At 38.0% G+C, this 144,179-nt stretch overlaps 1 pseudogene; it reads left to right on the top strand.

Annotated features, from left to right (window-relative positions):
• Positions 1-75,368: 75,368 nt before the first annotated feature.
• LOC112855494 (S-formylglutathione hydrolase pseudogene) lies at positions 75,369-104,091 on the top strand (annotated as a pseudogene).
• Positions 104,092-144,179: the final 40,088 nt, after the last annotated feature.

The raw sequence follows: 144,179 nt of genomic DNA, 5'->3' as shown, positions 1-144,179 counted from the left end.
CCCCTCCCTTGCTCACAAACTGTTTCTCTCTGAAAAATAAATAAATGTTTAGGGGCGCCTGGATGGCTCAGTCAGTTCAGCATCTGACTTCGGCTCAGGTCATGAACTTGCAATTTGTGAGTTCAAGCACCGCATCAGGCTCTGTGCCGATATCTCGGAGTCTGGAGTCTGCTACAGATTCTGTGTCTCCCTCTCTCTCTGTTCTTCCCCCATTCACACTCTGTCTCTCTCTCTCTCAAAAATAAATGAAGATTAAAAAAATATTTAAAAATAAATAAATAAATAATTAATTAAAAATAATCAAAAAGAAAAAGAAAAAAAGTCTCTTCAGCAAATGGTGCTAAGAAAACTGGACAGTGACGTGCAAAGGAATGAAACTGGACGACTTTCTCACACCATACACAAAAATACAGTCAAAAGTAATGAAAGACCTAAATGTGAGATAGGAAACCACAAAAATCCTACCGAAAAACACAGGCAGCAATCTCTTTGACCTCAGCCATAGGATTTTCTTACTAAACATTTCTCTGGAGGCAAGGGAAACAAAAGTAAAAATGAACTACTGAGACTTCATCAGGATAAGAAACTCCCACACAGTGAAGGAAACAGTCAACAAAACTAAAAGGCAGCCAATGGAATGGGAGAAGACATTTGCAAATGACATATCTGATAAAGGGTTACTTTCCAAAATCTATATAGAGTTTAGCAACCTCAACCCCCCAAACACAAAAAATCCAGTTAAGGAATGGGCAGAATTCATGATTAGACACTTTTCTAAAGAAGACATCCAGGCGACTAAGAGACACATGAAAATATGTCAACACACTTATCATCAAGTAAATAGAAATCAAAACCATGATGAGATACCACCTCAGACCTGTTAGAATGGCTAAAATTAGCAACACAAGAAACACTAGGTTTTGGTGAAGATGCAGAGAAAGGGCAATCCTCTTGCACTATTGAAGGGAATGCAAACTGGTGCAGCCACTGTGGAAAACAGTATGGAGTTTCCTCAAAAAATCAAAAATAGAAAATAGAACTATTGTTGGATCGAGTAATTGCACTAGTAGGTATTTACCCAAAGGATACAAAAATACATATTCAAAGGGGCACATGCACACCAAAGCATGCATTTATAGCAGCATTATCAATAATAGCCAAGGTATGGAGACAGACCAAATGTCCATAGACTGATTAATGAATAAAGATGTGATATATGTATTTTAATGGAATATTACTCTGCCATCAAAAAGAATGAAATCTTGCCATTTGCAACAACATGGATGGAGCAAGCATGTACAATGCTAAGCAAAGTAAGTCAGTTAGAGACAAATATCATATGATTTGGCTCATATCTAGAGTTTAAGAAATTAACAGATGAGCACATGGAGGGAGTGCAAGAAGAGAGGGAAACAAACCATGAGAGAGTCTATTTTTTTAATGTTATATTTATTTTCAAGAGAGAGTGGAGCTGGGGAGGGACAGAGGATTGAAGAGGATCTAAAGCAAGATCTGTGTTGACAGCAGCGAGCCCTATGTGGGGCTTGAACTCACAAATCATGTGATCATGACCTAAGTTGAAGTCAGATGATCAAGTTACTGAGCCACCCAGGTGTCCCAAACCATGAGAGATTCTTAAAGATAGAGGACAAACTGAGGATTGATGGAGGGAGGTAAATGGGAGATGGGCTAGAAAGGTGATGGGTATAAAGGAGGCCACTTGTTATGATGAGTACTGAGTGTTTTAAGTGATGAATCACTGATTTCTACTCCTGAAATCAATATTGCACTGTATGTTAGCTAACTTGTATTTAAATAAAAAATTGAAAGAAAAGTAATGTGGGTATAAACCAGTGAGTTCTATATTACTGTTTTACTGACTCATGGCTAAAATTTTAGAATGCCATAAATCTCTATTTGGGTCTGTGTGTTTATGTGTGCATGTATGCATGCATGTATGTTCTGTTTATGTGATATTTTTCTACTTTTGGATAGTGTTATCAAATTAATTTATAAAACACCTTAAAGATATTCAGTATGGATCCTTTTCAGTATGATTTAGACACAAATGAGTGATAATGTAAATTAAGCATTACTAGACTGAAACCAATACTAGACTGTATGTTAACAAACTTGAATTTAAATAAATAAATAAATATAATAATAAAATAAATTTTGTAAAGAACAAAAAAGAAAAATAATAATTCTTGAAACTCTTGGAAGTAGGGAAACTATTCTAAATATTTGTTTTGTTTGTAAGTTAACACGACCTGGAGTAATCTTTGGAAAATAAAGATAGTTTTAAAACTATCGATAAATTCCCAATAGGCATGTTTTCAGAGTTGTCAGTATTCAACATAATGAAGAAACAATTTATTCTACCTAGATTTACTAGTGAAACAAGTTTATGTTATCTCTAGTAGAGGCTTACAATTATAAAGTGTCAATCCAGTCAAAAAGCAAAAAGTATAATAAAACCTAGTTTATTGATTCATGTCAATTATGACAATAAGAATGGGGAGGGAAATACTTTGTTCCCATTGAGATTTCTCTTTGGAAATTGCTTTGTCAACAAGAAAAAATATATAAAGGTTTGCTTTATTTAATGTCCCATGAGTATTTTTTTTATCAATTCATGCATAATTGTTCAGAACAAGCTAATTAAATAGATGTAAGTGGAGTAGAATTTTATAAATAAACTTTTTAACAGTAAAATACTTAAAGTACTTAAATACTTAAAGTAACCTACTTAAAGATAGGTTAAAATATTTATGATAACTTGATACTTAAAGCTATGCTAAGTTAAACGATGGATATTCATTGAATATCTAGATCGTTTAAATGTTGAAACATAACTTGATGAACATAAATTTATCTACTTTTGGAATCTTGTTCTTATATGGTAAAAATAAGGAAAGTATATTTATCTCTGTTAGTAAACATGAGAAATTGTACTGTGAAAAAGTCATATGACACTAGAAAATTACTAAATAATGTATTTATAAATTTGCTAGAGAAATTTGCTACTTTTTATAAGAAAAGGAAAGAAAGACATGTCTTTGTTAAGGGGAAAAGAAGTAATTTTGTCCTAGAGTAGAATGACTGTATTTTTTTTTCAAAATGAGAAAGACAAAAAGAGTAGGACAAAAAGTAAGTAGATATTTAAATATATTGTAAAAAAAATCTTGGGGAAAAAATGCTATCTTAGTAGTCAGAGCTACTAAGACTGAATTTACTTAAAATTAAAAAAAAATGAGCTTTTATGTCAAAAGCACATTGGTGTAAAACTAGAATTTGGGTTTCTCTGTAAAAAAAACAATAGTTTTCATAGATTATTAGTCTGCTCTTAATAAGAAATTATTTTAAAAGTTTTTTTTTCTTTACTTTTTTTATTAACCTGCGTGGAAAACAAAGCTTTTGTGTTTTAGAGTAATTTTCTGTGCTTTATGTTATTTTTTATCAACCCTATGATCACTTAAGAAAATCAAGTTTTCTCAATTGTACAAGATATGTTATGTTCACTATTATATAACCTTCTGTATTTGCCTTTGAAGTATTTTATGAACAGATAATCAAAATTTTAGTTAATAAAGTGTTCAGAATCTTTAATATCTTTGTCAAGCTGCACCAAATCAAATTCTAAATGGAATATTTTTTACCTTAACCTAACTTTGAAATCTCCCATAACACCCCTGAAAAATCTCAAATTGGTCTCTCACTTTGTCAAAGAGAGATATTAAAATAATTTGGTTTATTTTATATGTTAAATTATGTAGGAAACATTGTTAAATAAGAAGTAATGATAAAAGTAATGATAAAACTTTTTAGGTTACAAGTATATGGATATATGTTACTAATGTAAGTATCCAGAAGTTGTAAAACACTCATAGAAATGTGTCAATACCTCCATTGTCTTGTTATGTTAAAATATTGGACACCACATAAATAACTAATTTTTCTTATCAAATGAATTTCTATCATTCTTTAACCTTGGCCACTTTAAGTCTCTTATCATTCACAGTTATTTTACTCTGATTCTTCTCTTAAAGCATTTACAATTAGCTATAGTGAGGATACTCTATGATGGCATCACTTAAAAAAACTTCATGATCATGACTCTAGACAAAGACTTTATAGAACTAATGAAGAAGTTGATGTATTTATGAAACTGCTAACTCAAGATCATGCAGAACAAAAGTTAACTGAATGGAACTGAGTAAATTGATGAAGAGGATTATAAATGTTTACAATTCTTTGAAACATTGTTGGTGTTTTAATGTTTCATTCCTATATTTAAGGAAATCTTTTTTTCTTTTCTATAAAGCTCTGTATAACATAGAAATTTAGTAAAGTATCCCTAAGTGAACAAAGAAAATAAATATATTTTTTCATTACTTGCTCCCTCCAGAATTCAGAAACTCTCAGTGAATATTTTTATTTTCAAGGCAAGATAGACATTTCAATAAGTTCAATAAGAATTTGGTCTTGTATCAGGATACAATTGGAAGTATTGATTATAGTACCAAGGCTTTGATTGGAATGCTATATTTAAGAATGGTACATGGAATCAGGTGACTAGAAAGCTTTAAGGAACTAAGGTTGACTTTATAGAGACAACACTTAAAAGGCTCACCTTGGGAAAACTACTGGTATCTTGTTTACAGGGTTTCTGACGGCCTTACAAGGTAAGGGAAGGTCAATTTATGAGAGGCTCAGGAACCTGAAGATATTTTGTGGACTTCAAGAAGGGAAGAATTCACCCAAACTATAGGTATTGCCAGAAAAATCTGATGTGAAATTATTGGCTTGGCTTCCTAGTTTCAAAGGTCTTTGAAAAGTTTAATCTGAGATTCTTAAAAGTTCCAGCAAAGCAAACTTAAGAGATCTATGTGATCAATTACTATTCTTGCTGCTTACTTATGTAAGTAATCAGTCAACTTTAATGAGACATTTTGCAAACAAATTAGTTCTATCTCTCTGTCTCTGCAAACACATTAGTTGTACTTGATTACATTTGATATAAATGGCAGTAACAGAGGAAGGGCCAAGTTGGCAGAACAGCATGGAAGTTGTGTTTTTTTTTTTTTTTTTTTTTTTGCATCTTTCACCCCTGAATTTCAGCCAGATCAACATTAAACCATCTTGCACACCTAGAAAACTGATTTCAGGACTAACACAATAATCCTCACAACCTGAACCACAGAGCTCAGCAGGTACACAGCATGGAGAGGTGAATGGGGGGAGAGAGAAGCTTCAGAGGGCAGGGAGCTGCTTTTGCTTGTGGAGAGAGGATGGAGATGGGGGGAGAGTATGGGAAAAGCCACACCTTCCCCCCAAAAGCAGCTGGAGAGAAAGAGGAAGAGTGGAAGCAGATGCAAGGGACTGAACAAAAAAGGGAGAAAGGAGAAAGGAGGGGGTTTAAATTCCATTAAGACTCTATAAATAGGGGAAATGCAAAGTCTAAAACTTTTCAGCTTGATACTTAGTGGTGCTCTGGTGGGAAAGGTGAATCCCCAGGAGCAGAAAGTGAGGTCTGAAGGGTCCACGGGCCACATGGGAAGAGGCAGTTCCCCTGCTGGCAGGACATTTTGTAGAGGCTGTGCAGCCACCCCACAGGCAAAGGTCACAGTGGACCTCAGAGAACAACCACGTTTACTATTGTTGGAAAAAGGACATTAAGGGTGAAGCCTGACACCAGATGTGTATTGTGATTTACCATAATCCTGAAATGCTGCTGAATGTACATGATTGCATGAACATTTTTGGGGGTGGGCTGGCACCTAGCCACAGTCTCTGGGCATTGGCAGCAACACAGTCTCATGAAAGTTTCTGAGGGTGGGCCAGCACCCAGCCATTGCTCAGCGAGACCTTCCCCCAGAGTGTCAGAACAGGTCAAAACCACAGTCCTCTAGAAGTGAGGGGTTGGGAAATACAGCCCCATCTGAGATAAAACTCAGCAGGGAGGTGTCGCCTGGCAGCCTGACAGCATGGTCACTAACAGTGTAGAAGCAGGGAGTGGACAGAAGCCAGAGACAAAGGAGGGATACTTGATTGTTGGTTGGGGAGAGCACAGAGTTCTGATACTAGAGACTGGGTAGCTGGGTGACACCATTTTCACTGCTCCCGTGCATGCACATACACACCTACACATGCCACAAAGATCCACCCCATTAAGCTAAACAGCACAATGTAGTGAAGAACTGAGCTATTACACTAAGCCCTGCCCAACTGGGCCAACCATGATCTTGAGGAAAATCACAATTCTCTCTGCCTACTTAGTTTATAAACTATAAAGTGCTTCATAGTTTGACTTGTAGGGGAAAACAGATGCAATTTCAATCATATTTCATTCTGTTTGCTGGTCCATCTATTCAACTTTTTTTTCTTTTTCTTAACTCTTTCTTGAATACATATAGAGAAAAAATATTTTTATTTTCCATTTTTATTAAAAAGATTTATCTTTAAATTCTTTCTACTATATTGTTTATTTTTTTGTAAATTTTTAAAATTCTATTTTACTTTCATCACTTCATTTTATTCTATTTTGTTATATTCATTTTTTTTCAAATTTTCAAACATTTTCCTTTTTTTCTTTTCTTAAAATTCCCTTTTTTTCTCTAATCTATCAAACTTCTTTCAACAACCAGACCAAAATACACCTAGGATATAGTATTCTTTATTTGACTTTTTTGTGTTGTTTTTAATTTTTATTTACTTTGTTAATTTATTTTCTTCCTTCAAAATGACAAAAGTAAGGAATTCACCCCAAGAGAAAGAACAGAAAGAAATGAGAGCCAGGGACTTAATCATCACAGATGTCTGAAACATAACTTAAAGTCAACAAGATGTCTGAAACAGAATTAGAATCACAATAATAAAAGTACTAGCTTGGGTCGAAAATAGATTATAATCTCCTTCTGCAGAGATGAAAGAAGTAAAACCTAGCCAGCATGAAATAAAAAAATGCTATAACCGAGCTGCAATCTCAAATGGATGCCACGGCAGCAAGGATTTTTGAAGCAGAGCAGTGAACAGTGAAATATAGGACAAACTTATGGAGAATAATGATGAAGAAAAAAAAGAGAGATTAAGGCAAAAGGGCATGATATAAAAATTAGAGAACTCAGTGACCCATTGAAAAGAAAAAAAAAAAAAAAAAAAAAAAACACACATCAGAATCATAAAGGTTCCAGAAGATAAAGAGAGAGAAAAAGGGGTAGGAGGTTTAGGTGAGCAAATAATAGTGGAAATTTTTCCTAACCTGGGAAAGACACAGACATCAAAATCCAGGAAGCACAGAGAACTCCCATTATATTCAACAAACCAGACCATCAACAAGGCATATCATAGTCAAATTCACAAAATACTCTGGCAAGGAAAGAATCATGAAAGCAGCAAGGGGAAAAGTCTGTAATCTACAAGGGAAGAGAGATCAGGTTTGGAGGAGAAACCTATCCAAAGAAACTTGGCAAGACAGAAAGGGGTGGCAGGATATATTCAATGTGCTGAGTCAGAAAAATGTGCAGCCAAGAGTCTGCCATATTCAGCAAGTCTGTCATTCAAAATAGGAGAGATAAAAAGTTTCCCTGAAAAACAAAAATTAAAAGAGTTTGTGACACTAAACCATCCCTGCAAGAAATTTTAAGGGGGACTCTCTGAGGGGAAAAAAGATGAAAACAAAATGAAAAGACCAAAAGCAACAAAGACTAGAAAGGACCAGAGAACACCTCCAGAAACTCCAACTCCACAGGCAACATAATGACAATAAATTCCTATCTTTGGGTACTCATTCTAAATGTCAATGGGCTAAATGCTCCAATCAAAAGACATAGGGTAACAGAATGGATAAGAAAACAAGATCCATCTATATGTTGTTTAGAATAGAACCATTTTAGACCTACAGACACCTTCAGATTGAAAGTAAGGGGATGGAGAACCATCTATCATAACAACGGTTGCCAAAAGAAAGCTGGAGTAGCTATACTTATATCAGACAATCCAGATTTTAAAATAAAGACTGTAACAAGAGATGAAGAAGGGCCTTATATCATAACCAAGGGGTCCATCCACCAAGAAGATCTAACAATTGTAAACATTTATGCTCCAAACGTGAGAGAACCCAAATATATAAATGGTTTAATCACAAATATAAAGAAACTCATTGATAATAATACCATAGTAGTAGGGGACTTCAACACCCCACTTACAACAATGGACTGATCATCTAAACAGAATATCAACAAGGAAACAATGGCTTTTAATGACACAGTGGGCTGAATGGACTTAACAGATATAGTGAGAACATATCCTAAAGCAGCAGAATATACATTCTTCTCCAGTGCACTTGGAACATTCTCTAGAATAGATCACATACTGAGACACAAATCAGCCCCCAACAAGTACAAAAAGACTGAGATCATACCTTGCATACTTCAGGCCAGAATGCTATGAAACTTGAAACCATCCACAGGAAAAAAACTTGGAAAGATAACAAATACTTGGAGTTAAGAACATCCTGCTAAAGAGAGAATGGGCTAACCAAGAAGTTAAAGAGGAAATTAAAAAGTACATGGAAGCTAATGAAAATGATAACACCACAGCCCATAACTTCTGGAATGCAGCAAACTCAGTCATAAGAGGGAAGCATATAGCAATCCAGGCCTTCCTAAAAAAGGAAGAAAGGTTTCAGATACACAACTTAACCTTACACCTTAAAGAGCTGGAAAAGAAGAGCAAATAAAACCCAAAACCAGCAGAAGACAGGAAATAATAAAGATTAGAGCAGATGTCAATGCTATCAAACCAAACCAAACTAAACAAACAAACAAACAAACAAACAGTAATACAGATCAAAGAAAGCAGGAGCTGGTTCTTTGAAAGAATTAACAAAATTGATAAACCCCTAGCCAGTTTGATCAAAAACAAAAAGGAAATATCCAAATAAATAAAATCAAGAATGAAAGAAGAGATCACAACCAACACAACAGAAATACAAACAATAATAAGAGAATATTATGAACAATTATATGCTGATAAAATGGACAATCTGGAAGAAATAGACAAATTCCTAGAAACATAGAAACTTCCAGTAATAAACAGGAAGAAATAGAAAGTTTGAACACACTCATAACCATTAAAGAAATCAAATTAGTAATCAAAAATCTTCCAGAAAACAAGAGTCCAGGGTCATATGGCTTTCCAGGGAATTCTACCAAACATTTAAGGAAGAGTTAACACCTATTATCTTGAAGCTGTACCAAAAAATATAAATGGAAGGAAGACTTCCAAACTCTTTCTATGAAGCCAGCATTACCTTGATTCCAAAACCAGACAAAGATCCTACTAAAAAGGATAACTACAGAACAATTTCCCCAATGAACATGGTTGCAAAAATCCTCAACAAGATACTAGCCAACCGGATCCAACAATACATTAAAAGAATTATTTACTATAACCAAGTGGGATTTATACTTGGGATGCAGGGCTGGTTCAACATCCACAAAACAATCAATGTGGTACATCACATCAATAAAAGAAAGGACAAGAAGCACAGGATCTTCTCCATAGATGCAGAGAAAGCATTTGACAAAATACAGCAAGTTTTCTTGATAAAAACCCTCAAGAAAGTAGGGATGGAGGGATCATACTTCAAGATCATAAAAGCCATATATGAAAGACCCACCGCTAATATCATCCTCAATGGGGAAAAACTGACAGCTTCCCCCCTAAGGTCAGGAACATGACAGGATGTCCACTGTCACCACTGTTATTCAACATAGTGTTGGAAGTCTTAGCATCAGCAATCAGACAACATAAAGGAGTAAAAGCATCCAAATTGGCCAGGAGGAAGTCAAACTTTCACTCTTTACAGATGACATGATACTCTATATGGAAAACCCAGAGGAGTACACCAAAAAACTGCTAGAACTGATCCATGAATTCAGCAAAGTCACAGGATATAAAATCAATGCACAGAAATAAGTTGCATTTCTATACACCAATAATGAAGTAGCAGAAAGAGAAATCAAGGAATTGGTCCCATCAAAAACCATAAAATGCCAAGAACAAATCTAACCAAAGAGGTGAAATATCCATACATGAAAAACTATATAAAGCTTATGAAATAAATTGAAGAAGACACTAAAAAATGGAAAAAAGATTCCATGCTTCTGAATTGGAAAAAACAAATATTATTAAAATGTCAATACTACCCAAAGCAATCTACATATTCAATGTAATCCCTATCAAAATGACATTAGCATTCTTCACAGAGCTAGAACAAACAATCCTAAAATTTGTATGGAACCAGAAAAGACCCTGAATAGCCAAAGCAATCTTGAAAAACAAAAAACAAAAACAAAAAAAAAAAAACAAAGCTGGAGTCATCACAATCACAGACTTCAAGTTGTATTACAAAGCTATAATAATCAAGACAGTATGGTACTGGCACAAAAACAGACACACAGATTAATGGAACAGACTAGAGAACCCAGGAATGGACCACAAAGGTATGGGCAATTAATTTTGAGAAAGCAGGAAAGAATATCCAATAAAAAATGACAGTCTCTTCAGCAAATTATTCTGGAAAAACCGGACAGCGGCATGCAGAAAAATAAACCTGGACCCTTTTGACACCATACACAAAAATAAACTCAAAATGGATGAAAGACCTAAATGTAACAGAGGAAGCCATCAAAATCCTCAAGGAGAAAGCAGGCAAAAACCACGTTGACCTTGGCTGAAGCAACTTCTTACTCAACACATCTCCAGAAGCAAGGGAAACAAAAGCAAAAATGAACCATTGGGACCTCAAAAAAATAAAAAGCTCATGCACAGTGAAGGAAGCAATCAGCAAAACTAAAATGCAACCAACAGAATGGGAGAAGATGTCTGCAAATGACATGTCAGATAAAGAGTTAGTATCCAAAATATATAAAGAACTTATCAAACTCAACAATCAATGAGCAAATAATCCATTGAAGAAATGGGCACACGACATGAATAGACACTTCTTCAAAGAAGACATCTACATGGCCGACCGTCACATGAAAAAATGCTCATCACTCATCAGGGAAATACAAATCAAAACCACAATGAGATACCACCTCACACCTGTCAGAATGGTTAGCATTAATAACTCAGGTATCAACAGATGTTGGCAACGTTGCAGAGAAAGAGGATCTTTTTTGTACTGCTTGTGAGAATACAAACTGGTACAGCCACCCTTGAAAACAGTATGGATATCCCTTAAAAAATTAAAAAATAGAACCACCCAATGACTCAGAAATTGCACTACAAGGTATTTATCCAAAGGATACAGATGTGCTGTTTTGAAGGGGTACATGTCTCCCAATGTTTATAGCAGCACTATCAATAATAGCCAAAGTATAGAAAGAGCCCAAATGTTTATTTATGGATGATGGGATAAAGAAAATTGGTATACATATATGATGGAGTTTTACTCAGCAATCAAAAAGAATGAAATCTTGCCATTTGCAACTACATGGATGGAACTGGAGGGTATTATGCTAAACGAAATTAGTCAGAGAAAGACTAATATCATATGACTTCACTCATGAGGACTTTAAGATACAAAACAGATGAACATAAGGGAAGGGAAGCAAAAATAATATAAAAACAAGGAAGGGACAAAACATAAGGGATTCTTAAATATAAACAACAAACAGGGCTGCTGGAAGGATTGTGGGAGGGGAAATGAGGTAAATGGGTGAGGGGCATTAAGAAATCTACCCCTGAGACTTAGCATCTGGGAGGTCATAAGTTAACAGCTCTGCTCGGAAAGTGGGAAGGCTGGAGGACAAAGGGAGGGAGAGTTGCTGAGCCCCAGGACGACACAGCTCAGTTTGGCAAGGAACAAAGGTGCTCGCCAGCGCCATCTCTCTCGCCCATCCCTAGCCAAAATCCCAAAGGGAACCAGTTCCTGCCATGGAACTTGCTTGCTCTGCGCAAACACCCAATGCTGTGCTTCTGCAGAGCCACCACTCCAGCAGCAGGTCTGACTCCCTCCCACTGCCACAGGACCCTCCTGAAGTGGATCACCTAAGGAGAAGTGAGCTAAGCCTGCCCCGCCTGCCCCCCTGTGTACCTTGCCTACCCACCCCAGCTAATATGCCAGATCCCCAGCACCACAAATCTGGCAGTGTGCAAGTAGCCCAGACGGGCCACGCCACCCCACAGTGAATCCCGCCCCTAGGAGAGGGGAAGAGAAAGCACACACCAGTCTGACTGTGGCCCCAGCGGTGCGCTGGGGGCAGACATCAGGTCTGACTGTGGCTCCGCCCACCAACTCCAGTTATACACCACACCACAGGGAAAGTGCCCTGCAGGCCCGCACCACTCCAGGGACTATCCAAAATGACCAAACAGAAGAATTCCCCTCAAAAGAATCTCCAGGAAATAACAACAGTTAATGAGCTGATCAAAAAGGATTTAAATAATATAACAGAAAGTGAATTTAGAATAATAGTCATAAAATTAATCACTGGGCTTGAAAACAGTATAGAGGACAGCAGAGAATCTCTTGCTACAGAGATCAAGGGACTAAGGAACAGTCAGGAGGAGCTGAAAAACGCTTTAAACGACATGCAAATTAAAATGGAAATGATCACGGCTCGGATTGAAGAGGCAGAGGAGAGAATAGGTGAACTAGAAGATAAAATTATGGAAAAAGAGGAAGCTGAGAAAAAGAGAGATTAAAAAAATCCAGGGGTATGAGGGGAAAATTAGAGGACTAAGTGATACACTAAAAAGAATATACGCATAATTGGTATCCCAGAGGAGGAAGAGAGAGGGAAAGGTGCTGAAGGGGTACTTGAAGAAATAATAGCTGAGAACTTCCCTGAACTGGGGAAGGAAAAAGGCATTGAAATGCAAGAGGCACAGAGAACTCCCTTCAGACGTAACTTGAATCGATCTTCTGCACGACATATCATAGTGAAACTGGCAAAATACAAGCATAAAGAGAAAATTCTGAAAGCAGCAAGGGATAAAAGTGCCCTCACATATAAAGGGAGACCTATAAGACTCGTGACTTATCTCTCTTTTGAAACTCGGCAGGCCGGAAAGGATTGGCACGAGATCTTCAATGTGTTGAACAGAAAAAATATGCAGCCGAGAATCCTTTATCCAGCAAGTCTGTCATTCAGAATAGAAGGAGAGATAAAGGTCTTCCCAAACAAACAAAAACTCAAGGAATTTGTCACCACTAAACCAGCCCTACAAGAGATCCTAAGGGGGATCCTGTGAGAAACAGTACCAGAGACATCGCTACAAGCATAAAACATACAGACATCACAATGACTCTAAACCCGTATCTTTCTATAATAACACTGAATGTAAATGGATTAAATGTGCCAACCAAAAGACATAGGGTATCAGAATGGATAAAAAAACAAGACCCATCTGTTTGCTGTCTACAAGAGACTCATTTTAGACCTGAGGACACCTTTAGATTGAGAGTGAGGGGTTGGAGAACTATTTATCATGCTACTGGAAGCCAAAAGAAAGCTGGAGTAGCCATACTTATATCAGACAAACTGAACTTTAAATTAAGGGCTGTAATAAGAGATGAAGAAGGGTATTATATAATAATTACCGGGTCTATCCATCAGGAAGAGCTAACTATTATAAATGTCTATGCGCCGAATACCGGAGCCCCCAAAGATATAAAACAATTACTCATAAACATAAGCAACCTTATTGATAAGAATGTGGTAATTGCAGGGGACTTTACACTCCACTTACAGAAATGGATAGATCATCTAGACACATGGTCAATAAAGAAACAAGGGCCCTGAATGAGACATTGGATCAGATGGACTTGACAGATATATTTAGAACTCTGCATCCCAAAGCAACAGAATATACTTTTTTCTCGAGTGCACATGGAACATTCTCCAAGATCAATCACATACTGGGTCACCAAACTGCCCTTCATAAGTATACAAGAATTGAGATCATACCATGCATACTTTCAGACCACAATGCTATGAAGCTTGAAATCAACTACAGGAAAAAGTCTGGAAAACCTCCAAAAGCATGGAGGTTAAAGAACACCCTACTAAAGAATGAGTGGGTCAACCAGGCAATTAGAGAAGAAATTAAAAAACATATGGAAACAAACGAAAATGAAAATACGACCATCCAAACGCTTTGGGATGCAGCGAAGGCAGTCCTGAGAGGAAAATACATTGCAATCCAGGCCTATCTCAAGAAACAAGAAAAATCCCAAATACAAAATGTAACAGCACACCTAAAGGAAATAGAAGCAGAACAGCAAAGGCAGCCTAAACCCAGCAGAAGAAGAGAAATAATAAAGATCAGAGCAGAAATAAACAATATAGAATCTAAAAACACTGTAGAGCAGATCAACGAAACCAAGAGTTGGTTTTTTGAAAACATGAACAAAATTGACAAACCTCTAGCCAGGCTTATCAAAAAGAAAAGGGAGATGACCCAAATAGATAAAATCGTCAAAGAAAATGGGATTATTACAACCAATCCCTCAGAGATACAAACAATTATCAGGGAATACCATGAAAAATTATATGCCAACAAGTTGGACAACCTGGAAGAAATGGACAAATTCCTAAACACCCACACGCTTCCAAACCTCAATCAGGAGGAAATAGAAAGCTTGAACAGACCCATAACCAGTGAAGACATTGAATTGGTTATCAAAAATCTCCCAACAAATAAGAGTCCAGGGCCAGATGGCTTCCCAGGGGAGTTCTACCAGATGTTTAAAGCAGGGATAATACCTATCCTTCTCAAGCTATTCCAAGAAGTAGAAAGGGAAGGAAAACTTCCAGACTCATTCTATGAAGCCAGTATTACTTTGATTCCTAAACCAGACAGAGACCCAGGAAAAAAAGAGAACTACAGGCCAATATCCCTGATGAATATGGATGCAAAAATTCTCAATAAGATACTAGCAAATCGAATTCAACAGCATATAAAAAGAATTATTCACCATGATCAAGTGGGATTCATTCCTGGGATGCAGGGCTGGTTCAAGATTCACAAATCAATCAACGTGATACATCACATTAATAAAAGAAAAGATAAGAACCATATGATCCTGTCAATCGATGCAGAAAAGGCCTTTGACAAAATTCAGCACGCTTTCTTAATAAAAACTCTTGAGAAAGTTGGGATAGAAGGAACATACTTAAACATCATCAAAGCCATTTATGAAAAGCCCACAGCTAACATCATCCTCAATGGGGAAAAACTGAGAGCTTTTTCCCTGAGATCAGGAACACGACAGGGATGTCCACTCTCACCGCTGTTGTTTAACATAGTGTTGGAAGTACTAGCATCAGCAATCAGACAAAAAGGAAATCCAAGGCATCAAAATAGGCAAAGATGAAGTCAAGCTTTCGCTTTTTGCAGATGACATGATACTATACATGGAAAATCCGATAGACTCCACCAAAAGTCTGCTAGAACTGATATATGAAGTTAGCAAAGTTGCAGGATACAAAATCAATGTACAGCAATCAGTTGCATTCTTATACACTAACAAAAAAGCAACAGAAAGACAAATAAAGCAACTGACCCCATTCATAATTGCACCAAGAAGCATAAAATACCTAGGAATAAACCTAACCAAAGATGTAAAAGATCTGTACGCTGAAAACTATAGAAAGCTTATGAAGGAAATTGAAGAAGATTTAAAGAAATGGAAAGACATTCCCTGCTCATGGATTGGAAGAATAAATATTGTCAAAATGTCAATCCTACCCAAAGCTATCTACATTCAATGCAATCCCAATCAAAATTGCACCAGCATTCTTCTCGAAACTAGAACAAGCAATCCCAAAATTTGTATGGAACCACAAAAGGCCCCGAATAGCCAAAGTAATTTGGAAGAAGAAGACCAAAGCAGGAGGCATCACAATCCCAGACTTTAGCCTCTACTACAAAGCTGTCATCATCAAGACAGCATGGTATTGGCAGAAAAACAGACACATAGACCAATGGAATAGAATAGAAACCCCAGAACTAGACCCACAAACGTATGGCCAACTCATCTTTGACAAAGCAGGAAAGAACATCCAATGGAAAAAAGACAGTCTCTTTAACAAATGGTGCTGGGAGAAGTGGACAGCAACATGCAGAAGGATGAAACTAGACCAATTTCTCACACCATTCACAAAAATAAACTCAAAATGGATAAAGGACCTGAATGTGAGACAGGAAACCATCCAAACCCTAGAGGAGAAAGCAGGAAAAGACCTCTCTGACCTCACCCGTAGCAATCTCTTACTTGACACATCCCCAAAGGCAAGGGAATTAAAAGTAAAAATGAATTACTGGGACCTTCTGAAGATAAAAACCTTCTGCACAGCAAAGGAAACAACCAACAAAACTAAAAGGCAACCAACAGAATGGGAAAAGATATTTGCAAATGACAGATCGGACAAAGGGCTAGTATCCAAAATCTATAAAGAGCTCACCAAACTCCACACCCGAAAAACAAATAACCCAGTGAAGAAATGGGCAGAAAACATGAAAGGACACTTCTCTAAAGAAGACATCTGGATGGCCAACAGGCACATGAAAAGATGCTCAACGTCACTCCTTATCAGGGAAATACAAATCAAAACCACACTCAGATATCACCTCACGCCAGTCAGAGTGGCCAAAATGAACAAATCAGGAGACTATAGATGCTGGCGAGGATGTCGAGAAACGGGAACCCTCTTGCACTGTTGGTGGGAATGCAAATTGGTGCAGCCTCTCTGGAAAACAGTGTGGAGGTTCCTCAGAAAGTTAAAAATAGACCTACCCTATGACCCAGCAATAACACTGCTAGGAATTTACCCAAGGGATACAGGAGTACTGATGCATAGGGACACTTGTACCCCAATGTTTATAGCAGCACTTTCAACAATAGCCAAATTATGGAAAGAGCCTAAATGTCCATCAATTGACGAATGGATAAAGAAATTGTGGTTTATATACACAATGGAGTACTACATGTCAATAAGAATGAAATATGGCCCTTTGTAGCAACGTGGATGGAACTGGAGAGTGTGATGCTAAGTGAAATAAGCCATACAGAGAAAGACAGCTACCATATGTTTTCACTCTTATGTGGATCCTGAGAAACTTAACAGAAACCCATGGGGGAGGGGAAGGAAAAAAAGAAAAGAGGTTAGAGTGGGAGACAGCCAAAGCATAAGAGACTCTTAAAAAGTGAGAACAAACTGAGGGCTGATGGGGGGTGGGATGGAGGGGAGAGTGGGTGATGGGTATTGAGGAGGACACCTTTTGGGATGAGCACTGGGTGTTGTATGGAAACCAATTTGACAATAAATTTCATATATTGAAAAAAAAAAGAAATCTACCCCTGAAATAATTGTTGCACTATATGCTAACTTGCATGTAAATTTAAAAATTAATTAATTAATTGAAAAAATGGGAGTGACTATAGAGGAAAAAATTACATTTCAGTGGAAAACTATAGCACACTTTTGTTGGTATTAATTTCTAGTTTTTTTCATTTTATTTAAGGTTTTGTTACCTACTTTTAACTGGTCAAAATCCTGAATTCTTCTTGTTTCTTCCAGTGTCGGTTACAATTCCCCAAACCAATGTTTCCCATTTTCTCCCTTCTGACTTGGAATCATTGAGAACTAAAACAGACCTTTTTCCTGAAGCCTTGCAAGTTAAATGGGTGACTTGTTACGAACTTTGGAGAAATCACCACAGCACATCACGTATGGGCAACTTTCATACCTGCTGCTGTGTGGGCCACTAGTAAAGTTCACCCAGCTTCCAACTACTAATCGTTGTTTTTTCTTTTATTTTCATAGAAATACCACCAGTTAAAAAACTGATGGCCAGCATCATAACCAGCATGTACTTTTTACACTCTAGTCTCAAAAGATGATCCAGCTTGTCCTTAAAAACAAAAGATGAACAAATAAGAAATGGACTTACACCATACAAAGGAAAAATAATGTTTTTTCTTCCCTTGAACAAAGGTGAGATGACAAAGATTCAAACTGTATATAGGACTCTGAAATTCTTTGCAGGCTCATTTATCCACTTTCTTCTAAAATCTAGTTTTAACAAGAACACTGCTAAATCATTTTAGCCCAAATCCCTCACTTCTTAAATCTGATGGGGTTTCTGATTCTCTACCATCTCTCCGGGTGATGTCTGATAATGCTAGCCTGTTTTCAGCGAGGAATCCTACTAGGTTGGTTTAACCAGAATTCCCCTTACCCCAATGCTTCCTCTTAGTAATTTTCCATTCACTAACTCCCATCCTGCTACTTGGCTATAAAATGCCACTTGCCATACCATATTTGAAGTTGAGACAAATCTCTCTCTCTCCTACTGTAGAATCCCATTGCAGTGGTCCCTATACCTGTTGCAAAGATTCTAAGTATGCCGTATCATCTTTAATACATGTCATTGAACATTTTTTTTTCCTTCACATGACCCAAGTGGGTATCTTTTTAATGGTCCAGTTTTCCAGTGCCCCTAATGACAATTTGGCCAGGCCACTGGCCACTGCCCATGAGTTTGTAAAAATCCAAATATAAGGGTGCTTACAATGGCTCAATTCTTCCATCACTGTAAAGAAAATAGTGTGCAATTCATCCTTTGGCTGATTTTTTTTCTTACTTTCTTCAATCAGACTTTTTCTGTCAGTAAGTCATTTTGTGGTGGCCTTTCATACAGGATACTGTCCCTCCATATTGGAACTGTTATCCATAAACTAAATATCTATTTTATGGTCAATAAGGAGCAGCTTATAGGGCACCACAATCTGGCTGTTGTTTAGGTGGCTTCAAACTTAGCCCTAGGGGAACAAAGTCTACCTGTCTGGGAGTATGATAGGTACCTTTCTGAATTATCCTGTTAGCATATTAGTGCATAAACCATTTCCATTTTATTATGGAATTCTTCTGAATATTGTCTTCATTATTATAATGTTTCTTTGCTATCACCTAAGACATAAGTATTTCAGGTTTAAAGATTATTTTATGTCCTTCATTGAAATCTTTTCCCACATGATGCCAATTCTACAAACTAAGCAGTTTATAAATGGTTAAACAGGTATGACCAAAGGAATTTTTTAGATGATTATCCACCAGTTATCACTCTTTCTCTATGTTTTGATTTTGTTCATATCTGAGTGTCCTGAGTTCCTTCTGGAATTCTGCCATATGGAGTAGTCTATTAACTTTGTGTTAATTCAATTGGAATTTTTGACAATCAATTTATTTTTGACAATCAATTTATTAATTTCCCAGAAAGCTTGGTTTTATAGAATCTAGCAGCCTATACACTTGGTATAGACACCTTCTTATTGGTATTGTGGGGTGGGACAGGAGCAAAATGATGAGAACCAAAAATAATTGAATTTAAAAGTTCAGGAATAAAGCTAACTTGGGAGCATCTTTATCAGTCCTCAATGCCTTATAGATCTATAATGAGCAAACACCATTTTTCATAGATAGTATTGTTAAACATCTGATATAAAGGAATGTATTAATTATTACAGCCCCTAAGGAGGCTGAAAACTGTCATTAGGTCAAACTAAAGTCTATTAATGTTTCCTTCACTCCAAGGACCCTGAGAAATGTAGCAAGATAAGGAAATCAGCACAGGGCATAATTTAGTATAGTTTCCCAGTCCAGCATACACTTGTTCTCTGTTAGAAAAATATTTTCCACCATAAGAATAAAATTCTGAATGTAACACTTTTTCTGATCTAAAGGAGAAAACCCAGGTACTGTGCAACCATCCTCCTGCCACAAATAAATGGACTGGGGTGGACACCTGACCCAACTGTAGTTAATCATAAACCTCAACTGAAAATTGAGGGTTGAGACCCAGACACTTATCAGCTCTGGGTATCTTGATCTGAAAGTCATATAGAGTTGAGGCTGGGTAATACCATAGAAGCCAAAGTCATAAGTAAGCTGAAGTGATAGAAAAGAAATTATAAGGCAACAGAGGAAGTCAATTTCTCAAAATGATTAGCATATATTCTAAAAAAGAAAGTGAATGAGACACAGGTAATTCTAAAGGATGCTTTTAGATGGAAATAGCTTGTCATTCCATGAAGATTGGAGCATCCTGTTTACTGTCCATGGGTCATATATTTCCATATATTTCCCTCCTGTCTTGAGGTAGCCTGAGTCACTTGTTCTTTCACAACAGCTGATGTTAATTAGGAATAAAATATTCCCCAAGAGTAATAATTGCACAAGAAAACAGATGTCTGCAAACAAAATTTTGACTACATTTTGAATCACTGATTAGTAGAGATAGATAGGCTGCCTATCCTGAAGTTACACACTAGTAATCTGTGAGGTAAAATATGTTTAACCTCATACCAGTAATTCTTCATTCTTAGACCATATTCCCACTGAGGTTAAGACTTTGCAGCAGCAAAGTGCAATAACCACAAAGTGACCTCATGGCTTTAAATAAAGTGCAGTGGGAAAAAGAAAGTTCTAGTCATTGCTTAATATCCAGGAAGCAGAAAAGAAAACAAACATTAAAATTACATATATTTATCAAACATTAATTTATCTGATACCACTTGTGTTGCTTTGAGTTCTCACAAAAGCAAACATTGTGTCAAGGACCTACTTGCAGGTAATTTATTTGGGAGATGACCATAGGATGTGTAAGTGAGAGACCCAGAAATAGGACAAGGGGTGGAGGCAATGAAAAAAAGTGTTAATGAGCAGATAACTGGGCAAACAAGCTTATTTCCACTAGAAACTCATTGGAGGAAACGATATAGAATGAATTTCAGGATATCACACTGATAAATTGTGATACTATCCATCAATTTATATCCTTTTCACAGAATACTGGAGATATTAAAACTGTGGCATATCTAAACTGCCAAGTGACTAAGCTGATCAATCTTCACCAGTGCTAAAGAAAGTCCTCAAGCTGAAAATGAATCTAGTACTTGTGTTCCATAATTTTCCATTGCAGCTGTAAACAAACTCAAGTGGTCCAAGGACTGATGGAGTAGAGTGTCTGATACACTCCGGGTCCTTGTCAGATTTATTAAAGACCTGTAGGAAATCCATTCTGATACTCTGGCACTTCAAGGTGTCAAGAGAACTATAGATAAATACTTCTGGCCTATATTCCTTCACGCTGGCCTGCCCCTCAGCTTCCTATATGGCTTGCCAAAATTTTTACTGTATCCTAGGTATATTGGGTATTTTAATTGCTTATTTATTTGTTATCACTAGGCATGAAATCTCAAAGGATCCAGAGAAAATTCTCAGCTCTCCCTAGTTTCCCACCGTATGGAGCTGCAACTCTAGTTTGTTATCATAATCATAGCAATTACTCTCATCCTTGTTTATCTACTGCCATGAAGACCCCAACATGACCAGGCAACAGATAAAGTTTTAGGTATAATTGAGCCCCTCCTAGTCTGCTATATGTCTACATCACTTAATGACTTGGAAAAAAATGATAATACCTAGTGTTATAGTCAGTTCTGATAGAATACCCTCAGGTCAGTGTTCATTCTCTCTTATAGTCTAGAAGTTGTTTATGAAATGGTGTAAAGACCTAGCCATGCTCCAAACCCCTAAGGGATTACACTCTGACCCTCTTAATGGAACATGCCAAGGACCCACACAAAGATCCTATCTTCCATAAGTACATCTAGCACCATTTAATTTGTCAGGTGATGGCCTGTGCATCAGGGTAACTTGAACCACAGTCTGGATCTTCTGCAAAGCCCTCTATTGCTATGAATCCCACTTAAAACTCTCAGTCTTCCAAGGTACCTAACATACAAGTCACAGCAGTATTCCCAAGTGTAAATCTCCAAAATCTAAAGTCCTCTACCAAGTGCTGTATCTCATTCTTAATAATATGATTTCTATTACACCATTAATGCGTTCAATCATTTGTCCTTTACCTCACAAAGAGATATCCTACAGTACTATAGATTAACATTTATAAGAAGGTTTCCTATGGATTATTGGGGGTCCTTGACAATATTTTAGGGAATTCTGAGATCAAAATAATGTCATAATATTGCCAAGATATTATTTTTAACTGTTGACACTAGTAATAATAGGGGGAAACAATGGTAAAGCTGCTAATGACTTAACATGAATTAACACTGTGTTGTCAAAATGTAGCAGTGCAATGTGTTTTTCACCATCATGGCTCTGCAAGAAAAGAAAAATTGAAACTCACTTTATAATTCCATTGGTAAAACAATAAAAAAAAATTCTAATTTTTAAATTAGATGCCCTTCTATGCCCTTCTATGCACATCTTTTTAATAATTTGTGTGAAGATATTGGAAATCTACATGAAGCACACTTCTATTGCATTTTAAGGGATGGTTTACTTATAGAAAAACACTTGTGTAATCATTTGAATTATAAGCTAAACTAGCTGCCTTTTTGTTCATAGAGTATCATTTTAAACTGAGTGGTAGATAAACTGAAGTTACTCAGATGTTTAGATATTTGTCAGTTTTTTTTCCCAAAATGACAAATAGTGCAAGTAACTTCAAACAAAACAACTAATAATATGAGTTTCCAAAACTAAAATGTGAGCTTTCAAGGAAAAAACAGTAATTTTTGACAGCTTTCTTTTTTTTAATTTTTTTTTAACGTTTATTTATTTTTGAGACAGAGAGAGACAGAGCATGAACGGGGGAGGGTCAGAGAGAGGGAGACACAGAATCTGAAACAGGCTCCAGGCTCTGAGCTGTCAGCAAGGAGCCCAACGCGGGGCTCAAATTCACAGACCACGAGATCATGACCTGAGCCGAAGTCAGATGTCCAACCAACTGAGCCACCCAGGCGCCCCGACAGCTTTCTTAACATTTAATGACTTTTCTGATAAAATTCGTGGTAGTTAATGAAAGATTTTTTTTATGTATTTCATAATAAAGTATATCTACATTTGGAACATCTGTATGACTCAGGGAACAATTATTTTCCAAATATATGACATTACAAAGCTATGCTGTCCAATATGGGAGCCACCAGTCACATGTGGCTATTTAAATTTTAATTTTAATTGGGGTAAAATATAATAAATATTTAACTCTTCAGTTTCACTACCCATAGTCAATAAGTTCAGTAACCACATGTGGCTAGTGGCTACCATATGAATAGCACAGATTAGAACATTTTCATTATTTTAGAAAGTTATGTTGGAAGTTCTATTAGGAAACTATTCATTCATCTCATACAAAATGAAACAATGCATTCCAACGTAAAAGACTCACTGGCATGGTTTCAGATGATATAGTGCAGCTTATTTAAAAAAAAAAAAAAAAAAACTACCACTTGTTGAGTGTGTTCATCATTGCCATAGGCTGAATGTTTATGTCCTCCCAAAATTTATATATTCAACCTAACCTTTGATGTGTGATACTTGGAAGTGGGGCCGCTGGGAGTTTGTCAACTCATGAGGAAAAAGCCCTCATGAATGAAATTTGTGCCTTTATAAAAAAGACCCCAGAAAGACCTCTTGTCCCTTATGCCATTAGAAGACTCAAGGAAAAGATAACTGTTTATAAAGCAGGAAGTGGTGTCTGATTAGACACAAAATTTGCCAGTGCCTTGATCTTGGACTTCTCAGCTTTCAGAACTGTGAGAAACTAATTTCTGTTGTTTATTACCTAGTCTATGGCATTTTGTTATAACAGCCCAAAAGGACTAAGACAGTGGTTATCAAAAAATATTCACATATCTACTTTTACATTCAGTGTGTTGAACTATGTTGTTTTGGCTGAAATATATGAAGAAAATCTATAAAGGTCAATAAAACATTTACTTTTATCAAATATATGTCTGTACAAGGCCAGGTTTTCTTCATGTACCTCAATTAAAAAATACAGAGTAACAGTGAAGAGACTTTTTTTCCATTGGATACTCTTTGCTGCTTTGTCAAAGATTAGTTGGCTATGCATCTGTGGGTCCAATTCTGGAGTCTCTATTCTATTCTATTGGTCTGTGTGTCTGTTTTTGTGCCAATACCATATTGTCTTGATGATTATAGCTTTGTAGTAGAGGCTAAAGTCTGGGATTGTGATGCCTCCTACTTTGGTCTTCTTCTTCAATATTACTTTGGCTATTCGGGGTCTTTTTTGGTTCCATACAAATTTTAGGATTATTTGTTCTAGCTTTGAGAAGAATTCTGGTGAAATTTTGATTGGGATTTCACTGAATGTGTAGATTGCTTTGGGTAATATTGACATTTTAATAATGTTTATTCTTCCAATCCATGAGCATGGAATGTTTTTCAATTTCTTTGTGTCTTCTTCAATTTGCTTCATAAGCTTTCTATAGTTTTCAGCATACAGATCTTTTACATCTTTGGTTAGGTTTATTCCTAGGTATTCTATGGTTCTTGGTGCAATTACAAATGGTGCTGGGAGAACTGGACAGCAACATGAAGAAGAATGAAACTAGACCACTTTCTTGCACCAAACACAAAAATAAACTAAAAATGAATGAGGACCTGAATGTGAGACAGGAAACCATAAATATCCTAGAGGAGAAAGCAGGAAAAAGCTTCTTTGACCTCAGCCACAGAAATTTATTACTCAGCATATCTCCAAAGGCAAGGGAATTAAAAGCAAAAATGAACTATTGGGGCCTCATCAAGAATGAAAGCTACTGCACGGCAAAGGAAACAATCAACAAAACAACCGATGAAAAATGGGAAAATATATTTTCCAATGACATATCGGATAAGGGTTAGTATCTAAAATCTATAAAGAACTCACCAAACTCCACACCCCGAAAAACCAATAATCCAGTGAAGAAATGGGCAGAAGACATGAATAGACACTTTTCCAAAGAAGACATCCAGATGGCCAACAGACACATGAAAAGATGCTCAACATCACTCATCATCAGGGAAATACAAATCAAAACCACACTCAGATACCACCTCACGCCAGTCAGGGTGGCTAAAATGAACAAATCAGGAGACTATAGATGCTGGTGAGGATGTGGAGAAACAGGAACCCTCTTGCACTGTTGATGGGAATGGAAACTGATGCGGTCGCTCTGGAAAACAGTGTGGACGTTCCTCAAAAAATTTAAAATAGAACTGCCTTATAACCCAGCAATAGCACTGCTAGGAATTTATCCAAAGGATACAGGAGTGCTGATGCATAGGGGCACGTGTACCCCAATGTTTATAGCAGCACTTTCAACAATAGCCAAATTATGAAAAGAGCCTAAATGTCCATCGACTGATGAATGGATAAAGATGTGATTTATATATACCATGGAATACTACTTGGCAGTGAGAAAAAATGAAATCTGGATATTTGCAGCAAGGTGGATGGAACTGGATTGTATTATGCTAAGTGAAATAGGTCAGACAGAGAAAGAAAGATACCATATGTGTTCACTCATATGTGGATCTTGAGAAACTTAACAGAAGACTATGGGGGAGGCTAAGGGGGAGAAAAAAAGTTACAGCAAGGGAGGGAGGGAAACCATAAGAGACTCTTAAATACTGAAAACAAACTGAGGGTTGATGGGGGTGGTGGGGGAGAGGGGAAAGTGGGTGATGGGCATTGAGGAGGGCACTTGTTGGAATGAGCACTGTTATATGGAAACCAATTGAAAATAAATAAAATTTTTAAAAAATTACACTACAAAACTAAAAAAAAAATGTATATAATGCAACAGTCAATATAAAAGGAGATAATAGATTCCAGATGTGTACAGTATAAAGCAAGACATTCAGAGTTTTTGAAAAGTAAAACAAATATCCTAACTAATTTTTTTTAAGTATAACCATCTCTGACTTGTTTTGCTGTAATTCCAAGCAAACATTCACATCATTGTTTCAGCTCTATTCACATCATTGCAAATGGCAAAATTTCATTAATTTTTGTGGCTGAGTACTATTCCATTATATATATATATATATATATATATATATATATATATATATATATATACATTTTTTTCTAAAGAATCTAAAAAAGAAAATAAAAGCTGGTATAGAAAGAAAAATAAAGCTAGTATAGCTATATTCATAACTGACAACATAGACTTTAAAATAAAGACTGTAATAAAAGACAAAGTGAATCTTTCTTTTTCACATTGGATATTCTTTTCCTGCTTTGGCAAAAATTAATCAACCATATAGTCGTGGCTTTATTTCTCTGTTTTTCATTCTGTTCTATTGATCTAAGTGTCTATTTTGGTGCCAGTACCATACTGTTTCAATCACTACAGTTTGTAATATAATTTGAAATCTGGAATTGTGATGCCTCCAGCTTTGCTTTTCTTTTTCAACATTACTTTGGCTTTTCAGGGTCTTTTGTAGTTCCATACAAATTTTAAAATTGTTTGTTCTAGATCTGTGAAAATGCTATTGGTATTTTGATAAGGATTACATTAAATGTGTAGATTGCTTTGGGTAGTGTAGATATTTTAACAATATTTGTTCTCCCAACCCATGAACATAGAATGTCTTTCCATTTCTTTATGTTCTCTTCAATTTCTTTCATAAGTGTTTTATACTTTTCAGAGTACATGTCTTTACCCTCTTTGTTAAGGTTTATTCCTAGGTATTGTAAGGTTTTTGTCTCTTCAAAACATGGTGTTGGGAAAACTGAACAGCAAACTGCAAAAGAATGAAACTGGACCACTGTCTTACACCATATACAAAAATAAATATAAATGAATAAAAGACCTAAATGTGAGACAGGAACCCATTAAAATCCTGGAGGAGAGGAACACCTGGGTGGCTCAGTCACTTAAGGGTCTGACTTTTGATTTGGGCTCAGGTCATGATCTCACAGTTCATCAAATTGAACCCCATGTCAGGCTCTGTGCACAGAGCCAGTGGGGGATTCTCTCTCTCCCTTTCTCTGTGTCTCTCTTTGTGTCTCTCTCTCACACACTCTCTCTCTTCCTTTCTCTCTCTCAAGTAAATAAATAAATAAATAAACATTTTTTAAAACCCAGAGAACACAGTTAGTAATTTCTTTGAAATTGGCTGTAGCAACTTCTTTTTTTTTATTTTTTTAAACATTTATTTATTTTTTTTTTTAAATTTTTTTTTCAACGTTTATTTATTTTTGGGACAGAGAGAGACAGAGCATGAACGGGGGAGGGGCAGAGAGAGAGGGAGACACAGAATCGGAAACAGGCTCCAGGCTCCGAGCCATCAGCCCAGAGCCCGACGTGGGGCTCGAACTCACGGACCGCGAGATCGTGACCTGGCTGAAGTCGGACGCTTAACCGACTGCGCCACCCAGGCGCCCCTAAACATTTATTTTTGAGAGATAGAGTGTGAGTGGGGAGGGGCAGAGAGAGGGGAGACACAGAATCCAAAGCAGGCTCCAGGCTCTGAGCTAAGCTGTCAGCACAGAGCCTGACGCAGGCCTCAAACCCATGAACTGCGAGATCATGACCTGAGCCGAAGTCAGATGCTCAACCGACTGAACCACCCAGGTGCCCCATGTAGCCACTTCTTATTAGATAGGTCTCTTGAAGAAAGGAAAACAAAATCAAAAATAAACTATTAGGACTTCATCAAAATAAAAACTTCTGTTCAACAAAGGAAGAAATCAACAAAACTAGAAGGCAACCCATGGAATGGGAGAAGATATTTGCAAATGACATATCTGATAAAGGGTTGTTATCTAAAATATATAAAGAACTTATAAAACTCAACATTCTCTAAAAAAAACTTAATAAATAAATTAAAAAAAAAAAACTCCAGTGAAAAAAATGGGCAGAAGACATGATTGGACATTTTTCCAAGAAAGACATACAGATGACCAACAGACCCATGAAAAGGCACTCAACATCACACATCATTAGGGAAATAAAAATCAAAACTACAATGCAGTATTGCCTCATACCTGTCAGAATGGCTAAAACCAACAACACAGGAAACAGCAAGTGTTAGCTAAGCTGTGGGGAAAGAGGAAAACTGTATTGTTGGTAGGAATGCAAATTGGTGCAACGACTGTGGGAAATAGTATGGAGGTTCCTCACAAAGTGAAAAATAGAAGTACCCGATGATCCAGCAATTGCACTAGTAGGTATTTACCCAAAGGCAAAAATACAAATTTGAAGGGATACATGCATCTGATGTTTATAGTAGCATTATCCACAATAATGTCCATCAAGTGATGAATGGATAAAGAAGTGTTATATACCTACAATGGAATATTAGCCATAAAAAAAGAATGAACTCTTGCAATTGCAAGGACATGATGGGAACTAAAGAGTATTACACTAAGCAAAATAAGTCAGTGAGTGAAAGAGAAATATCATATGATTTCACTCATATGTGGAATTTACGAAACAAAACAAATGACCTAAGGGAACAAAAGAGAGAGGCAAATTAAGAAAGACTCTTAACTATAGAGAACAAACTAATGGTTACCAGAGGGGAGGTGGCTGGGGGATGGGTTAAATAGGTGATGGGGATTAAGGAGTGCACTTGTTGTGATAAGCACCAGGTGTTGTATGGAAGTGTTGAATCACTAAATTGTACACCTGAAACTAATGGTACACTGTACTAACTGGAATTTAAATAAAAAATTTAAAAAAATGCTTGTAGAGGATGATTTAATTTTGCTGTAAAAATATCTAAATTCTATTTTTCCTGAGATTCATGCTGTTCAGCATTACAATAGTAGTTCATATATGAATGTGTGATTTGGAGAAAGTTAAGAGTTTGTGGACAAGAACCACATCTAAATAAAAGTGACCTCAGAGAACAGAAATTAGTTACTAATTTCTTCCAATTAATTACTCCAAAATAGCTGTTAATGACTGGTAACAGGCCCATGTTCTAGGGGAATATGGGAGACCTATAGTCCTTTTTTAGATCTTTTTACAAATCCTTTGTATGTAAATTCTTATGCAAATTATCTTCAATCAAGCAGTCAGTAAATGGCCCAGAGTATCTTGAACTTAGTTCATTAGATATAGTGAAGTGTGAGCTCCACCTGGTGGTAACATGAGAAAACCACAAGTATGCATCCAGGAACAGAGAGTTCACAGTTGCCAAGGAAGCAATTTTCCATCTTCAAGATATGTAGTATATATATATATATATATATATATATATATATATATATATATATATATATAATATATATATATATAACATATATTATATATATATTCATTGGGTTCTTTTTTTTTTCCTCCTGACCTTTAGAAAGTGTTTGTTTTGTGCTTGGAACATATCTTAATCGCTGTCATAGTTCCCAATACAACTCATATGCAGAACGTTTCCAAATCCAAATATTTTGTGATGTCTCAGGCATACATATACTTGTAGACTTGCCACTTTGATGCAAATATCAGTACTTTTAAAGTCAAATCTCATATTCACTATAAACCTGTTTCCTCAGCCCCAACATTTTCTTACTTACTTGATATTTGAGGGACATATATACAGAGCATTGTTTTGTTCTTTCTTTTTCTACCAATAGATCTTGTCTTAGTACAGAACTTTGTTCCTTATTATTATATAGATACATTTGTTGATTCTTCTTGCCTTCATAACATGCTGCAGCTACAATTCTATTCAGTAAACAGTCAAGTTATTCTTCCTAAAATACCACTCTTATACATACATTCTCCCCAAATTTCATTGATAATTTAGCCCATTTTAAATATGTGCTCCTGCCAGCACTGTGCTAATTGTTTTAGTTATTGATTCTAATGTTCACAAATAAGCAAAACGGGTATGCTTAATTTGCAGGAGGTAGAAATTAAGTTCATATAATTAGCACCATTTGTCTAACCATATAGGAAATGAGTAATATAACGAGATTAAAAGGCCCAGCTTTGCATTGAGGAGGGCACCTGTTGGGATGAGCACAGGGTGTTGTATGGAAACCAATTTGATAATAAATTTCATATAAAAATAAAGCATTGGGATCTAATAAAGAAAAATAAATAAATAAATAAATAAATAAATAAATAAATAAATAAATAAAAATAAAAGGCCCAGCTTTGGTTTAATAACCATCTCAGGTTCTATAAACTGCACTAGAGTGAACTTTTCTATACAGAATAAATTCATATTCTATTAACTTAGCATTAAAGGAGTTATATGACATAGCTCCCACCTTCCTTTTAAGCCTGAACCTGGACCATCTCCAGTGGAAACCATTTGCCTTACTCTCTATACTCAATTATCATTTCTATATATGTTGTATGCATTATCATCTTTGTTCCCTCTCATATTATCTGTCAACTTGGTATTATAATACTTATATTTTAGGTATGTTCCTTTAGACTCATGCTAGGACCTTGGTGCTAGACTGGTGCAGAAGAGGAGGACTTTTAGACCAAAAGGGGCTGGAGCATACAGACCAATGGGGTTGTAAAATGAATTTTAATCAGGTTCTGATCTGCATGCCAAATTTCTCACTTGGTCTTTTACAACCTAAAGCCTATTTAGTTCTTGCAGACTCACCAGATGATTCTAGATCAATGTTTATATGAAAGGAAATATCCACTACTGTCTAGGAAACAGCAAAAGAGCAGGTGTCTGCAAATAATATAACCTAGAATCAGACAAGAGGCATCATTGATTCCCAGTAGCCCAACTGGGTTAGTATGAGATCCAGGCTGTTGGAATGCAAGACCATAACCATGGGGAACCAAGAATGATGGCACAGATTGATGAGTCCAAGATGGGAGTATGTTCAAAATGGAGTATGTAAGTTGACAGGCAAATCAGAATCCAAGGTGAGAGTGGTTGGAAAGATAAAAGATACCATTCATTAATACCTGTTTGAACAACAATACAATTTCATCAAGGATACACTAGAAACCAGACAAAGATAAAAAGTAATTCTAGACGTCATTGCTGGTGGACCTGAATCTGCAGATACATATCTATCAGTGTTGGTTCACTGAATCAGTCAGTGCCTATGAATTAGAAGATCTAGGTGGAGGTAGCATCTAATATCACCTTTCCTTTCAGTCCATATCTTTTATTAATATTTCAAACCCAGTTGAAGATAAAACCCCAGTATAAAATGTCTTCTCACATGATGTTTCAGAGACTCATCTACCAGCTTACATAGATAAGGCATGGCAGGTGCAGACTGAGTTTTTGATACTTGTAGATGATTCCCACTGTAGACATTTATACTACAACTTCCATTATTAGTGAACTTTATGCAATTCTGTGGCTTGGGATTCAAAAATAAATAAGATCTTGGCCATGCCTTAAAGATCTTAACAGACTAGCATGAAGATCAAGCACAGAAATGCATGATAAAATAATGCAATGTGAACTATGGTAGATCAATGTCCATGTTGTTATGAGAGATCAAAGGAGATACTTTTTGTCATTTGGAGAGATTGTTTATTGAGAATAATTTTCCAACTCTCCATGAGTAGAATCACCGGGTCAAAGAGCATCCTCAGTACTTTCCAAATGATTGCAAAAATGTTGACAGCATTTGATACCATGACAGGCACTTCCAGTGTTTGGTTCTCCTCTCCTTCCTGGTCACAGGGAAGATCACAATTCCCAGCCACTTTATGCTTAAGCAGGGACACAGAACTAGTTCTAACCAGTGGACAGTGATCTGAAGAATCACCTCTGGGCTAAGGCAGTGAAAACGTTCTCAACTTCTAGTGTCTTTCCTCCTTAATTGAGACTGTATACTGAGATGGTAGAGCCACAAAATAAAAGAAGCCTGTGCAATTGAGTTACCATGTGGAAGATAACAGACGTAGAGATTAGTCCAAGTTACACTAACATTGCATGGGCCAAAATAATTTATGTGCTAAATCACTAATATTTATAAGTTTTGTATTACCATGGCATAAATTGTGTCTGTCCTAACTAATACAAGGGTCATATTCAACATTGTTTCTTCTTTTAGCTAGTAGCAACTCTTTTTTTAAAATTAATCCTTTATGGTAAATAGTAAAGAAAATGTCCATAAACTTTTGCTAAAGGAGTCTCCAAAAAGAAAAATAAATGTAATTCATCTTGCCTTCTTCTTCTTATGAATGAGAAACTAAGAGGAATACGGCACATGACGATAAGGAGGAATGGTGGTCTGTCTGAAAGATAAAGACTTTAATAAGCAAAGATAGTTTTTAACCATGTAAGCAGTTATTTTTAATGCACTAAATCCAATTGGCAGTGACAGCTAGAAAGATATGTCGGAAGGAAGAATTAGAGGGATTAAGCAACATCTGATATCTGGAAGGGTAAATGGTGGCTTGAATGCCATGTAATTGCAATTCATTTCCTCTGAATTCTCTCTCAATATTTCCCATCAAATCTCTGAAAATGACAAAAAACAAACAAGAAATATTGACAGCAGCTAAATCAACAGAAATCAAGCATATTTGCATGTCTATAATTTTATACATCTCTACAGGTTACCAAACTTTTCATTGGCAAGATATTTCTCTTCAACTGAATCAATAAACAAAACCAAAGTTCTGTGTTTACATAAGCAAATTAAAATGGAAATACTTTGATTGAAGTAGAAGAGAAGAAGCAGAACTTCGCTTTTTCCATATCCTAGTTGCTCCCATCCCCCTGGATGAGCTCTCCAGGCACTAAAAGAGTCAGTATCTCTGCACAACCATGACAAGGTGTATAAAACATGCATAACATAGTTTTCTATTTTAATCACATAACTTATGTGCTACTAGAGGATCTTCATCTGACTTCAAAATTTCTCTACCTTATTTTTTTCTAACTTATTTTTATACTACCTGAGGATGTCTCATATGTGCTTATGAACAAGTATAGTTTGTTGTTGATCAGCCTTTGTGTAAAGATGGCTGTCTCAATATATTTTATCCCCCATGCTCATAAAATATGGCATTAGCATACCTTCCATCAAGCAATGGGAGCTATCACCCCTCCCCTTTAACATGGTTGGAACTACATGATAGAAGCAATGCTATGTGACTTCCAAAACTAGTTTATAAAAATACACATACTTTGGGGGTGCCTGGATGACTCAGTCGGTTGAGTGTCTGACTTTGGCTCAGGTCATGATCTTGCAGTTCGTGAGTTCGAGCCCTCCATGGGGCTCAGTACTGTCAGCCTGTCAGTGCAGAGCCTGCTTTGGATCCTCTGTTTTCCTCTCTGTCCCTCTCCCACTTGCACTCTCTCCAAAATAAATACATGTAAAAAATGCACATACTTTCTCTTTTTTTTCTGGGAGAAGTTAGCTCTTGGAATCTAGCCACCATGCTGTGGGGCAGGCCACACAGACAGGCCTCATGCAAGTGTTTTGAATGACAGCACTACTGTTCTGCTGGCAGCCAACACCAACTTCCAGACATGAGTGAGAAGGCCTTCAAGGTGACTTCAGCTGCAGCCACCATCTCACTGCAAACATGTGACAGACCTTGAGTAAGAATCACTTCTACAATAGCCCAGCCAACTTCTTAGAACCACAAGTGATAACAAAATATTTTAAGTCACTAAATTTTAGGGTGAGTTTTTAATGCAGCAATAAGTAACATCAACTCATTCCAAAAGTATTTACTTAAAGCCTTCACCAGGCATGGCACAGGACTTTCAGCTGTGAATAAAGAAAATATTTTCATAAAGATAACATTCTAGTGCAAGGAGAGAGATGATCAATACATAAACAGTCACTTTTTCCCACTGATTTTTGTATAAGAATCTACTTAAAGTCATGCATTTCATTCTTGGTGTAAAGTTAGAAGTCCATTTTGTACAGCCATCTACAACTGGACTGGAATATTCCTAGAATTTGTTAGTTGGAAGTCCCGTTGGCTGAGAGTGGTGATGTTAGTTTATTCTGAGAAAAACAGTACCAAAGAGTTTTAATGGGTAATTTTGATCTGGAAAAAAATATATCATTATAACCTAAGATATATGTTATAACGTATCTTATTTTATTTTATTAGATTAAATAGAAAAATTATATAAGATCAAGGGTGCTTTAACATGTTTTATTAAATAAATCATGCCTGTAGAAATCATTGTGCTAATTTGTAAGAAAGTAAATATGACTTAATCAACAAAACAGATATAAGTTAATAAGATAGATGGAAACAGAAAAGTAATTATGGAAAAGAAAAAGTAATTATTTAATTTTTATCCTCTTACTGCTGACAGAGTGGACATAGTGTGGACTTTGTACAGTGGATAATTATAGAAATAGTGTGGGGATAGCCTTTTCATGAAATTCTGAGAGTTTTGGTATTATTTCATGCCTTTTTATCATTTCAGTTGTCTTTAAAACTCACTCTGCCTTCCCTGTCTCTTATATAAGAAGAAAACCTGGCTTGGGAAAAGGCTGAGCTTCTTACTTTCAGAATTGCACTAAGGCTGACAGCAGCTGTGACATCCTGCTATGAAAATAAAGTAAAGTGAAGCCAAGAGTAAAATTCGTGGTGCAAATTAGACCACTGAACAAATGCAGGGATTAAGCTATGTGAATTTAAGTTAGGTGAATCTAACTGCCAGTGATCTTTTTTCAATGAGATGAAGAGAGGCAATTAGAAACTGTGAGGGAAACAAGCAGAAAGCTACACAAATCAAACACTAATTAATTCTGTAAAATTTAAAAGAAAACATAATTGAATTTAAACTTGGACCATTCCACCTCAAGCCGTATGGGATTAATAAAATATGATTAGTTCTCCTTCCTTTTAGGTCCGATTAAATAGATTCTCACTATTCCCAGATTCTGTATTTGCATATTTATTTACTTGCTAAACTTGTATATATAAATCCAAAATGATATGAACTCCCTAGTCAACATGCACAGTGCTTTCCAACAGTTTGCAGACATGTGCAGAGAAGCAAAAAAAATTTGAGTCACCCAACGTGCAGGTTTCCAGTTGAAGTTGAAAAAGGAGAGGCTCTGCCTTCTGTTTCAGCCCTCATATTGTAAACAAGTGTCCTTTTTGTGGTTTACTTACTTCCATGTGTTTTGCATGTTTGTGCCTTTTATTGGTGATTTCACTATTTAAAATGCACTCCAAGTCTAGTGCCAGCATGCTGTCTAATGTACTTAGTGCAAAAAAGCTGTGATGTGTCTTATGGAGAAAATAGGTATGTTAGATAAGCTTCGTTCAGGCATGAGTTATAGCACTTTTGGCCATGAATTAAGCGTTGATGAATCAACAGTATGTATTAAATAAGAAGCCTCTAAATGGACACAGGCATAAAACAAGATTATGTATTGATTGGTTGATGCAAATGTTGTGACCAGAGGGCTTGCATAGATCTAATTCTGTGTTTCCCCTGGGAGTAACCATTCAGTATTTGCTGATTCAGGTGATTGTGATGAATTTATATAATATAATGACCACAAATATTGAGAGTTGACTCTAGGTGGTTTTTCAGGATATGAGGGAGAAGTACTGGTGTGCTAACTAACAATATCCCAAATTAAGGAGTTAGATATTCTTTTTTTTTTTTATATATGAAATTTATTGTCAAATTGGTTTCCATACAATACCCAGTGCTCATCCCAAAAGGTGCCCTTCTCAATACCCATCACCCACCCTCTCCTCCCTCCCGCCCCCCATCAACCCTCAGTTTGCTCTCAGTTCTCAACAGTCTCTTATGCTTTGGCTGTCTCCCACTCTAACCTCTTTTTTTTTTTTTTTTCCTTCCCCTCCCCCATGGGTTCCTGTTAAGTTTCTCAGGATCCACATAAGAGTGAAACCATATGGTATCTGTCTTTCTCTGTATGGCTTATTTCACTTAGCATCACACTCTCCAGTTCCATCCACGTGGCTACAAAAGGCCATATTTCATTTTTTCTCATTGCCACGTAGTATTCCATAGTGTATATAAACCACAATTTCTTTATCCATTCATCAGTTGATGGACATTTAGGCTCTTTCCATAATTTGGCTATTGTTGAGAGTGCTGCTATGAACATTGGGGTACAAGTGCCCCTATGCATCAGTACTCCTGTGTCCCTTGGATAAATTCCTAGCAGTGCTATTGCTGGGTCATAGGGTAGGTCTATTTTTAATTTTCTGAGGAACCTCCACACTGCTTTCCAGAGCGGCTGCACCAATTTGCATTCCCACCAACAGTGCAAGAGGGTTCCCATTTCTCCACATCCTCTCCAGCATCTATAGTCTCCTGGTTTGTTCATTTTGGCCACTCTGACTGGCGTGAGGTGATATCTGAGTGTGGTTTTGATTTGTATTTCCCTGATAAGGAGCGACGCTGAACATCTTTTCATGTGCCTGTTGGCCATCCGGATGTCTTCTTTAGAGAAGTGTCTATTCATGTTTTCTGCCCATTTCTTCACTGGGTTATTTGCTTTTCGGGTGTGGAGTTTGGTGAGCTCTTTATAGATTTTGGATACTAGCCCTTTGTCCGATCTGTCATTTGCAAATATCTTTTCCCATTCCGTTGGTTGCCTTTTAGTTTTGTTGGTTGTTTCCTTTGCTGTGCAGAAGCTTTTTATCTTCATAAGGTCCCAGTAATTCACTTTTGCTTTTAATTCCCTTGCCTTTGGGGATGTGTCGAGTAAGAGATTGCTCCGGCTGAGGTCAGAGAGGTCTTTTCCTGCTTTCTCCTCTAAGGTTTTGATGGTTTCCTGTCTCACATTCAGGTCCTTTATCCATTTTGAGTTTATTTTTGTGAATGGTGTGAGAAAGTGGTCTAGTTTCAACCTTCTGCATGTTGCTGTCCAGTTCTCCCAGCACCATTTGTTAAAGAGACTGTCTTTTTTTCCATTGGATGTTCTTTCCTGCTTTGTCAAAGATGAGTTGGCCATACGTTTGTGGGTCTAGTTCTGGGGTTTCTATTCTATTCCATTGGTCTATGTGTCTGTTTTTGTGCCAATACCATGCTGTCTTGATGATGACAGCTTTGTAGTAGAGGCTAAAGTCTGGGATTGTGATGCCTCCTGCTTTGGTCTTCTTCTTCCAAATTACTTTGGCTATTCGGGGCCTTTTGTGGTTCCATACAAATTTTGGGATTGCTTGTTCTAGTTTCGAGAAGAATGCTGGTGCAATTTTGATTGGGATTGCATTGAATGTGTAGATAGCTTTGGGTAGTATTGACATTTTGACAATATTTATTCTTCCAATCCATGAGCAGGGAATGTCTTTCCATTTCTTTAAATCTTCTTCAATTACCTTCATAAGCTTTCTATAGTTTTCAGCATACAGATCCTTTACATCTTTGGTTAGATTTATTCCTAGGTATTTTATGCTTCTTGGTGCAATTGTGAATGGGATCAGTTTCTTTATTTGTCTTTCTATTGCTTCATTGTTAGTGTATAAGAATGCAACTGATTTCTGTACATTGATTTTGTATCCTGCAACTTTGCTGAATTCATGTATCACTTCTAGCAGACTTTTGGTGGAGTCTATCGGATTTTCCATGTATAATATCATGTCATCTGCAAAAAGCGAAATCTTGACTTCATCTTTGCCAATTTTGATGCCTTTGATTTCCTTTTGTTGTCTGATTGCTGATGCTAGCATTTCCAGCACTATGTTAAACAACAGCGGTGAGAGTGGGCATCCCTGTCGTGTTCCTGATCTCAGGGAAAAAGCTCTCAGTTTTTCCCCGTTGAGGATGATGTTAGCTGTGGGCTTTTCATAAATGGCTTTTATGATCTTTAAGTATGTTCCTTCTATCCCGACTTTCTCAAGGGTTTTTATTAAGAAAGGGTGCTGGATTTTGTCAAAGGCCTTTTCTGCATCGATTGACAGGATCATATGGTTTTTCTCTTTTTTTTTTTTGTTAATGTGATGTATCACGTTGATTGATTTGCGAATGTTGAACCAGCCCTGCATCCCAGGAATGAATCCCACTTGATCATGGTGAATAATTCTTTTTATATGCCGTTGAATTCGATTTGCTAGTATCTTATTGAGAATTTTTGCATCCATATTCATCAGGGATGTTGGCCTGTAGTTCTCTTTTTTTACTGGGTCTCTGTCTGGTTTAGGAATCAAAGTAATACTGGCTTCATAGAATGAGTCTGGAAGTTTTCCTTCCCTTTCTATTTCTTGGAATAGCTTGAGAAGGATAGGTATTATCTCTGCTTTAAACGTCTGGTAGAACTCCCCTGGGAAGCCATCTGGTCCTGGACTCTTATTTGTTGGGAGATTTTTGATAACCGATTCAATGTCTTCGCTGCTTATGGGTCTGTTCAAGCTTTCTATTTCCTCCTGATTGAGTTTTGGAAGAGTGTGGGTGTTCAGGAATTTGTCCATTTCTTCCAGGTTGTCCAATTTGTTGGCATATAATTTTTCATAGTATTCCCTGATAATTGTTTGTATCTCTGAGGGATTGGTTGTAATAATTCCATTTTCATTCATGATTTTATCTATTTGGGTCATCTCCCTTTTCTTTTTGAGAAGCCTGGCTAGAGGTTTGTCGATTTTGTTTATTTTTTCAAAAAACCAAATCTTGGTTTTGTTGATCTGCTCTACAGTTTTTTTAGATTCTATATTGTTTATTTCTGCTCTGATCTTTGTTATTTCTCTTCTTCTGCTGGGTTTAGGCTGCCTTTGCTGTTCTGCTTCTATTTCCTTTAGGTGTGCTGTTAGATTTTGTATTTGGGATTTTTCTTGTTTCTTGAGATAGGCCTGGATTGCAATGTATTTTCCTCTCAGGACTGCCTTCGCTGCGTCCCAAAGCGTTTGGATTGTTGTATTTTCATTTTCGTTTGTTTCCATATATTTTTTAATTTCTTCTCTAATTGCCTGGTTGACCCACTCATTCGTTAGTAGGGTGTTCTTTAACCTCCATGCTTTGGGAGGTTTTCCAGACTTTTTTCTGTGGTTGATTTCAAGCTTCATAGCATTGTGGTCTGAAAGTATGCATGGTATGATTTCAATTCTTGTAAACTTATGAAGGGCTGTTTTGTGACCCAGTATATGATCTATCTTGGAGAATGTTCCATGTGTACTCGAGAAGAAAGTATATTCTGTTGCTTTGGGATGCAGAGTTCTAAATATATCTGTCAAGTCCATCTGATCTAATGTCTCATTCAGGGCCCTTGTTTCTTTATTGACCGTGTGTCTAGATGATCTATCCATTTCTGTAAGTGGGGTGTTAAAGTCCCCTGCAATGACCACATTCTTATCAATAAGGTTGCTTGTGTTTATGAGTAATTGTTTTATATATTTGGGCGCTCCGGTATTCGGCGCATAGACATTTATAATTGTTAGCTCTTCCTGATGGATAGACCCTGTCACTATTATATAATGTCCTTCTTCATCTCTTGTTACAGCCTTTAATTTAAAGTCTAGTTTGTCTGATAGAAGTATGGCTACTCCAGCTTTCTTTTGGCTTCCAGTAGCATGATAAATAGTTCTCCATCCCCTCACTCTCAATCTAAAGGTGTCCTCAGGTCTAAAATGAGTCTCTTGTAGACAGCAAATAGATGGGTCTTGGTTTTTTATCCATTCTGATACCCTATGTCTTTTGGTTGGCGCATTTAATCCATTTACATTCAGTGTTATTATAGAAAGATATGGGTTTAGAGTCATTGTGATGTCTGTATGTTTTATGCTTGTAGTGATGTCTCTGGTACTTTGTCTCACAGGGTCCCCCTTAGGATCTCTTGTAGGGCTGGTTTAGTGGTGACAAATTCCTTCAGTTTTTGTTTGTTTGGGAAGACCTTTATCTCTCCTTCTATTCTAAATGACAGACTTGCTGGATAAAGGATTCTCGGCTGCACATTTTTTCTGTCTAGCACACTGAAAATCTCGTGCCAATTCTTTCTGGCCTGCCAAGTTTCAAAAGAGAGATCAGTCACGAGTCTTATAGGTCTCCCTTTATATGTGAGGGCACGTTTATCCCTTGCTGATTTCAGAATTTTCTCTTTATCCTTGTATTTTGCCAGTTTCACTATGATATGTCGTGCAGAAGATCGATTCAAGTTACGTCTGAAGGTAGTTCTCTGTGCCTCTTGCATTTCAATGCCTTTTTCCTTCCCCAGTTCAGGGAAGTTCTCAGCTATTATTTCTTCAAGTACCCCTTCAGCACCTTTCCCTCTCTCTTCCTCCTCTGGGATACCAATTATGCGTATATTATTTCTTTTTAGTGTATCACTTAGTTCTCTAATTTTCCCCTCATACTCCTGGATTTTTTTATCTCTCTTTTTCTCAGCTTCCTCTTTTTCCATAACTTTATCTTCTAGTTCACCTATTCTCTCCTCTGCCTCTTCAATCCGAGCTGTGGTGGTTTCCATTTTGTTATGCATTTCGTTTAAAGCGTTTTTCAGCTCCTCGTGACTGTTCCTTAGTCCCTTGATCTCTGTAGCAAGAGATTCTCTGCTGTCAGCTATACTGTTTTCAAGCCCAGCGATTAAGTTTATGACTATTATTCTAAATTCACTTTCTGTTATATTATTTAAATCCTTTTTGATCAGCTCATTAGCTGTTGTTATTTCCTGGAGATTCTTCTGAGGGGAATTCTTCCGCTTGGTCATTTTGGATAGTCCCTGGCGTGGTGAGGACCTGCAGGGCACTTCCCCTGTGCTGTGGTGTATAACTGGAGTTGGTGGGCAGAGCCGCAGTCAGACCTGATGTCTGCCCCCAGCCCACCGCTGGGGCCACAGTCAGACTGGTGCGTGCCTTCTCTTCCCCTCTCCTAGGGGCGGGATTCACTGTGGGGTGGGGTGGCCTGTCTGGGCTACTTGCACACTGCCAGGCTTGTGATGCTGGGGATCTGGCGTCTTAGCTGGGGTGGGTAGGCAAGGTGCACAGGGGCAGGAGGGGCAGGCTTAGCTTGCTTCTCCTTAGGTGATCCACTTCAGGAGGGGCCCTGTGGCAGCAGGAGGGAGTCAGATCCGCTGCCGGAGGTTTGGCTCCGCAGAAGCGCAGAGTTGGGTGTTTGCGCGGAGCCAGCAAGTTCCCTGGCAGGAACTGGTTCTCTTTGGGATTTTGGCTGGGGAATGGGCGGGGGAGATGGCGTTGGGGAGCGCCTTTGTTCCCCACCAAACTGAGCTCTGTCGTCCGGGGGCTCAGCAGCTCTCCTTCCCTTTGTCCTCCAGTCTTCCCGCTTTCTGAGCAGAGCTGTTAACTTACGACCTCCCAGACGCTAAGTCGCGCTTGCTGTCGGAACACAGTCCGTCAGGCCCCTCCGCTTTTTGCAAGCCAGACTCGGGGGCTCTGCTTGGCCGGCGAGCCGCCCCTCCGCCCCGGCTCCCTCCCGCCAGTCCGTGGAGCGCGCACCGCCTAGCCGCCCTCCTACCCTCTTCCGTGGGCCTCTCGTCTGCGCTTGGCTCCGGCGACTCCGTTCTGCTAATCCTCTGGTGGTTTTCTGGGTTATTTAGGCAGGTGTAGGTGGAATCTAAGTGATCAGCAGGACGCGCGGTGAGCTCAGCGTCCTCCTATGCCCCCATCTTCCCTCTGCCAATTTAGGAGTTAGATATTCTTTAAAAAATAAAAGTGTATGCATTATATTTTAAAATGTTACTTGCATATGAATGCCTATTGCATTTGCTTCCCTATTGTCCCTTTCCCCTTCTGTTACAGCACCTAGTTTTCCTTGTATGTATGTACCATAAAAGTACAATAGTCACATAACTCAGGCATGGCCAGGCAGAACATTTCATCCCACAGGAGAGTTGGTCAAAGACAATGAGAAACCTGATAATTTAATTTGAAATCTGGATCCCAACAAACCTGAAATTTTTTATTTTATCAAAGACCATACATTCCCCCATTTTATACAGACCAACTTGAACTCCTTTGAGTAAATAAACAACAACAACAAAACAGAATTTTGACATGTAAAAATGGCTAAAAAGTTAATTGTTAGTGATAGATAGTGGGATAGGAGGAAGGATGAGACACTTTGCAGTTATTATCACTTTGCATTTAAAGTTTTTTACTATGTGCGTCTATTTATTTTATCATAAAGGAATAATAATAAAAGTGGAATTAATGTAGGTCATTACCATGTGGGACACTACATTAAGGCTACTGGTAACCAGGGTAATCTAACTTACCCTTAGCTGTTAATGTTAGTCCCTGTGAAATCCTAGTTACCCAGCTGTAAGAGATGAGAGAAGGTGAGATTATTAAATTTCTTACTGCTAAATTTAAATTAAATTAAGACACTAGAAACTAAAATGTCTGTAGCTGAATGAATTGAGTCCTCCTAAAAATTCATATCCTGAAGCCCTATGTCCCAGTGTGAATGTATTTGTAGTTTGGACCTTTGAGGAGATAATTAAGGTTAAACATGGTATTGAATGAGGCTAATCCAATAGCCTGGTGTAACTATAAGAAAAGAAACTTGAGGGATGTATGTACAGAGAGAAAGGGCCATGTGAGAATACAGCTAGATGGTGCCCATCTGCAAGCCAAGGAGAGAAGAAACCAAACCAGTACATTCAGGTTGATTTCTGAGACATTGATTTCTTGCAATATACTTAAAAATATTAGATCTTTTTAGTTTATCCCTTGTTTTCCTTTTCCAGAGACTCCAGTTATATGAATGGTATCTGCTGAATTTCTAAGTCTACCACTCTTTTCTGACTTTGTTTTTCTTTTAATCCTATTTTTATTCTTTCTTGTCTTTCTTCAATGCCTGTCATTACATTTTCATTTGAGTCTATTCATTTTGTCTCCTTGAAATCTACTTTTTATTCATGAGATAAATTTGTCATTTTTTTCTTTTCTGAGTATAATTAACTGTATTTTCATTTCTTCACATTTCTGTTCATTTTTTTACATGTCTAATTTGAGGTGGTTTTTCATGACCAAAAATGCTTGTTTGAATATATTTTATTCCATTTGCAGAATTGATTTAGAGTTTTGTTCTGATCATATTTACTTTGTTGTGGGGGGTTTTCAGTTGAAGTGTATTGCATCTAATTTTTTACAGTAACTCTAAGACACTGAGATTTCTTCCCTTCATTTGTGGATTTTGCTGACTTCCAAGATTCTTAGTTCAATGGCACCCTCTACTGTCAGTATAACAAATTTCAGTTATATAGTGGTTTTGTTCTGTTGGTTTATGGTTGATTCTGGTGTCCCCCAATTTCTTTTTTCTCTTAGTTAAAATGTCTGTTTCATGTACTTCTCACCATGTAATTTCCAAAGGATATCTCATACTTTCTTTCAGGATTTTGTGTCCCTTTGAAAGAAATGCACTTTGAAAGACTGATGTTTTAAATTGTGTCTACTCTAAGTTCTTTCCTTTTATCCCGTGTTCTAATCTACTTGGATCCCTTCAGCACACTCACAATTACAGTAGACTTACTATTTCTGGCAGTGATCCTACATGAACTTTGGCCCCATTGTTATTTTTTATCTTTATTTTCTTTTATATGTTTTAAAGTTTGTGTTGCCGTTTGCCATATATCAGACACATTTGTGTATGTCATTACTATTCATAATTTCCCCAACATATGCATAGTTATGTTGTTACATTTTCTTTTGATTATGACAAGTCTTATTGTACAGCATTGCTCAGCTTAAAATAACTTCAAGTGTCTTTTTGGTTTCCTCTTTGACTCAAGAAAACATTGAAATGTGGCTTTATTTCAATTTTACGTAACTGATCTTCTTGTTGTCAGAGAACATGTTCTCTGTGATTTCAGACTTTTATAAATTATTCAGATGTTATATATGGCCAATGATATAGTCATATTTTCTAAATATGTGCTTGATAAATGTGTGCTGTAAAGTTCATGGGTTCAATATTTCATATATTTGTATTAAATCAATTTGGTAATAAGAATTTTAACTTGCTTAATATCTTTACTGATATTTTGTCTGCTATTTTTTAAAAGATTGCATTTTTAAGTAATCTTTACACCCAACATGGGGCTCGAACTTACAGCCCCAAGATCAAGAGTAGCATGCTCTACTGACTGAGCCAGCCAGGCACCATTGTCAACTAAATTTTTATTTGCTTTATCAGTTTAAGTGGACATGTCCCAAACACCCCACTGTTGTTTGGTATTTTCTATTTTCCCTTAAATTTCTATTAGTTAGACTATATTATTAGTTGCAAGAATATATGCATATTCTGGGTGAATTGAATATTTTACAATAATGAAATAAATTTGTTACAATGCTTTTTGCCTTAAAGTCAATTTTTTTTTTGTAATTAGCTTTCGTCATAAAGTATATTTATTAAAGTCTCTTCTTTATACCATTTTTCTTTGGACTGCCATTTGGTTATCTTTTTTTTTTTTTTATTTTCTTTAATGTTTATTTTTGAAAGAGAGAGACAGAGTGTGAGTGGAAGAGGGACAGAGAGAGGGAGACACAGAATCTGAAACAAGCTCCAGACTCTGAGGTGTTAGCACAGAGTCCAACACAGAGCTCAAACTCATGAACTATGAGATCATGACCTGAGCTGAAGTTGGATGCTTAACCAACTGCACCACCCAGGCACCCCGTGTCATTTGGTTATCTTCACCATCCTTGTACAATTAATTTTTCTGAGCCTTTTATTTGGATGTGTCTGTTATGGAGAGCTTATGGTTTTTTTTAAATATAATATGACAATGTTTTGGGTTTTAAATATAGAAGATTTAGTCAATTTATGAGTAGTTACTAATACTTTGTTTTTAAATACACCATGTTGTCTATTTTTTAATTATAATATTTCCCCTTCTGTTTTGAATATTATGTTTGTTAGTTGTTATCTTTAATGGGTATGCAAAAATACTCACATTTTTGAAATTTAATCTAAGTAATGTTTAATTTTTCCATAAACAAGATACTTGAAACAATTAATCCATTATGCTGTATCTGTTACATGCCCTATTGTCTGCTTTTTGAAGTTCTTTTTTCCTTAAGCCCACGAGACAATTTTATTGATGTTCTTTAAAATTACTGTTCATTTACATTCACCCACACACTTACCCTTTCTCTCTTCGATGTTTCTCCTTAACTTCTCTTCTGCCTAAAATGCATACCTTTTAGAATTTCCTTTGGTCAAAATCTGGTGCTGGTGTACTGTAATAAAGACTCTGACTCCAATTTTTATTTTTATTTTTAATGTATATTTATTTATTTTGAGAGAGAGAGAAAGGGAGAGAGAGAGGGATAGAGAAAATACCAAGCAGATTCTGCACTGTCAGCACAGAGCCCAACACAGGGCTCCATCTCACAAACTGTGAGATCATGACCTGAGCTGAAATCAAGAGCTGGATGCTTAACCAACTGAGGCATCCAGGTGCCCCAATTTTTATATTTGTCTGTCATAGCCTTCCCCTCTCCTGCCATACTTCTGAGCATGCTTATAATAATGCCAAAGTGCTTGATCGAAGGAGGGATATTCAAACAACACACAGGAACCTTTACCCCAGCCATACCCTATAACCATGATAAAAGCCTCAAGCCCATCTTCTTTCCTTGCTTTCTCAAGACATTTCAGACCACCTTTGAAAACCTACACTGCTCTCCTCAGAAAGCTTCATGTTAAGTTTTTAAACTTTTTATATTCTATTGGGTTGTCATCACTAGTCTCGGCAATTAAACCAAATTTTGGGTAACAGTCCATTGCTTTGAAAATGGCTACAACATGGACTTTCTGAGTTTTGGTTTTATATTGTTTAAATCGAAAAGTGTATTTTGCCCACATTGCTTTATTTTTGTTGAGTATAGTATTTTTGTACTCTCTTTTTTGTTTTTTCAGTGATTTCAAGATTTTTTTATTTCCTGCTACCATTTGTTTGACTGTTTTTTGATTAAAGTTAACATCTTAAAATCCTTTCTGGTTGAGAAAACTGCCCTTCTCAGGGCTAACCAATTCTTAGAGATAGCAAAGGGCCCAGCCAAGAGCATGTCTTTGATATACAAAATAACCAATCTAGAACCATACATCCTCTATCTGACCCTCCTGTCTCCAGGAGGAGACATTATTCCTTTGTCTTAATCATTTTAGTGCCAGGTACCAGGAAACCAGAGGCCACCCTGTATCTTAAAGCCCACTGAAATCATTCAACCTAACCAATCCTAAACTGCTTATACTACCATACCTACCCTTTTCCACATACCTCCAATAAAGGGTACAATCTAGACTCTGCCCATGTTCCTGCCCCTCTCCTCCTGGCCAATGCTGGTGCTTCCCCATGTGGTCCTGTATGTGTTGTGCCTCCTATTTCTAGGATTTGAAAGTATAATACACTTCGTTTTTCTGAGGTCTCCCTGTGTCTTCTCCTATGGCCACCCTGACTGATCATCATGTGAAAGAACACAGAATACAACTTAATAATGTTAAATCAGAAAAACAAAAACAAAGAGCAAAATCTTAAAAGATATTCTATTCTAAAATAAGTGGCAGTTATATTGTCAGTTGGTTTCTCAATAGAAAATTAAGCCAGAAAACAGTAGCTTAGTGTGCTAAAATAGCTGCCAACCTAGACTTCTATATCTTATGTGGTTTAAGCATTTTGTTATTTCAACATAATATATAGTAATTCTCCTATTTGACTTCTTATCTCTGGGTGTCTCTGGGTTTTGACTTCCATTCTTGTTGCCTCAGGATAAGCAAATATCTTCATGGTAAAAGTAGCTTCAAGTACTCTGTTTAATTTTCTGAGATCTCAGTTTGACAATTCTTACTATTTTGCTAACTCTTGTTTGCTTTTATGAAGACTTAAATGAATGAATGAATGAATGAATAAATAGTATTCTTATTGAGAGTAGTAAGTAGAATTAACCACTGGGTTGAGAAGAAACTTTTACCCAACATGCACTAGAGTTTTGAAATGATTACTATTCAGGTCCTTAATTTCTTGGTAAGGAATCCCCATAGTACTGTCTGTAATCTAAGACAAATAGTGCAATGATTTAGAATCTTTGGGTTAGTAATAAAGGGTAAGGATTCCACTATAGAAGAAATAAAACTGGGAAGAGATTACAAAAAGGCATGTGAATATTCAAGTTGATGGTGAATTTTAATGAAGATTAAAAATATTCTGAATTTTTCTATAGCTGTATATTAGCAGCACATATATAAAAATATACAGAGAAAAAAAAAAAGACCACAGAAGTAATGAGGACAAATACTTAAAGCATACTTGATAATATATCTTTTTAATTTTTTAATGTTTATTTTTAAGAGACAGAGTGTGAGCAGGGAAGAGGCAGAGACAGAGACACAGATCTGAAGCAGGCTCCGGGCTCTAAGCTCTCAGCACAGAGCCCAACGGGGCTCAAACTCACAAACCATGAGATCATGACCTGAGCCAAAGCCGGAGGCTTAACCTACTGAGCCAACCAGGCGCCCCAAAACATACTTGATAATATTTAAATCAAAGAGCTATTTCAGGGTACCTGGCTAGCTCAATAGGTATAGCATGTGACTCTTAACCTCCAGTCGTGCCTTTGGGTGTAGAGATTACTGGAAAAAAACAAAAACAAAACCAAAACAAAACATGTAAATTTCATCAATAAAATTTATTTTTTAAAAAAAGATTCAAATCAACATAACAACAAAAAGAACAGAATTGAGTCTTTACTGCTTTAGTAAGTTAAACTTTGAGGTTTTTAAAGCCATAATATAAAGAAAATAAATAGATTTGAATATGCAATCTGTACTTAAATACAGTAAAACAAACACCCCATAGAAAAATGAGCAAATAATATGAAAATATGTATTAAAAATATGAGCATAAATACATATTCAATATATTTAATCCACACCAGAAAGAAAAACATCCACCCCCCCCCTTTTGAGGTTGGTTAATGATAAAATAACAAAATTTCAGCGATTAACGGGGTAGAGCCAGACCGTACTTGGTCGCTGCACCGCTGCATTCCTGGAACTGGAGCCCAGACCCCTGGAGGGGTAGCCACAGATTAGCGCGCAGATGGACGCTCCGTGGCATTGTGGGGACTGTAGTTCAGGAAGCCTCAGCATAGACTTTCCGCTTCCGGTTGCCCTGTCAGATCCTGGATCTCGGCTGACCCTGCTCCAAAACGGACTTAGGCCGCAGGGTGCTCGGAGCCAGGCCGGGTCGTAGGAGTTGAAGGAGCGCTGGGAGCGGGAATGGAAGGAAGGTGTTGGCGCAGTGGAACGGTGACACTGGAAAAGCTCAGCCCGCTTGTGCGCGCCGGTGCTAAGAAGCGCGCGTCTGTCGGCCCCTAGAGAGCGCGCTGCGCATGCTCCGCAGAGCAGTAGAGGAGCTATCAGTTCTTGGCTCTCTTAGATGCCTGGGACCTGTCCTGGGTCCTGAGACAGGAAAGGGTTGCCCTCGTTCAGATTTTACAAGTCTAACGGGGAAGACACACCAAATGGTTAATTTCAGAACAACACGATAAGAACTTTACTCCCCAAAGAAGGCAAGTTTCACAGTCCTGTGACTTTATGATTAATCTTGAGCTCCTAGAAGCCAGGGTGTGTCCTACTGATCTGTGTGTCCCTAGCACACCCTTTCCCAGGCACTTTCATTCCATGAGTCTCTTCTTGCGCACCACCTGCACTGTTCTCAGGAGTACCCAACCCGTCTGTAGGTTGGGTCTGGCAGTGGGCGAAGCCTGCTAGAACCTTTCTGCCAAAGCCCTCTTCCAAGCCTCAATGGAAGAGGCTAGACCATTAATTTCCGAGACTGAGATCCAATAGAATTGTGACCCTTTATTTTGTAGAATAAGCGCTAATCATTTGCAAGTGAATAGAGAGTTAATTTTGGTCCTCAGAGTAAATACCAGCCCCCACAAAGTGGTGCTGTTTATGCACGCACAGCCCTGCGCAAAGGGCAAATTAGAATTTTAGAGAGTGTAAGAAGCACCCTAAGCAGCCAGAATACTTTCTGAGAGGAAACACTTCTCACCTGATACCTCTTGCAACAAATCAAAGAGAACCTAAGGAGTTTGAAAAGAGAAAAGACTTTGGAATTCCTGGGTCTACACTCTCCCTCAACTTTCGGCCCAGAAAGAAGGTGTCTTGGAAGGGGTAACCATAAACACAAAGAGAAAGGGAAGAGGGAGGCAATGGAGAGGACATAACCCAGATGCTTGAGCCAAGAGGTGACAGTTATAGAAATGAATCTGAGGTGAGAAAGGAACAAGAGACCTTTTAGGGTGGGTAAATTAAGAAAATAATTGACCAGGTAAGGGGGTTAATGGTCTCAGTAGAGTAAAATGTTCACTTCATTTCTGAAACCAGACTGACTGATATGGGCAGGTCTGGTGGCTCATGGCTTCTTCTTTTTTTTTTTTTTTTTTTTTTTTTTTTTTTTTTACCAGCTGTGTTCTCTACACCTTATCCAGAGAAGGAGGCCATGACCCAGTTACAGGTGAATTGCTTTATTTTTCCCTCCTGAAATGTTGGCTAATTACTCAGAGTTGCTGCTCTTTGCTCCTTTTTAGAAAAGAGGAAATAGGTTAGCATTTAGTGAGCACCTAATATCTATCAGGCTTTTTTAAACAGTTTAACAATTCATGTATTTATGTCCTAGGGGAACTGTAAAATATAAAAAGTAGGGGCACCTGGGTGGCTCAGTCGGTTGAGTGTCCAGCTTCGGCTCAGGTCATGATCTAGCAGTCTGTGAGTTCAAGCCCCACATCTGGCTATGATTTGGCAGGTCAGAGACTGGAGCCTGCTTCAAATTCTATGTCTCCCTCTCCCTCTGTCCCTCCCCTTCTCATGCTTTGTGTCTCTATCTCAAAAATAAATAAAGATTAAACTTTTTTTAAAGTAAATGATAAAATATTTTAATGCTATGTAAATCTCTTGTTTATCAGAATGTCATCCAGTACATATAACATTCATTTATGATTCCTGTGTAAACCAGTTATTACTGGTATTACAATTATTGAAAACTGGTGCTTTTATAACTGTATTAATAACTCTTACTACATTTATATTGTTTTACTATAAGGAAGAGCTGTCCCTTCTACTTCATCTATTCATTTATTTATATCAGCAGGAACTCACAGATCTTTATTCAATAGGTTATAATATGTTACTATTAGTATTGATTTTGATACTGAAATTACCCAAATTCGTTCTGTGGAAGTCCATTCATACCAGCTTCTGTATTCTTTTGACATATACCTATCATTGTTTTAGTGTATTTTCTTTTTTTTATCACAACAAGATACTTTTAGAATCATCTTATTCTTTCCTTGGCTCTACTCTGGAATCAGCCACTTTTTCAAGGAGTTTTGGTTGTTTTAAGAGGAAATTGGTACTGTAGAAAACAAATCTGGGTGCTAGTTGTACTCACTACTACAATGATGTTATTTCTTATAGGCCCTCCCAGTGGGCAAATCTATATACAAATGTGCATACACACGTTACATATATATACACACACATAACTATATCTATATATTAAAAGCCATTAATTCATACCAATACCATTCCAAATCATAGAGTTCATTCATGTATTCTTCCTTGCTTTCTTTGTAACTCCCTTCTTCAAAATGAGAAAACTGGCTCTCATTATCCTAAATATATTTACTTATTTGCTCAATCCTAGAATACATAGAAAGTAGTTTTTCCAGCCCATATGCCTATGAAAAGCAAAACTACCAGCTTCAATATTTGTTTATAGTTCTTATATCCTAAGACTGAGGGAATATAGTCAAAATACTGGCTCAGAAATTACTTTGGTAAGTTATTTTTCTTCCCCTTTAGTGTAGGTATTATGTATATTATTCATTGGAAATTCAGTTATATTCATTTGATTTTCTTTGTATTCTTTTTTTTCAATATATGAAATTTATTGTCAAATTGGTTTCCATACAATACCCAGTGCTCATCGCGAAGGTGCCCTCCTCAATACCCATCACCCACCCTCCCCTCCCTCCCACCCCCCATCAACCCTCAGTTTGTTCTCAGTTTTTAACAGTCTCCTATGCTTTGGCTCTCTCCCATTCTAACCTTTTTTTTTTTCCTTCCCCTCCCCCATGGGTTCCTGTTAAGTTTCTCAGGATCCACATAAGAGTGAAACCATATGGTATCTGTCTTTCTCTGTATGGCTTATTTCACTTAGCATCACACTCTCCAGTTCCATCCACGTTGCTACAAAGGGCCATATTTCATTCTTTCTCATTGCCACGTAGTATTCCATTGTGTATATAAACCACAATTTCTTTATCCATTCATCAGTTGATGGACATTTAGGCTCTATCCATAATTAGGCTATTGTTGAGAGTGCTGCTATAAACATTGGGGTACAGGTGCCCCTATGCATCAGTACTCTTGTATCCCTTGGATAAATTCCTAGCAGTGCTATTGCTGGGTCATAGGGTAGGTCTATTTCTAATTTTCTGAGGAACCTCCACACTGCTTTCAAGAGCGGTTGCACCAATTTGCATTCCCACCAACAGTACAAGAGGGTTCCTGTTTCTCCACATCCTCTCCAGCATCTATAGTCTCCTGATTTGTTCATTTTGGCCACTCTGACTGGCGTGAGGTGATACCTGAGTGTGGTTTTGATTTGTATTTCCCTGATAAGGAGCGACGCTGAACATCTTTTCATGTGCCTGTTGGCCATCCGGATGTCTTCTTTAGAGAAGTGTCTATTCATGTTTTCTGCCCATTTCTTCACTGGGTTATTTGCTTTTCGGGTGTGGAGTTTGGTGAGCTCTTTATAGATTTTGGATACTAGCCCTTTGTCCGATCTGTCATTTGCAAATATCTTTTCCCATTCCGTTGGTTGCCTTTTAGTTTTGTTGGTTGTTTCCTTTGCTGTGCAGAAGCTTTTTATCTTCATAAGGTCCCAGTAATTCACTTTTGCTTTTAATTCCCTTGCCTTTGGGGATGTGTCGAGTAAGAGATTGCTCCGGCTGAGGTCAGAGAGGTCTTTTCCTGCTTTCTCCTCTAAGGTTTTGATGGTTTCCTGTCTCACATTCAGGTCCTTTATCCATTTGGAGTTTATTTTTGTGAATGGTGTGAGAAAGTGGTCTAGTTTCAACCTTCTGCATGTTGCTGTCCAGTTCTCCCAGCACCATTTGTTAAAGAGACTGTCTTTTTTCCATTGGATGTTCTTTCCTGCTTTGTCAAAGATGAGTTGGCCATACGTTTGTGGGTCTAGTTCTGGGGTTTCTATTCTATTCCATTGGTCTATGTGTCTGTTTTTGTGCCAATACCATGCTGTCTTGATGATGACAGCTTTGTAGTAGAGGCTAAAGTCTGGGATTGTGATGCCTCCTGCTTTGGTCTTCTTCTTCAAATTTACTTTGGCTATTTGGGGCCTTTTGTGGTTCCATATGAATTTTAGGATTGCTTGTTCTAGTTTCGAGAAGAATGCTGGTGCAATTTTGATTGGGATTGCATTGAATGTGTAGATAGCTTTGGGTAGGATTGACATTTTGACAATATTTATTCTTCCAATCCATGAGCAGGGAATGTCTTTCCATTTCTTTATATCTTCTTCAATTACCTTCATAAGCTTTCTATAGTTTTCAGCATACAGATCTTTTACATCTTTGGTTAGATTTATTCCTAGGTATTTTATGCTTCTTGGTGCAATTGTGAATGGGATCAGTTTCTTTATTTGTCTTTCTGTTGCTTCATTGTTAGTGTATAAGAATGCAACTGATTTCTGTACATTGATTTTGTATCCTACAACTTTGCTGAATTCATGTACCAGTTCTAGTAGACTTTTGGTGGAGTCTATCGTATTTTCCATGTATAATATCATGTCATCTGCAAAAAGCGAAAGCTTGACTTCCTCTTTGCCACTTTAGATGCCTTGGATTTCCTTTTGTTGTCTGATTGCTGATGCTAGAACTTCCAACGCTATATTAAACAACAGCGTTGAGAGTGGGAATCCCTGTCGTGTTCCTGATCTCAGGGAAAAAGCTCTCAGTTTTTCCCCGTTGAGGATGATGTTAGCTGTGGGCTTTTCATGAATGGCTTTTATGATCTTTAAGTATGTTCCTTCTATCCAGACTTTCTCAAGGGTTTTTATTAAGAAAGGGTGATGGATTTTGTCAAAGGCCTTTTCTGCATCGATTGACAGGATCAAATGGTTCTTCTCTCTTTTTTTTTTTTTTTTTTATTAATGTGATGTATCACGTTGATTGATTTGCGAATGTTGAACCAGCCCTGCATCCCAGGAATGAATCCCACTTGATCATGGTGAATAATTCTTTTTATATGCTGTTGAATTCGATTTGCTAGTATCTTATTGAGAATTTTTGCATCCATATTCATCAGGGATGTTGGCCTGTAGTTCTCTTTTTTTCCTGGGTCTCTGTCTGGTTTAGGAATCAAAGTAATACTGGCCTCATAGAATGAGTCTGGAAGTTTTCCTTCCCTTTCTATTTCTTGGAATAGCTTGAGAAGGATAGGTATTATCTCTGCTTTAAACGTCTGGTAGCACTCCCCTGGAAAGCCATCTGGTCCTGGACTCTTATTTGTTGGGAGATTTTTTTTTTTTAATTTTTTTTCCAACGTTTATTTATTTTTGGGACAGAGAGAGACAGAGCATGAACGGGGGAGGAGCAGAGAGAGAGGGAGACACAGAATCCGAAACAGGCTCCAGGCTCTGAGCCATCAGCCCAGAGCCTGATGCGGGGCTCGAACTCACGGACCGCGAGATCGTGACCTGGCCGAAGTCGGACGCCTAACCGACTGCGCCACCCAGGCGCCCCTGTTAGGAGATTATTGATAACCGATTCAATTTCTTCGCTGGTTATGGGCCTGTTCAAGCTTTCTATTTCCTCCTGATTGAGTTTTGGAAGAGTGTGGGTGTTTAGGAATTTGTCCATTTCTTCCAGGTTGTCCAATTTGTTGGCATATAATTTTTCATAGTATTCCCTGATAATTGTTTGTATCTCTGAGGGATTGGTGGTAATAATTCCATTTTCATTCATGATTTTATCTATTTGGGTCATCTCCCTTTCCTTTTTGAGAAGCCTGGCTAGAGGTTTGTCAATTTTGATTATGTTTTCAAAAAACCAACTCTTGGTTTCGTTGATCTGCTCTACAGTGTTTTTAGATTCTATATTGTTTATTTCTGCTCTGATCTTTATTATTTATCTTCTTCTGCTGGGTTTAGGCTGCCTTTGCTGTTCTGCTTCTATTTCCTTTAGGTGTGCTGTTAGATTTTGTATTTGGGATTTTCCCTGTTTCTTGAGATAAGCCTGGATTGCAATGTATTTTCCTCTCAGGACTGCCTTCGCTGCATCCCAAAGCGTTTGGATGGTTGTATTTTCATTTTCGTTTGTTTCCATATAGTTTTTAATTTCTTCTCTAATTGCCTGGTTGACCCACTCATTCTTTAGTAAGGTGTTATTTAACCTCCATGCTTTTGGAGGTTTTCCAGACTTTTTCCTATGGTTGATTTCAAGCTTCATAGCATTCTGGTCTGAAAGTATGCATGGTATAATTTCAATTCTTGTGAACTTATGAAGGGCTGTTTTGTGACCCAGTATATGATCTATCTTGGAGAATGTTCCATGTGCACTCGAGAAGAAAGTATATTCTGTTGCTTTCGGATGCAGAGTTCTAAATATATCTGTCAAGTCCATCTGATCCAATGTCTCATTCAGGGCCCTTGTTTCTTTATTGACCATGTGTCTAGATGATCTATCCATTTCTGTAAGTGGGGTGTTAAAGTCCCCTGCAATTACCACATTCTATGCTTATGTTTATGAGTAATTGTTTTATATATTTGGGCGCTCCGGTATTCAGCGCATAGACATTTATAATTGTTAGCTCTTCCTGATGGATAGACCCTGTCACTATTATATAATGTCCTTCTTCATCCCTTGTTACAGCCTTTAATTTAAAGTCTACTTTGGGGGCGCCTGGGTGGCGCAGTCGGTTAAGCGTCCGACTTCAGCCAGGTCACGATCTCGCGGTCCGTAGGTTCGAGCCCCGCGTCGGGCTCTGGGCTGATGGCTCAGAGCCTGGAGCCTGTTTCCGATTCTGTGTCTCCCTCTCTCTCTGCCCCTCCCCCGTTCATGCTCTTCTCTCTCTGTCGCAAAAATAAATAAATGTTGAAAAAAAAATTTTAAAGTCTACTTTGTCTGATATAAGTATGGCTACTCCAGCTTTCTTTTGGCTTCCAGTAGCATGATAAATAGTTTTCCATCCCCTCACTCTCAATCTAAAGGTGTCCTCAGGTCTAAAAAGAGTCTCTTGTAGACAGCAAATAGATGGGTCTTGTTTTTTTTTATCCATTCTGATACCCTATGTCTTTTGGTTGGTGCATTTAATCCATTTACATTCAGTGTTATTATAGAAAGATACAGGTTTAGAGTCATTGTGATGTCTGTATGATTTATGCTTGTAACGATGTCTCTGGTACTTTGTCTCACAGGATCCCCCTTAGGATCTCTTGTAGGGCTGGTTTAGTGGTGACAAATTCCTTCAGTTTTTGTTTGTTTGGGAAGACCTTTATCTCTCCTTCTATTCTAAATGACAGACTTGCTGGATAAAGGATTCTCGGCTGCATATTTTTTCTGTTTAGCACACTGAAGATATCGTGCCAATTCTTTCTGGCCTGCCAAGTTTCAAAAGAGAAATCAGTCACGAGTCTTATAGGTCTCCCTTTATATATGAGGACACGTTTACCACTTGCTGCTTTCAGAATTTTCTCTTTATCCTTGTATTTTGCCAGTTTCACTATGATATGTCGTGCAGAAGATCGATTCAAGTTACGTCTGAAGGTAGTTCTCTGTGCCTCTTGCATTTCAATGCCTTTTTCCTTCCCCAGTTCAGGGAAGTTCTCAGCTATTATTTCTTCAAGTACCCCTTCAGCACCTTTCCCTCTCTCTTCCTCCTCTGGGATACCAATTATGTGTATATTATTTCTTTTTAGTGTATCTCTTAGTTCTCTAATTTTCCCCTCATACTCCTGGATTTTTTTCTCTCTCTTTTTCTCAGCTTCCTCTTTTTCCATAACTTTATCTTCTAGTTCACTTATTCTCTCCTCTGCCTCTTCAATCTGAGCCGTCGTTTTTTCCATTTTGTTTTGCATTTCGTTTAAAGCATTTTTCAGCTCCTGACTGTTCCTTAGTCCCTTGATCTCTGTAGCAAGAGATTCTCTGCTGTCCTCTATACTGTTTTCAAGTCCACCGATTAATTTTGTGACTATTATTCTAAATTCACTTTCTGTTATATTATTTAAATCCTTTTTGATCAGTTAATTAGCTGTTGTTATTTCCTGGAGATACTTCTGAGGGGAATTCTTCCGTTTGGTCATTTTGGAGAGTCCCTGGAGGAGAGAGAGGGAAGAATGCGGCGTAGGAGGACGCTGGGCTCACCGCGCGTCCTGCTGATCACTTAGATTCCACCTACACCTGCCTAAATAACCCAGAAAACCACCAGAGGATTAGCAGAACGGAGTCGCCGGAGCCAAGCGCAGACGAGAGGCCCACGGAAGAGGGTAGGAAGGGCGGCGAGGCGGTGCGCTCCACGGACTGGCGGGAGGGAGCCGGGGCGGAGGGGCGGCTCGCCAGCCAAGCAGAGCCCCCGAGTCTGGCTTGCAAAAAGCGGAGGGGCCTGACAGACTGTGTTCCGACAGCAAGCGCGACTTAGCTTCTGGGAGGTCATAAGTTAACAGCTCTGCTCGGAAAGCAGGAAGGCTGGAGGACAAAAGGAAGGAGAGCTGCTGAGCCCCTGGATGACAGAGCTCAGTTTGGTGGGGAACAAAGGCGCTCGCCAGCGCCATCTCCCCCGCCCATCCCCCAGCCAAAATCCCAAAGAGAACCAGTTCCTGCCAGGGAACTTGCTCGCTCCACGCAAACACCCAACCCTGCGCTTCTGCGGAGCCAAACCTCCGGCAGCGGATCTGACTCCCTCCTGCTGCCACAGGGCCCCTCCTGAAGTGGATCACCTAAGGAGAAGCAAGCTAAGCCTGCCCCTCCTGCCCCTGTGCACCTTGCCTACCCACCCCAGCTAAGACGCCAGATCCCCAGCATCACAAGCCTGGCAGTGTGCAAGTAGCCCAGACGGGCCAAGCCACCCCACAGTGAATCCCGCCCCTAGGAGAGGGGAAGAGAAGGCACGCACCAGTCTGACTGTGGCCCCAGTTGTGGGCTGGGGGCAGACATCAGGTCTGACTGCAGCTTCGCCCACCAACTCCAGTTACACACCACAGCACAGGGGAAGTGCCCTGCAGGTCCTCACCACGCCAGGGACTATCCAAAATGACCAAGCGGAAGAATTCCCCTCAGAAGAATCTCCAGGAAATAACAACAGCTAATGAGCTGATCAAAAAGGATTTAAATAATATAACAGAAAGTGAATTTAGAATATAGTCATAAACTTAATCGCTGGGCTTGAAAACAGTATAGCTGACAGCAGAGAATCTCTTGCTACAGAGATCAAGGGACTAAGGAACAGTCACAAGGAGCTGAAAAATGCTTTAAACGAAATGCATAACAAAATAGAAACCACCACGGCTCGGATTGAAGAGGCAGAGGAGAGAATAGATGAACTAGAAGATAAAGTTATGGAAAAAGAGGAAGCTGAGAAAAAGAGAGATAAAAAAATCCAGGAGTATGAGGGGAAAATTAGAGAACTAAGTGATACACTAAAAAGAAATAATATACGCATAATTGGTATCCCAGAGGAGGAAGAGAGAGGGAAAGGTGCTGAAGGGGTACTTGAAGAAATAATAGCTGAGAACTTCCCTGAACTGGGGAAGGAAAAAGGCATTGAAATGCAAGAGGCACAGAGAACTACCTTCAGACGTAACTTGAATCGATCTTCTGCACGACATATCATAGTGAAACTGGCAAAATACAAGGATAAAGAGAAAATTCTGAAAGCAGCAAGGGGTAAACGTGCCCTCACATATAAAGGGAGACCTATAAGACTCGTGACTGATCTCTCTTTTGAAACTTGGCAGGCCAGAAAGAATTGGCACGAGATTTTCAGTGTGCTAGGCAGAAAAAATATGCAGCCTAGAATCCTTTATCCAGCAAGTCTGTCATTTAGAATAGAAGGAGAGATAAAGGTCTTCCCAAACAAACAAAAACTGAAGGAATTTGTCACCACTAAACTAGCCCTCCAAGAGATCCTAAGGGGGACCCTGTGAGACATAGTACCAGAGACATCACTACAAGCATAAAACATACAGACATCACAATGACTCTAAACCCATATCTTTCTATAATAACACTGAATGTAAATGGATTAAATGCGCCAACCAAAAGACATAGGGTATCAGAATGGATAAAAAAACAAGACCCATCTATTTGCTGTCTACAAGAGACTCTTTTTAGACCTGAGGACACCTTTAGATTGAGAGTGAGGGGATGGAGAACTATTTATCATGCTACTGGAAGCCAAAAGAAAGCTGGAGTAGCCATACTTCTATCAGACAAAGTAGACTTTAAATTAAAGGCTGTAACAAGGGATGAAGAAGGACATTATATAATAGTGACAGGGTCTATCCATCAGGAAGAGCTAACAATTATAAATGTCTATGCGCCGAATACTGGAGCGCCCAAATATATAAAACAATTACTCATAAACATAAGCAACCTTATTGATAAGAATGTGGTAATTGCAGGGGACTTTAACACCCCACTTACAGAAATGGATAGATCATCTAGACACACGGTCAATAAAGAAACAAGGGCCCTGAATGAGACATTGGATCAGATGGACTTGACAGATATATTTAGAACTCTGCATCCCAAAGCAACAGAATATACTTTCTTCTCGAGTACACATGGAACATTCTCCAAGATAGATCATATACTGGGTCACAAAACAGCCCTTCATAAGTTTACAAGAATTGAAATCATACCATGCATACTTTCAGACCACAATGCTATGAAGCTTGAAATCAACCACAGAAAAAAGTCTGGAAAACTTCCAAAAGCATGGAGGTTAAAGAACACCCTACTAACGAATGAGTGGGTCAACCAGGCAATTAGAGAAGAAATTAAAAACTATATGGAAACAAACGAAAATGAAAATACAACAATCCAAATGCTTTGGGACGCAGCGAAGGCAGTCCTGAGAGGGAAATACATTGCAATCCAGGCCTATCTCAAGAAACAAGAAAAATCCCAAATACAAAATGTAACGGCACACCTAAAGGAAATAGAAGCAGAACAGCAAAGGCAGCCTAAACCCAGCAGAAGAAGAGAAATAATAAAGATCAGAGCAGAAATAAACAATATAGAATCTAAAAACACTGTAGAGCAGATCAACGAAACCAAGAGTTGGTTTTTTGAAAGGGAGATGACCCAAATAGATAAAATCATGAATGAAAATGGAATTATTACAACCAATCCCTCAGAGATACAAACAATTATCAGGGAATACTATGAAAAATTATATGCCAACAAACTGGACAACCTGGAAGAAATGGACAAATTCCTGAACACCCACACTCTTCCAAAACTCAATCATGAGGAAATAGAAAGCTTGAACAGACCCATAACCAGGGAAGACATTGAATCGGTTATCAAAAATCTCCCAACAAATAAGAGTCCAGGACCAGATGGCTTCCCAGGGGAGTTCTACCAGACGTTTAAAGCAGAGATAATACCTATCCTTCTCAAGCTATTCCAAGAAATAGATAGGGAAGGACATCTTCCAGACTCATTCTATGAAGCCAGTATTACTTTGATTCCTAAACCAGACAGAGACCCGGTAAAAAAAGAGAACTACAGGCCAATATCCCTGATGAATATGGATGCAAAAATTCTCAATAAGATACTAGCAAATCGAATTCAACGGCATATAAAAAGAATTATTCACCATGATCAAGTGGGATTCATTCCTGGGATGCAGAGCTGGTTCAACATTCACAAATCAATCAACGTGATACATCACATTAACAAAAAAAAAGAGAAGAACCACATGATCCTGTCAATCGATGCAGAAAAGGCCTTTGACAAAATCCAGCACCCTTTCTTAGTAAAAACCCTTGAGAAAGTCTGGATAGAAGGAACATACTTAAAGATCATAAAAGCCATTTATGAAAAGCCCACAGCTAACATCATCCTCAACGGGGAAAAACTGAGAGCTTTTTCCCTGAGATCAGAAACACGACAGGGATTCCCACTCTCACCACTGTTGTTTAACATAGTGCTGGAAGTTCTAACATCAGCAATCAGATAACAAAAGGAAATCAAAGGCATCAAAATTGGCAAAGATGAAGTCAAGATTTCGCTTTTTGCAGATGACATGATATTATACTTTAGCCTCTACTACAAAGCTGTCATCATCAAGACAGCATGGTATTGGCACAAAAACAGGCACATAGACCAATGGAATAGAATAGAAACCCCATAACTAGACCCACAAACGTATGGCCAACTCATCTTTGACAAAGCAGGAAAGAACATCCAATGGAAAAAAGACAGTCTCTTTAACAAATGGTGCTGGGAGAACTGGACAGCAACATGCAGAAGGTTGAAACTAGACCACTTTCTCACACCATTCACAAAAATAAACTCAAATTGGATAAAGGACCTGAATGTGAGACAGGAAACCATCAAAACCTTAGAGGAGAAAGCAGGAAAAGACCTCTCTGACCTCAGCCGTAGCAATCTCTTACTCGACACATCCCCAAAGGCAAGGGAATTAAAAGCAAAAGTGAATTACTGGGACCTTATGAAGATCAAAAGCTTCTGCACAGCAAAGGAAACAACCAACAAAACTAAAAGGCAACCAACGGAATGGGAAAAGATATTTGCAAAAGACAGATCGGACAAAGGGCTAGTATCCAAAATCTATAAAGAGCTCACCAAACTCCACACCCGAAAAGCAAATAACCCAGTGAAGAAATGGGCAGAAAACATGAATAGACACTTCTCTAAAGAAGACATCCGGATGGCCAACAGGCACATGAAAAGATGTTCAGCGTCGCTCCTTATCAGGGAAATACAAATCAAAACCACACTCAGGTATCACCTCACGCCAGTCAGAGTGGCCAAAATGAACAAATCAGGAGACTATAGATGCTGGAGAGGATGTGGAGAAACAGGAACCCTCTTACACTGTTGGTGGGAATGCAAATGGTGGGAATGCAAATTGGTGCAGCTGCTCTGGAAAGCAGTGTGGAGGTTCCTCAGAAAATTAAAAATAGACCTACCCTATGACCCAGCAATAGCACTGCTAGGAATTTATCCAAGGGACACAGCAGTACTGATGCATAGGGGCACTTGTACCCCAATGTTCATAGCAGCACTCTCAACAATAGCCAAATTATGGAAAGAGCCTAAATGTCCATCAACTGATGAATGGATAAAGAACTTGTGGTTTATATACACAATGGAATACTACGTGGCAATGAGAAAAAATGAAATATGGCCTTTTGTAGCAACGTGGATGGAACTGGAGAGTGTGATGCTAAGTGAATAAGCCATACAGAGAAAGACAGATACCATATGGTTTCACTCTTATGTGGATCCTGAGAAACTTAACAGGAACCCATGGGGGAGGGGAAGGAAAAAAAAAAAAAGAGGTTAGAGTGGGAGAGAGCCAAAGCATAAGAGACTGTTGAGAACTGAGAACAAACTAAGGGTTGATGGGGGGTGGGAGAGAGGAGAGGGTGGGTGATGGGTATTGAGGAGGGCACCTTTTGGGATGAGCACTGGGTGTTGTATGGAAACCAATTTGACAATAAATTTCATATAAAAAAAAAATGGATAGTCCCTGGAGTGGTGGGGACCTGCAGGGCACTTCCCCAGTGCTGTATAACTGGAGTTGGTGGGCGGGGCCGCAGTCAGACCTGATATCTGCCCCCAGCCCACTGCTGGGGCCAAGGTCAGACTGGTGTGTGCCTTCTCTTCCCCTCTCCTAGGGGCGGGATTCACTGTGGGGTGATGTGGCTGTGTGGGCTACTTGCACACTGCCAGGCTTGTGGTGCTGGGGATCTGGCGTATTAGCTGGGGTGGGTAGGCAAGATGCATGGGGGCAGAGAGGCAGGCATAGCTCGCTGCTCCTTAGGTGATCCAGTTCAGGAGGGGCCCTGTGGTAGCCGGAGGGAGTCAGATCTGCTTCCGTAGGTTTGGCTCCGCAGAAGCACAGAGTTGGGTGTTTGAGCAGAGTGAGCAAGTTCCCTGGCAGGAACTGGTTCCCTTTGGGATTTTGGCTGGGGGATGGGCGAGGGAGATGGCGCTTGTGAGCGCCTTTGTTCCCCGCCAAGCTGAACTCTGTCGTCCAGGGGCTCAGCAACTCTCCCTCTCTTTGTCCTCCAGTCTTCCCTCTTTCCGAGCAGAGCTATTAACTTATGACCTCCCAGACGCTAAGTTCCTAAGAGAAAATTTGGGCACACAAAGAGACACCAGGGATGGGTGCACACAGAGGAAAGACCATGTAAGGACACAGAGAGAAGACAGTCATTTGTAAGCTAGGAGAGAGATATCAGAAGAAATCAAACCTGCCAACATCTTGATCATGGATATCTAGCCTCCAGAACTTCTAGCCTCCAAAACTAGCCCCCAAAATAAATTTCTGTTGCTTAAGCCACCCAAACTGTGGTATTTTGTTATAGTTGACCTAACAAACTAATACAATTACATTTTAGAAAATGTTCCTCATCCTTGTTGACTTTTTTTGTTTATAATATTAACATGGTTCTACAATTTAGAAATGCACTAAAAGGAAGAGTTATTATTCATTATTTACTTTGTCTTCCTCATCTGAACTACCCTATAGGTCATTAGTCTCATTAGATTAAGCTTTATCCTTCTTGCGTTTTACATTTTATATTCGTCCCATTTTATCGATGTTTTTCTTGTAGTTTGCTCTTTTTATCTGAGTAACCAAGTTTCTTTAAATATCTGTCCTTTTTTTTTTTTTTTAACGTTTATTTATTTTTTTGGGACAGAGAGAGACAGAGCATGAACGGGGGAGGGGCAGAGAGAGAGGGAGACACAGAATCGGAAACAGGCTCCAGGCTCTGAGCCATCAGCCCAGAGCCCGACGCGGGGCTCGAACCCACGGACCGCGAGATCGCGACCTGGCTGAAGTCGGACGCTTAACCGACTGCGCCACCCAGGCGCCCCAATATCTGTCCTTTTTAATAGGTTTTTAGTTTATATTACTAATATATGTAATAAGTAAGTATATATGTAATAATGTGTATGTGTGTGAGATCAAGAGAGAGAGAGAGAGAGTAAAGCCTGCATCCTAGATATCATGAGTCAAATAAAAATTGATACTCTAAGCAGTTTCTGGAAACTACAAAGATCTCAGAACAATATAAGGTGATTAACCACCACCTTCTCCTTAACATCAGCTATTAGACTGTTTTTGTTGTGTATCTTATTTCTATATACATTTTAACCCGAGATACCATTATAGAGTGCATAGTTATTTAAACTTAGCTAAATATTTAACAATTTGTTGATGTTCATTCCTTTATTCATTTTTATGCTTTCAGCTGTGATCATTTTACTTTGGTGTAAATTAACTCGAGTTAATATCTCCATTTGGATGTGCTGATAATTAATATTCATTTTCTGTTGTTTCAAAATGATATTTATTTTATCTTAATTTTTAAGGGATATGATTAGTTTAAAAAATGCCCATGAATTCATTGAAATTTCTCACATTGAAAGATTGATTCTAATACCCTCTCTTGGGACTTGGCATGTTGGCTCACTTCTGATGAATAGGATGTGGTGGGAGTGATGCTGTGTTACTTCTGAGGCTAGGCCATAAAAAGGTGATACAGCTTCCACTGGGCTTTCTTCATTTTAGGACATGTGCCTTTAAATCCCTGACCATTATGTAAGAAGTCTAGCTACCACAAGCCACACTGCAGAGAGATCACATAGAAAGTGATATTGGAAAAGTCCCAACTTTTGAGTCTTCTCAGCACCAGACATGGTGAAGTGAAGAAGCTCTTGAGATGATTCCTGCCTATAGCAGAAACTCCTGAGTGAGAACTACCTAGCTGAACTTCATCAACCCCGAGGACCATGAGAAATTATAAATATAAATTATCATTATTGTTTTATACCACTAAGCTTTGGTTGCTTTGTACTGAAAGGTATCTGGTACAGGTTATTTTTACTGGGTATCAATTTCTAGGTAGGCAATTACTCCTTTTCAGTATTTAAAAGAATATTATCTAAAAAAGTATATTCTGGATTCTATAATTTCCGTGGCACTGAGTTTTTCAATATTCTTGTTGCTGTATTTGAAGGTAATATATTAAGATTCTCCTTCCTTCATCTCTTGGACTGCCCTTTAAGATTTTCCCTCTTTTGGCTTACAGCTATTTTGCTAGGATGTACTTTGATGTGATATATATTTCATTTTTGTTGTTGTTGTTGTTGTTGTTGTTGTTGTTGTTCTATATTGCTTATATTTCATTACACTTGAATATGTTTCTTGATGTTTATTGCCAGTTTTGGAAATTCTCACTTTGGAAAATTCTTATTGTCTTTTTAAGTGTTACTTTGGCTGCATTCATCTCTCTTCTTTTATAATACTCAAGTTACACAGTAGACTTTCAATCATTTTTATATGTTTCCTTTGTTTATTATTGTATTTTTCATACTCTTTGTCTTTTGGAGCTTATTGGAATATTTTCTATTGAACTGTGTTCAATCAAATGCTTTACCTGTATGTTCTTAATTACAGTTATTCTATTTTGTCACTTCAGAATTTCTATTTGATCCTTTTTTGTTTTTATTCTATGCCAAGAATTTTAACCTTATAATCTTTCCTTGGTTATATTTATTAGTATTTTAAAAGCTATTTTGACTGTTCTCTTATCTAGAGTTCCTATGGTACTCCTTTTGACTTTTCTTCCAGTCTCTTGTTTTTTTGGTATGCATGCAGATTTTTAGTTGAATTCTGATTACTTTGTATAAAAATATGGAAAAATTTATTCTGTACAACATTATCTCCTTCATCTTTTGCTTTTTTAATTTTTTTTAACGTTTATTTATTTTTGAGACAGAGAGAGACAGAGCGTGAACTGGGGAGTGTCAGAGAAAGAGGGAGACACAGAATCAGAAACAAGCTCCAGGCTCTGAGCTGTCAGCACAGAGCCTGACGCAGGGCTCGAACTCACGGACCGCAAGATCATGACCTGAGCTGATTCGGAACCTTAACTGACTGAGCCACCCAGGCACCCCATATCTTTTGCTTTTTTGAGCCAGTTATGTTTGGTGGCAGATCATTTTAATCTATTTAAAGTGTTTAAAATATAAGTCTTTAGGCAGAATAATATGCACAAAAAAGAAATAAAAGAAATCCAGATTAGCAAAGAAGAGGCAAAATTGCACATTTTTCACTTAGCATAATTTTTCAAGGTTCATCCATGTTGTAGCATGTGTATGTACTTATTTTTTTTTAATTTTTTGATGACATTATTTATTTTTTTAATTTAAATTCAAGTTAGATAACATACAGTGTACCCTTGGCTTCAGGAATAGAACCTAGTGATTCATTACTTTCATATAACACCCAGTGCTCATCCCAACAATGCCCTCCTTAATGCCCATCACCCATTTAATTTATCCCCCCAGCCACCTCACCTCCAGAAACCCTCAGTTTGTTCTGTGTATTTAAGAGTCTCTTATGGTTTGCCTCTCAGTTTTTACCTTCTTTTTCCTTCCCTTCTCCTATCTTCATTTGTTGTGTTTCTCAAATTCCACATATGAGTGAAATCATATATCTTTCTCTGACTACTTTTGCTTAACATAATACGCTCTAGTTGTATACAGGTTGTTGCAAATGACAAGATTTCATTCTTTTTCATCACTAAGTAGTATTAGAACATATATATATATATATATATATATATATATATATATATATATATACCACATCTTCTTTATACAGTCATCAGTTGATGGATATTTAGGCTCTTTCCATAATTTGGCTATTGTTGATAGTGCTGCTACAAATATTGGGGTGCCTGTGCTTCCTTGAATCAGCATTTTTGTATCCTTTGGATAAATACCTAGTAGTGCAATTGCTGGGTCATAGGGTAGTTCTATTTTTAATTTTTTAAGAGACCTCCATACTGCTTTCCAAATTGGCTGCCCCAGTTTCCCTTACCACCACAACACAAAGGATTCCCCTTTCTCCATGTCCTCACCAACATCTGTTGTTTCGTGAGCTGTTCATTTTAGCCATTCTGACAGGTGTAAGGTGGTATCTCATTGTTTTGATTTATATTTCCCTGAAGATGAGTGATGTTGAGCATCTTTTCATGTCTGTTAGCCATCTGGATGTCTAATTTGGGAAAATGTTTATTCATGTCTTCTTCCTATTTCCTCACTAGATTATTTATTTGGTTTTTTTGGGGGGGTGTTGAGTTTGATAGATTCTTTATAGATTCTGGTTAATAACCACTTATATAATATATCATTTTCAAATATATTCTCCATTCCATCTGTTGCTCTTTAGTTTTGTTGATTGTTTCCTTTATCTCGATGAGGTCCCAATAGTTCATTTTTGCTTTTGTGTCCCATGCCTCCAGAGACATGTCAAATAAGGAGTTGCCACAGCCGAGGTCAAAGAGGTTGCTACATGTTTTCTCCTGTATCATTTTGATGGTTTCCTGTCTCACTCTTAGCTCTTTCATTAATTTTGGATTTACTTTTGTGTATGGTGTAAGAAAGTGGTCCACTGTCTTTCTTCTGCATGTCGATGTCCAGTCCTCCCAGCATCATTTACTGAAGAGACTGTCTTTTTTTCCGTTAGATACTCTTTCCTGCTTTGTTAAAAATTAGTTGGCCATATATTTGTAGGCCCATTTCTGGGTTCTCTATTCTATTCCATTGATCTATGTGTCTGTTTTTGTGCTAATACCATACTGTCTTGATGATTATAGCTTTGTAATACAGCTTAAACTCCAGAGGAGAAGTAGGGAAGCAGGGATTTTCCTTGTCTCTCAAACACAGCTATATTGGGATCAGATCACTTGGAACACCCAAGAAGTTGATCTGTGGAGGGGTAGAAGGACCTCCACAGTTGGAGTAAGACAGCTTGACAGGAGTGAGGTGTGAGGAAGTGAAGAGAGGAGATAAAATGGCATAACCATGGAGGAGAGGGAACCCTTTCTGTGGAGAGACAAAAGGGAGAGAAAGGGAGAGGGGTTGTGAAAGTGTGGCTTTGAGTTAGCACAATAGGAAAACCTGGGGAACAAGGTTTTGGACTGGGGAACAAGAAGTATGGAATGTGCTAGTTCTTTTTGAAAACAGCCTTTGGGGCTGAAACTCAGAGGTTTTGGAGGTGCACGACATTCCCCTGAGTGGAGATGTGGCGTGCACTCCTGGGGAGGAAGGAGCTGGCCCTGGAGTGCATAGTGTGGTGTAGCAATCTCCGGGGCACACTGGGAGAACAATCGTTCACAGAGTACTTTGGAAAGATGGTTTATTGCCTCTGCAAGGACAAAAAGACCATGCAAGTGCAAGCCAAAAGCTTTTCATCAGCAGGTGGTGGGGCTCTACTCCGGAGGAGGGGAGCATATCTGGATCTGCAGTGTTGGGTCTTTTAAGATTTTGGGTTTTGAACCCCAGCTGAATGCCAAGAAGCCACAGAATTGTGGTCCAGGACAAGCTGACTGCCCTTGCTATTCTGTTAGGGCTGAAATTGAGAATTTAAAGTAATGATCATAAAGATACTCACTGGGCTTGGGAAAAGAGAGGAAGGCATCAGTGAAACCCTAAATGAAGAGATTTTTAAAAATCAGAGATGAAGAACACAATAAATAAAATGCAAAACTACACTAGATAGAATAAATAGCAGGATAGAGGGAGCAGAGGGACAAGTTAACAAACAGGAAGACAAAGTAATGGAAAGTAATCAATATGAGAAAGTGAGAGAAAAAATAGGCAAAATGAGAATAGACTTGGGGAAATCAGTGACTCCATCAAGCATAATAACATGTGCATTATAGGGATCCCAAAAGATGGAAAAAAATGGGACAGAAAATTTTTAAAGAAAAAAATACCTGGCAATGTCCTAACCTGGGGAAGGAAACAAATGTCCAGATCCAGAGACATACAGATACCCCAACAAAATAAAACCAAGGAGGTCCACTACAAGACACATAGTAATTAAATGGCAAAAAGTAATGTTAAAAAATTTAAAAGCACCAAGAGAAAGCAAGACAATTAAACACAAGGGAAATCCCATAAGGCTCTCGTATTTTTCATCAGAAACTGCAGGCCAGAAGGGAGTGACATGATATATTCAAAGTGATGGAAGAGAAAAATATGCAGCCAAGAATAACCTATCTAGCAAGGTTGTCATTAATAATAGAAAGAGAAAGAGTTTCTCAGACAAATAAAAACTAAAAGACTTTTTGATAACTAAATGAGGCCTACAGGAAATATTAAAGGCTACTCTGTGAGTGGAAAAGAAAGACCATGAATAAGACTATGAAAAGTAGGAAACACAAAAGCAGTAAAAATAAGTATATCTGCAAAAAGTCAGTCAAGGGATACACAAAATAAAAGGATGCAAATTATGACACAATATACCTGAAGTGTGGAGGGATAGGAATAAAGAATGAGTTCAAATTCAATTCACCATCAACTTAATATACATTATTATATACAGAAGATGTTATATACAAACCTGATGGTTACCACAAATCAAAATACAATAACAGATATACAAGTAATAAAGAGAAATTAATCCAAGTATATCACTAAACAAAGCCAGAAAACCATAAAAGAGAGCAAGAGAAGTAAAGCTTTTAAAAAAAGTACAAAACAACCCCCAATAAAACAAGTAATAAAATGACAATAAATAAATATCTATCAATAGTTACTTTGAATGAGTCAACAAGAAGATGGCAGCAGAATGAAAGGACCCAAGACTCATCTCATCCCACGTACACAACTAGATAGCTATCAAATCATCTTAAATATCCCACAAATCAACCGAAGACTGACAGAACAAACTTCACAACTAAAGGAGAGAAGAGGCCACATTGAAGATGGTAGGAAGTGTGGATATGTGGTTTAGGGGAGAAATGAATCCCAGTACTGCATAGGGGAAGGAGCCATGGTCACAAAGAAAGGCAAGAGAGAGAGGTGCACTCAGGGGAGTGCACAAGAAGAATGTTTCCCCAAAGCCATTGGCTTGGAAAATGAGAGGGGCTAAATTTTGTGAGTTCTTGCAACTAGTGGGGTTTAAAGTCTGGAGTTTTAAAGGGCAGCAGGATTGACTGGGATAGAACCAAAAGGGCACTGTCCTATGGAGAGAAGGCAGGCAAAAACACACAGCAGCAGACAGTGTTGAAACAGCAATCTAAAGAATGCTGGGGCGCATGGTAGGGATGTTATTTCCTCTTCTGGGAGCATGCCACTGAGAAGCAGTGATCACAGAGATGCCTCTCTGTGAATAAATGAGCTGGCTGGCACCAATGCCCTCCCCTACTCCTTAGCATAAAAACAGAGCAACCCTTAGGAAGTAGCCCAGCACTGACAGTGTCTGCCTCACTTGCTTATACCAAGACCCACTGCCCTGCACTCTGCAGTAGTAACCTTCTCAGTCAAGCTTATCTCTTTCCTAGGGCAGCAGGTCTCTCCCCCACAAGACCAGCAAAAACCCCTGCCTACAACAGGTCTCTTAACCAGACAGTTCTGCAAGGGCCTCAGTTCTGGTGGAAGTGGTGTCAGGTATTGTTGCACAAACAGACAAGAGAATACCTAGTTAAACTTCACCACATTCAGGCTACGGACCAAACATTGTCCACTCCAGGCAAGGAAAGCCTCTGCAGATGACTAACCTGAAGGCTAGATCAACCAAAACACAACAGCAGAGAGCATGCAGTACATACCAGAGACACTTAGTGAGGTACAAGACCCTGGACACTGCATGACCTCTTCTTCATAAGGCCATTACTTTCAGGAACAGGAGATATAACTGGATTTTCAAACACAAACAACAAGGTAGAGGCTTAGATAAAATGTGAAGATGGAGGAGTTTATCCCAAATGAAAGAACAAGACTGGGCCATGGGCCCAGAGATGTAAGTGAAACAGATATTAGTAACATGTCTAATGGAGAATTTAAAGCAATAATTATAAGGATACTCACTGGGCTTGAGAAATAATAGAAGACATCAGTGAGACCCTTTAACAATAGTATCAAAAAGGATAAAATAGGAATAAACTTCACATAAATTTTGGTTTTCAATTGGGTTAAATTATAGAATTTTATCATTAAATTTGCTCTTTAATTTTATTTATTTTTCTGCTTTTGGCTTCTATTCACTTAAAACCATGTGTTTTTTGTGTAAGTTTTTCTTTAAATTCAAGCTAGTTAAGGGGTACCTGGGTGGCTCAGGCAGTTAAGCATCTGACTCTTGATCTGAGCTCAGGTCATGATCCCAGGGTCGTGGGATTAAGCCTCAAATTGGACTCTCCACTGAGCTTGAAACTTACTTAGGATTCTCTTCCCCTCTCCCCCTCTTGTGTGCTCACTTTGTCTCTCTCTAAAATAAAAATTAAAAAAAAATAAACTCCAGTTAGTTAACATACAGTGTAATATTAGCTTTGGGTATACACAGTATAGTGATTTAACAATTCCATACAACACCTAGTGCTGACCATGACAAGTGAACTCCTTAATCCCCACCACCTATTTAACCCATTCCCCACCCCCTTACGCTCTGGTAACCATCAGTTTGTCTCTGATAAATCACTAGAACTGACTTTCTTGGTTAGGGAAAGGGAGGAGGATAGGCCAGTGGCAATTGCCTCTTGTTCCAAGCCTCCAAATATACCTCCCAGGATTGTGGTTTGCGCTTAGAGAACTAAAGAAACCTCTCCTTGGGACAGCACATTTAGCCCTTTAGTACAAACCATCAGTCCCTTCTTATGTTGATATTCAACTGCATTTATTAAGTTCAGAGAACATGGGAAGAGGTCTTGCAATATTCAAGTGATAGAATTACTTTGACAACTGTTCTGATAGAAGTGTTCAGGGGTTTAATATGTCTTTCCTTCTCCCCTTTGGATTGAACATTGGGCTACTGGCCCCAAAGTGTGTGACATAGCACCTTATTCAGGTAGCACCTGAAGGTTAGCAAGACAGCTGGTGACAGCTGCAGAGTACACAGTAGGAAAGAAGACAGGTAGTTTGCTACCCCTGCCTGAACAACATTGACAATGTGATTTGGGTGCCACTTTTACATCATGAGCACGTTCTACTAACACCTTCTACCACAGGGCTTTCTCTAGAACACAAGGATAAACTAGAGTTCTTCCCCAAATAATAAGTACTGACACCCCCAAAATAGCAGACACCTAGAACAGGCCTCTGCCAAACACAGGGTGTGACTGGAAACACAGCTGAATGCCCATCCCTGGAAAATATGACTCAAGTGGATTATCATTCTGATTGCTCTAAATTGGCCCCCCCACCTGGGCCATATACAGTCCCTTGGGTTTAACCAATTAGCAGTAATCATCTTGAATATTTGGACACCCAGGAAATTTGGGAAAGGAGAGGTATGTATGGCAACCACCAGCAGACATAGCAGCAAGGCTAAACTGTAGTTACATCACCAGGTGGAAATTCTGTCCCAAGCCACTTCTGCAGTGGTCTGGAACCAATAGTAATCCTAGAGCAGTCCTCTTACAAAGCTACCCAAAAGTCAGTGTGAATGGCCTAGTGGTCCTGTTTGTAAAGCCACTTGGGGTGTGGACCTAATCAACTATTCAAAAAGGGGAACTGACCGGCCTCCGTGCAGGACCTCAAAATTGAGTCAGAGGAACTTTAAAGACACTATATGACAGAGATATCATGTTATAGCCAACTTGAAGACATAAGATAAACCTTCCCTCTGAATTTTGTTTGGATATCCAGATTGATAATGACACACACAGGCCAAAAACATATGGAAACGTTTATTACTCACAAAATGAAGGCTTTCTAAGAGAGTAGCACAGCTCCCATGCAGGTCCAAAAATGCCTTGAGATAATAGGGGAAAGAGACTGGCTTGAAGTTTGTACAGTGGTTGGACATGCATGGATTGAATTTATCACATGTTCCAAAGGGAGGAGGATGCAGGCTTTCTTATCATCTCACCCAGTTGTGAGGCAGAAGTGGAAGAGGATGGGGTGGGGCTGAAAAGCTTAAAAGTTAAAAGTTAAATGTCAAATATAAATGGTGTTTTATAAACACATAGCTTAAACCCCGCAATATGGCCGGGATATGATAGAAGATAAACATCTACCTTGAGTCCGAGATAAGCAAGTTGTCTCCATTAAGGTATTTCAAACCTGCAACCACAGATGCTAAATATATGTGCACATGTGCATATATACATGGAAATGTATATCCATGAATAAAATATGTTTATATCATATATATGTATATATATATATACATATATATGTATTTCAGATTTTCTAAATGAAAATATGCCATAGGTAATAATCCATTTTGATATAAACAAAATATGTTTATATCATATATATGTATATATATGTATATATGTATATATATATACATATATATGTATTTCAGATTTTCTAAATGAAAATATGCCATAGGTAATAATCCATTTTTTCTTTTTCTGGGAATGATTTTAATTCAAAACATCAAATATATTCAGATGGAAGTTTAACTGATCTAAGTGTTGTGGAGTTAGAAGCAAATTCACCTGTACTCTGAAAACTATAAAATATTGATGAAAGAAATTGAAGATGACACAAACTAATGGAAAGATACTTCATGTGTATGGATTGGAAGAAAATAATATTGTTAAAATGTCTATGATACTCAAATCAATCTACAGATGTAATACAATACCTATCAAAATATTTATCACAGCATTTAATCACAGATGTAGAGCAACCCTAAAATTTGTATGTAACAACAAAAGACTGTATAGCCAAAGCAATCTTGAAAAAGAAGAACAAACTGGAGGTGCCACAATCCCAGACTTTAAGTTATATTAGAAAGCTGTAGTGACAAAGACAGTATGGTACTGGCACAAAAAATAGACACACAAATCAATGAAACAGAATAGAAAACCCGGGGGCACCTGAGTGGCTCAATCAGTTAAGCATCTGCCTCTGGCTCAGCTCATGATCTGTTTGTGAGTTCGAGCCCTGTGTCAGGCTCTGTGCTGACAGCTCAGAGCCTGGAGCCTGCTTTGGATTCTGTGTTTCCCTCTGTCTCTCTCTCCTTCAAAAATAAATAAACATTAAAAAGAAAGAATAGAAAACCCAGAAATAAACCCACAAATGGCCAGTCAGGGAAATACACATTAAAACTACAATAAGATAGCACCTCACATCTATCAGAATGACTAAAATAAAAAAAAAAAAACAACATAGGAAATGACAGGTGTTGGTGAGGAATGTGGAAGAAAGGGAACATTTGTGTCCTTTTGGTAGGAATGCAAAGTATTGCAGCCACTCTGGAAAATAGTGTGGAGGTTCCTCATAAAGTTAATAATAGAACTACCCTATGATTTACTAATAACACTGCTGGGTATTTACACAAAGAAAACAAAAACATGAATTCAAAGGGATGCATTCACTCCCATGTTTATTGAAGCATTATTTACAATAGCCAAACTATGGAAGCAGCCAAAGTGATGATGTGATACACACACACACACACACACACACACACACACACACACAGGGAATATTACTCATGCATAAAAAAGAATGAAATCTCGCCATTTTCAAAGACAGGGGTGGCCTAAGGAGTATAAAGTTAAGTGAAATAAGTCAGTCAGAAAAACACAGATGACAATATGATGTCACTCATATATAACATTTAAGAAACAAAACAATGGGGAAAAATAGAAACCAAAAGCAAACTCTTAACTATAGAGAACAAACTGATGGTTTCCAAAGGGGAGGTGGGTGGAGGATAGGTTATATAGGTGATGAGGATTAGGAGTACACTTGTGATGTACAATACTGGGTATTGTATAAAGTGTTGAATCACTGAATTGTATACCTGAAACTAATATTAAACTGTATGTTAACTAATTGGAATTTAAATAAAAAGTTTAAAAAATAAATGGTCAATTAATCTTTGGCAAAGGAGGAAAGAACATACAATGGACAAAAGAGAGTGTTTTCAAAAAATGGTTTTGAGAGAACTGGACAGCAACATGCAGAAAAATGAAACTGGACCACTTACTTACACCATACACAAAAATAAATTCAGAATGGATTAAAGATCTAAATGTGAGACTTGACGCCGTGGAAGTCCTGGAAGAAAGCACAGGCCATTATCTCTCTTATATCAGTTGCAGCAAAATTTTCAAGATGGTCTCCTGAGGGCAGGCAAATAAATGCAAAAATATGGGCGTCTTGTTGGCTCAGTTGGATAAGCATCCAACTTTGGCTCAGTCATGATCTCACGGTTCATGGGTTCAAGTCCTTTGTCAGACTGTATGTTAATAGCTCAGAGCCTGGAGTCTGCTTCAGATTCTGTGTCTCCCTCTCTCTCTGCTCCTCCCTGGCTCGCACTCTGTCTCTCTCTCAAAAATAAATAAACATTAAAAAACATTTTTAAAAAGCAAAAATACAATATTAGGAGTACATAAAAGAAAAAAAAAACTTCTGCACAACAAAGGAAACAATCAACAAAACTAAAAGGCAAGCTACAGAGTGGGAGATTTTGCAAATGACACATCTGATAAAGTGTTAGTATCAAAAACATATAAAGAAACTACACAACTCAACATCAAAATATAATCCAATTGTATGGAATTGTTGAATCACTATATTGAACACCTGAAACTAATATAACACTGTATGTTACCTACACTGGAATTAAAATGAAAACATTTAAAATTTAAAACAACAATAACAAAAAATAAAATGAGTCCAGAGGAATTAAGATAGTGATGTAGTAAGGGGACGCTGGGCTTGTCTAGTCCCTCTAACATACCTAGATCAACGTCAAATTATTTTGAACACCTAGGAAGTCGATCTGAGGATTAAGAGAACAATCTGCATAATTTGTGGGAGAAAACATGGGAGGTACATGGTGCAGAGGAGAATTTGGGGAAAAGAAAACCTGCAAAGGGTGCTGCAGAGGGGTGGCCGCCCTTTTTGCAGAGAGGTAAAACAGAGGGGGAGAGAGAGCAGTGTGTTGGGTTTGCACAAGGAAAACATTCCCCCCAAACCATTGACAGGGAGTCCTTAGGAACTGAATATTGCAAGTTTTTGCAAACAGTGGACCTGAAGTTCTGAGTTTTTGGAAATCTACACCATTTTCTGGAGTGGGCAAATGGTGCTCCTTGGAAGAAGGAGGGGAAGCCTTGGAGTGGACAGTGGAAAGTGTGGTGTGGGGAATCCTCTGGGTTTCACTTGGCAAGGAAGTTTCCCTTCCCTGAATGCATTTGGAAGAGGGATATTGCCTCTGCAAGGACAGAAGACTCAGCTGCTGCATTTGAGTGGCAGTTCAACTTCAGGGGAAAGAGTGTTTGCAGAAGACAGATAAAATGGTCACAGCTTTTCACTGTTCTTCACCATAAACTCTAGACACTTGCTCAGTTGTGAGACTGCTTTTCTGGGACAGAATAGTGCCAGGCGCAACACTATGAGGCTCTTCTCCAGAGTCGGTGTAGTGGGTCTGTGTCCTGACCAGCCTTTTAAGATTTGGAGCATTGAATCCCAGTCTGCCAGAGATAAAACACCAAGGAGCTATGGCACCAGGCACGTCTATGACCAAGGCACAGAAGGGTTAAGGTCAGGGATCTAATGGAAGCCTGTGACACAGGAGGGTAGATTGTTCCCTTGTCTTTCAGGGCTATCTGAATAGGGGTGGGAAACAGCTTGCCTACCTGGGGACAAGAGAGTAGGGTGACGCCATCTGCCTTGCCCACCAACATTGTCAGACTTCAGCGAGTAACAGTGTCCCCAGTGGAGGTTGGAACTGTTTACACCAAACCCTACCCACCCATCCTCCCCCGTGCCCACCCTGCACACTACAGGGTCATCTTTATGAGGGCAAGTCTCGCAGTGGACCTCTCCCTAGAGGACCAAAACAGGAGCCCTGCATGCACCAAGTCTACTGATTACAGAGTGCTCCAAAGTATCACCTTCAGTAATAAGATCAGTCTTTTGTTTTTTGGTTTTTGGTTTTGTTTTTGTTTTTAAAATCAGGCTTATAGTTGTTGTTGTAGTTGTTCATTTATTTGTTCTTTTGTTTCTTTTTTTCTTGTTTTTGGGAACAGGATTTTTCTTTCTTTTTCTTCTTTTTGCCTTATTTTTCTTTAAAATCAGGCTTATAATTTTATGTTTGTGTGTTTGTTGTTTTTTTTTTTTCCCTAATTTTTATCTTTTTTTTTTTTTGGATAAGGCTTTAAAAAAAAAAAAAAAACATGCTTGTTTGAACAAATATATCAAAACACACTTAGATAAAAGTCCAAACACTCCCTACTAAAAACAAAGAGGAGCTCTGCAGGCGACTAACCAGTGGGAAAGAGAATCCAAAATACAACAACAGAGTGTACACAGCTTACACCAGAAACACTTCCTGAAGCACTGGACCCTGAACAATGTAAAATCCCTTATTAATATAGCATTACTTTCAGGAGCAGGAAACATAACAAGCTTTCATAACACACAAAATACAGAAACCTAGACAAAATGATGAGATGGAGGAATTTTCCCCCAAAGAAAGATCAGGAAGAAACCAAAGCCAGGGATTTCCTCAAAACAGATAGAAATAATATATCTGAACAAGAATTTACCACAGCAGTGATAAGAATACTAGATGGATTTTTAAAAAGCATAGAAGACTCCAGAGAAACCCTTGCTTCAGAGATAAGAGACCTAAAAACTACTTGGGACAAAATAAAAAATGTTAAAATTGACTGGATGTAATTACAATTGAAGAAGCAGAGGATCAAATAGGTGACATAGAATATAAAATTATGGAAAATTATGAAGCGGTAAAGAAGAAAGAAAGAAAAATATTAGATCAAAAATTTAGAATTAGGGAAATCAGAGATATTTTAAAACACAATAATATCTGTATCATAGAGTCCCCAAAGAATAAGAGTAGGGAAAAATGAAAAGGTTTATACGAACAAATTATAGCTGAGAACTTCCCTAATCTTGGAAAGCAAACAGGCATTCAAGTCCAAGAGGCCCAGAGAACTCCCTTCAAAATCAACAAAACAAGTCAACACCAAGACATATCATAGTGAAACTTGAAAAATACAAAGATAAAGAGAGAATTATGAAAGTAGCTAAGCACAAAATGTTCATAACCTACATGGGTAGAGTAGATAGATAAAGTTAGCAGCAGACCTGTCCACAGAAACTTGGTAAGCAAGAAGGGAGTGGCGTGGTATATTTAATATGCTGAATGGGACACATATTCAGCCAAGAATACTTTATAAAGCAAGGCAGTCATTCAGAATAGAAGGGAGATAAAGAGTTTCTAAGAGAAGCAAAACCTAGAGTTCATGAAAACTAAGCCAGGTGTGCAAGAATTATAAAATGAGACACTTTGATCAGGGAAGAGAGGCCAAAACCAAAAAAGACTAGAAAGGAACAGAGACAATCTACAGGAAGAGCGACTTTACATGTAACACCATAGATATCTATCAGTAATTACTATGAATGTAAAAGGACTAAGTGTTCCAATCAAAAGACACAGGGTGTCAAAATGGATGAAAAAAAAAATCCTCCTCAATATGAAGGTTACAAGAGACTCTTTTTGCCCCAAAGTCACCTTCAGATTGAAAGTGATGGAGTAGAGAGACATTTATCATGCTAATGGAGGTCAAAAGAAAGTTTGTGTAGCCATAATTATGTCAGACAAACTAGATTTTAAATCAAAGACTCTAACAAGAGATGAAGAAAGGCACTATATCATAATAAAGAGGTCTACCCAAAAAGAAGTGCTAAGAATTGTAAATATTTATGGACCCAACTTAGAAGAATCCAAATATATAAATCTATTAATAACAGAGGTTCTTGGGTGGCTCAGTTGGCTAAGTGTCTGACTCTTGATTTCAACTAAGGTCATGATCTTGTGACTTGTGAGTCTGAGCCACACATTGGGCCTTGGGTTTTCTCTCGCCCTCTCTCTCTGCCCTTCCACCACTCCCATGCATGCACAAAGCATGCATGCATGGGTGTGTTCTCTCTCTCAAAATAAATAAACATTAAAAAAATAATAAACATAGAGACACTCATTGATAATTATGTGATAATAGTAGAGCACTTTAACACCCCAACTTACAGCAATGGACAGATCATATAAGCAGCAGATCAACTAAGAAACAATGGCTTTGGGGGCGCCTGGGTGGCGCAGTCGGTTAAGCGTCCGACTTCAGCCAGGTCACGATCTCGCGGTCTGTGAGTTCGAGCCCCGCGTCGGGCTCTGGGCTGATGGCTCAGAGCCTGGAGCCTGTTTCCGATTCTGTGTCTCCCTCTCTCTCTGCCCCTCCCCCGTTCATGCTCTGTCTCCCTCTGTCGCAAAAATAAATAAATGTTGAAAAAAAATTTTTTTTAAAAAAAAAAGAAACAATGGCTTTGGTGTTTTTTTTTTAATATATGAAATTTATTGTCAAATTGGTTTCCATACAACACCCAGTGCTCATCCCAAAAGGTGCCCTCCTCAATACCCATCACCCACCCTCCCCTCCCTCCCACCCCCCATCAACCCTCAGTTTGTTCTCAGTTTTTAACAGTCTCTTATGCTTTGGCTCTCTCCCACTCTAACCTCTTTTTTTTTTTTTCCTTCCCCTCCCCCATGGGTTTCTGTTAAGTTTCTCAGGATCCACATAAGAGTGAAACCATAGGGTATCTGTCTTTCTCTGTATGGCTTATTTCACTTAGCATCACACTTTCCAGTTCCATCCACGTTGCTACAAAAGGCCATATTTCATTTTTTCTCATTGTCACGTAGTATTCCATTGTGTATATAAACCACAATTTCTTTATCCATTCATCAGTTGATGGACATTTAGGCTCTTTCCATAATTTGGCTATTGTTGAGAGTGCTGCTATAAACATTGGGGTACAAGTGCCCCTATGCATCAGTACTCCTGTATCCCTTGGATAAATTCCTAGCAGTGCTATTGCTGGGTCATAGGGTAGGTCTATTTTTAATTTTCTGAAGAACCTCCACACTGCTTTCCAGAGCGGCTGCACCAATTTGCATTCCCACCAGCAGTGCAAGAGGGTTCCTGTTTCTCCACATCCTCGCCAGCATCTATAGTCTCCTGATTTGTTCATTTTGGCCACTCTGACTGGTGTGAGGTGATATCAGAGTGTGGTTTTGATTTGTATTTCCCTGATAAGGAGCGACGCTGAACATCTTTTCATGTGCCTGTTGGCCATCCGGATGTCTTCTTTAGAGAAGTGTCTATTCATGTTTTCTGCCCATTTCTTCACTGGGTTATTTGCTTTTCGGGTGTGGAGTTTGGTGAGCTCTTTATAGATTTTGGATACTAGCCCTTTGTCCGATCTGTCATTTGCAAATATCTTTTCCCATTCTGTTGGTTGCCTTTTAGTTTTGTTGGTTGTTTCCTTTGCTGTGCAGAAGCTTTTTATCTTCATAAGGTCCCAGTAATTCATTTTTGCTTTTAATTCCCTTGCCTTTGGGGGGAGGAGAAAGCAGGAAAAGACCTCTCTGACCTCAGCCGTAGCAATCTCTTACTCGACACATCCCCAAAGAAACAATGGCTTTGAATGACACACTGGACCAGATGGACTTAATAGATATATTCAGAACATTTCAACCTAACAGCAGAATAAACATTCTTTTTAAGTTCACATGGAACATTCTCCAGAATAGATCACATACTGAGTGACAAATCAGCCCTCAACAAGTACAAAAAGATTGAAATCATACCATACATATTTTCAGACCACAATGCTATGAAACTTGAACTCAACGACAAGAAAAAAATTGGGAAGGACCACCAATACATGAAAATTAAAGAATATCCTACTAAAGATTGAATGGCTTAACCAGGAAATTAAAGAAGAAACTAAAAATTACATGGAAGCAAATGAAAATGAAAACACTGCAGTCCACAATTTTTGGAATACAACAAAGGTGGTCAAAAGAGGAATACACACACACACACACACACACACACACACACACACACACATACATATAGCAATCAGGCCTAACTCAAGAAAAAAGAAAAGTACCAAGCACACAACCTAACTTTATACCTAAAGAAGCTGGAAAAAGGACAGGGAATAAAGCCCAAAACCAACAGAAGAAGGTAAATAACAAAGATTTGAGTAGAAATAAATGATACCAAATTTAAAAAAAAAAATTCAACAAAACTAAGAGCTGTTTCTTTGAAATAATTAACAAAATTGACAAACTCCTAGCCAGACTTCTCAAGAAAAGGAAAGAACTCCCCCAAAATACAATCACTAATACAAGAGGAGAGATCACAACCAGCACCACATAAATACAATAATTATAAGAGGATATTATGAGCAATTATATGCCAAAAAATGGACAATCTGGAATAAATGGATAAATACCTACAGATATAAACTACCAAAACTGAAACAAGAAGAAATAGAAAATTTGAACAGACTCATAACCAGTAAAGAAATTGAATCACTAATGAAAAATCTCCCATCAAACCAAAGTCCAGGCCCAGATGACTTCCCAGGGGAATTCTATCAAAAATTTGAAGAAGAGATAATACATTTTCTTTTGAAGCTGTTCCAAAAAATAGAAATCGAAAGAAAACTTCCAACCTCATCTGTGAGGCAAGAATTTCATTGATTCTACAACCAGACAAAGACTCGACTGAAAAGGAGAATTAGAGGCCAATATCGTTGATGAACCTGGATTCAGAAATTACCAACTAGATACTAGTAAATTGAATTCAACAGTACTTTAAGATAATTATTAACCACAATCAGGTGGGATTTATTCCTGGGCCTCTGGGATGGTGCAAAATTGGCAAATTAATCAATGTGATACACCACATTAATAAAGAAAGGATAAGAATCATATGATCCCATCAATAGATGTGGAAAAAACATTTGAAAAATACAGCATTTTTCATGATAGAAACACTCAAGAAAATAGGAATAAAAGAAACATACCTCAATATCATAAAAATCATATGTGAAAGGCCCACAGCTAATATCATCTTCAATGGGAGAAAACCTGAGAGCTTTCCTCCTAAGGTCAGGAACATGACAGCCATATCCACTGTCACCACTCTTGTTCAACATAATACTAGAAGTACTAGCCTCAGCAATCACACAACAGAAGGAAATAAATGGCATACAAATTGGCAAGGAAGAAGTTAAACTTTAACTCTTCACAGATGACATAATACTGTATGTGGAAAACCCAAATACTACACCAAAAATTGCTAGAACTGATACATGAATTAAGCAAATTCACAGGAAATAAAATCAAAGTAAATATATCTGTTGCATTTCTATACACCAATAATGAAGCAGCAGAAAGATAAATCAAGGAATCAATCCCATTTATAATTGCACCAAAAGCCACCAGATAACTAGGAATAAACCTAAGCAAAGAGGTAAACTATCTGTGTGCTGAAATTTCTAGAACACTTATGAAAAAACTTGAAGAAGACACAAAGAAATGGAAAAAAAGCCCATGTCTATGCTCATGGATTGTCAGAGAAAACATGGTTAAAGTGTCTATAATTCCCAAAGCAATCTACACATTCAATGTAATCCCTACTAACATAACATCAACATTTTTCCTAGAGTTAGAACTAGCAATTCGAAAAATTTTATGGAAACAAAAGACCCCAAATGGCCAAAGTAATATTGGGGGGGGGGGGGAAGCAAAACAGAGGTATCACAATTTTGGGCTTTTAGCTATATCATAAAGTTGTAGTCATCAAGACAGTATGGTACTGATACAAAAACAGACACATAGAGAATAGAATAGAATAGAATAGAATAGAATAGAATAGAATAGAATAATAGAGAACCCAGAAATGGACCCACAAGTGTATGACCAACCAGCCTTTGATAAAGCAGGAAAAGAGTATCCAATGAAAAAAAGACAGTCTTTTCAGGAAATGGTGCCTGGAGAACTGGACAATGACATGCAGAATAATAAAACTGGACCACTTTCTTATACCATACACAAAAATAAACTAGATATGGATGAAAAGCCAAAATGTGAGACAGGGAAACATCAAAATACTGAAGAATACAGGCAGCGACCTCCTTGACCTTAGCTACAGCAACTTCTTACTACACACATCACTGGAGGCTAAGGAAATAAAAGCAAAAATGAACTATTGTAATGTCATTAATCTAAAAAGTTTCTGCACACTGAAGGAAATAGTAAACAAAACTAAAAAGGCAACCAATGGAATGGTAGAGGATATTTGCAAGTGACATATCAGATAAAGGGTTAGTATCCAAAATCTATAAATGCTTATCAAATGCAACACCAAAAAATAAATCATCCAGTAAATAAATGGGCAGAAAACATGAATAGACACTTTTCCAAAGAAGAAGTCCAGATGGCTAACAGACACATGAAAAGATGCTCAGCATTACTCATCATCAGAGAAATACAAATCAAAACCACAACGAGATATCACCTCACACCAGCCAGAATGTCTAACATAAACAACTCAGGAAACAACAGATGTTGGCAAGGATGTGGAGAAAGGGGAATATTTTGGCACTATTTGTGGGAATGCAAACTGATGCAGCCCCTCTGAAAAGCAGTATGGAGGTTCTTCAAAAAAAAAAAAAAAAAAAAAAAGAACTACCTTACAACACAACAATTGCACTGCTAGGTATTTATCCACAGGACACAAAACTGCTAACTTGAAGGGGGACATGTTCTCCAATGTTTATAGCAGTGCTATCTACAATAGCCATATTATGAAAAGAACCCAAATGTCCATAGACTGATGAATGGACAAAGATGTGGTTTACAATGGAATACTACTCAGTGATCAGGAAGAATGAAATCTTGTCATTTGCAATCATGTGGATAGAACTAGAGTGTATTATGTTAAGCAAAATAAGTCAGTCAGAGAAAGACAAATGGTTTTAGTCATATATGGAATTTAAGAAAAAAAATGATGAACCTAGGGGAAGGGAAGAAAAAATAAGATAAAAACAGAGATGCAGACAAACAATGGGACTTTTAAATACAGAAAACAAACTGAGGGTTGTTGGAGGGATGGTGGGTGGGGAATGAGCTAAATGGGTGATAGGCATTAAGCAGAGCACTTAATGCGATGAACACCAGGTGTTATATGTAAATGATGAATCACTGGGTTCTACTTATGAAAACAATACTACACTGTATATTAGCTAACTTGAATTTAAATAAATAAATTTAAAAAAAAGAAAATGCAAGAATAATAAATGCACACATTGAAAAGAATGAAGAAAATTTAAGACAGTTTGGAGAAGGAAAAAAGACAGAAGATTAAAATTGGGACAGTGTACAAGAAAGTAAGTGTTACAAAGCAGAGCAAGAATGCTTCTGGAAGAAGACAGTCTTGAACCCTGTACTTCATCATTCATCCCAAAATAAAAATTTGACAAAAGCTTTTGTGGGAGGTACTTATAACATCTCATCTGGTGAAGGAGGTGGAGCCTGCTCCTGAAGACCTGGATTCAGAGACTCATCACCTGGTGGATGAGGTAAAAATGTTGTTAGTGTTGTTTTTAACATCAGCAAGATAAATCCTTAACACTCAAGTCAAATGTCATATGCACACTGTTCACATTGAGTAGCCAAGAGGAGCAGGGTTTTATTCTGTTCTTAACTACACCTGCATCTTAAGGCTTAAAGTCAGCATCGGATATAGACATCACCACAAGCTATAGTGGCAGTTGGTCACACTTCACTGAAGCCAGTAACTGTGTTCATTGATTTAATACGTAATTACTAGTTGGTACATGAAGCTCTTCAGTTGATTAACAATCTGATAAAAGAAACCTAGTAATGATCCTTCACTTTACAAGTCCTTGCTGGTAGGACAATCTCTGTGACAGGTTGCATTGAATTATGTCTTCCTTGTAAATGGTGAGCCCACCAGCAAGGATTACTGATGGACAGCCTGTGAAGTTGGTTGTTTTTATATATTTTTATGTTCAAGACTTTGTTTTTTAAAAAAAGAAACTGTAGGGGCTCCTGGGTGGCTCAGTTGGTTAAGTGTCCAACTTCAGCTTAGGTCATGATCTCATGGTTCATGGGTTTGAGCCCTGCATCAGGCTCTGTGCTGATGGCTCAGAACCTGGAGCCTGCTTTGGATTCTGTGTCTCCCTCTCTCTCTGCCCCTCACCTTCTCGTGCTCTGTCTCTCTCTCTTGCAAAAACAAACATTGAAAAAAATTTTTAAAAAGAAACTGTAATCGTTTTTAATCACAAAGAAAGAAAACGTATTTTTATTAAGTATACCAAAAGTCAAATTTAAGGGTTTTAAGGATAAGCATATATGAACAAGTGGAGATCTAATGAAATTGAAAGTGTGCACTTACTTCCCACAATACATGTGATGCTTCTGAGGCATTCACAAACCCAGGACAAAGATATAGTACATCTGTGCCAAGTGTTTCTGCAATGCTTCTAACCTAATACAATTCCATGTCTTTTTTGTCTACAGTCTACAAGGCCTATAATATAGTTTGTTTGTTTCCAGTATGTTTTTCCAAGCAATGAGCTAAAGAGTAGAATAAGACCATGAGGAAATCGTCAAGATTCTGGTTCCTTATAAATGTTGTTACATAATATATCTACTGGATCTTATAGCAAAGGCAAAGCAACAAATTCAGAATCATGTAGTGTAGTGTTGCTCTGCTCACCTTGTTTCTCTATGGTCTTATGTAACATCATCTCTTGAAACAAACGTCTTATCTGTCAGTCTATTTGAACCTGGATCATCAATTTCAGCAAAGTTAACTGCTTTTCCTTTTGTCCCCCTTTTCCTTGAGTTCTACTGCAAGTGTAAAATGTCTGAATTAAGAAATTCTGACTTGGGGGCGCCTGGGTGGCGCAGTCGGTTAAGCGTCCGACTTCAGCCAGGTCACGATCTCGCGGTCCGTGAGTTCGAGCCCCGCGTCGGGCTCTGGGCTGATGGCTCAGAGCCTAGAGCCTGTTTCCGATTCTGTGTCTCCCTCTCTCTCTGCCCCTCCCCCGTTCATGCTCTGTCTCTCTCTGTCCCAAAAATAAATAAACGTTGAAAAAAAAATTTAAAAAAAAAAAAAAAAAAAAAAAAAAAAAAAAAAAAAAGAAATTCTGACTATAGCTGTCTACCAGTTTTTCATCTCTTCTCCTCAAAATGGTTGAGAGACTGAGAAAAGACACAGGAAATGTATATAAGAAAGCAAGACATTTTTTGAAATATAACTGTTAAAATATTAATGCACTTTTGAAATTGAATTTATCACTACATTTAGGCAAATTTTATATTGTACAGAATGAGTAGTTTATTTTTATATTAGTTGTTACTGTTGCTTTATCTTGTGGAAAGTTTAGTTAAGATAGTCCATGGTACAGTAGTCCCCCCCCACCTGTGGGGGGATATGTTCCAATAACCCCAGCATATGAAATCTCAGATAGTACAGAACCCTATAGATGGTATGTTTCCTACACTTAACTACCTATGATAAAGTTTAGTTTATAAATTAGGCACAGTAAGAGGTTAACAACAATAATTAATAATAAAATAGATAAATTATGACAATAGACTAAATAAAAGTTCATAAATATGATCTCAAAATATCTTACTGTAGTCTACTCACACTACTTCTGATGATGATATGAGATGATAAAATGCCCATGTGATGAAATGAAGTGAAGAAAATGACCTAGGCATTGTGATGTAGCATTAGGCTATCATGAACATTCTGACCATATATCAGAAGGAGGATCATCTGCTTCCGGACAGCAGGTGACTGGAGGTAACTGAAACCATGGAAAGTAATAACACAGATAAAGTATATCTATCTACTGTAAGGTACTGACTGCCTCAGATTTCATTTTATTTGGCCAAGAGGGGTGTAGGGACTTGAAATGACACTATCACCCTAATGCATGCTCTAGATAATGGCTCTTAGAATCACAAGTAAATGTAAGTTCCTGGTATGACTTTATCAAAAGCTCTTCTTTTAAGATTTTTTTTTTGGAAATTTATTTATTTTGAGAGAGAGAGAGAGAGCACAAGCAGGGAAGGGGCAAAAAGGGAGAGTTAAGCAGGCTCCACACTGTCAGCACAGAGCCTGGTACGGGGCTTGATCCCATGAAAAATGGGATCATGACATAAACTGAAATCAAGAGTCAGATACTCAACCAACTGAGCTACCTAGGTACTCCAAAAGCCCATATGATCACTAGTGTACCCTACCTTCCAGAGCTTTCCCCTTGTATGACCCATAGATAAGACCCCATCAAGGTTGCCAAAACCCCACTCTTTTGATTTGGATTTACCAATTTGGCCCTTGTCTGGGAACTCCAATGAACTTTACCCACAGACTCTAGTGAAGGTATGTTCCCCAGGTTCTAGGCCTCAGCCTACCTTGACCTTCCAAGGTCGTTCCTCCAGGTATGTTCTGTACCTCCTCCAAGTCCTCTGAGCAAGTTTCTATTTTAATTTCTCTTGTAATCCGTTAATTAACAGATAACAGAATCACCCTCCATGTAGCACCCTGTGCTCCACTTAACAAATGTTCATTTGATAAAATCATAGCAATTGGCATCACCATATAGGATGGTAGAGTGGGCCTTCAGACACAAATCGCTGACTAACTGACTCTTCCACGTGGGAAGTCCTATTTGGGGGAGGTCCACTGTTTGCTGGCCTTTGTGTCACTTCACACTGCAACTTACTACCTATGTAGAGTGCTGTCGCATCTTCCCATCCTTAGATGCAAGTTCTGAAACAACCAGGGTCCTCCTGAGCCAGGCATGGAGCATTGCTCATCAGTCCTAGTTTTAGGTACTATAGATAGGTCTTCTGCTTGTTAATGTCCCAAATAAGGTAATTCCCCCACTGGGTGTTAGGTTTCAGGTATATTTCCTAACTCTAAGCACAGATCCAGCTGCTGACTGTCAGGTGAACTGGCTAAGATTTTTACAAGTTCTGCAGTGTTAGTTAAGGTTCAGTACATGAGAGTAGCAACCTTAAACTCAAGGGTATGCTACCAGATGAGTGTTATAGGGAGTGCCCTTGGAAGCAGGAGAGACAGACTCTCCTCTAACCGTGGTGTTTTCAGGTGGCACCAGGACCTGAGTCTTAGCCAGTATGATTGGAACACCCTGGCTCAGGACGTCATGGCTCCTCACAAAGGCAAGTGCAGCCTGGGTCTTTAATCCTTCTGTATACTTTGCTGCTGTATTGCTGTATACTTTTCTGCTGTCTGCAAGTCATCCCTGGAACCTATTGGGTATTGTCAGTTTTAAACCTGGTGCATGGTGACATAAGATCTAATGGCCCATATAAAAAGCCTGTGTACCTAGTGTCGAAACTACCTAAAGTTCTGGAAGAATTTTGCAAGTTTCTCATTAAATATAAAATAATTGTAGAAGAAGACTGTATACAGCTCAGTGCTGTGGTATACCAACATTGCAAAGCGCTGGTTTTATGCTTTGGGGGTCTCGGGTCCAGCCCCAATGATCCTGATACCACTGTATTACTGGTAGCTGACCATAACCCTAGTGAAATTGACTAGGACATCCCAAAGAAAGAAGTGAGCACCTAAATCTGACCATGTCCACCACAGATCTTGTCAATAATAATTCTTAAGTTTAAATCTAGAATTGAAAACTGAAACTTGAAACTTTTGACATCTTGAGATTCAAAACATTTTAAAATAATTTGTAAAGCAGGAAGAAAGAAAAGGGACAGACTGGTAATTCAGAGTATTTAATACTTCTCTAAACTGCTGGTCACCACAGAAATGAGGCAACTAGGCAGAATTTCCACAGACCCCAAAATGCATAACATTTGTAAAGAGCTTTAGTGTCTAGTGTCTGCTATCAGGAGACATAGGCCCCTAATTCATTTTAGATAAAGAAGTAAATGACCATTTGCTCTAAACTATATTCAACTATATTCAGCCTTTGGGCAGTATTGATATTGCTTGCCCTGAAGGAAGCCATCCCCACACACTAATCAAATGCAAATGCTCTTCTTTATTGTAACTGTTGTTCTTGTGTGCAGTCTGGGTAATAGGGTTACTAGAAAAACCCCTTAGGTCTAGCACTGTCTCAGGAGATGTGCTAGAAGAAAATTACCCAGGTGCATTAGTGCATTGCAGGATGGCTGAGCACCAGGTGCTGGCAGACCCAGTTAGAGGAGTTTGAACTATCATGACATTAGGCATGGATTCTGATCCAGAACTTGTGTCTTTCTATATTAAATGGTGCCAATGAAAATAATGCCTAAGTAACTCACTCCCTCTTCATACCATGCCTGAAATGATATCCCAAGCAGAATGGCCCTTCCAATGTAACCAAATGAGACCCATATAGCTGGCAGGTTTATGCTCTAATGTTCTTTCTGTAATTCTAATGGGAAAATCTCTGTTGTAAAGCTGCCGTTTACAAATTTACCTATAATTAGCTTACCAAAGAGCCCAGAATCTATATGCATTATGGATGAGTATCCACAAAGCTCCATCACAGACATTAGTTTTTTGCAAGATGCACCCCTGATGATCTGACAGAGCTCACTGAGATTGGCTGAACTAGCAGTAGAGCCCATACTTCTTGTTCCCTCCAAAGCCATGCCTCTATCAGAATTTAATACCTGCCAACCACTCCTATTCTTCATGGGTCTACATCTGGGTAAGCTACTTTTTCCTGAGCTGTCCCATCCTCAAGCATACCAGCTACTCTGACATCATTGTTCCAGCACATGAATTCACCATTGGAGATGACCGACCTCACCCCAGATGGAAATGACACAACCCAAGAGGAGGAAAAGGGAAACAATGCACCCCAACCTTGATGGACATCAGGAATTTCTTCTATGTTGACTGTTGACCTCAAGACCAAGTTGCCAAAACGCCTCTAGTTGAACGACCCTAAGGATTCTATAGGATCTATTGTTCCAAAACAGCTAAGTACTTGCCTCACAAATGTTTTCTCTGTCAAATGCTTGCAAAACTCTAAGTCCTCTGCTGATTGCCTGGCAACACTAAACATCATTTTACCTTATGGCAAGCCAAATAATGCATAGTTGACCTTTGAACAACACACGTTTGAACTACATGAGTCCGCTTATACATGGATTTTTAAATAAGTATAATACTATAAATGTGTTTTCTCTTATAATTTTTAATAACTTTCTTTTCTCTAGCTTATTTTATTTTAAAAATATAGTATGGGAGGAGCCAAGATGGCGGAACAGCATGGAAGGTTTTTTTTTGTTTGTTTTTTTTGTTTTCTTGTTTTCTTGTTTTTGCATCTTGAGTCTATGAAATACAACCAGATCAACACTAAACCATCCCGCATACCTAGAAAACTGATTTGAGGATTAACACAACAATCTGCACAACCTGAACCACAGAACTCAGCAGATATGTGGCACAGAGAGGTGAACTGAGGGAAAGAGAAGCCATGGAGGGCAGGGAGGTGTTTTTGCTTGTGGAGAGAGGACAGAGATGAGGAGGCTACAGGAAAAAAACTGCCCTCCCCCCCCCAAAAAAAAAGCAGCACAAAAGAAAGTGGAAAAGTGGAAATAGCTGTAGGTACTGAACTAAAAAGGGACAAAGGAGAGGGTTTAAATTCCATTAAGACTCTATAAACAGGGGGTATGCAAAGTCTGAAACTTCACAGCTTAATACCTGGTCGTACTCTGGTAGGAAGGACAAATCCCCAGGAGCAGAGTGAGGTCCAGGCAGTCCTCAGGCCACACAGGGAGAGGCGGTTTCACTGCTGGGAAGATATTTGGTAAAGGCTGTGCAGCCACCCCACAGGCAAAGGTCCCAGCAGACCCCAGAGAATAACCATATTTGCTGGTGCTGGAACAAGGTCCTTAAGGGTGAAGCCTGGTGCCAGATGTGTGTTGTGATTTTCCATAATCCCTGAAATGCTGCTGTTACATGATTGCATGAACTTTTTCTGAGAAGGCTGGTACCCAGCCACAGGGCATTGGTAACAGTACGGTCCTGTGAACATTCCTGGGTGCAGTCAGCACCTGGCCACTGCTCAGTGAGAACATGCCCCAGAAGATCTGAGCAGATCAAAGCGGCCATCCCTAAGAAGTGAGGGGTTTGGAAACATAGCCACATCTGGGATAAAACTCAGGAGGAGGTGCAGTCTGGTAACCTGATGGTTTGGTCATGGACTGTAAAAGCAGGGAGTAAATGGAAGACAGAGAGAAAGATGGATGCGTGATTGCTGATAGGAGAGAAAAGAGTTCTGATACTAGAGGCTGGGTAGCTGGGGATGCTGTTTTCACCCATCCCACGCATGCACATACACACCTAAAAGCGCCATAAAAATCCACTGCAATAAACTAAGCAGCGCCATCTAGTGGACAATGGAGCCATTATACTAAGCCCCTCCCAACTGGGCCAGCCTTTGTCTTGAGGAACACTTCATGACTCTCCACCTACTTAGATTATGGACTAAAAAGTGCTTCATTCTTTGACTTCTAGGGGAAAACGATCTAATTTCAATTGTATTTCAGCCTGTTTGCTTGTCCATCTATTCAATTTTCTTTTTTTTTTTCTTTTTCGTTTCTTTTCTTTTTCTTGAATACAGAAAGAGAAAAAAATATTTTTATTTTCAATTTTCATTAAAAATATTTTTCATTAATTTTTGCAATATTTTTTATTGTTTTGTAAATTTTTCAAAATGTATTTACTTCCATCATTTCCTTTAATTCTATTCCACTGTATCCAGTTTCCATTTTTTCAAATTTCAAACTTCCCCCCCTTTTTTTCTCTATCTATCAAGCTCCTTTCAACAACCAGACCAAAACACACCTAGGATCTTAAATCATTTATTTGATTTGTGTGTGTGTGTTTTTAACTTTTTAATTTTAATTTTTTTACCTCATTAATTCCTTTTCTTCCTTCAAAATGATGAAATTAAGGAATTCACCCCAAAAGAAAGAGGAGGAAGAAACGATAGCCAGGGACTTAATTAACACAGATACAACAAGAGGTCTGAACCAGAAATTAGGATCACAATAATAAGAATACTAGCTGGTGTTGAAAATAGATTAGAATCCCTTTCTGCAGAGATAAAAGAAGTAAAAGCTAGTCAAGATGAAATTAAAAATGCTATAACCTAGCTGCAATCTCGAATAGGTGCCACAACGGAAAGGATGGATGAGGCAGAACAGTGAATCAGTGATATAGAGGACAAACTTATGGAGAATAAAGAAGCAAAAAAAAAAAAAAAAAAAAAAAAAAAGAGGAGACTAAGGAAAAAGCACAATTTAAGAATTTCTCTAATTCTTTATTTTCTAGATTAACATTATTTGTTAATGAACAACAAATAATCATGTTGTTCATTAAAAAGGAACAAGATCGGGGCGCCTGGGTGGCGCAGTCGGTTAAGCGTCCGACTTCAACCAGGTCACGATCTCGCGGTCCGTGAGTTCGAGCCCCGCGTCAGGCTCTGGGCTGATGGCTCAGAGCCTGGAGCCTGTTTCCGATTCTGTGTCTCCCTCTCTCTCTGCCCCTCCCCCGTTCATGCTCTGTCTCTCTCTGTCCCAAAAATAAATAAAAGTTGAAAAAAAAAAAAAAGGAACAAGATCAGGGGAGGAGCCAAGATGGCAGAACAGCATGGAAGTTCTTTGTGTGTCTCGCATCCAGGAAATACAGCCAGACCAACACTAAACCATCCTACACACCTAGAAAACTGATTGGAAGATTAACACAACAGTCTGCACAACCTGAACCACAGAATTCAGCAGATACGAGGCATGGAGAGTTGAACTTGGGGAGCAAGAAGCTGCAGAAGGTAGGGATCCCCTTTTGTGGGTGGAGAGAGGATGGAGACCGGGGCGGGGGGAGCATATGGGAAAAGCACCCCTTGCCAAAAACAGCTGGAGAGAAAGTGGAAAATTGGAAACAGCCGTAGGGACTAAACTAAAAAGGGAGAAAGGAGAAAGGAGATGGTTTAAATTCCATTAAGACTGTAAACAAGGGGAAAACAAAGGCTGCAACTCCGCAGCTGGATACCTGACAGTGCTTTGGTAGGAAAGGAACAGAGTGGAGTCCAAGAGGTTCTCAGGCCGCACAGGGAAAATTGGTTGCACTGCTGGAAGGACATTTGGTAGAGACTGTTGAAGCCACCGGGTCCCAGCAGACCCTGGAAAGCAGCCACATTTGCTGGTGCTGGGGCAAGGTCATTGAGGGTGAAGCCTGGTGCCAGATGCATGTTGCGATTTTCCATAATCCCTGAAACGCTGATGCTACACTGTCTCAGGAACTTTTTTGGGGGTGGGCTGCCACCTGGCCACAGTCTCGGAGCACCGGCAACAGCAGGGTCCAGCAGGCCTTCCTGGGTGCAGCAGACATTCGGCCATTGCTCATTCAGCCATTGCTTGGTGAGACCCTCCCACAGAGGGGCAGAACTGGTTAAAGCCGCAGTCCTTCCAAAGTAAGGGCCAGGGAAAACAGCCGTATCTGACAAAAAACTTGGGAGAGAGGTACTGTCTGGGGCCTGGTCACAGTGAAAAAGTGGGGAATGGACGAGAGCTGAAGACAGAGGACCGGTGTGCGATTGCTGATCCAGGAGAACAGATTGGGTGGGTGGGTAGCGCCATTTTCACCACTCCTGTGCATGTTCATGCCCTCAGATGAGCACTGCAACAATCCAGCCCAGTAGGCTAGCAGGGCCATCTTGTAGAGAGCAGAGCAGTTACACTCAGCCCTGCCCAACTGGGCCAACTTTGCTCTTCAAGAACACAAGCCTCACTGCCAGCTTAATTTATGAACTATAAAGAGCTACATGGACTGACCTCTATGAGAAAACGAAGCAATTTCAGTCCGACTTCTGCTAGCAGGTTCATCTATTCAATTTTTTTCTTTTTTTCTCTTTTTTCTTTTTCTCTTCTAAAATTCTTTTCTTTTTCTTGAATACAGAAAGAGAAAAACCTCATTTTTATTTTCAGTTTTTATTAAATATATATTTTTAATTTCTATTACTATATTTTTTATTTTTGTGTAAAGTTTTTCAAATTCTACTTCCAACATTTTGTTTTAGTCTACTTCAGTGTACTCAACTTTTCAAATTTTCAAACAATTTCCTTTTTTTCTTTCTTTTTCTTTCTTTTTTTCAAATTTTCAAACAATTTCCTTTTTTTCTTTCTTTTTTCTTTCTCATTTATTTTTTTCTTGAATGCAGAAAGAGAAAAACTTCATTTTTACTTTAAATTTCTTTAAAAATATTTTATTTAATTTTTATTACCATATGTTTTGCTTTTATGTATGTAAAGTTTTTCAAATTCTTACTCCCATCATTTTATTTTAGTCTACTACAGTGTATTCACTTTTTCAAATTTAAAAACGATTTCTTTTTCTTTTCTTTTCTTTTTGTATCTTTTTTCTCTTTTTTGTTTCTTTTCCTTTTCTTAAATACAGAAAAAGAAAAAATCATATTTCATTTAATTTTTATTAAAAATATTTTTCTTTCATTTTTTTCTACTATATTCTCTACTTTTGTGTATATTTTTCAAATTCTATTTTACCCACATCTCCTCATTTTAGTCTACTTTAGTGTATTTATTTTTTCAAATTCTCAAACGATTTTCTTTTTTTTCTCCTCCCCCCTTTTTTATTCTATAATCTGTGAAACCACTTTCAACACCCAGAGAAAAACACGCCTAGGATCTAGCATCATCTATTGGATTTTTGTGTGTGTGTGTTTTTAAGTTTCAATTTTAATATTTTTTAATTTTAATTTTTTTGCATTTCAACGTCTCTACTTAATTAATTCCTTTTCTCGCTTCAAAATGACAAAACGAAGGAAGTCACCCCAAAAGAAAGAGCACAAAGACTACAGCGAGGTATTTAAACCACACAGACACAAGCAAGATGTCTGAACCAGAATTTAGAATCATGATAATAAGAATACTACCTGGAGTCGAAAATAGATTAAAATCCCTTTCTGCAGAGATAAAAGAAGCAAAAATAGAATGAAATTAAAAATGCTATAACTGAGCCACAATCACGGATGGATGCAGCAGCGGCAAGGATTGACAAAGCAGAACAGAGAATCAGCGATATAGAGGACAAACTTATAGAGAATAATGAAGCAGAAAAAAAGAGGGAGATTAAGACAAAAGAGCACGATTTAAGAATTAGAGAAATCAGGGACTCATTAAAAAGGAACATGAGAATCATAGGGGTCCCAGAGGAGGAAGAAAGAGAAATAGGGGTAGAAGGGTTATGTGAGCAAATCATAGTGGAAAACTTTCCTAACCTGGGGAAAGACACAGACATCAAAATCCAGGAAACACAGAGGACTCCCATTAGATTCAACAAAAACCGACTATCAACAAGAAATATCATAGTCAAATTTACAAAATACTCAGGCAAGGAGAGAATCATGAAAGCAGAGAGGGAAAATAAGTGCCTAACCTACAAGGGGAGACATATCAGGTTTGCAGCAGACCTATCCACAGAAACTTGGCAGGCCAGAAAGGAGTGGTGTATAATATTTAGCATGCTGAATCAGAAAAATATGCAGCCAAGAATTCTTTATCCAGGAAGGCTGTCATTCAAAATAGAAGGAGAGAGAAAAAGTTTCCCAGACAAAGAAAAATTAAAGGAGTTTGTGACCACTAAACCAGCCCTGCTGGTTAAAACCAGCAATTTAAAACCAGAAATTTTAAGGGGAACTCTCTGAGGGGAGAAAAGATGAAAATATACAGCAACACAAGATTAGAAAGGACCAGAGAACACCACCAGAAACTCCAACTCTACAAGCAACATAATGGCAATAAATTCATATCTTTCAGTACTCACTCTAAACATAAATTGACTCAAAGCTCCAATTAAGACATAGGTAACAGAATGGATAAGAAAACAAGATCCATCTATATGCTGTTTACAAGAGACCCACTTTAGACCTAAAGACACCTACAGATTGAAAATAAGGGGATGGAGAACCATCTATAATGCTAATGGTCAACAAAAGAAAGCCAAAGTAGCCATAGTTATATCAGACAATCTAGACTTTAAAATAAAGACTGTATCAAGGGATGCAGAAGGGCGTTATATCATAATCAAGGGGTCTATAGACCAAGAAGGCCTAACAATTGTAAACATTTTTGCACCAAATGTGAGAGCACCCAAATATATAAATCCATTAATCAAAAACTTAAAGAAACTCAATAGTAATACCATAATAGCAGGAGACTTCAACACCCCACTCACAGCAATGGACAGATCATCTAATCAAAACATCAACAAGGAAACAATGGCTTTGAATGATGCATTGGACCAGATGGACTTAACAGATATATTCAGAACATTTCATCCTAAAGCAGTAGAATATACATTCTTCTCCAGTGCACATGGAACATTCTCCAGAATACACCATATACTGGGACACAAATCAGCCCTAAGTAAGTACAAAAAGATCGAGATCATACCGTGCATATTTTCAGACCACAATCCTATGAAACTCGAAATCAACCACCACAAGAAAAATTTTAGAAAGGTAACAAATACTTGCAGAATGAAGAACATCCTACTAAAGAAAGAATGGGCTAACCAAGCAGTTAAACAAGAAATTAAAAAGTATATGGAAGTCAATGAAAAATGATGACACCACAACCCAAAACCTCTGGAACACAGCAAACATGGTCATAAGAAGAAAATATATAGCAATCCAGGCTTTCCTAAAGAAGGAAGAAAGATCTCAGATACATAACCTAACCTTACACCTTAAGTAGCTGGAGAAAGAACAGCAAGTAAAACCCAAAACCAGCAGAAGACAGGAAATAATAAAGATTAGAGAAGAAATTAATGCTATCAAAACCAAAAAACACAGAACGGATCAATGAAACCAGAAGCTGGTTCTTTGAAAGAATTAACAAAATTGATAAACCACTAGCCAGTTTGATCAAGAAGAAAAAGGAAAGGACCCAAATAAGTAAAATCAAGAATGAAAGAGGAGAGATCACAACCAACACAACAAAAATGAAAACAATAATAAGAGAATATCCTGAGTAATTATATGCCAATAAAATGGGCAATCTTAAAGAAATGGACAAATTCCTAGAAACATACACACTAGTAAACTGAAACAGGAAGAAATAGAAAATTTGAACATACCCATAAACAGTTAGGAAATCAAATTAGTAATAAAAAATATGCCAAAAAACAAGAGTCCAGGGCCAGATGGCTTTCCAGAGGAATTCTACCAAACATTTAGGGTTAGAAGGGTTAACACCTATTCTCTTAAAACTGTTTCAAAAAATAGAAATGGAAGGAAAACTTCCAAACTCTTTCTATGAAGCAAGCATTACCCTGATTCCAAAACCAGACAGAGACCCCACTGAAAAGGAGAACTATAGACCAATTTCCCTGATGAACATGGATTAAAAAATCCTCAACAAGATATTAGCCAACCGGATCCAACAATACATTAAAAATATTATTCACCACGATGAAGTGGGATTTATACCTGGGATGCAGGACTGGTTCAATATCCGCAAAACAATTAACGTGATTCATCACATCAGTAAAAGAAAGGACAAGAACCATATGATCCTCTCAATAGATATAGAGAAAGTATTTGACAAAATACAGCATCCTTTCTTGATAAAACCCTCAAGAAAGTAGGGATAGAAGGAGCATAACTCAAGATGATAAAAGCCATATATGAGCAACCCACCGCTAATACCATCCTCAATGGGGAAAAACTGAGAGCTTTCCCCCTAAGGTCAGGAACAAGACAGGGATGTCCACTCTCACCACTGTTATTCAACATAGTATTGGAAGTCTTAGCCTCTGCAATCAGACAACACAAAGAAATAAAAGGCATCCAAATTGGCCAGGAGGAGGTCAAACTTTTACTCTTTGCAGATGACATGATACTCTATATGGAAAACCCAAAAGATTCCATGAAAAAAACTGCTAGAACTGATTCATGAATTCATCAGGATGTAAAATCAATGCATAGAAATCGGTTGCATTCCTATACACCAACAATGAAGTGACAGAAAGAGAAATCAAGGAATCAATCCCATTTACAATTGCACCAAAAACCATAAAATACCTAGGAATAAATCTAACCAAAGAGGTGAAAAATCTATACACTGAAAACTATGGAAAGCTGATGAAAGAAATTGAAGAAGACACAAAGAAATGGAAAAAGATTCCATGCTCCTGCATAGGAAGAACAAATATCATTAAAATGTCGATACTACCCAAAGCAATCTACATATTCAATGGAATCCTTATCAAAGTAACACCAGCATTCTTCACAGAGCTAGAACAAATAATCCTGAAATTTGTATGGAACCAGAAAAGATCCTGAATAGCCAAAGCGATCTTGAAAAAAACAAAAAACAAAAAACAAAAAACCTAAGTAGGAGGCATCATAATCCCAGACTTCAAGCTATATTACAAAGCTGTAATCATCAAGACAGTATGGTACTGGCACAAGAACAGACACTCAGATCAATGGGATATAACAGAGAACCCAGAAACGGACCCACAAATGTATGGCCAGCTAATCTTTGACAAAGCAGGAAAGAATATCCAATGAAATTAAGACAGTCTCTTCAGCAAGTGGTGCTCGAAAACTGGACAATGACATGCAGAAGAATGAACCTGGACCACTTTCTTACACCATACACAAAAATAAACTCAAAATGGATGAAAGACCTCAATGTAAGACAGGAAGCCATCAAAATCCTCGAGGAGAAAGCAGGCAAAAACCTCTGATCTTGCCCGCAGCAATGTCTTACTCAACACGTCTCCAGAGGCAAGGGAAACAAAAGCAAAAATGAACTATTGGGACCTCATCAAAATAAAAAGCTTCTTCACAGCAAAGGAAACCATCAGCAAAACTAAAAGGCAACTGACAGAATGGGAGAAGATATTTGAAAATGACATATCAGATAAAGGGTTAGTATCCAAAATCTATAAAGAACTTATTAAACTCAACACCCAAAAAAACAAATAATCCAGTGAAGAAATGGGCAAAAGACATGAGTAGACACTTGTCCAAAGAAGACATCCAGAGGGCCAACCAACACATGAAAAAATGCTCCACATCACTCATCATCAGGGAAATACAAATCAAAACCACAATGAGATACAAACTTACACCTGCCAGCATGGCTAACATTAACACCTCAGGCAACAACAGATGTTGGTGAGGATGCGGGGAAAGGGAACTCTTTTGCATTGTTAGTGGCAATGCAAGCTGGTGCAGCCACTCTGGAAAACAGTATGGAGGTTCCTCAAATAACTAAAAATAGAACTACCCTACGACCCAGCAATTGCACTACTAGGCATTTATCCAAGGAATGAAGGTGTGTGTTTCAAAGGGACACATGCACCCCAAGTTTTTAGCAGTACTATCAACAATAGCCAAAGTATGGAAAGAGCCCAAATGTCCATCAATGGATGAATGGATAAAGAAAATGTGGTATACATATACAATGCAGTATTACTCAGCAATCAAAAAGAATGAAATCTTGCCATTTGCAACTACGTGGATGGAACTGGAGGGTATTATGCTAAGTGAAATTAGTCAGTCAGAGAAAGACAAAAATCATATGACTTCACTCATATGAGGACTTTAAGAGACAAAACAGATGAACATAAGGGAAGGGAAACAAAAATAATATAAAAACAGAGGGGGGACAAAACAAAGAGACTCATAAATATGGAGAACAAAGAGAGGGTTGCTGGAGTGGTTGTGGTAGGGGAGATGGGCTAAATGGGTAAGGGATATTAAGGAATCTACTGAAACAATTGCTGCACTATATGCTAAGTAATTTGAATGTAAATTTTAAAAAATAAAAGATGAAGTTAAATCCCCCCCCCAAAAAAATTCCCAAACAAAAATTAAACGACTTTGTGACCACAAAACCAGCCCTGCAAGAGATTTTAAGGGGGACTCTCTGAGGGAAGAAAAGACAAAAAAAAAAAAAAAAAAAAAAAGACCAAAAGCAGCAAAGACTACAAAGGACCGGAGAACATTACCAGAAACTCCACTCTACAGACAACACAATAGCAATAAATTCATATCTTTCAATACTTACTCTAAACATCAATGGATCAATGCTCCAATCAAAATACATAGGGTAACAAAATGGTACCATCTATATGCTGTTTACAAGAGATCCATTTTAGACCTAAGGACACCTTCAGATTGAAAATATGGAAATGGAAAACCATCCATCATACTAACGGTCGACAAAAGAAAGCCAAAGTAGCCATATTTATATCAGACAATCTAGACTTTAAAATAAAGGCTACAACCAGAGATGAATAAGGGCATTATATCATTGTTAAAGGGTCTATCCACCAAGAAGACCTAGCAATTATAAACATTTGTGCCCCAAACATGACAGAACCCAAATATATAAATCAATCACAAACATAAAGAAACTCATTGGTAATAATACCACAATGGTAGGGAACTTGAATACCCCACTTACAACAATGTACTGATCATCTAAACAGGAAATCAACAAGGTAACAATGGCTTTGAATGACACACTGGGCTGGATGGACATAACAGATATATTCAGACATATCATCCTAAAGCAGCAGAATATACATTCTTCTCCCAAGCACATGGAATGTTCTCCAGAATAGATCACATACTGGGACACAAATCAGCCCGCAACAATACAAAAAGATTAAGATCATACTCAGCATAGTTTCAGACCAGAATGCTATGAAACTCCAAATCAACCACAAGAAAAAAATTTATAAAGATAACAAATATTGGAGACTAAAGAACATCCTGCTAAAGAATTAATGGGCTCACCAAGAAGTTAAAGAGGAAATTAAAAAGTACATGTAAGCCAATGAAAATGATAACACGACAGCCCAAAACCTCTGGGACACAACAAAGGGGGTCACAAAAGGGAAGTATATGGCAACCCAGGCCTTCCTAAAGAAAGAAGAAAGGTCTCAGATACACAACCTAACCTTACAGCTTAAAGAACTGGAAAAGAACAGCAAATAAAACCCAAAACCAGCAGAAGACAGGAGATAATAAAGATTAGAGCAGAAATCAATGTTATTGAAACCAAAAAACAAAACAAAACAAAACAAAACAAAACAAAACAAAACTAACAGTAGAACAGATCAAAGAAACCAGGAGCTGGTTCTTTGAAAGAGTTAACAAAATCGATAAGCCCCTAGCTAGTTTGATCAAAAATAAAAAAGAAAGTATCCAAATAAATAAAATCAAGAATGAAAGAAGAGAGATCACAACCAACACAGCAGAAATACAAACAATAATAAAAGAATATTATGAGCAGTTATACGCCAATAAAATGGTCAATCTGGAAGAAATGGACAAATTCCTAGAAACATACATACTGCCAGCACTGAAAAAGGAAGAAATAGAAAATTTGAACAGACCCATAACTGGTAAAGATATCAAATTAGTAATCAAAAGTCTCTCAAAAAAACTAGAGTCCAGGGTCATATGGCTTTCCAGGGGAATTCTTCCAAACATTTAAGGAAGAGTTAACACCTATTCTCTTGAAGCTGTTCAAAAAAAAAAAAAAAAAAAAAAAAAAAAAAAAAAGAAATGGAAGGAAAACTTCCAAACTCATCCTATGAGGCCAGCATTACCTTGATTCCAAAACCAGACAAAGATCCCACTAAAAAGAACTATAGTCCAATTTCCCTGATGAACATGGATGCAAAAATCCTCAGCAAGGTATCAGCCAACTGGTTCCAACAATACATCAAAAAATATATATATATTCACCACGACCAAATGGGATTTATACCTGGGATGCAGGGCTGGTTCAACATCCACAAAACAATCAATGTGGTACATCACATCAATAAAAGAAAGGACAAGAAGCACAGAATCCTCTCCATAGATGCAGAGAAAACATTTGACAAAATACAGCAACTGTTCTTGATAAAAACCCTCAAGAAAGTAGGGATAGAGGGATCATGCTTCAAGACCATGAAAGCTATATATGAAAGACCCACTGCTAATATCATCCTCAATGGGGAAAAACTGAGAGTTTTCCCCCTAAGGTCAGGAACAAGACAGGGATGTCCACTCTTGTCACTGTTATTCAACATAGTATTGGAAGTCTCAGTAATCAGGCAACACAAAGAACTATAAGGCATCCAAATCGGTCAGGAAGAGGTCAAATTTCACTCTGCAGATGACATGGTACTCTATATGGAAAACCCAAAAGATTACACCAAACAACTGCTAGAACTGATTCATGAATTCAGCAAAGTTGCAGGGTATAAAATCAATGCACAGAAATCGGTTGCATTCCTATAAACCAATAATGAAGCAACAGAATGAGAAATCAAGGAACCGATCCCATTTACAACTGCACCAAAAACAATAAAATACCTAGGAATAAATCTAATCAAAGAGGTGAAAAATGTATACACTGAAAAATATAGAAGGCTTTTGAAAGAACTGGAATAAGTCACAAAGAAATGGAAAAACATTCCATGCTCTTAGATAGGAAGAGCAAATATTGTTAAAATGCCCATACTACCCAAAGCAATCTACATATTCAATGCAATACCTATCAAACTAACACCAGCATTCTTCACAGAGCCATATAAAACAATTCTAAAATTTGTATGGAATCACAAAATACCCTGAGTAGCCAAAGTGATGTTGAAAAAGAAAACCAAAGCAGGAGGGATCACAATCCCAGACTTATCCTCTACTACAAAGCTGTAATCCTCAAGATAGTATGGTATTGGCACAAAAACAGACACATAGATCAATAGAATAAAATAGGGAACCCAGAACTAGACCCACAAGTGTATGGTCAACTAATCTTTGACAAAGAAGGAAAGAGTATCCAATGGAAAACAGACATCTTTAGCAAATGGTGCTGGGAGAACTGGACAGCTACATGCAGAAGAATAAAACTGGAGCACTTTCTTACACTATACATCAAAATTAACTCAAAATGGATGAAAGACCTAAATGTGAGACAGGAAACCACAAAAACTATAGAGGAGAAAACAGGCAACAACATCTTTGACCTCACCAAGAAGTTAAAGAGCACACAGCAATTTCTTGCTCAGCAGGTTTCCAAAGGCAAGGGAATTAAAAGCAAAAATGAACTATTGGGACCTCATCAAGATAAAAAGCTTCTGCACTGTGGATTGCTAGAGGTAAGAGTGACTGGTGCCACTCCCACTGCTACACCTTGCTTCTTGGACCCATGAAACTTGGCTGTAGGAAAAACAGCAACATACTGAATGTTGATTCAGAGTATATATGCTCTTTATTTATAACATTGCCTTAGTCTCACAAAGTACTGTCATCTACCTGGCACTGTAACTAAGTCTTAAAGAGGCCATTCCACTGTTCTGTCATGGCAACTGATTCAGGATGGTGGAAAACATGGTATGATTATGAATTTCATGAACATGGAATCATTGATACATTTCATTTCCTGTGACATGATGAGTTCCTTGATCAGAAGCAATGTTGTTGGAATAGCATAATGGTGAGCAAGGCATTCATTAAGTTTCCAGAAGGTAATTTTGGCAAAAGCATTACATACCGGGAATGAAAAGATGTATCTAGAGTATGTGTATATTTCAATAAGAATGAAACACTACCTTGGGGCACCTGGGTGGCTGAGGTGGTTAAGCATCTGACTCTTGATCTTGGATCAGGTCATAATCTTAGCTCATGAGATGCAACCCTGCATCAGGTTCTGTGCTGACAGCACAAACCTGCTTGGGATTCTCTCTCTCCCTCATCTCTACCCCTCCCCCACTCACACACAATATTTCTCTCAAAATAAATTTAAAAAAACATTAAAAAATTAAAAAAAAAAAGAAAAGAATGAAACACTACCTCTGCTGTGATGGAGTCTAATGGAATCAAGTTGCCACCAGCTTGCTGGCTTAACACCCTGGGAAATGATGCCATATAAGAGAATCCGTGTTGGCCTCTATGGCTGGTAAATGGTCACTCAGCAGTAGCCATAAGCATATTGGCCTTTTTGAGCATAAATCCATGTTGTTGGGCCCATGATATCTTCCATCCCTGCCAACATGGCCACTGCATCCATGAGCCCATTGAGTGATGATGGGTGGCAGGGGAAAACATTGACTGCTATCCATAGAATGGGTCATCATATCCACTATATTGTTAGAATCATCCTCCTCTGATAAGGGAACCCTTTGTTGAGCATTTACATGGGACTCAAATATTTTCACATTTTGCCCATTCAGAAAGATCTGGTTCCAGCTGCTTCTTCTCCCCCCACTGCCATCAATCACCAAGGATCATCTATCCCTTGGTGCAGACAAAAAAGCAAGTAGCAATTGGTCAGGAGAATAGCATCAAAAGAATTGCAGACATTTTTTGAATATGACAGTGTTGAGCTGAATGAAAAATGAACTTTGTTATCTACCACCAAAGGCAGAAAGTGGAAAATGCCCTGCACTATATTGGCTGTCTGGTTTAACTTGCACCAAACAAAATTTTATGTCAAAGTCTTGTTATCATCAAGATACCTCAGAACATGGTTGTTGTCATTGTTCAAGATACCAGCCCTTGTGGTTGCAATATTAAAGGAGAAAATGAGAGCTGGGACTTTGACACCAGTGCTGGGTTTTTTTGTGGGTGCCACTGAAGATCCTTGGAAAACTAACTGCAGAATGTACTTTTATGTAACTGAGGAGCTTCTCCAAATCATAAATGCCATTTTCCAGTGGATATCCAAAGGATGTCTATTTTTGGACACTCCATGGGGAACTTTGTGCTTTGAAGAATCCTAGAAAGTACAAATCTCTGCCAACATTTGCTCCAATTTGCCACCCAGTGATCTTTTTGCCCTTGGGGTAAAAAAGCCTTTAGTGGATATTTGGGAACAGATCAAAGTAAATGGAAGGCTTATGATGCTAGCCATCTTGTGAAGTCCTACCCAGGTTCTCAGCTGGACATACTAATTGATCAAAGAAAAGGTGATCAGTTCCTTTCTGATTGACTGTTACTACTTGATAAATTCATAGCTGCCTGTACATAAGATAAATTCCTGTTGTTTTTAGATTATGAGAATTATGAACATAGCTAAATATTTCATTGCAACCGTTATTACTGATCACATCAGACATCATGAAAAGTATCTGAATGTATTAAAAACTTCACATAAGAGAATTTCTCTAGGATTATAACGTTGTAATAAACAGAATTACATGGAAAAGGGATTTCAGAACATCAGATTTCATGCTAAATATGCTAAAAATGCATATTTCCATAGTTGAAAGACTTTCTGAATAAATATATAAAACATGAAAAATAAAAAAAAGGTCAACCCACATACCTCTTTCTGAGACCTCCTTATCACCAATTTCCCAATAATGTTCCTTCCAGTCTCTGACCAACCAGCCAAACCAATGGCCACATCCTAGGAATCAGTATATAATCTCAAGTCTGGTAATTTTTTCTTCCACGCAGAGTGAACCATAATATATACTTATCAAAATTCTGCTCACTGGGAGGTTTTCTCTGCATCTTAGTCTTTGTAATTGCTGCAGCTGTTTATTTTCACATGGCGTCTGCATAACATGCAAATTATCTGTGAACAGAGCCTGAATTGTCTCTCTCTGTCAGCTGATTGTAGAGAACTGTCTGTGAGACCACAGGTACCGGCCAGAAGAGAGAAGGTAGTGTAACAGGAATGAGAATTATGAAAATTTGGGTCACTTCCACATGCAAATTACTTGTGCTCCTGGGCCTGCTTAAGCCTGATCTTAGGCAGACTCTCAATCAGTAGTGTCTATACCACTTCTGTTTGATGGTGGAATGCATCTGTGCATACCCAACTTTATAGGTTGGTGAATAAAACAATATCCGTTTCATGATGAACACATAACATGGTAATTTAGTATCCAACAGTTAGGCTTTCATTCTCTACTAAGGCCCACTAGCAACTAAAAGTTGTTTCCCAGAAGGAGGGTAGTTATCAACAGAGGATGGCAGAACTTTTCTTGAAAACCCTGGGTGCTGTGATTCATCTGTAGGGACCTGCCAAAGTCATTTTTATCTGTCACTGACACATCAAATATCATTGGATCTGTGGTGTCATATAGTCCAAGTTTCCAGAGAAGCTTGTATGGCTGCTTGGATCTGTTGAGTAGCCTTCTCTTATTATGAGCTCCATTCAAACCTAGAAGTTTTGGGGGTAAGTTGTTAGATGGGCTAGATTAACACATACAAATGACAAATATGTTGTCTCTAAAATTCAAGGATGCCCACTGGGTGTTGTGTTTCAGCGTTGGTTGTAGCAGGGGCCAACGCAACAATTCACCCTTCATCCTGGAAGGGATAGCTTGACATGCCCCATACCACTGGACTTATAGGTAGAAGGCCACTGAATTTCAGTTGGATTTATTTCCCACACTGTGACTTGCACATGTTTTACCAATAACTCTGGAGTACTTGCTACTTCTTGCTCACTAGTTCAATCAGCATGATGTCATCAAGGTACGACCAGTGTGATATCTTATAGAAGACAAAGGTAAGCAAGATCCCTATGAACTAAATTATGACACAAGTTAAATTGATACACCCCTGAAGTAAGATAGTGAATGTGTGTTGCTACTTTGACAGCTGAAAGCAACTGCTTCTGATAGTCTTTAATAGCAGATAGAAGAAAAGAGCATTTACAAGATCAATAGCTACATACCAGGTACTGAAGTATATGTTTATCAGCTTAAGCAATGAAACTATATCTGATACAGCAGTTACAATAGAAGTTGCCATCTAGATAAGCTTGTGATAATCTGCAATTATTCTCTAAGATATATCTGTTTCCTGAACAGGCCAAGTAAGTAAGATTTGTGAAAATATATAAAAGAAAATATCATTTAGAATGAAGTTGGGAGGCCAGCAGGGGGGCCCTCATACCCAGCCACTAGTCCTCAATTGGAGACCCCACAGGAAGAGATTTACCTCGCTAGTGGATACTACTTTACAATCCCAGCAGGAATAAGAAAGGTTTCCTCCTTCCCCAGCAGCAGCCCAGCCAATGAGAGACTGTCACAACTTAGCCAATAAAAGGCCACTACAGGGGTGCCTGGGTAGTTCAGTTGGTTAATCATCTGACTTTGGTTCAGGTCCTTATCTTGTGGTTCATGAGTTCGAGCCCCAAGTGGGGTTCTGTGCTGACAGCTTAGAGCCTGGAGCCTGCTTCAGATTCTGGTGTCTCCCTTTCCCTCTGTGCCTCCCCTACTTGTTCTCTGTGTCTCTCTCAGAAATAAATAAACATTTAAAAAATTTAAAAAGCCACTACACTTGGAACTCCCAGTTTACTCCAGTGGACTTTTTGTTTATAGCATCTGTCCCAGCTTCCTCCTTTGCTCTGTAAAAGAGCATTCTTCTCTTTGGTTCTCCAGACCTGAATATAGTTTTGCTGTACCTTGTCCCAAGAATTGAAATTCTCTGCTATTACAGAATAAACCCATTTTTTTGCTGGTAAAATAGTTGGCAGTTTTAAAGTATACAGTTTAATGGAACTATGGTGGCAGTCAACAATCCTGCGCCCTTCAACTCCTTGTTCATGGCATTTTTATCCACAATCCCTACAGGAATACGTATTGCTTTTGGTTTAGTAAAGACAGTCTGGTTTTAAAATGTAGGTTTTATTATTATTCAGGTGTGGTGAGATAATTGCCATTGAAATGGTAGTTCATTACTCACAGTTCCTACTAGACAGGCACATGCTATGAAACACAGGGCCACATGGGGAAGCACTGAAATCTCTCATGAAGTGGAATTAATTGGGAAAAAAGATGGACAAAAGAGTTTATTATAGCTTCCCCAGAAAGGAAGGAATGAAGTAGAGTAATGGAGGCTTAGGATTGGCTAGTTTGAACAATGTCAGTGAGCTCTGAGGTATAGAAGCTGTCCCCAGTTGCTGAGTACCTGGCCATAGGTTGATAAAGACAGATAAATAGGGGCCTGTGGGTGGGAGCCCTATGAGAGCACAATAAAAGAACTAGTTGAAGATGGGCTCTGGATTAACTGGTTTTCTCCCAGGGAGTTATTTGATATTCCTATGAATTAAATAATTCTATGAGGAGCAGTCCTTTTCAGTGTCAGCAAGGCCCCAAGATTTTGAAGCATCATTAAAAAAAAAGAAGAAAAGAAAGAAAAAGAAAAACATGCTTACTTCCAGAAGCTTCCACTAGGACTTTCCTTTTCTCTAATACCCCTCACTCCACAGCACAAGAACCAACGAGGAGAATCTGCCAGTTTCTGAGTATGTCTAATACAATTACACCTTCCAGACTGGTTTAATAACCATAGGATGAACTTACAGACCCGTACATACACTGTGAGATGGACTTAAGCTATAACTCCATCAATCAACCTCCATTAGCCCCTACACTGGTGGGCCACTGTGACATTATGGGTCTTTTGGAATTAGTTTCAAGTCAGAGACAGCGTCCAGTAATCCCCCAAAGGTCTTATTATTTCCTATTTTTCGGTGAACAATCACCCCAATGAAAGGTCATAGTTCCATAGTTGAAAGGCTGGGAGAAAGATTAACAGCATCATTTTGGGTAGCACAGTGAGGTTCTTCAAGATCTGGCCTCCTCTTCATTCAAGGGGTTCTGGATCTGTAAACTGGATCAAGTATGGGAAATGATTGAGAAACCAAGATTCTATGTTTTTTATGATTTAAGTTAGACTTTTGCTCACATGATCTATAACTGTTCCACTTCTACAGACCATGTAAGAATTTAGTAGACAGCCCATCTCTTTTACTTTTACGAACTTCCTGATTAACTAGCCAAAAGCATAAGTGTCTACAAATCAGACTTCTAAGTGCTGCTTGGACTGTGCTGTCCATTATGGTAACAATGCCAACTTGCTCTTGGATACTAAGTGCCTCCACTTGGCCTCTGCCACCAAAAGAATCTGATTGTCCCAATTGCATTTAGGTTTCCCAGTTTGGTGGTAGCAGGTCTCATTCTAATTTCTGACCTACAGAGAAGAGTTAGAAAGCTCTCCAAAGAGCTTCTCAAAGATGACTACTCTTCCTGCACAAATTTATTTCCAATAATTGTGGTGAAAAGTGTGCTGTCTGAATCTCCCAGGGTAGTTGAGTGGATCTGACATGATAAATCCTCTCTAACGTTCCAATACCCATAGCCTTTGGATTCCTTCCCATACAGTGTATTGAAACAGTTATGGCATCTAAATTTATTGTGCCCCACTCTTAGCTTATGTTTCACCCAACCAATCAAACAAACTTCCATAGTCCTTTATAATGCCTAGAGTTACAATATTAAATCTATGATATCTGCTTAGTGAACCCATGCCAATAAACTCAGCCTCATCCAGCTTTGTGTTCCTTCCACTGTTCCATTACCTCATGCTTACTATCCATTCCTACGTATATCCCTCATATTTCTGTGAATATAAATTGGGAAAAAGTCATGTACTTTTTTTAGAATGACTTTTCATGAGTCATACTTTATATCTACCTTTTGGAGCCTGTTGGGACTAATTCAGAAAATGCATCCTTATGATTCTGTTCTTCTAGAATTACACTTGGTACCAAAATATGTGTACTTCCGGGTTCTTAAAAAAAATGAACTAGTAGGGTGTGTGTGTGTGTGTGTGTGTGTGTGTGTGTGTGTGTAGAGACAGAAAGAGAGAGAGAGAGAGATTTACTTTTTACTTTTAGGAATTGGCTCATGCAAGTATGAACGTTAGTAAGTCAGAAATTTGTAGGGCAGATTGGTAGGCTAGAGACCCCAGGAAGAGTTAATGCTGCAGCTCAAGTCTGAGGGCAATATGGAGACAAAATTCCTTTTCTCTGGTGGATCTTAGTTTTTTTTTTTTGTAAAGGCTTCAACTGAGTATATAAAGCCTACCCATGTTATAAAGGATAACCTAATTTGCTCAAAGTCTACTGACTTAATAATAATGACATCTAAAAAATGCCTTCACAATAATATCTACACTGGTGTTTGACCAGCAACTAGGTACCATGGTCCATTCAAGTTGATGGATAAAAAATTAACCATCAAATGCTACCACTCTACAAGTGAGCACTCAGTGGAAGAAAGGAGGCTACAGCTGAGATCTTCTTGGTTGGCTTCACCTGGGTGAAACCACAACCCTACTTTAAGAGATATATAAAACCACTAGCAGACATAGATTTCAATCTCAACTTTGCTATGTCCCATGAGAGCTACAAGCATAAGTTTTCTCACATAAAATGGAAATGATATGATACATCAGGGACTAATTGTGAGTATTAAATGAGATAATATATGTAATATAACTGACATAAGTTTTGATACATCATAGGAACTTAATAATATATATGAAAGCAATTATGATGGTGATGGTAAAAATGATGATTACAGTGTTAATGGTCATGATATATTTATTTTTAACAGAGGTATAAAACTGGATGTTAAGGTCAAATTCAATATAAAGTCATGTATTATTTTTTGTGTACAAAAATTAAAGACAAATTATATCAGCTTCCAACTTTTTAAAATGTGAGATTTTAAATAAAATTGTATCTTTTAGCTTCTTGCGAAAATTCCAAAATGGCCCTCCTGACCCTAAATTCTCATAGAGCAACAACTGGCAAGGACTGAGTAGATCTGCCCCTTTCCAACTAGGACATATTCTCTCTAGTCTTCACTAGCCAATTCATTCACTTACTTTCCTGGACCTTGTTGGCATTTACTTTTTCCCACTCTAGCATTTTGCAGTTTATAAAGAGTAATGCAACATATTGCTATTAAGCATGTATTTCATTCTGGTGTTTTGGCATTTGGGGTTTTACTGACCCTGAGGAGACCATTCCTCCCCTGACTAGCCAACTTCTAGAGAAGATATACAACTCATTTTCCTATGTAAAGTTACCAGTATAGAGCCTTATTCTTTCTTAGAGTCCTATCCTTTCTTTCATCCCATTCCTTCTACCTCCTAATTATGTAGGTGTTTCCCAGGTGGCCGTGTGTGGTGTGTACACCATCCTCATGGAAACTGTGAGTAACAAATTATATTTTCAATGGCAGTTTTCTCTTGATCTTCTTGCCTCAACATACTGGAATAACACCAAGACTTACATCAATCTGGGAAGGTGCTGCCTTGCTTGCACTTGATACCACTGCTGTCTGCCTTTGCCAGCTGGTCTTCAAGTCCCAACATTAATTTGGAACTTGAAAGCTGAATCCTCCCTTATTTATGGTCTGAGATGTGTTATTTGCCTATTGTCTCTAACAGTACTCTTAGGAACACCTGTTTTCTTAATAAACTAGGTAGGTTTCCAAAGGATCCTTTAGAGGAAGCCAAGTATGAATTCCCTTCCAGTTTCATAGAATGATTCTGATTCACTGAGCAGACAGCACTGATAGGAAGTGAGCAAACCAAGTTTTTGCTCTTTTCCCACACATTTAAGCCTACCCCACTGAGTAGGTGGAGAATGATTTTCAAAGATGCTCTTGAGTTGTGAGTCATATATTGGGTCACTATGAGAGTATCTGCCTCATGGACCATGGCCCTCCACAAAAGGTATTATTCTGAACATAAACTTTGTGCAGTTTTTTTGCCTTGCTGTTATTGCAAATTGTCCCCTGACCAACTGTTATATAAGGTATAACTTACTTTAACTGAAGTTAAAGTTCCCATAGTCATAGCACCCATTGTCCTAAAATATGCCATAGTCGGCACTCATGCTATAATACAATGAATAATGCATTAAAATTAAGCTATATCTTTGGCATTTACAAACTTATTAATAAAATGTACTAGACCCTGAATGTAAATTAAATAGGACATTCAAGAATTAAGACCTCTATAAAACATAATTAACAAAGAGGTATTATATGCATTGCTCTTGACTTTAATCCAATTTTGCATGTTTTAAAAATGGAGAAGAAAAAGGGCACTTCATAATCGATTATTACAACTGTAACGCTGTGATCCAGTCCAGTAACGTCCTCACATCCAATATGCAGTATTATTAAAATTACTGATTCTAGACAATGAGTAAATATTTTTCTATTATATTTTTGGCTGATATGTTCCATGCAGTGCTCTTTTGTGTTATTATCAGCCAATCAATAATGATGCTATCTGCTTGGAATGCCTGAGAACACTCTCTTAGGCCCATATTACCTATTATGAGCTCCCAGTAACATTTCCCCAAATGGAACCAACATTGTAGTTGGACCAGAAATAGTGGTTCTTTTTTTTTTTTTTTTGCCTTTTTTTCTTGTATTTAAATCCAAGTTAGTTAACATATAATGTAATAGTGATTTAAGAAATAGAATTTAGTGATTCATCACTTACATATAACACTCAGTGCTCATCCCAACAATAGTCCTCCTTAATGTCCCTCACCCCTTTAGCCTTTCCCCCAACCCAACACCTCACCAGAAACTTTCAGTTTGTTCTCAGTATTTAAAAGTCCCTTATGGTTTGTCTCCATCCTGCTTTTAGCTTATTTTTGCTTCCCTCACTCTATGTTCATCTGTTTTGTTTCATAAAAATTAGCATTTTTTGGTATATTTTGGATAAATACCAGTGAAATTTCTGGGTCATGGGGTAGCACTATTTTTAATTTTTTGAGGACCCTACATATTGTTTTCCAGAATGGCTGCACCAGTTTGCATTCCAACCAGCAGTGAAAAAGAGATCCTCTTTCTCTGCATCCTCACCAACATCTGTTGTTGCCTGAGTGTTAATTTTAGCCTTTCTGACAAGCGTGAGGTGGTATCTCGTTGTGGTTTTGATTTTGTTTTCCTGATGATGAGTGATGTTGAACATCTTTTCATGTGTCTGTTATCCATCTGGATGTCTTCTTTGGAAAGGTGTCTATTCATTCTTTCTACCCATTTCCTCACTGGATTATTCTTTTGTGTGTTGATTTAATCTGTTCTTTAGGTGACTTGGGTGTTATTTATAGATTTTTGTATACTAACCTTTTATCTGATATGTCATTTGCAAATATCTTCTCCCATTTCATCGGTTACATTTTGGTTTTGCTTATTGTCTCCTCTATGCAGAAGATTTTTATCATGTTGAAGTCCCCAATAGTTCATTTTTGCTTTTGTTTCCCTTGCCTCTGGAGACATGTCAAGTAAGAAGTTGCTGTGGTCGAGATCAAACATATTGTTGCCTGTTTTCTCCTCTAGGATTTTGATGGCTTCCTATAGTACATTCAGATCTTTCATCCATTTCGAGTTTATTTTTGTGTATGGTGTTAGAAAGTGATCCATATTAATTATTCTGCATGTCGCTGTCCAGTTGTCCCAACACCATTTGCTGAAGAGACTATGTCCAACCCCCCTCCTTTGTATATTGTTTTGGATAAATATCTTTGGATATTCTTTCCTGGTTTGTCAAAGATTGATATGCCATATGTTTGTGGGTCAATTTATGGATTCTATATTCTGTTCCACTGATCTAAGTGTCCGCTTTTATGCCAGTACCATACTGTCTTGATGATTACAGCTTTATTGTACATCTTGAAGTCCAGAATTGTGATGCCACCAGCCATAGCTTTCTTTTTCAACATTAGTTTGGCTATTCTCAGTGTTTTGTGGTTCCATACAAATTTCAGAATTGTTTGTTATAACTGCGAAAAATGTTGGTGCTATTTTGATTGGGATTATATTGAACGTGTAGATTGCTTTGGGTAGTATTGACATTTTAACAATATTTGTTCTTTCAATCGATGAGCATGGAATGTTTTTCCATTTCTTTGTGCCGTCTTCCAGTTCTTTCATAGCCTTCTATAGTTTTCAGTGTATAGATATTTCACTCTTTGGTTGGCTTTATTCCTTGGTATTTTATGATTTTTGGTGCAATTATAAATGGGATAGATTCTTTGATTTCTCTTTCTGCTGTTTCATTATTGGTATATAGAAATGCAACAGATGTTTGTACATTGATTTTATATCCTCCAACTTTGCAGAATTCATATATCAGTTCTAGCAGTTTTTTGGTGGAGGTTTTGGGTTTTCCAGGTAGACTTTCATGTCAACTGTGAAAAGTGAATGTTTGACCTCTCCCTTGCAAATTTGGATGCCTTTTATTTATTTTTGTTGTCTAATTGTTGAGGCTAAGACTTCCAACACTATGTTGAATAACAGTGGTGAGAGTGGTAAGAGTGTCGTGTTCCTGATCATAGGAGGAAGCTCTCAGTTTTCCCCATTGAGAATGGGGAAATGATATTAGCTGTGGGTATTCTGTATATGGAATGATACAGAGAATGATATTCTGTATATGGAATGATACAGAGAATGATATTAGCTGTGGGTATTCTGTATATGGACTTTGTGATTGAAATATGTTCCTTGAATCCCTACTTTCTCAAGGATTGTTATCAAGAAATGATGCTGTATTTTGTCAAATGCTTTTTCTGCATCTTGAGAGGATCATGTGGTTCTTATCCTTTCTTTTATTAATGTGATGTATTGCATTGATTGATTTGCAAATATAGAACCAGCCCTGCATCCCAGGAATAAATTCCACTTGTCTAGGTGAATAATTCTTTTAAAGTATTGTCCAATCTGGTTTGCTGGTATCTTGTTGAGGATTTTTGCATCCATGTTCATCAGGGAAATTTTTCTGTCGTTCTTTTTTTTAGTGTTGTCTTTGTCTGGTTTTGGGAATTAAAATAATGCTGACCTTGTAGAATGAGTTTGTAAGTTTTCCTTGCATTTATGTTTTTTGGAACAGCTTCAAAAGAAGCAGTGTTAACTCTACTCTAAATTTTTGATAAAATTTCCCTGTAAGCCTTCTGGCCCTGGACTTCTGTTTTTTTGGGAGAATTTTGATTACTGATTCATTTTTTTTTTTTTTACTGGGTTTGGGTCTGTTAAAATTTCTAATTTCTTCCTGTTATAGTTTTTGTAGTTTATATGTTTCTAGGAATTTACCCATTTCCTCCAGATTGCCCAATTTGTTGGGTTATATTTGCACATAATATTCTCTTGTAATTGTATTTATGTGGTGTTGGTTGTGATCTCTCCTCTTTCACGAGTGATTTTATTTATTTGAATCCTTTCCTTTTTCTTTTTGACCAATCTAGCTAGGAGCGTATCAATTAATTCTATCAAAGGAAAAGCTTCTTGTTTCATCGGTCTGTACTAGTAGGCTTTTGTTTTTGTTTTTTGATTTTTTTATAACACTGATTTCTGCTCTAATTTTTATTATTCTCCTTCTTCTATTGTTTTTGGGCTTTATTTCCTGTGCTTCTTCCAGATGTTTTAAGTGTAAGGTTAGGTTGTGTATTTGAAGCTTTTTTTTTTCCTTCTTTAGGAAGACCTGCTTTCCTATATACTTCCCTTTACGACCATCTTTACAGCGTCCCAGAGATTTGGTGCTTTTGTGTTTTAATTTTCATGGCTTCCATTTACTTTTAAACTTCCTCCTTAATTTCTTGATTAATCTATTCATTCTACAGTAGGATGTTCTTTAATCTCCAATTATTCACGGTCTTTCCAATTTTTTCTTGTGGTTCATTTTGAGTTTCATGCCAATGTGGTCTGAAAAAATGCAAGATATGATCTTGATCTTTTTGTACTTGTTGAGGACTGATTTGTGAACCAGTAAGTGTTTTTTCCTGGAAAATGTACCATGTGTACTCAAAAAGAACGTCTATTCTGCTATTTTAGGATGAAGGTTTCTGAATATATCTGTTAAGTACATCTGGTCCAGTGTGTCATTCAAAGCTATTGTTTCCTTGTTGATTTTCTGTTTAGATGATCTGTCCGTTGCTGTAAGTGAGGTGTTGAAGTCTCCTACTATTATGGTATTATTATCAATGAGTTTCTTTATGTTTGTTATTAATTGATTTATATATTTGGGTGCTTCCACGTTGAGCAGATAAGTATTTACAATAGTTAGTCCTTCTTGGTAGGTAGAACCCTTAATTATGATATAATGCCCTTCATCATTTCTTATTACAGTCTTTATTTTAAAATCTAGTTTGTCTGATATAAGTATGGCTACTCCAGCTTTCCTTTGATGATCATTAGCATGATAGATGGGTCTCCATCCACGTACTTTCAATCTGCAGGTGTCTTTAGGTCTAAAATGTATCTCTTGTAAGCAGCATATGGATGGGCCTTGTTTTCTAATCCATTCTGATACCCTGTGTCTTTCGATTGGAACATTTAGTCCATTTACATTTAGAGTGAGAACTGAAAGATAGGAATTTAGTGCCATTGTGTTGCCTGTAAAGTTGGTGTTTCTGTTGATGCTTTCCAGTCCTTTCTAGTCTTTTTTGCTTTTGGTATTTTTCGTTTTATTTTGTCTTTTCTCCACTCAAAGACCAATCCTTAAAATTTCTTGCAGGGCTGGTTTAGTGATCACGACCTCCTTTAGCTTTGTTTGTCTGGGAAATTCTTTTTGTAACCTTCTATTTGGAATGACATTCTTGCTGGATAAAGAATTATTGACTGCATATTTGTCTGATTCAGAATGTTGAATATATCCTGCCAAGTTTCTGTGGATAATCTCTTTGCTTATAGAATACATACTTTTTCCCTTGCTGCTTTCATAATTTTTTTCCTAGTCTGCGTATTCTGTGATTTGACTATGATATGACTTCGTGATTGTTAGATTTGTTGAATCTAATGGGAGTTCTCTTTGCTTCTTGGATTTTGATGTTTGTGTCCTCCCTCAGAATAGGAAAGTTTTCCATTCCACTTCACTCACATAAACCTTCTGCCCCTTTTTCTTTCTTTTCAACTTCTTGGACTCCTATCATTTGTATGGTATTCCTTTTTAATAAGTCACTGAGTTCTCCAAGTCTTGTACACTGATTTTGACTGGTTTTGACTGGTTTTGACTTTATTTCCCTCTTTTTTTTTCTGGTACATTTTTCTCCATAATTTTATCTTCTATATTGCTTATTCGCTGCTCTGCTTCACTCATCCTTACCATTGTGACATCCATTCCAGATTGCATCTTGGTTGTAAGCATTTTTAATTTTGATCCGATTAGAATTTATTTCTTTTTTTCTCCACAGAAAGGGATTCTCATGTTTTCCATACTTTTTTTTAACCCCAGCTAGTACTATTTTTATCAAGGCTCTAAATTCTATTTGACATCACACTTACATTTGTGTTAATTAAGTCCCTGGCTGTCATTTCTTTCTGTTCTTTGTTTGGTGTGAATTCCTTCATTTTGTCATTTTGGAGGAAGAAAAAAATTAACAAAATAAAAAACAAAAATTAAAGAATTAAAAATAAAACACAAAATCAAATAAAGAAAGCTATATCCTAGGTGTGTTTCAGTCTGCTTATTCAAAGAATCTTGATAGAACAGAGAAAAAGGGAAAGAAAAGAAAAAAAGGTAAGAAAATTTTAAAAAACCCTATAGAATAAAATAACAAAAATGAAACAGAATAAAACATTAAAAATTTTTTTAAAAACTAAAGTAATAAAATTTTCTCTTTCTGTATCCAAGAAAGGGAAAGGAAAGAAAGAAATAAGAAAGAAAGCAACTTAATCAAAAACAAGCAAAGAAAATGAACAAATAAATGAACTCACAAGCAGAATGTAACCCAGAGGAAGTTACATTATTTCCCCTATTACTGAAAGTATGAAGCACTCTATAGTCTGTATGATAAGCAGGTGAAGTGACTTGTGCTGGTCTTCTGGGGGAATGTGCTTAGAAGGCGCAGTTGGGCAGGACTTGACGTAGTGGCTCCATTCTCCACCAGGCGGTGCTGCTTAGCTTACTGGGGTGGTTTGATATGCATGCATGTGCAGGGCAGAGGTGGAAATGGCTTCATCCAGCTCCCCAGTCTATTGTGCAGGAACTTCAGGTTCTCACTGACTGGTGACCAAGCACTCCTCCTTTGTCTAAGGCCTCCATCCACTCCCCGCCTCTACCTTGTCTGTGTCAAAGCTGTCTGCCTGCCAGTCAGCAACTTCCTCCAGAGTTTTACCTCAGATGGGGTTGTGTTTCAAAGCCCCACATTTCAGAGACCCTTGCGGTTTAGACCCATGCCAACACTCTATGGAGGTTCTTGCTGAGCAATGGCTAAGTGCACCAGAAAATGTCATGTGATCATTCAGTGGCAGAGATTCAGAGATTATGGCAAATCACAACACACAGCTAGTGCAAGGTTTTGTTGCACTCTGAAGTCTTTTTCCCAATATCAGCAAACATGGCTACTCTCTGTGGTCTGCTGGGAATTTTGCCTATGGGGAGGCCCTATGGCCTGCACCACCAAATGCACTTCAAACAGGGGAACTGATTCTTCCCATGTTGTACACAGATCCCTCAGACTGTGTGGCCTGCTCCTGGGAATTAGCTCAATTTCCTCACCAGAGTACCACCAGGCACTGGACTCCAAAACTACAGACTCTGTTCTCCACTGTTTATAGAATCCTGGTGGTATTGAAACCCTCTCCTTTCTCCAAGTCAATGGTTTTAGGGAATATATTTCTTGTTCAGTGCCCTTGTTTTAATTCTTTCTCTTTCTCTGCAACAACTTTTGGGAGAGTGATTTTCTTGCACAATCACAATGCACTGTACTGTCCCCCCTGTCACTTTCTCTCTCTTTCTTCTCTCCATGAAAACTGCTCTGTACCATCTATAGACTTTTTTCTCCCCCATGTACCAGCAAAGTTCTGTGGCTCCAGTTACACAGATTGTTGTGTTAATCCTCAGATCAATTTCCTAGGTGTTCAAAACGGTATGGTTCTGATTTAGCTGCATTTCAGGGGCAAGATAAGCTCAGGGTCTCCATGCTGCTCCACCACCTTAACTCCTCCTCCCTTGTGTTTGTTATAATTACAAGATGCATCTCAGCAACAACCATCAGAGAACTTACAAAAAAATAAGGTTTATTACTTGCAAGTCCTAGGAATTACATGGCTCTCCTGGGGCCACACAGTATGGTTACATGTAGAGAGAGAAAAAAAAAACACGAGAGAGAGAGAGATCACTGGAACCTGGAACTCTATTTTTATTGTGGCTAAAGGTTGGGCACCTAGGATTTCATGGCTTTACTCTTTATTCTCAAATTTAGGAGGAGTTAAGATAGCAGAGGATTAGAAGAACCCTAAGCTTATTTTGTCCCTTGAACACAGCTAGATAGTTATCAAATCTTTCTTAACACTCAACAAATCAATAGGATGTCTGAGAGAACAAAAACTGCAAGTCTATGAGTAGAAGAGCAATCCTTTTGTAAGGTAGGTGGTGCGGGGAGTTGACTTAGGGAGGTATAAATGTGGGTAAGGTGGTGGGGAGGGATCCCTTGCTTATGGAGGTATTGCAAAGTATTATAAGCAGCAGAGTTCAAAATCTGAACTTTTGGAAGTCCACTACTATGTGGAAACAAAATAAAAAAAATAAATTATTGGGATTTCATCAAAATAAAAGGCTTCTGCACAGCTACGGCAACCTATTGAATGGGAGAAGATATTTGCAAATTACATTTCTGATAAAGGGTTAGCATCCAACATTTATAGAGAATTTATCAAATTGAACACCCAGAAAATGAATAATCCAATTTAGAAATGTACATAAGACATGAATATTTTTCTAATGAAGACAAATAGATGGCCAACAAACACATAAAAGGATTCTCAACATCACTCATAATTAGGAACATACAAATCTAAACTACAATGAGATATCAGCTCACACCTTTCATAATGGCTAAAATCAACAGCACAAGAAACAACAGGTGTTGGTGATGATGTAGAGAAGAGGATCCCTCTTGCATTGTTGATGAGAATGCAAACTGGTGCAGCTACTCTGGAAAACAGTACGATATAGCAATTGCACTACTATATATTTACCCAAAGAATACAAAAATACTAATTCAAAGGGATATGGCACTGCAATGTTTATTGCAGCATTATCTTCAATAGCCAAATTATAGAAATAGCCCAATTGTCCATCAACTAATGAATGGATAGCGAAGTTGTGGTACACACACACACACACAAGAATATTACTCATTTATTAAGAGAGTGAAATCTTATTTGTAATAACATAGATGGAGCTAGAGTATAATGCTAAGTGAAATAAGTCAGCCAGAGGAAGACAAATACCATATGATTTCACTCATATGTGGAATTTAAGAAAGAAAACAAATGCACAACAGGGAAAAAGAGAGGCAAATCAAGAAATAGACTCTTAACTACAGAGAACAAACTGATGGTTAACACAAGAAAAAATAGAGAGGAGGTGGGTATATACATGTTGGGTATATAGGTGCACTTGTGATGCTGTTTTATGGAACTGTTTAATCACTATATTGTATACATAAAAGTAATATTACTCTGTATGCTAATTAACTGGAATTATTTTAAAAACTAAAAAAATATGTATCACTTAACCCCATTAAGTGGGATTTAGTCCTGGGATGGAAGGGTAGTAATATTTGCAAATCAATCAATCACAAAGATAAGAAAAAGGATAAAAAAACATATGATCATTTGGATAGAGGCAGAAAAAAAACATATGATAAAGTAAAACATCGATTCATGATAAAAGCCCTGAACAAAGGAGGTTTAGAGGGAGTATATCTCAACATACTGAAGGCCATCTATGAAAAATGCACAGGAAGCTGATGCACTGAGTGGCTCAGTCAGTTGAGAACCTGACTCTTGATTTTGGTTCAGGTCATGATCTCATCATTCATGAGATGCAGCCCTGGGTTGGACTCTGAGCTGATAGTGTGGAGCCTGGTTGAGAGTCTCTCTCTCTCTCTCTCTCTCTCTCTCTCTCTCTCTCTCTTCTCTCTCCTTCTCTCTCTGCCCCTGACTTCAAAATAAATAAACAATAAAAAAGAAAGAAAAAATGCACAGTGAACCTCATACTCAGTGGGGAAAACTGATAGCTTTCTCTCTAATAAGTATGTCCACTGTCACCACTTTTTTATTCAACATAGTACTGGAAGTCCTAACATAGTAATCAGATAAGAAAGAGGAATAAAAGGCATCCAAATTGGTAAGAAAGAAGTAAAATTTTCACTATTTGCAAATGACATGGTACACTATATAGAAAACCTGAAAGACTCCAGCAAGAAAAACAAAAACAAAAACAAAAAACAACTCCTAGAATGGATAAATGATCAGTGAAATTACAGGATACAAAATCAATGTTCAGTAATCTATTGCATTTATATATGCTGATAATAAAACCACAGAAAAAAACCTCTGAAGATTCTGTGTCTTTGTTGGTATGTTTCCAGAATGCTTGTTACCCAGCTCAGGAAAAATGCTTGGTTTTCATCCTTCCCATGAGTGATTTCTTCTATCTTATAATTTACAGGTTTCATCATACATTATTTTATTCCTTATGATTAGCAGGTTATGTAATGTCTCATGTAGTCTGGTCAATATTATCCTCATAATTCCAGTGGGGATCCTGTTCTGGCACCTCATCACCACCCATTTGTTAACTCTCTTGATGAGAGTTGACAGTCACTAGACTATCTGTATAATTTCTACTTTTTCTTACAATATGATTCTCATTAAAGGTACAACAATGAGATAAAATAACAATAGCATCCTGTCAGGTCAGCAAAAATGTCAACTTCATGCTGATGAATCATCCCTAAATTTATAGGTTTTATGATAATCTACCAAATTTGTCCTTAAAAATTCTTAGGTTCCCCATGGAGAAGAGGGCATGTATCCTAGAAACTCCTCCATTATTATCAACTACTTCTCCAAGGGGATAGTGACTCTGAGTAGTGGGTGTAGTAAAGGTGGAGGCTACAGTCTGATTGCAACTTCATCTGAGATAGCTTTGAGACTCTTGGTTCCATCCCTGTTTGTCCTCTAAAGGCTAGGATAAGGGGAAGGTTCTTGGGGGGTTAAAGGGGGATATAGGAGTCTGAAAAGAATTTGAACATGTAGGTTGTGGTGGATGCTGAAAGAAGGATCTGAAAGTAAGTCTTATTCAGAATCTTTGGAATCCAAGACAGAGATAGAGTCCACACAGGCATGGCAGTAATTAAACAAATTAAAATCCTGGTATAGTTTCATGAAACCCTGCATGTAAGGAATCTTTAATGACTTTTAAGACTGCTTGTAAAATAAGTCCACCTGTAGAATGATATTAAAGTTAAGGGATCCACTTAGTGCCCATTTCTCCTGGTCAAAGTTTATTGGGGCCAAGTGATGTCACAAAAGAAAACTAACTTCTTTTGCTCATCTAGTTTAATATGGTCCTGATTATTCAATGTGCAACCAAAGGAAGAGTCTTCAGGGAAGCATTGGGTGCTCCCCATTTTCTGTATTATTTATGAGCTACTATTATGTATCTTATTTCCAGGATGGAGTGCCTAGGTTCAGACATTGGTTAGATTACACTCTTGGATTTGGTCCCAGGCATTCTTAGCATGCAGATCGTGGAGAAGAAAGAGAAATGACAAGGGCCTCCCATGACCTGAGACTATAAGCTTGAAAGTGGTTCCAGATGTCCCCAACTTTACTCAGCCAAAGTCCCATTTACTTCTTAATCTAACTGCTTTTGGATCAAGAAACAATTAATAAGGTGTTTAACGAAGAAGTGCAAGAGGAGATACAAGTGTCTGGGCTTCTTAAGGCTCATTTCTGGGAGTTATCCATATATTCTTCACAGAGACAAGAGACTTGAACTGGATACTTGACATGGTTGGCAAGATGACATAAGAGATTACCAGTTTCCCTTCCTCATAAGTGGGGACAGAGGGTGAAGAATCAAGGAGTGTCAAAGAAGGAAACAAAATTGGAGTTTTCAGGCTATAATCAGGCATAACATGGCATGGGAAACTGACAAAACAGAATGAGGGGTTTTGGAGAGAAGATGGCAGCGTAAGAGGCTGCTGGGCTCACCATGTCCTGCTGATCGCTTAGATTTCACTCACATCTGCCTAAATAACACAGAAAACCACCAGAAGACTAGCAGAACAGACTCTCCAAAGCCAAGCATAGACAAGAGCCCACAGAAGAGGGTGGAAAGGGTGGAGAGGCAGTGCATACTACACAGACTGGTGGAAGGGCACTGGGGCAGTGCAGGGGCAGCCTGCCCAGCAAGGTAGAGCCCCCGAGTCTGACTTGTAAAAGCAGAGGGGCTGGACTGCATGTCCCCAGCCAGTGGGACTTAACATCTGGAATGTTAAAAGGCAACAGCTCTGCTCTCCGAGAACGGGGAGGGCAAGAGGACAACAGAAGGGACAATTGTTGAGCCTGGGGAGACAGAGCTCAGCAGGGGAACAAAGGTGCTGGCAAGTGCCATCTCCCTCTCCCATCCCCCAGCCAAAATTCCAAAGGGAACCAGTTCCCGTCACCAAACTTCCTTGCACCATGCAAACACCCAATACTGTGCTTCTGTGGATCCATCCTTCCTATAGTCTGCCTCCCTCCCGGTGCTGCAGGGCCCCTCCCACAGGAGATCACCAGCAGCAAAGCAAGCTAAGCCTTCCCCTCCCATCCCTGTGCACCCTGTGGATCCACCCTGGCTAATATGTCAGATGCCACTGAAGCAACACCACAAGCCTGGCAGTGTGCAAATAGCCCAGGCAGGGGCCACACCACTCCATAGTGAGTGCTGCCCCTGGGAGAGGGGAAGATAAGGTACACACCAGTCTGACTGTGGCCCCAGAAGTAGGCTGGGGGCAGACATCGGGTCTGACTGTGGCCACGCCCACCTACAAAAGTTACTCTGGAGAGTACAGGGGAAGTGTCCTGCAGTTTGGAGCCACCCCAGGGATTACCCAAAATGATGAAATGGAAGAATTCTCCTCAAAAGAAACTCCAGGAAGTAGCAACAGATAACAAATTGATCAAAAACGATTTACATAATATAATGGAACAAGAATTTAGAATAATGGTCATAAAATTAATCACTGGGATTGAAAAAAAAGTATAGAGGACAGCAGAGAATCTATTGCTACAGAGATCAAGGGACTAAGAAATAGTCATGAGGAGCTAAAAATGTTATAAATGAGGTGCAAAATAAATGGAGGCAACCACAGCACGGATTGAAGAGGCAGAGGAGAGGATAGGTGAATTAGAAGATAAAATTACGGAAAAAGAGGAAGCTGAGAAAGAGAGATAAAAAAAATCCAGGAGTATGAGGGGAGAATTAGAGAACTAAGTGATGTAATCAAATGGAACAATATCTGTATCATAGGAATTCCAGAGAGGAAGAGAGAGAGAAAGGGGCTGAAGATGTACTTGAACAAGTCATTGCTGAGAACTTCCCTGATCTGGGGAAGGAAAAAGGCATTGAAATCCAAGAGGCATAGAGAACTCCCTTCAGACGTAACTTGAATCGAAATTCTGCATGACATATCATAGTGAAACTGGCAAAATACAAGGGTAAAGAGAAAATTCTGAAAGCAGCTAGGGATAAACATGCTCTAACTTATAAAGGCAGACCCATAAGACTAGTGACAGACCTATCTACTGAAACTTGTCAGGCCAGAAAGGAATGGCAGGAAATCTTCAATGTAATGAACAGAAAAATATATGTAGCCAAGATTCCTTTATCCAGCAAGTCTGTCATTCAGAATAGAAGGAGATATAAAGGTCTTCCCAAACAAACAAAAAATGAAGGAATTAATCACCACTAAACCAGCCCTACAAGAGATCCTAAGGGGGATTCTGTGAGTGAAATGTTGGACGGACCACAAAGTACCAGAGACATCACTACATGCATGAAACCTACAGACATCACATGACTCTAAACCCATATCTTTCAATAATAACACTGAATGTAAATAGACTAAATGCTCCAACCAAAAGACATAGGGTATCAGAATGGATAAAAAACAAGACCCATCTATTTGCTGTCTACAAGAGACACATTTTAGACCTGAGGACAACTTCAGGTTGAAAGTGAGGCGATGGAGAATTATCTATCATGCTACTGGAAGTCAAAAGAAAGCTGGAGTAACCATACTTATATCAGACAAACTAGATTTTCATTTAAAGGCTGTAACAATAGATGAAGAAGGGCATTATATAATAATTACAGGGTCTATCCATCAGGAAGATATAACAATTATAAATGTCTATGCACCGAATATGAGACCCCCCAAATATATAAAACAGTTACTCACAAACATAAGCAACCTTATTGATAAGAATGTGGTAATTGCAGGAGACTTCAATACTCCACTTACAACAATGGATAGAACATCTAGACAGAGAATAAATAAAGAAACAAGGGCCCTGAATGATATATTGGATCAGATAGACTTGAGAGATTTATTTACAACTCTGCATCCCAAAGCAACAGAATATAATTTCTTTTCGAGTGCACATGGAACATTCTCCAAGATCACAAAACAGCCCTTAGTAAATATAAAAGAATTGAGATCATACCATGCACACTTTCAGACACAATGCTATGAAGCTTGAAATCAACCACAGGAAAAATCTGGAAAACTTCCAAAAACGTGGAGGTTAAAGAACACCCTACTAAAGAATGAATGCGTCAACCAGACAGAGAAGAAATTTTAAAATATATGGAAACAAATGAAAATGAAAATACAACAATCCAAACGCTTTGGGATGCAGTGAAGGCAGTCATTGCAATCCAGGCCTATCTCCAGAAACAAGAAAAATCCCAAATACAAAACCTAACAGCACACCTAAATGAAATAGAAGCAGAATAGCAAAGACACCTCAAACCCAACAGAAGAAGAGAAATAATACAGATCAGAGCAGAAATAAACAATATAGCATCTAAAAAAAAAAAAAAAAACCTGTAGAGCAGATCAATGAAACCAAGAATTGTTTTTTTGAAAAAAATAAACAAAATTGATAAACCTCTAGCCAGGCTTCTCAAAAAGAAAAGGGAGTGGTACCAAATAGATAAAATCATGAATGAAAATGGAATTATTACAACCAATCCCTCAGATATAGAAGCAATTATCAGGGAATACTATGAAAAATTATATGCCAACAAACTGGACAACCTGGAAGAAATGGACATATTCCTAAGCACTCACACATTTCCAAAAGTCAAACAAGAAGAAATGGAAAACTTTAACAGACCCATAACCAGCGATGACATTGAATTAGTTATCAAAAATCTCCCAACAAATAAGAGTCGATGACCAGATGGCTTCCCTGGGGAATTCTACCAGACATTTAAAGCACAGATAATACTTATCTTTCTCAAGCCATCCCAATATAGAAAGGGAAGGAAAACGTCCTGACTCATTCTATGAATCCAGAATTACTTTGATTCCTACACCAGACAGAGACCCAGCAAAAAAAGAGAACTACAGGCCAATATCCCTGATGAATATGGATGCAAAAATTCTCAATACAATACTAGCAAATCGAATTCAACAGCATATAGAAAGAATTATTCACCATGATCAAGTAGGATTCATTCCTGGGCTGCAGGGCTGGTTCAACATTCGCAAATCAATCAACATGATACATCACATTAATAAAAGAAAAGAAAAGAACCATATGATCCTGTCAATCGATGCAGAAAAAACATTTGACAAAATTCAGCGTCATTTCTCAACAAAAACACTCAAGAAAGTCGGGATAGAAGGAACATACTTAAACATCATAAAAACCATTTATGAAAAGCCCACAGCTAACATCATCCTCAATGGGGAAAAACTGAGAGCTTTTTCCCTGAGATCAGGAACACGACAGGGATGTCCACTCTCACCGCTGTCATTTAACATAGTGTTGGATAGTGCTAGCATCAGCAATCAGACAACAAAAGGAAATCAAAGGCATCAAAATTGGCAAAGATGAAGTTAAGATTTCACTTTTTGCAGATGACATGATATTATACATGGAAAATCCGATAGACTCCACCAAAAGTCTGCTAGAACTGATACATGAATTCAGCAAAGTCGCAGGATACAAAATCAATGTACAGAAATCAGTTGCATTCTTATACACTAACAATGAAGCAACAGAAAGACAAATAAAGAAACTGATCCCATTCACAATTGCACCAAGAAGCATAAAATACCTAGGAATAAACCTAACCAAAAGATCTGTATGCTGAAAACTATAGAAAGCTTATGAAGGAAATTGAAGAAGATATAAAGAAATGGAAAAACATTCTGTGCTCATGGATTGGAAGAATAAATACTGTTAAAATGTCAATACTACTCAAAGCAATCTACACATTCAATGCAATCCCAATCAAATTGCACCAGCATTCTTCTTGAAGCTAGAACAAGCAATTCTAAAATTTGTTTGGAACCACAAAAGACCCCGAATAGCCAAAGCAATTTTAAAGAAGAAGACCAAAGTGGGAGGCATCACAATCCCAGACTTTGGCCTCTACTACAAAGCTGTAATCATCAAGACAGAATGGTATTGGCACGAAAACAAACACAGACCAATGGAATAGAATAGAAACCCCAGAATTAGACCCACAAAAATATGGCCAACTAATCTTTGACAAATCTGGAAAGAATATCCAATGGAAAAAAAAGACAGTCTCTTTAACAAAGGGCGCTGGGAGAACTGGACAGCAACATGCAGAAGGATGAAACTAGACCACTTTCTTACACCACTCACAAAAATAAAGTCAAAATGGATAAAGGACCTGAATGTGAGACAGGAAACCATTAAAACCTTAGAGGAGAAAGCAGGAAAAGACCTCTCAGACCTCAGTCATAGCAATTTCTTACTTGACACATCCCCAAAGGCAAGGGAATTAAAAGCAAAAATGAACTACTGGGGCCTCATGAAGATAAAAATCTGCACAGCAAAGGAAACAACCAACAAAACTAAAAGGCAACTGACAGAATGGGATAAGATATTTGCAAATGACATATCGAACAAAGGGCTAGTATCTAAAACCTATAAAGAACTCGACAAACTCCACACACAAAAAACAAATAATCCCATGAAGAAATGGGCAGAAAACATGAATAGACACTTCTCTAAAGAAGACATCCAGATGGCCAACAGACACATTAAAAAATGCTCAATGTCGCTCCTCATAAGGGAAATACAAATCAAAACCACATTCAGATACCACCTCACGCCAGTCAGAGCAGCTAAAATGAACAAATCAAGAAACTATAGATGCTGGAGAGGATATGGAGAAACTGGAACCCTCTTGCACTGTTGGTGGGAACGCAAACTGGTGCAGCTGCTCTGAAAAACAGTGTGGAGGTTCCTCAAAAAACTCAAAAATAGATCTACTTATGATCCAGCAATAGCACTGCTAGGAATTTACCCAAGGGATACAGGAGTGCCGATGCATAAGGACATTTGTACCCCAATGTTTATAGCAGTGCTTTCACCAATAGCCAAATTAATGGAAAGAGCCTAAATGTCCATCAACTGATGAATGGATAAAGAAATTGTGGCTTATATACACAATGGGATACTATATGGCAATGGGAAAGAATGAAATCTGGCCTTTTGTAGCAACGTGGATGGAACTGGAGAGTGTTGTGCTAAGTGAAATAAATCATACATAGAAAGACAGATACCATATGTTTTCACTCTTATGTGAATCCTGAGAAACTTAACAGAAGACTATGTGGGAGGTGAAGAAAAAAAAATATCTAGAGAAGGAGCGAGCCAAACCATAAAAGACTCTTAATAACTGAGAACAATCTGAGAGTTGATAGGGGGTGGGAGGGAGAGGAGGAAGGGTGAATTCTAGAGAAGACTTTTATTGTGTCCTATGCCCAAGCACAAGGGATACAGAACAGAGAGAAGGTACCTTCAGTCTGACTCCACAAAGACTGGGGAAAGTTTTTAAAGAGGATAAGGGAGGAAAATAGTGACATCCTAGCACACAGAGGTGGGAAGACAGGGGAAAAGTTGGGTATGCAGCCATAGAGGACAGAACATGCTTCATCATGCATCACATGTATCATTAACATGTTAAATATCCTCCACGGGTGTGATTATAATATTAAAAGCAAGCAAAAATCAATGAAAGATCAGCACTGGGGCCCACCATGGCACAGACTAGTTTGGTCTTGTCTTCACACAAGTCTTCGTAACAGAGTCCCCCTTTGGTAAGTATCCTCTTTCCTCAATTCTGCAAGATATGGTACTCAAATGTCACAGGGTTTTAGCTATCAAGGAATGCTGGATTTCAAAATTAGGATTTAGGGGACCTAAGTTCAGTTCCCGCTCTCTCTCACAGGTATGGGCAAACAGTCTAAATGGGGAGTATTTGTAGGCAGGAAGTTGTCTGCTTCTGAATGCACATTTTTCCAGAATAGAAGAATAAGATATAATACTTCCCTACATTCAGCAGGGGATGTACTCACTCTCTGAAAGTCCTTATGGTATAGTTTAGGGTCAGCAGCCAAGCTCCAGTATTTGAACAAAAAAAAAATAGTTCAATGGGTACATTTGGTATATTTTAGTCAATTATTCCAGGACAGTCTTAGTCTCCACTGGGGATTTTCACCAAGTTCACTATCGGTGAAAATTAATAAAGAGAAACCTCACTAAAATGGAGTGGAGTGGCCAGTGGGGAGATTTCATGCCATATCACTGCTTATTAGCCCTTTGCAGATGTAACAAGAAGAAGAATATAATTTTCTAGATGAAAATTTTTCTCTTTGCTGGCAACAACCCAGCCAGTGAGAGACCATCACAACCTACTCAATGAGAAGCCACTACTATTTGAACTCCTAGTTTATTCTTATGGACTTTTTTTTTTAACAGCCCTCTCAAATCTCTCCTTTCTTCTATAAAAGAACATACTTTTCCTTTTTGTCTCCAGGCTTGCCTGTGGTTTTGTCGTATCTTCCATGTCCCAAATTGCAACTGTCCGCTATTGTTGTAAACCCATCATTGCTGGTAAAATAATTGACAGTTTTATTTTTAAGGTTAAAATGATTTAGTGACAGGGAAGTGGGATCAAGAGGGGCCACCCAACAACTCTTAGGCTGATACGTGAGCAAACAGGTGCAGGTACCCACATAGTCCACTGAATACATTGCTTTCTTGCAGCGCTGGAGTTTAGGATAAGTCTCTCCTAGATTTTTATCTCCAGTCCCTTTGTGCCTTGAGCTCTCTAGGTTTTATTTGTAATTTGTTTTAAGCTTTGTCCCTTCTGAGAGTACTCTTTGGCCTTTAGTGTGACTCCTTTTTGGAACTAACCTGTTCTTATTGGAACTTTGCCTCTTGGACCTGGGTTGGCCCTGGTCCAATTCCTTTTGGAAGTGGGTTGTTCCTGTTGAAACCGTGCTGTTATTTTTTTTTCTCTAGAGAAAAACCTCTAAGAAATGGGCTCCTAGTCATCAAAATGCTTGAGGGTGCTATCACCTTCTAGGACCCTGGCTAGTCTTGTGTTTTAAAACAGTAATCCTCCTCTTTCACATTTTTAACAAAGTGGATTGACTACCAAAAGTAATTTATAACCTCAGTAGCCATTATGGAGAATGTTCAATCTCCTCAAACTTGTTTTCTCAAAATTAAATTAAAAAGCTACAGCCAAAACATAGGAGACTCTTAAAAACTGAGAACAAACTGAGGGTTGATGGCAGGTGAGAGGAATGATGAGCACTGGGATGAGCACTGAGTGTTGTATGGAAACTAATTTGACAATAAATTTCATATTTAAAAAATCCTAAAAAATATTAATCTTAAGGCAAAATTCTTTTATTTTGAGAAATTTATCAGTGGAGAATCACTTAGATTAAGATTTAAAGCTGTATTTACTATCAACTATAGCTAAAGTATGGAAAGAGCCCAAATGTCCATCGATGGATGAATGGATAAAGAAGATGTAGTATATATATACAATGGAGTATTACTCGGCCATCAAAAAGAATGAAATCTTGCCATTTGCAACTATGTGGATGGAACTGGAGGGTATTATGCTAAGTGAAATTGGTCAGTCAGAGAAAGACAAAAATCATATAACTTCACTCATATGAGGACTTTAAGAGATAAAACAGATGAACATAAGGTAAGGGAAGCAAAAATAACATAAAAACAGGGAGGGGGACAAAATAAAAGAGACTCATAAATATGGAGAACAAACTGAGGGCTATTGGAGGGGTTGTGGGAGGGGGGATGGGCTAAATGGGTATGGGGCACTAAGGGATCTACTCCTGAAATCACTGTTGCACTATATGCTAACTAATTTGGATGCAAATTTAAAAAAATAAAATAAATAAAATAAAAAAAGAAGTTCTATAGAGAAAGAAAATAATGTAAATCAGAAATATATATATATATATATATATATATATATATATATATATATAAACACATACATAAAGTAAGGAAGAACATCAGAGAACATATAAATAAAGGTAAATTATTTCTCTATTTTTTCTTTAAAAATAATAAAAAGCTACAGCTCTCCCCATTTTTTAAAACTGAATGGGAGACCAATTTGATTTGTACCTACAGGCTGACAAATGTTTTTAGGATTATTATTTTTTTTTTTAATTTTTTTTTCAACTTTTTATTTATTTTTGGGACAGAGAGAGACAGAGCATGAACAGGGGAGGGGCAGAGAGAGAGGGAGACACAGACTCGGAAACAGGCTCCAGGCTCTGAGCCATCAGCCCAGAGCCTGACGCGGGGCTCGAACCCATGGACCGCGAGATCGTGACCTGGCTGAAGTCGGACGCCTAACCGACTGCGCCACCCAGGCGCCCCTTTAGGATTATTTTTTAATGTTTATTTATTTTTGAGAGAGGGAGTGGCAGAGAGAGAGGGACACAGAATATGAAGCAGGATCCAGACTGTCAGCACAGAGCCCAACACGGGGCTTGAGCTCACAAACTGCAACATCATGACTTAAACCAAAGATGGATGCTCAATCAACTAAGCCAACCAGGTGCCCCAAATGGTTTTAGTATTTTAAATTTGCTTTTTTTTCAAAATACCATTTCCAAAATAACTGAGGCAAACAAATTTTTGAAAGAAGTAAACACAGTTTCTGAACCCCACACCCCACATTTTCTTGGTAGTAACCATGTTGTGCTCAAGCCCCACCTCTGGTGTCATTTCCTTATATTGGCTTTGTATCATTCCCCATGTACTTTATACCCCCTACTTCTTAATAATAATCCTTTTGCTGAACTTCTCTTTTCCTTTGAAACTCTTTTACGTCCTCCTCCCGTGAACTTATTAAAATCTGCACCTTTAAAGTTAAGACTTCTGAAGATCTAAAAACAAAAAAATGAAACAAAACAACCCCCTGCCAAACTTCTTATTTTCCATTGACTAAGGCCAAATGGTGAGCTATAGTTAGAGTTTCTTAAAGTAACTGGAACTCCCATAGGTTTGCTGAAGCATTTACTGTAGTCAAATTTGCCAATCTGGTTTTTCAGATTTTTATCAATTATTCCACATGCTTGCTACTGAGGTCCAGGGCAAACATTTAATGAAACTAACCCAATGGTAACATCCTAAAAAGGATTTAAGAAAACTAACCCGTAAAGTTTAGCAAGATGCCAGAATATTGTTGGAAGTCTCTACTGAGTGATTTGTAGTTTTTCTTAAGCCTAATAATTGAAAAGAGAGTCACACCCTCACACATAAGCCTCATAAACCTACTCATGACTATTATAATGTACTGTAAATTGTCTTTACAGAAAATTCTCGTCTTCCTTTAAATGTTTAATTTACCAGGTAGCACTCAACTCTGTTAATGGGCTGATAAGAATCTTTCTCTTTTTTTTTTTTATAATTTTTTTTTTCCAACGTTTATTTATTTTTGGGACAGAGAGAGACACAGAGCATGAACGGAGGAGTGGCAGAGAGAGAGGGAGACACAGAATCGGAAACAGGCTCCAGGCTCTGAGCCATCAGCCCAGAGCCTGACGCAGGGCTCGAACTCACGGACCGCGAGATCGTGACCTGGCTGAAGTCGGACGCTTAACCGACTGCGCCACCCAGGCGCCCCGAGAATCTTTCTCTTTTAAGTAAAGGGACCAGGATGGAATGGGAAACTATGTTCAGTCCAGATTTCATGAAATTGACAAACCAGTTCTCTTGCACCCTAGATGAGTCACTTAAAAGAAAGACTTCTAAAGTTCTTTATTTTCAACTCTGGAAAATAAAGTCCCATAAATAAATCAAGTACCTCACTATTTCTGATATTATTGTCAAGAACCAGGACATTAGGAAAAAAACAAAAACAAACAAAAAAAAACCCCAAAACACAACAAAAAAACAAACAAACAAACAAAAACCCTCTTTACTGTTGGTGGGAATGCAAATTGGTGCAGCCACTCTGGAAAACAGTGTGGAGTTTCCTCAAACAATTGTAAATAAAATTACCCTACAACTCAGCAATAGCACTACTAAGAATTTATCCAAGGGATACAGGAATACTGATTCATAGGGGCACATGTACCCCAATGTTTATAGCAGCATTTTCAACAATAGCCAAATTATGGAAAGTGCCTGAATATCCATCAACTGATTAATGGATAAAGAAGATGTGGTTTATATATACAATGGAATACTACTTGACAATGAGGAAGAATGAAATCAGGCCATTTGCAGCAACGTGGATGGGGGAAGAGAAGGGTAAAAATAGTTACAAACAGAGAGGGGAAGTGGCAAACCATAAGAGACTCTTAAATACAGAGAACATACTGAGGGTGGATGGGGGCGTAGGGGGAGAGGGGAAAATGGGTGATGGACACTGAGGAGGGTACTTGTTGGGATGAGCACTGGGTGTTGTATATAAGCAATGAACCAGGGGAATCTACCCCAAAAACCAAGAGCACATTTTACACACTCTTTTTTGGCCAATTTGGCAACGAATTATTTTTAAAAAATCATATTTAAATAGCTTTTCTGTATGAATTTTTATGTTCAAGTATGTAATATTAGCATAAACAAAATTTCTCAATGATTATAAAAAAAAGGGGGAGCGCCTGGGTGGCTACGTCGGTTAAGCGTCCGACCTTCGGCTCAGGTCATGATCTGGTGGTTTGTGAGTTTGAGCCCCTCGTCAGGCTCTGTGCTGACAGCTCGGAGCCTGGAGCCTGCTTCAGATTCTGTGTCTCCCCATCTCTCAGCCCCTCCCCTGCTCATGCTCTGTCTCTCTCTGTCTCTCAATAATAAATAAATGTTAAACAATTTTTTTAAAAAGAAAAAATTATTAGCAAATTAAGGAATTCAGGTGCTTAAGCCCTCTGGCCAGTCTCTCCAATGTCCTCCTAATTCCCAATGATGGGGCTCTGAGGAAATACAAGGGTTCTTTCCAATACTTTTTTAATCAGCACAAAGAAACCACTCTCCAGATTAGGAATAAATATCTCCTTATTGACATGGGAGATATATTCTTTGGTGCTCTACTCCACTGCTATAAAGAAGCCACTGCTATAGAATACTAAAACAGTTCAAATACTGGGGATATTAAATAAAACTTAACATGTACCTGTCTCTGAACCTATCCCCCCTTTTTATTTTGGCCCTTTGAGATCTACCAACCCTTTTTTCCTTAATGTTCACACCCATATTCATTTATTGAGATGAAATTTTTAGAAAAGCATCATTTATTCCAAAATGGAGACATACTTCTAGAGTTTTTACAGTAGTAATCAAAATAGCCAAACAGTTAAATTAAATGACCCTAGAACACCTTTTATTTGTTTCATCTCTGATAGTACGATAGCTGAGTCTAGGGACACTGATTATTTTACCCTATTGGATAAGTTTCTGCTCTCTTTAGGGGTGAAACTTTTAACTGTTATTGGTAGAATCTACAGTGCACCTCCCACAAAGATTCAAATAGATCTTTCAAAACTTCTCCCCAGAATTAATCAATACCCTATAAAGAAGACTTTCAAGGCATCAAACACATAATAGAAAATTACAGGGCTCAAGGCCTCATTATCCTCTGCACTAGTCCCTGTAATACCTGTATTTTACCTGTGAGAAAACCCAATTGCTGAAAATGGAAATCTTTCCAGGACCTTTGAGCAATAAATAACATTTATTATAATTGGCACCCTCTTGTTCCTAATATCCGTCAGATACTGACATTCATTCCCACTGAAAGCAACTTTTTTACTATAATTGATCTATGCAGTGCCTTTTTCAGTTTTACATTTGATAATAATAGACAATATCTTTTTGCTTTTGGTTGGGAAGAACAGAAATACATTGTGGACAGAAATGCCCCAGGGTATCGCCGAGATTCCTTATTTTTCAGAAATATTAAAATCTAATTTGAATACTATAAAGCTTTCGGTGGGCTCCACTTTGTTCAATACATGGATTGTTTGCTTTTCTGCTTCTCTTCTCAAACCTCTTCACAGGAAGATAATATCCACCTGTTACAACCTTGTTCCTTTAAGGCCCTACAGGAACTTAAAATCTCCAAAGAAAAAATTGCAGTTTGCTTCAACTCAGGTTCAGTAATTAGGGTATCTGATTTCAGAATAAAAAACAAACAAACAAACAAACAAAAACCAAAACATATTTAGATCCAGAACAAGATCCCTCACAAAGGCTTACTGTTGACAGATCACCTTTTGACTTTCTAAGAAATCTACATGAAATCCTATAATCTATGGTGATTTTTCATGGAATGATTATGGTTCTTATTTAAAGGATGAAAATGTTAAGTATTACATTGGGCAAGCAATTGCAATTGCTTAAGTCATCAAAGCATCATTTTATATATGTGGCTGATTTGGCAGGGCAAGCTGAGTCATAAACCCTTAATTGAAACTTAGGTACTTGTATCTTAGCCATGAATAACACCACAAAAATTTATACCAATAGTCTGTATGCATTTGGGATAGCTCATAAATTCATAATGTTGTGAAAACAATGCAGTTTCCTTACTCAGATGAAAATAAAATTTAAAAAGTCTTCGGTGTCCAAAATGCATTAGATGGCATGCATTTGCTGACAGGTCTCATTATTATTAAGTTGCCTGGGCATTCCAGACTCAACTCTCTGGAGGCTGAAGGGAGCCATCTCGCTGATATTTCTGCCAAAACCACTGCTATCAAGAAAACCAGTAGCCAAACTAGAACTTAACTAATGTGAGTTCACTCTTTGGTGAATTACAGATAGAGACTACATCAAGTGGAGTTGTCACACAAAGGAAACTTTATTTGCAGCAAATAAGGAAATCACAGAAAGCAACTTCCAAAGCTGTAACGGCTCAAGCAGGGTTGAGTGAGTTTCTTTTATTTAGGGTTAGGATAAATATTCAGAAAGGGGAGTTTTATCATCATATGTCGTGGTGGGCACAAAGTTGTACATATATATTAAGGAAACATGTCTATACATACATTACATGTTATATTACTGAGGTTTGTGCTCTTCTCTGGACAGAGGTTTTGACATTTTAATGAGGTAGAGGTTAACTGTTGGTCACTTCATGGTCCATCTGTACAGGCATGAATTGTTCAAGCTCAAATTGGCCTAGGCTGGTTGGAGTTCTTCCTGTTATTTACCGCTAAAAGATAAGGCCAAACACTCCTGTGAAGAAGAAGAGGGTTCAGTGGAGGTCTTTCTGGTAACAAATCCCTCCCCTAGTTTTATTTTGCTCCTCATTAGTGAGGGGCCTCAGGTGAAAGTCGTCTGTAGCTACTTCCTGCTGAACATGGATATAGTCATAGGATTGATAGAAGAGCAGAATTTTTTTCTCAGCTAGTTTTAGATATGTTTGTGGGTCACCAAGTTTAACCCCAAGGTGTTCATACCCTTTTTCTACTACCATCTGTAATTTTATGGCCTCTATGCTGTATGCACAAATTGTACCATACACTTAAGTATGCAAGGTCCAAATAGTTAATAAAAGTAGTAGGATTAGTAGTGACCCCAGAAAGGAAAGAAACCATGTAATACTGGATAGTGCTGTTTTATAGCCTGCAGAACCTCACCAGGGAATTGTCTCTTTTGGTTAAAAGTATGTAGCCAAGTTTCCTTGTCCAGAATATTTTTTATATATTTATCTATACTTTACTTGAAGTATTAATATAGGTATAGCATGAGGTGTGTGTATATATGTATATATTTTTTTAAAATATCTATATAATATAGTTATAATGTTATATAGTTTATAATATATAGTATATAATATATTATATATAAATATATAATGATAAATTATATATAATTATATATATATATTATATGAATATATATATATATAATTATAATATAATATGGTTTCCCTCTTCCATATGCTAATAAGTAGTCTAGGGTCAATCTATTGTCTAATACTGGATTCTAAGGAATCCAGAGAAATGTTTAAGTATTTGAGGGTGTTGACTATATTTTTATCTAATGGCCCTAGTGTATTAGATTCCTTAGAGTAACTTTATGATATATGAAACTTCCCCAAGTCATGGCTAATCCAAAAGCCAATCCAATGCCAGTCTGGATCAGTCCTGGGGCTTTTTTTTCCCATTGAAAAGATTAGTATGATTGCATATGGTAATTCTCCTGGGACTCATTAGACCCAAAGTACATTGTCCAAGAAACTGGACATTATCAATGCACACATGAACAAAAATTGTGAACATAAAATTTCCAGCTGGAGAACAGCCCATTTGAAGCTAATGATTGGGTGATCCACAAATGAATAATATACCCTTGATTGTGTGCAGAATCTGCAGGACTGGTTGAGTCAAGCCAGTTAAACAACTTGAGGCCCCAGATTGGCCTGCCTCTGCATATAGAAGACAAAGGTCCATTCCATGTGACTGTATGATTTATTTGATCCCAGGTCATCACTGTTAAATGCCTTGGGTGGTAAATAGAGAAGTTCCCCAAATCCTGTAGGTTTGGCCAATCCTGTCCATGCCCTACACTGATCTTTCTGCAGTTGTACTATCATATTCCTTTTCTGAATACCAGCGAGTCTCATTTGAAAATTAATTATCATAAACATTAAAAGGAACTATAGAAAATAGGCCTTCTTGACTACCATTACCTGTATCAGAAGTGCATTTATAACATGGTTTTTGCATTGAGATGCAATTTAAGAATGATATTCTCTTCCACTCCATTTGGTATCATTGATAATAGAAGCAAGATTTACATGTTGAATTTCTCTGTGGCTATGGAAGGGGGAGTTTCAAATGATTTAGGGGAATGCATAACACATTTTATGTCAAGATCATTTATACAGGATGAAATACAGACCTTCCAATTTTGGTTTGTAAATCCAACAGTTCTTTAGGTAGTTTCCCTTTGCTGTGACCTTACTTATATTTACTAGGGAACTTACCTCCCAAGGATGCTCCAGTGTATTTACAGTTTTTGACATCTTTAGGATAGTAGTGACAAGAACCAACATGAAGAAGATATTTGTTTTACTTTTTATTTATTTTTTTCTTTTTTTTAAATTTAAATTCAAGTTAGTTGAAACCAATACTGTAATATTGGTTTCAGGAGTAGAATTTAGTGATTCATTACTTAGATATAACATCTAGTGCTCACCCTAACAAGTGCCCTCCTTAATTTCCATCACCCATTTAGTTGATACCCCCACCCATCTCCCTTCCAGAAACACACAGTTTGTTCTGTTTATTTAAGAGTCTCTAATGGATTACCTCCCTCTCTGTTTTTATCTTATTTTCCCTTCCTTTCCCCTATGTTCATCCTTTTTTTTTGTTTCTTAAATTCCACATATGAGTGAAATCATATATTTGTATTTCTCTGACTGACTTATTTAGCTTAGCATAATATACTCTAGTTCCATCCACATTGTTGCAGATAGTAAGATTTTATTCTTTTTGATAACCTAGTAATATTCCATTATGTATATATACACACATACCTACACATGTATTTCTGTATCTTTATCATCTATCTATATCTATCTATGTCTATATCATCTATTTATATATCTTTCCTTAATTTGGTTACTATTAATAGCACTGCTATAAACATTGGGGTGTATGTGCCCCTTTGAATCAGCATATTTGTATTCTTTGGATAAATACCTAGTAGTGTAACTGTTGGGTCATTATTTTTAATTTTTTGAGGTACCTCCATACTGATTTCCAGAGTGGCTGCACCAGTTTGCATCCCACCAACAGTGCAAAAGTGTTCTCCTTTCTCTGCATCTTCACCAACACCTGTTGTTTCCTGACTTGTTAATTTTAGGCATTCTGACAGGTGTGAGGTTGTATCTCATTGTGGTTTTGATTTTGTATTTCCCTGATAGTAGGTGTTTGTTTTAAAATCAGAGCAGAGAGAGCAGGAAGAGCTGCCAGCCAGCCACCAGCCCCATAGAGCTCAGCAGGAAGGAGGGCGGGAGCTAGGGAAAGAGGGCAGCAGGAGTAGGAGAAGTGCCAGGTCAGGGAAAGGAAGAAAGAAACGGAGCACTGAAGGAGGAAAAGCCAGTGATTGAGTGAGGGTGCACATGAAAATTCCTGGTAAGTGCTTTAATGACATTGTGATTATTTAGGAGAATGCCCTTCTTCCTGGGGGACAACAATTGAAGAGTTTAGAGCATTTTCATTTAGACCCATGAATGCCCATTGAACAGATACTTGACACCTACATGTAAACTTCAGATCTTAGCACAACCATAAGGCTTGTCCTTTGTGTGGGGAGGAGATAGCTCATGTTCTGTGGAAATGAGCCAGTAGCAACAACTTGATGCAGTTGCTGGATCTGGTTTGGAAGAAGTGGAATTGAGCTAGGAATATTATCTAGAAGAGACAGAGTCCACTGTAATTCCCCATGGATCTTTTAAACATGTGGACATACATTTGCAAAATAGGTTTGATTCTGGGATAAGACTGGAGGTGGCTGTGAAAACAGACCTTGAAACCAACTGGGCTGGTCACCACCATCATTACCACCTGTGAGCAGTTGCTCCTCCTCCCCTGCAATAGCTATGGTGATGGCCAGAGGGCAGACTTCTGGTGTGACATCAAGAAGGCTGACTTCTACCTGGTGTGAGCAGGTAGAAAGGTGTGAGCAGAATAAGAAGACCATTGAGGAGAGTATAGTTGGCTCAATCTGTTAAGCATCTGACTCTTGGTTTCAGCTCAGGTCATGATCTCATGGTTTATGAGTTGGAGCCCTGCATCGGGCACTGTGCTGTCATGCAGAGTCTGTCTGAGATTCTCTCTCTCCTTCTCTCTCTGCCCCTCCTCCGCTCTCTCTCTGTCTCAAAATAAATAAACTTAAAAAAAAGACCATTGAAACTCCAGAAGACATCAGAGATAGTGTCTGATTGGGATGAGTTTCTGTGGCAGACCCTGAGGAGAGGTTTCAATCCCCCTGGTGCACTGATAGAGGGCATCTATAATGGAAGGAATCCTTTAGATTTCATTGATCCTGGCTCTAGGTTAGAATGTTAAGCTTTCCAAGACTCACTGATTATTTTTACTGAAGCTGCATTAGAAAGAACTTGAAAGTTCTGACAATTTTGAGAATTTGGTTGTATTACTTGGATCCATTTCTTCATCAGGTAGGTTGGGCTGCTCAGTAAGGATATGAGCTTTAGCCCCCACTAGCCATCTGACATCTGAAGCCAAATGACAAGAGATTTTGCCAAAGTGAAAGATGAGGAGGAAGAGCAATTGCCATCATACTTATTTAGGGACAAGTGATTAGCACTCATTTATTCTCTGTAAATATGAAATGGGAAGCTGTGGACCCCTGGTCACCTTGTGGGATCTCTCCTACTACAGTAGTAAAGGATCCTTGTGGGATCCATTTTCTGGCCACTTCTCTTCATGCTCCAAAATGTATTGTGGCTAGGCTGTTTCATAGGAGAAAATCATCTGATTTGGGGATGGGGGGGGGTACCTGAATGTTTTCCAATTCTGGATAATACAGCTCAATGGGTTTACTTTTGTATAAAGCTTGTGCTTTGGATATTCTTCAATCCTTTCTTAGGATCTCCTTGCACCCTCCCAAAGGTTAGTGATGACACAAATATCACATGATCTTGCCCACAATATGTTTGAGACTTGGCAGACTTGAAACCAGGCCAACAAGGAAAGAGGGGAAATGTCAGGGTGTTCAAGTGGCTCTGCATAGTCTTGTATTAAAGAGTAGGGAGCTGGTACATAGGCTGCTTCCTCAACTCCCTCAACACCTGGGTAGTCCCAAAGAGTGTACTCAGGAAGTGGCTCAGGAAAGCCTGACTTAGATTCAGTAATTCAAAGTGCACTTTCTTCCTTAGGAGGAAAAAGAAAAGCTCATGACAAGTTCCGTCTGATGTCTTGGCAGGGGTCCCAGAGGGAGGGCTCCCTGGACAACAGTTCTTCTTCTTCTTCTTTTTTTTAATTTTATTATTTCTTTTTAATTTACATCCAAATTAGTTAGCATATAGTGAAACAATTATTTCAGGAGTAGATTCCTTAGTGCCCCTTACAAATTTAGCCCAACCCCACTCCCACAACCCTTCCAGTAACCCTCTGTTTGTTCTCCATATTTATGAGGCTCTTATGTTTTGTCCCCCTCCCTGTTTTTATATTATTTTTGCTTCCCTTCCCTTATGTTCATCTGTTTTGTCTCTTAAAGTCCTCGTATGAGTAAAGTCATTTGATATTTGTCTTTAAAACTCTGACTAATTTCACTTAACATAATACCCTCCAGGTCCATCCACATAGTTGCAAATGGCAAGATTTCATCCTTTTTGATTGCTGAGTAATACTCTATTGTATATATATATATATACCACATCTTCCTTATCCATTCATCCATCTATGGACATTTGGGCTCTTTCCATACTTTGCTTCTTGTTGATAGTGCTGCTATAAACATTGGGGTGTATGTGTCCCTTCGAAACAGCACAACTATATCCCTTGGATAAATACCTAGTAGTGAAATTGCTGGGTCGTAGGGTAGTTCTATTTTTAGTTTTTTGAGGAACCTCCATACTGTTTTTGAGAGTGGCTGCACCAGCCTGTATTCCCACCAACAATGCAAAAGAAACCTTTATCTCTGCATCCTTGGCAACACCTATTGTTGCCTGAGTTGTTAATGTTAGCCATTCTGACAGGTGTGAGGTGGTATCTCATTGTGGGTTTGATTTGTATTTCTCCGATGATTAGTGATGTTGAGCATTTTTCATGTGTCGGTTGGCCTTCTGGATTTCTTCTTTGGAGAAGTGTCTATTCATGTCTTTTGCCCATTTCTTCACTGGATTGTTTGATTCTTGGGTGTTAGAGTTTGATAAATTCTTCATAGATTTTGGATACTAACCCTTTATCTGATATGTCACTTGCAAATATCTTCTCAAATTCTGTCAGTTGCCATTTAGTTTTGCTGATGGTTTCCTTCACTGTGCAGAAGTTTTTATATTGATGGGGTCCCAGTAGTTCATTTTTGCTTTTGTTCCCCTTGCCTCTGGAGATGTGTTGAACAAGAATTTGCTGCAGGCAAGATCATAGAGGTTTATGCCTGCTCTCTCCTCAAGGATTTTGGTGGCTTCCTGTCTTAAATTGAGGTCTTTAATGCGTTTTGAGGTTATTTTTGTGTATGTTGTAAGAAAGTGGTCCATGTTCATTCTTCTACATGTAGCTGTCCAGTTTTCCCAGCCCCACTTGCTGAAGAGACGTATTTATTCCATTGGATATCCTTTGCTGCTTTGTCAAAGATTAGTTGGCCATATGTTTGTGGGTCAATTTCTGGGTTCTCTGTTATATTCCATTGATCTGAGTGTCTGTTCTTGTGCCAGTACCATACTGTCTTGATGATTACAACTTTGTAGTATAGCTTGAAGTCTGAGATTGTGAAGCCTCCTGCTTTGGTTTTCTTTTATAAGATTGCTTTCGCTATTCGGGGTCTTCTCTGCTTCCATACAAATTTTAAGATTATTTGTTCTAGCTCTGTGAAGAATGCTTGTGTTATTTTGATAGGTATTGCATTGAATGTGTGATTGCTTTGGGTAGAATCGGCATTTTAACAATATTTGGTCTTCCTAACCAGGATCATGGAATCTTTTTCCATTTTTTTTTGTCTTCTTCAATTTCTTTCATAAACTTTCTATAGTTTTTAGCGTATAAATTTTTCATCTCTTTGGTTAGACTTATTCCTAGGTAGTTTATGGTTTTTGGTGCAATTGTAAATGGAATCGATTCCTTGATTTCTCTGTCACTTCATTGTTGGTGTATAGGAATGCAACTGATTTCTGTGCATTGATTTTATATCCTGCAACTTTGCTGAATTCATGAATCAGTTCTAGCAGTTTTTTCATGGAATCTTTTGGGTTTTCCATATAGAATATCATGTCATCTGCAAAGAATGAAAGTTTGACCTCCTCCTGGCCGATTTGGATGCCTTTTATTTCTTTGTGTTGTCTGATTGCAGAGGCTAAGACTTCCAATGCTATGTTGAATAACAGTGGTGAGAGTGGACATCCCTATCTTGTTTCTGACCTTAGGAGGAAAGCTTTCAGTTTTTCTCCACTGAGGATGATATTAGCATTGGGTCCTTCATATATGTATTTTATGATCTCATGGTATGATCCTTCTATCCCTACTTTCTTGAGGGTTTTTATCAAGAAAGCATGCTGTATTTTGTCAAATGCGTTCTCTGTATCTATTGAGAGGATCATGTGGTTCTTGTCCTTTCTTTTATTGATGTGATGAATCACGTTGTTTTGCGGATATTGAACCAGTCCTGCATCCCAGGTATAAATCCCACTTGGTCGTGGTGTATAATTTTTTTTAATGTATTGTTGGTTCTGGTTGGCTAATATCTTGTTGAGGATTTTTGCATCCATGTTCATCAGGGAAATTGGTCTATAGTTCTCCTTTTTAGTGGGGTCTCTGTCTGGTTTTGGAATCAGGGTAATGCTTGCTTCATAGAAAGAGTTTGGAAGTTTTCCTTCCATTTCTATTTTTTGGAACAGTTTCAAGAGAATAGGTGTTAACCCTTCCTTAAATGTTTGGTAGAATTCCTCTGGAACACCATCTGGCCCTGGACTCTTATTTCTTTTTTTGGCATATTTTTGATTACTAATTTGATTTCCTAACTGTTTATGGGTATGTTCAAATTTTCTATTTCTTCCTGTTTCAGTTTTGCTAGTGTGTATGTTTCTAGGAATTTGTCCATTTCTTCAAGATTACCCATTTTATTGGAATATACTTGCTCAGGATATTCTCTTATTATTGTTTTCATTTCTGTTGTGTTGGTTGTGATCTCTCCTCTTTCATTCTTGATTTTACTTATTTGGGTCCTTTCCTTTTTCTTCTTGATCAAACTGGCTAGTGGTTTATCAATTTTGTTAATTCTTTCAAAGAACCAGCTTCTGGTTTCATTGATCCGTTCTGTGTTTTTTGGTTTTGATAGCATTAATTTTTGCTCTAATCTTTATTATTTCCTGTCTTCTGCTGGTTTTGGGTTTTATTTGCTGTTCTTTCTCCAGCTACTTAAGGCGTTAGGTTAGGTTGTGTATCTGAGATCTTTCTTCCTTCTTTAGGAAAGCCTGGAATGCTATATACTTTCCTCTTATGACCGTGTTTGCTGTGTCCCAGAGGTTTTGGGTTGTGGTGTCATCATTTTCATTGACTTCCATATACTTTTTAATTTCCTCTTTAGCCCATTCATTCTTTGGTTGGATGTTCTTCAGCCTCCAAGTATTTCTTACCTTTCCAAATCTTTTTTTGTGGTTGATTTCGAGTTTCATAACATTGTGGTCTGAAAATATGCATGGTATGTTCTCGATCTTTTTGTACTTACTTAGGGCTGATTTGTGTCCCAGTATATGGTCTATTCTGGAGAATGTTGCATGTGCACTGGAGAAGAATGTATATTCTACTGCTTTAGGATGAAATGTTCTAAATATATCTGTTAATCCATCTGGTCCAGTGTGTCACTTAAAGCCATTGTTTCCGTGTTGATATTTTGATTAGATGATATATCAATTGCTGTGAGTTCGGTGTTGAAGCCCCTTACTATTATGGTATTTCTGTCAATGAGTTTCTTTAAGTTTTTGATTAATGGATTTATATATTTGGGTGCTCTCACATTTGGCGCATGTGTTTACAATTGTTAGGTCTTCTTGGTCTATAGACCCCTTGATTATGATATAATGCCCTTCTGCATCTCTTGATACAGTCTTTATTTTAAAGTATAGATTGTCTGATATAATTATGGATACTCTGGCTTTCTTTTGTTGATCATTAGCATGATAGATGGTTCTCCATCCCCTTACTTTCAATCTGAAGGTGTCTTTAGGTGTAAAGTGGGTCTCTTATAAACAGCATATAGATAGGTCTTGTTGTCTTATCCATTCTGTTACCCTATGTCTTTTTATTGGAGCATTGAGTCCATTGAGGTGTATAATGAGTAATTAAAGATATGAATATATTGCCAGTCTGTTGCTTGTAGAGTTGGAGTTTCTGGTGGTCTCTGGTTCTTTCTAATCTTTGTTG

Source organism: Puma concolor, chromosome B3, assembly GCF_028749965.1.
Source record: "Puma concolor isolate L17-30 chromosome B3, mPumCon1.1.hap2, whole genome shotgun sequence".
NCBI classification, from domain to species: Eukaryota; Metazoa; Chordata; class Mammalia; order Carnivora; family Felidae; genus Puma; species Puma concolor.
This window is presented reverse-complemented; position numbering and strand designations above follow the sequence as displayed.